General features: G+C 47.4%; 2 protein-coding genes across 7 annotated transcripts; both read left to right on the forward strand.

The window, feature by feature from the left end:
- The first annotated feature begins 13747 nt into the window (after positions 1-13747).
- Positions 13748-113552, forward strand: TRERF1 (transcriptional regulating factor 1). Of its 2 annotated transcripts, XM_061478796.1 has the most exons (17): positions 13748-13962; positions 44776-44831; positions 83604-83701; positions 92076-93713; positions 94256-94302; positions 95005-95155; positions 96064-96312; positions 99650-100019; positions 100614-100674; positions 101772-101911; positions 102615-102718; positions 103875-103950; positions 108655-108743; positions 110284-110397; positions 110643-110831; positions 111269-111477; positions 112115-113552. In XM_061478796.1, exons 4-17 carry the CDS (start codon positions 92340-92342, stop codon positions 112434-112436), a joined length of 3495 nt encoding a protein of 1164 aa, XP_061334780.1. In that variant the 5' UTR covers positions 13748-13962; positions 44776-44831; positions 83604-83701; positions 92076-92339; the 3' UTR covers positions 112437-113552. The 2 variants fall into 2 exon arrangements, with proteins under 2 accessions (XP_061334780.1, XP_061334781.1); XM_061478797.1 differs by lacking the exon at positions 96064-96312 and having other exon boundaries at positions 13749-13962.
- A 2760-nt stretch (positions 113553-116312) lies between these two features.
- Positions 116313-130171, forward strand: MRPS10 (mitochondrial ribosomal protein S10). Of its 5 annotated transcripts, none has more exons than XM_061478811.1 (8): positions 116313-116458; positions 119414-119472; positions 119573-119642; positions 120759-120898; positions 121356-121464; positions 122534-122623; positions 122898-122993; positions 129603-130171. In XM_061478811.1, exons 1-7 carry the CDS (start codon positions 116423-116425, stop codon positions 122982-122984), a joined length of 591 nt encoding a protein of 196 aa, XP_061334795.1. In that variant the 5' UTR covers positions 116313-116422; the 3' UTR covers positions 122985-122993; positions 129603-130171. The 5 variants fall into 5 exon arrangements, with proteins under 5 accessions (XP_061334795.1, XP_061334796.1, XP_061334792.1 ...); XM_061478812.1 differs by lacking the exon at positions 129603-130171 and adding an exon at positions 128762-129552; XM_061478808.1 differs by lacking the exon at positions 129603-130171 and adding an exon at positions 124831-125007.
- Positions 130172-132311: the final 2140 nt, after the last annotated feature.

Below are 132311 nucleotides of genomic sequence, written 5' to 3' on the forward strand. Positions count from 1 at the left end.
CCTTTTTAAAAACTCTTTTAGGTGGCACTAACAAAACAGCATCTTCCACACTGGAAGACTGCTTCTCGATGCCGGTCCAGCAGAAGTCACCAGCAGCAGCTAAGCTGAAGCCCAGCTGTGAAAGAGAAAGGGCTTACAGCAGACCATGCTCCGAAGGGGTGCTCTGCCTGCAGAAATGATTGTCATCTTGGCTGGGTACTGCTTGAATGTGCTCATCTTCAGGGCCTGTTGCATTTGTGGCTAGGAATGGGTGACATCATAAGATAAAGGGATGTTGGAGGGAATTTTTAAGTGGCTGGTTTGCTGGCGTGTTCACTATACCTTAAATGCAGTCCATTTACTATCACTGTGTTAATTTAAATATAAATAGAAAAACATGGCACATCTAGGCTGCAGGGATAGATGTCTTCTTTATAGACTCAGAGAAATAAAACACTATTTAATTTCCCCCACATCGATGGACTTTCAGGGCAATTATTGTGAAAGGCAAGTCTTGTGAAAGGTACATATCCTGGTGCAGTTAAAAAGGCATTAAACAACTTCCTTGTGTGCTCTCTAAAACAATGCTGCAGTTGTAACTTCAATTCAAAGTTGAACTACTAAAGCAAATGACTGGCACTTTTCTGCATTAAGTTGATATTACGTACCTATGTCTAAGATCATCACCTTGCAAAGGCATTTGGATATTTTTATATAGCAAATAGAACTTTTAAAGCCACCATCATCATCATCATCATCATCGGTGCCGGAGGAGGTGGGTTTATAGTCACCATCTCCTACATCGTCTTCAGATAAATTCAGATGGCAATTCTTCTATTTCTGTGCTGCCAATCCCAATGACAAATGATGCTGAGCAAAATAGAATTTTGCCTGTGATAATGTTAATTAAAAGATGAATTGTGAATGAGGTGAACAATGACACCCGGTACTTGGTGGATTGATAAGACACAGCTCGCTAAGCAAGGCATTGTTCAGAACAAAAGAGCCCATGGAAATCTGCAAACACAGGTTATTTCAGGAGTTTGGTTCAGAATTAGAGGATTAAAAATACTATCTGTCAAACTGTAGGTGATTCTTTGTTCCTTGGAGGCAGTAGTGCTGTAATATCAGCCCTTTCAGCAATAGAGCCGAATAAGCTTATTTCTTTTCCCTGCTTTTATCTTTGCATGATTTTACATTACATGTGTGCAATGTTCTAAACATGATGTCAAAAGAAATGATTTTAAAAAGGTTCTGAAAGCAGATGTATATTGCATAATAACAGTGAACACAGGAGACATAATGGAAAGCAGAAAGATACCGTGGCCATCTTTTTGTCTGGTGAATGCTCTCTGCAAGCCTGGCAAAGGCAGTTACACAACTGCTTTTTATTGCATGAGGCAACAGCAGTATTGCTAAGCAGAACGATATGTGGAATTAGGAAGCTTCTTCAGCCCTGGAAAGGAACTAAAAAGACAGAGGAAGGGTTCTCCAGGAAGAGAGCAGGGCAAGAGGGTGTGCGCCTTCATTAGTGGATCATGTCAAGGTGATGTAATTTATTCTCACCAAGCAGTGGCTTAGGAGAAATACAGTGCAAACTGAATCCATGATAATTTCGCTTCTTTCTGCAGTGTAACATGTCACCAGTCTAGAGCTCGATGGTAAATTACAGCACCAGCCTCTGAAAGAGATGAAACAGGAGCTAAGGGAATAGGCAGTAATGAGGTGTACGAGGGGAAAAAATAAACACAGGAGTGAAGGGAAAAACCCCACATGTGTAAAATAGTGCCTGATCTCATTGGTTTATGCTGTAAATTCAGAACGATGCTGGTGTATATTTAGACACAGCAGTTAATACCAGGAAGTCTGCGAGCTAGTACCAAGAAAGCCTACATGTGTGGTGCATGGGTGGTCAGCTTTGACACATAGGAAGGTGCAAGCACCACCTGAAGTTGTTGCTGTAGCTGTCGCCCTTCCCTCTCTGATGCCGATGAACACCCAGGCTGATGGTGCAAGCTTCCTCTTCACAGGCTTGTCGCTTGTGTGGTTGACTGTTTTTAGGTTGGCAAACCTAATTATTCTTGAGACTTCTGCCCCCCCCCCCCCCCGTGTCTCTATGGAGGAGTATGCAGACGGATAGCCACCCCTATGAAGTGTAATTGTGTGTGCTAGGATGCTGAAGGACCAGACTTTGAAAACCCCTGCACTAAGAAAGAGCAATCATAGAATCAGCTGAGCTGGAAAAGCCCTTTAAGCTCACCAAGTCCAACCGTTCCCCAGCACTGCCAAGGCCACCACTCACCCGTGGCACTGAGGACCTCGTCTCCAGGGGGTGTGAACACTTGCAGGGACGGGGACTGCAGCCCTGCCCTGGGCAGCCTGTTCCAATGCCTGAGCACCCTCTGAGGAAGGAATTGTTCCTCAGCTCCATCTAAACCTGCCCTGGTGCAGCTTGAGGCCGTTTCCTCTTGTCCCATCCCTTGTTCCTTGGGAGAAAAGCGCGTCAACTGCAGCCCAAGAAAGTGAGGTAGGTTGGTTAAGCAGTGCTGCTGCAACAGAAGGGGACCTTTTGAGTCACGACCACTGCGGTGGCTGCTTCGCAGGAGTGCCAGCCTTGGGCAGGAGGCAAAATCTTGCTTTTCCTCTCTGCAGCACTAGGTGGCACCAGGCTGCGCAGCCATGGCCTCTGCTGCTGGTTCCACTCCAAGCCCACACCGACTCCCACTCTCTCCAGTGCACCCGGAAGGGTGTGGGTGGTGGCACTGGGGGAAGCATCCGACTTCAGAGCTTTTCTATAGCCCAGGCTTTAACTGTTCAGAGAGCAGCACCTGGGAAAGTTCAACAGTTTGTGAATGTCAGCTGTCAGAAATGTGCTGGAGAGGGACTCTGCATCAGGGACTGCAGCCATAGGACAAGGGGTGATGGGTTCAGACTGAAACAGGGCAAGTTCACGTTAGATCTAAGGCAGAAACTCTTGTGAGGGTGCTGAGGCGCTGGCACAGGCTGCCCAGAGAAGCTGTGGCTGCTCCATCCCTGGCAGGGTTCAAGGCCAGGCTGGCCACAGGGGCTTGGAGCAAGCTGCTCTAGTGGAGGGTGTCCCTGCCCGTGGCAGGGGGTTGGGACTGGAGGAGCTTTAAGGTCCCTTCCAACCCAAACCAGACTGGGATTCCATGATTCTAAGATGAGAAATATGCTGTGGAATGCCTGGGGGCCATGGTAGGGCCTTGGGTGGTAGGAGAGGCAGGAGAGGGACAGAAGCAAGAGTGGCCCAAGGAGTCTCCCACAGAGGTGCGCAGCAGGATGAGCACAGCTGCACTCATCCTTTGGCAGAAGAAGCCAGAGCAACCTCTTCTAGCAAGGCCCCTGCCTTCAGCACCGCAGAGGAGCTTCTACATGGACACCACAATGGTGACACTTGACGACATCGCTTGTTCTTGGCTGATAGAGACAAGAACTGATACTGAACTGCTGGAGGAAGAGTTCTTGGCTCCATGTAAAACACGTTCTTAGAATCCTAGACTCATGGACTCAACCAGGCTGGAAAAGACCTCTAAGCTCATCCAGTCCATCCGTTCCCCAGCACTGCCAAGGCCACCACTGACCCATGGCAATGAGGCCTCGTCTCCACGCTGTGTGAACACTTGCAGGGACGGGGACTGCAGGCCTGCCCTGGGCAGCCTGTTCCAATGCCTGAGCACCCTCTGGGCAAGGAATTGTTCCTCAGCTCCATCTCAACCTGCCCTGGGGCAGCTTGAGGCCATCTCCTCTTGTCCCATCCCTTGTTCCTTGGGAGCAGAGCCCAGCCCCTCCTGGCTCCATCCTCCTGGCAGGCACTTGTAGGGAGCCATCAGGTCCCCCTGAGCCTTCTCTTCTCCACACTGAACCCCTCAGGTCCCTCAGCCCTTCCCCATCACACTTGGGCTCCAGGCCCTGCACCAGCTCCGGTGCCCTTCTCTGGCCCTGCTTCAGCACTTCAATGTCTCTCTTGCAGTGAGGGGCCCAGAACTGAACCCAGGATTCGAGGTGCAGCCTCACTAGTGCCCAGTGCAGGGGCACAGTCACTGCCCTGGCCCTGCTGCCACACTGCTGCTGATACAGGCCAGGATGCTGGTGGCCTTCGTGGCTGCCTTGGCAAAAGCTGCTCATGTTCAACTGGCTGTAGTTAGACAGGGGATCTGTAGAGGAAACAGGAACATAGGAACATAGAGCCCAGAAGCGAAGGCAGGATCAATGACAGATTTATCTGGGAATATGAAAATGCTTTGAACAACTGAACCAACTCTTCTTTTCCCCTTCATTCGCACAACGGAGCAATTTTAAATTAGAACAGGTTGTAACAGATTTAATTTAGATCACCATGGTGCCTAGTGTAATGCTACAGCATTTCCCAGTTTATCTTTTTCCCTGATTTTAAAGGGCTAACCAGGTTTTACATCGTGAATCTGTTACAGCATGTATGGCCGCTAGACTGTCCTGACCAATTAGAGTTCTCTTTCTACTGCCCCACGATTAATTCTGTTAGATAAAACTACTGAAATACAACCGAAGGTAGAAATAGAAAGCATTTAAGTGCTGTACAGCCATGATTTACTCTGCGGGGATGCATTTAACGCTGTCTCCAGCAGAACAGCTTCATCCATTTTCCAAACATTCATTTGTTTATTTCAAGATTAGTCTCAGTTATAAACAGACATTAAATCACCTCCAGGCCCTAATACGTTGTAATGAAGTATTGTAAACCATGGGCTATGTTGGTTTAAACAATGTAATCAGAAAGCAACAAACCCATTTTCTCCTGGTTCTTGCCAGCTCCCTGACTTGGTCTCTCTATTCAAAGAGAAGGTCTTTTTAGTCTGTAAATGTCAAGGTCAGTCAGAGGTCAAGTTTGTGCTTTTGAGCCGTGGTTCCTTTCAGGTTATTGCCTTTGTTTTATTACTGAAAGGAGCCATCCATTTTGGCATATAGAGCAAAGAAGTCATGTAATCCGATTAAAGACAAAACCAACAAGTCCGAGTAATGGGGAGGGGTTGACAGCGGCACAAAAACCCCCGTTTTCTGCCCACGGTTAAGCCTGTGCTGAGTAATTAATGGTCCTTCTATGAGCCTGTCTACGCTGGGAAAAGTGCCTAACTGGTTCTCAAAGCACTCGCTGGAAATCTGGTTAGAAGCACGGCCCAGAGCCCCTTTTAGTCAAGCGTGTGTCCTTCTACTGCGATGCTCAGGCATGGAGGGGGACAGAACCTTCCATCTCAGAAGGAGACAGGCACAGTCCTAGGCAGAGGGTCCCTGGAAGCAGAGAGACCTGAATTAACGAGGAAGAAGGAGGGAAACATCTGTAGAGAGTTAAGGATAAAAGGAGGTTATTAGAAAATAAACTTGCTTTGCTGGCAGTAGAGAGAAGAAGTGGAAAGCAGGGTTACAGCATGCAGGTTGGGATGTAGCTGGATCGTTATGTACTGGGCATAAAATCTAGGACATAAAGAATTAACTCCAAATACCTCACTGATTTCCTGATGGAGAATGTTTGTGCGTAGTGCAAGGTCAGTAGAAGGAAAAATAAGGAAGAGGAAACAAGATAGAACCAGAGGTTAAAACGGAACAAATAAAGCGCAGGATCATTTAAAGAACACTGGCCTCACAGGGGTATCTACACAGAGGTACCCGAGGGAAAACGGGATCAGGTACAAAACTATGGGCTTGCAACACTGTCATCTCTACTTGTCACTTCTTTGAGGATAGTCGGCTGTGGAATGTGAAAGCTACTGAGGTTGTACAAACCCCAGGTTTCATAAACAGCATTCATAACATTATTTTCACATCCCTCAGACAAGCGTATAGGTTATCATAACCTCAACATCTCTGTCTGCTGGCAAGACAAGACATTACTGTCCTGGAGCGTATGCAAGCATATGAACTGACTGGATCCGTTACTAATAGAAAGAGATGAGCTGATTGAGAGCGCAGATGGCAATTGCAGATAAGATGAAGAACTGCATGAAATGTAGGTAGGAATTGCAGAAATGAACACCAAACCAGACATGTGATTGAGCATACTAAACATTACAGAAGTAGAAATGGGAAGCAGAGTAATCTCCATTCTGCAGCTTGTGAAACAAGCCTTACAGAAAGCCAGAGTGTAAAACTTCCCAGCCTCTCACACTGCAAGGGCAGATAGACAGTAAAGATGCTTGGAACTTCAGTATGGAACAGGTCCAAGATCTTCAGATAGCCTTGTAAAAAGAAGGGGAAACCACTGGCACATGCACTAGGGAAGGACCTCACACAGGGCTGCTCCTTAAACACAGGCTCAAGGGGTTTCAGCAAGCACTTCAGCAAGAATGGCCCCTATAGTGGTGCATCAGACTGCTCAAAAGCAGTCTGGAAGAAGCCTCACCCAACCCTGGGTTTTCTCCTTGGGTTGAGCATAACTTAAGGCCACAAGTTCAGCTGAATAATTAGGGCTGAATTTATATTCTTGTCTTCTTTTGCTTCCAGCACAGCACACCAGAAGTGCAAAGAAAGCGAAATACACCCACAAGTCCCCATGTGGGGATTTCCTCAACTGACAGACAACCAGTGCAACTCCTTTGCCTCTCTTGGGGGTGCAGAGGAATTACCAGTGTGGCAATGCCCAGCATCGCTGCCTGCAGGTGAGTCAGTGTCAGCTTTCCTGGAATCATAGAATAAACCCCTCTTGTAGTGAGGGGCCCGGAACTGAGCACAGCTTTGGGACTCTGACCAAAATCCATGGAGTTGAACCTGTCCTCTCGAGGGGGTTTAGAAGAGATGTCTGCACGATGAGAGGACATAGAAGCTGTAAAATATATACCCAGAGAAACACAAAGTCTTGCCTTGTCATCGTTAGAATACTTGAATGAAGTGAAATGGATTCTGCAGAGAGCAATTAAAGCAAATGTCGATTTGAGAAACCTCTTTTCCCTCCCTAGATGTGACTCCCCATATTCCATCAAGCTTTACTAGCAGGCTGGCAATGCTGTGGGTGCCACAAAGAGGTGAGCCTTCTGGTCCCTAAGTCATCACTAAGTCATCTGGTCCTCAGTCATCACTAATGGGCTCGAGGGAGGTCGCAGATACAGGAGGCCAAGATGGTATCACACATGTCTAGAAGAAAACTTTGGAGACTCTTAGAGGAAAAGAGAGTTCCCAGTTTGTACCATTAACTCTCTTTTCAACAGAACAGACCCAAGGGCTGAGACTTGCAGTCTCACAGACCTAAGCTTGCATCTGGAGCTTTACGCTGAGGTTGTTTGGGGGACCCTCTGCTGTTTGTTTGAAGACTCACAGGCTGTTTGAACGGGATGGAGATGGTTTCTTCATCTCTAGGAGTAAAAATTGTCCATCAGAAAGCACACTGCAAGAGTTCACATGTCTACATACCCCTGGATTTACTGGTCATCTGCTGCCCTTCAGCTGCTGCTGGCAAAACTATCTCAGCTACAGAGCAGATGGGTTTCCCTCTACTGTCAATGTTGCTACCCTGCCCTATAGGGGTCCCTTGCAGTTCCCTGTCTTCCTGCAGCTATACAGTAACTCCGGCACATTTTCTGCTTTCTGTTTTTCAGCCTAGCTCTCACCTCCTCAAGTGTTTTGGGGCCACCAGACGAAAACACTGGCACAGAAATGTAAATGTGCTTGTCTTCAACGGTAAGTGCACTCCCATCACTATAGAAATGTGAAACTATACAGCTTATTTTAATTTAATGATGTAAAGTGCCTTACATGACTATAAACAGAATATACTGCACATACTGGCTATATGAGCCTTGCCACTTTAGTTAACAGTATCTTTTACGTCATGACAGCTGTATTCGCACCGTTTCAGGGGACAGTCTGTCCACTGTCACATAGGGAAGAAACAATTCAGCTGCAATGTGACCTAGAAGTAACAGGTATATGTAATCATAGAATCCCAGAATGGTTTGGGTTGGAAGGGACCTTCAGACTCATCCAGTTCCAACCCCCTGCCATGGGCAGGGACACCTTCCACTAGAGCAGGTTGTTCAGGGCCACTATGAAATGGAAAATGGAGAAACTGCTGCAAGAAGGGGGACAGGATGACAGGGACGGTTCTGATCAGAGGTGGCTGCCTGAGGTCACTGAAATTCACTACATGCACTGAAAAACTTGAATCTTGATCTCAGTTGGCAGAGTGGTCTTGGCCATGCTGCATACTGTGGTAGGGAACTGCACTGACTTAATCACGTCTGTACTGAGGTATTATCCTTCTGTTACAGAAAAGGGTTTAGGTGAACTACAACTTGAAGTTAGGATGCCGGGCTACCTTCTACTCTCCTCACACATCTTTTCCATAACCGTTTACCTTGATCTTTACAAGAGTTTTGCATACAATCAGCTTCATTTTTCCTTCCCAATTGCTCTCATTCAGCCGACACCTTTGAAATTAGGCCAGCTCTGTGCAACCCCCATCCTAAAGGCTCTCTTTGCATATGTCAATTTTACCACATAACATTTTTAAAGCCAAGCAAAAACAATTCACAAGGACTGGTGAGGGGCATTCAACACAAATCAGAGGAGGCACTACCTGAAATCTCTTCCTGTCTTTCACTGCATCTCAAGTTGGCGATGTCTCTGTAAAGGCAGTTTCAATTGAAAACTGTAATTAAATTGAATCTTCATCTGCAAACAGGGCTGGGTATTTCTTCCCAGTGGCAGAGCAGCAGGACATTTACAATAAGGTGTGTTTCTTCATGCAGCAGTTTTGAGCTACTACCACCGGGAGTGCACAGAAAGCAGGAGAACAAAACTTCCTGCATGTCAGTCAAAGCTACAATCATTTCCAGTGGGGCATGAGCCTTATGGAAAGATACGGGTCTGTCTTTAAGACATAACACAGTGCAGACTTAGGAGACTTGGTTTCATCTGTGGCTGCTTTCCTGGATGATGTCGGACCACCTCTGTTCCCCAGTTTACCCATCTGCAATATGGGGACAGTGTTACTGGCCCCTGAGTGTAAGGCCCTGTCTGATCTGCTCATGCAAAAAGCTGTAGCAGAGTGAGTGGTTTCAAAGGTCAGAACAGCTCAAACCACAGCATCAGCTTAAAACCTGGAAATGAGTCAAAAAATTAAAAGACGAGATTTTCACTCATGCTTGATAAAGATACACGAGTGTTCTATGTTTATGCAGTCACCATTAACAAACGTATGGAATATAATTTATAGATGTATATACTACACGCATTGTACGTTTATAAATACACGTCAGTGCATTCTATAAAGCATTTCTTCTTCTCCATCATGTGGAAAGCCGCACAAACTGGAGCGCTGCTCACTAGGATGTGATCCCGCAGGATGGTCCATGTCACTGTATCTCTCACATGCACATGCAGATGCCCACAGATTGCTCCTGACAGCATGAGAGTGTAAGTGCCTCATCCAAGAGGAAGGGAGCTGACACAAAGCAAATGAAGCAAAAATGTCCCCTTTAAAGCTCCCAGTGTCTCCCGCTCACTTTCCTCTCTAGGGCTTGCACATGGTTGCAAAACAGTAGCAGTGTCATTGAGAGGCAATCTCGGAGTCATCACTGTTTCCAACTGTCCCATCTGTAACTTCTGGACCAAAACATTCCAAAGCACTTCACAGGCTTTGCTTTGTTTCTGAGCATCCCTGCAAAGAGACAAAAGTAAATGACTGACTAAATGCAAGGGATTCAAACGATACCAAGTAATTTATTAGGGAAAGAGCCAGCAGTGTCATGCTGGAATACTCACAGATGGAAATGAAGAAGCAAGGAGGTGACCAGTGAATACACCAGAACAAGGGGTGGCAGAGGGTGTATTTGCCAGTTCTTGAGATCTCCATAATGACTTTTCTTTATTTTCAGGTAAATAAACTTGAACTAAGCAGGTTTCAACCTCACTTATAAACACTCCATTCCACATTACGGAGGATGCCAGATTCTGAGACCAAACTTGCTTCTAATTCCTGTACCAGTACACTATCTGGCTCAAAATCTCCACATTAAACCGAAACTAAGCCTATCCAACCAACTTGGATAATTAAGGTCTGGTTATTATTTTGTAAGATAGCAGCCACAATTCAAAATTCAACCTGGAAACAGGCATTCATAACTGAGGAATTGGATGGACATCTGTTTGGCTGTTGTGACTTTAGGATACTTGATAAAAGTGATTCATTAGAGTCCTAATGGGGTTCTCTTCTAACGACTGAGAAAGTTGGGGCTGTTCAGCCTGGAGAAGAGAAGGCTGCGTGGAGACCTCAGAGCAGCTTCCAGTATCTGAAGAGGGCTGATAAGGATGCTGGAGAGGGATGCCTCATTAGGGACTGTAGTGACAGGACAAGGGGTGATGGGTTCAAACTGAAACAGGGAAAGTTTAGATTGGATCTAAGGAAGAAGTTCTTTCCTGTTAGGGTGGTGAGGCACTGGAATGGGTTGCCCAGGGAGGCTGTGAATGCTCCATCCCTGGCAGCGTTCAAGGCCAGGTTGGACAAAGCCTTGGGTGGCATGGTTTAGTGGGAGGTGTCGCTGCCCATGGCAGGGGGGTTCGAACTGTATGACCTTAGGTCCTTTCCAACCCAAACCATTCTATGATTCTATGATTCTATGACTCCAGCTGCTGAACAAAGGTATGCTGCCTTCTACCACACTCACACCAAATTTTCTTAAGCATTAGCTTTCCTGGAAAGGCCACAAATTCAAGGCAAAGCCTCCTGGTAAAAGCTATGGTGTTTGGGGAGATAATGACACAGCAGTCCTGGGTCAGAAAGGAATGAACCAGCAGGATGATCCAAGACCTCTGTCACTTCTGCAATTCTTTCATCTCTAAACCAGCCCAACTTAGAAAAACATAGAATTCATAGAATCATGGAATGTTTTGGGTTGGAAGGGACCTTAAAGCTCATCCAGTTCCAACCCCGTGCCACGGGCAGGGACACCTTCCACTAGAGCAGCTTGCTCCAAGCCCCTGTGTCCAACCTGGCCTTGAGCGCTGCCAGGGATGGGGCAGCCACAGCTTCTCTGGGCACCCTGTGCCAGCGCCTCAGCACCCTCACAGGGAAGAGCTTCTGCCTTAGATCTAACCTGAACTTGCCCTGTTTCAGTCTGAACCCACCACCCCTTGTCCTGTCGCTGCAGTCCCTGATGAAGAGTCCCTCCCCAGCATCCTTGCAGCCCCCTTCAGACACTGGAAGCTGCCCTGAGGTCTCTACGCAGCTTCTCTTCTCCAGGCTGAACAGCCCCAATGTTCTCAGCCTGTCTCCACATGGGAGGTGCTCCAGCCTCTGAGCATCCTCGTGGCTGCTTCTGGACTTGCTCCAACAGCTCTCAATTCATTAGTCTCTAACAAGACCTGGACAGAGCAATAGCACATACCAGAAGACATTTGTTGCTTTGCTGCTCTTTGTAAGCGGCGGGAGGCTTCAGGAGGTTTTCAGCTAAGCCACCCTGGCAGCTTGCTGCTGCAGCAGCTCCCTTGGACCTCACCAAAATGGCAGGAAACGAACCCAAACAGGGAGAGGGAAGAGCCTTCTGCCTTGGTGAGCTGCACCAGCTCGGCGGGGCAGGGAGGAGAGAGCAAGGTCTCCCTCTTCTGACAGCAAGCGGGCGACTGAGCCGGGCAGGACTTCACCGTGGCTTCAGGGCTCCCGTTGCTCATCACTTAATCGGTGCCACAGCGTTGTTAAAAGGCACCGCGACAAGCCCATAGAATTACTCTGAGGTTTGAAACTGTAAATAGTGATACGGTTTGTGACTCAAAACCAGGCAGCTTGATACTCAAAGCCCTGAAGATTAGAAGGAGGCTCAGGAAAACCGAGAACATAAATTAAGGCTTTGTGCTTTTGATGGAGACCAGCTGATGAATCGCAGGGTACACACAAAGAATGCGGTGCGGCTGTAGCCAGCCCCCCGGTTCTCTTGAGGTGTTGACCAAAGCTAAATGAACTACTTGACTTCATTCAGAAGAGTTTTGCGTAGCTAAACTTGTTACAGCAGAGGAAGACGGGTCCAGCTTGTAGTATGTGAAAAGGCTGCTTGAGAATGACTCTTTGTTTGAATTTTAATAGGACATTTGCTTCTGTTTTGAGAGTTACGGAAGAAACCTGAGCGTTTCGGGTAAACCACGTCACACCTGGCCAATTCCATATAGAATGGTTTGTACTGATAAGCTGGGCAAGTCCAGAAGCTGAGACAGACCTAGAAGGGCTGCGTTAAACCCCACTGCTTATTTTCAAAGGTAATTTTGGAAATCAGAGGCAATCTGGGCTATTCTGGGTTCCAGACTAGACACAAAAAAACAAACAGAGGCAAGGCACATGTTGAGTTGTGGTTTTAATTCTATTTTCAACCTCGTTTCTATGACTTAGGACTCCAGCAAGCAAACAAGCCAACCACCGAATCCCAGACTCAGCATAGCCTTTGCACAGCTCAGCACGGTTACAGTATCTGAATGGTATTTTTCACTTAAGTAAAACTAAGATGAGAAAATGGCTAGCTGGCTGGGAAAAGAAAAAAACACCACCCAAACCCTTTCTTTCTCTTGATATTTTAAGCAACTGAGACCTCTGCTGTAGCACAAAGGAGTTTAGCAGCCGGTGGGTGACATCATACTTGTTCACTCTTGCTCTAATCTACACTGCAAATCAAAGCAATCTCATAAAAGGTTAAATTATTAAGAGCAGTGGCCCGGTGGAAGTGCCATGCAGCCAGGAAACCAGGATGACCATAAAAAGAAAACGAAGCTGCTGGTAACCATTATAATGCAAGGCTGAATCAGAAACGCTAAAACCAAAGCCCTATTTCTGTTCTTGAGAGTGCTGTTGGCTTTTTTCTCCCCTCTCTGAAGGCAGAAGCAGGCCCCGTAACCACCCGTTTCGGTTTCTCTCTTCCCAGACACGGCTTCTTATGCTAACTTGTCATTGCCCGTGAGCTTGAACAGAGCACTGCGTAAGCTGTATGCATCACATAGCTGCTCCCAAGATGCAAAATCCTTCCCTGCAAGGGAACATTTTGGTGCAATCTAATGCGAATGCTGAGCTCCAGGGAGGCAGGACCGATGAGGAGTGTCACCGTGCCGTTTCTGTAGAATCAAAGACGAAAGAAAAGGGTGATTTAAGACAACCAGCGGCAAAGCTCCGTGACCACAGCAGCAAGTTCCTACAGGGCTCGCTCTATTACAGAATCAACTTCCACATTAACGCGAGGCGCAGGAGCGGAGGCCGCGGGCAGCGAGGAAGCTCGTACCCCTCACTGGGCCGAGCCATTGCCTCACCGAGCCGAGCCCTTTCCCGCACCGAGCCGAGCCCTTTCCCGCACCGAGCCGAGCCCTTCCCGCACCGGGCAGAGCCCTTCCCGTTGAGACCGCGCCTCCACCGCAGCGCCCACTGTCCGGCTCCGGCGCCCCGGCGCTGAGGGAGACCCCTCGGCAGCAGCGGGGAACCCTCCCCGTCCTCCTCCTTCTCGTCCCCATCCTCTCCGCGGCGGGACCCCCCCCCCCCCCCAGCCCCAGCGCCCCGCGGCATGCGGGAGCCCCAGGCCGCCCCTCGCCCGCCTCCCTCCGACTCGCGGCTCCGGCCGCCGCTGACAGGTCTCCGCCGGCGGCCCCGGCACCTGCGCTGCGCTCCCCGCGCTGAGAGGAGGAGCCGCCGGCGGAGCGGGAGGGAAGCGGCGGCAGGCGCAGGGCCGGCGGCGGGCCCGCGGGGTGGCGGGTGCCCCTCAGCCCTCAGCCCGGCCGCCGCGCCGCCGACACCTTACTTCCTGCTTCGCTACCAGACCCATCGCGGCGGAGGGATCCCGCCGCCTCCCGCAGCCTCCTCCCCCTTCTGCTTCTGCTTCCCCCCTTCCCTCTCCCCTGCGAGGGAATAATTTGACAGCGATTTGCTGACACCGGGGGTTGGTTTGGTTTTTTTTACCCTTCTTTTTCTTTCCCTTCCCCGCACCGCGGACCCGCAAAGGCAGCGCGGCGGCGCGGGGAGGCCGCGCCGAGGTAAGTGCCTCTGCCCGGAGCCTCCCCCTGCGCCGTGCGGGGTGCGGCGGCGCCCGCCCCGCTCCGCTCCGCTCCATGTGCCGCCGCCCCGGGGTGGGAGCGGGCAGCGGGGCCGCGCCGCGCCGGGCCGGGCCGGGGGGGAGTATGTTTCCTGGCGGAGCGATATTTGTTTACAGGATGAGCGTCGCACTGTAAGTGCAGTAAGGACCGAGCGCGGGCAGCTCTGTCATAAATTCATATCGCGATTGCGCCCTGCTCGCCGACACACGCCCCGCGCCTGCACTTGTTGCAAGGCTTCCACGCCAGGTAGGGCGAACGCTTCGCAAGTTTCGGTTTTGCAGGAGCCGGGGCTGCGCTGGGCGGGAGGGGATTAAAAAAAAAAAGAGAGAAAAGGGGTAAAATAGAAAGTTTGCAGTTTGCGGCTCACTTTCGGTCCGCAGCGCCCGGGAGGCGAGGCCCTGCTGCTGCCGCCGCCTCCTCCTCCTCCTCCGCCGCCGCGGGGTGCCCGGTACCTGCGCGGCCCGGGCGGGAGGATGCAGGGTGCGGGTCCCGGCGCGCCCCGCCGCGGCGCTGCTCCCGCTCCCGGCCGATTGAGCGCAGGGGAGGCGGGGAAGGGCGGCTGGGCGCGGAAGTTGTGTCCCAGCGGTGGTCCCCTCGGCCCGGCCCCGGCGGCGAGTAGCAGAGGCGGGCGCGACCGCTGCGCTCGGCGTCGGTGTTGGGGATGAGGCGGCCCTCGGCTCCCTTCCGTGCGGCCGCGGGAGAACTTGGTCTGGATGAACGCGGGTGTCTGCGCCCGATGGGTGCTGGTGGGTGCGGGAGGGCTTTGCTTTATGGCCCGTCGAAACGGGGGGAGTAAGGGGGGAACGAACAGCAGCAACTCTTGGCCAGGTGTTTAAATACCAAAGAGGTGATTTGCATGTCAGATTAACTGGCAGTTCACCAGTTAATAAATGGATAATGCCTACTCATCCTTCTGCTGACTTTACAGAGTGGTTTTCGCGGCTGCCCCACAACTAGACAGGCTTGGCTGTCCGAGATGGGAACTTGGCGGGGTCCGGGAGAATCTGACCTGTGCTGGCTGTCCTAGTGCATCAGCCCTGGTCGTGCTTCAGGTAGCTCCTGCTGAGGCTTATAGGTGTTTGCAGCCTGATACGATAGCGGCAAAATAAACACGATGACCCGTAACTAAGCTATTGATGGAAAACGACACAAAGTGCTTCACACCGTGCTGAATGTTTTGGGCAGGTAATCGCTGGGGGAGAAGTTGTGTCTCTTTGACAGCTATAGTTTGACTGTAAGTATGGGAGGAAGAGGGGAGAGCTCGCCCAGCGAGCTTGAGCCCGGGCTGCCCTGCTGCCCGGACCCACAAGCTCCCCGGACCTGCACAGTGTAGGATGGTGTGACCCGACCTTCCAGTGTTGGTGTATGTGCAAACCCTTTCTTGTTTGGATGTTAACTGGGATCAGAATGGAGCCGTTTCCTTAACGCATCTACCTAGAAATAGCCCACTGCGCTTTGTTGAAGTGACAGGCCGTGATGTGCCCTGGTTGGTATGTTGCCTTTTTCCCTAAGGCTTGTCCGAGGCACGTGTTTAACAACAAAGGTGCTGCTTCTCCGATGCTGTGTCCACGCGTGCGCATCGTGGAAGTTAAGCTATGCTGTTGTGCTTAAAACAAATAAATGTTTTAAGGACATAAGAAACTGCATGCAGTTTTGGTGTCCCCAACATCAGGACCATGTGGAGCTGTTGGAGCAGGTCCAGAGGAGGCCAGGAAGACGATCAGGGGCTGCAGCACTTTTGTCTGAAACGGGCCTACAAGGATGCTGGAGAGGGACCTTTCACCAGGGACTGCAGCGACAGGACAAGGGGTGATGGGTTCAAAGTGAAACAGGGCGAGCTCAGGTTAGATCTAAGGCAGAAGCTCTTCCCTGTGAAGGTGCTGAGGTGCTGGCACAGGGTGCCCAGAGAAGCTGTGGCTGCCCCATCCCTGGCAGGGTTCAAGGCCAGGTTGGACACAGGGGCTTGGAGCAAGCTGCTCTAGTGGAAGGTGTCCCTGCCCGTGGCAGGGGGTTGGAACTGGGTGAGCTTTAAGGTCCCTTCCAACCCAAATCAGTCTGGGATTCTGTGATTAAATGTATTTGTTTGAAATTTAGATAAGTGATTTTTCATAGAAAGAAAATGTGTTGTCTGCATTTGTCTTCTGTAACTGATACTCTGATACAGTTTGGAAAAAAAAAAGGCTTAATTATACCCTCCTCAAAAGTTCTGGCACAAATCAACACTTTTAGGATCTGTTCTGCCACCACGGATAAGTGCCTTGTGTTTCTAAAGCTGGGAGGCTCCAGAATGGATCGGAGCAGCACTGTCGGCATGGCAGTCAAACCAGCGGTTCCTGAAGAGCCAAGAACGCTCCAGTTCCTGCACTTCACTGTGGAAGCTGGCCTGAGTGAGGAGTACAGAACCGGCCTCTTGGTGAACTAAGGCCAGAGCTTAATCATGCTGCTATCAGTGCATGTCCTGCTGCTGGCATCCCGCCGTGGGAGAGAGGAAAGAGGCCAGGAGGTAGCTGGGTAAGCATCCTGCCTCCAGTGTTTGCATCACCCCTGCTTGGCCCAGCAGGAGCATGAATAAACCACAGTGTGACTAACCTCTGCCATTGACTCACGTTGTATTGGACAGACCAAAAAGGTCTCCATGTCTTATCCACTTAACGTTTCTCTGCGTTCACGTTACCACTTATGACCTGTCTCTGAGAACACTCCACTCTGCGTTTAAGGCCACAAATGAGTCCTTGCATCGGGTTTGTTTCGCTTTTGGGTAGCGCTCAACTACTCTAGGTAGGTAAAAGGAATTCCCAGATTTTAAACTCCAAACTTGATTACTTCTTTTGTGCCGGCCATTTGGATTCTCCCAGTGGTACGGTGAGGCTTGCCATCGTACGTTGAGCTTCTAGCTTGGGCTTTGGCAGCGAGTGTGACGAAAGCATAAGAAGAGCAGTCCTGTCGTAGCCGGTAGGTTTCCTAAAGCAGTAAGCTAATATTTTGCTCTGAGTGTTTTCATTGTATTCTAATCTGTTTTTGTTTGCTCTAACCAAATGAGGAATGTGGCACTTGAACGCTTACTCAGCACAGTGCTCAGGAAGGCTCTTCTCTTCCAGTACTGCAATGGGACAGTAGTAAACTGAAGCAGGAGGGCTCTGCAATCCGTGATGGCATCGTGAGATTCTGGGAGGTTGTTCTCACATTATTATGCTGTGTCATCGTAATTTGCAAGATAAGGCAGTTTCATTTGTGAAAATAAGCGTAGAAATACGTTTATTTAGAAAAAAGCAAGCAACAGTTAATAGAGATAAAATAACTGTTGATATGGAAACAGGCTTTTTTTCTCCCCTTGTGGTTTTTTTTTTGGGGGGGGCTGCATAGCTTCCACTGAAAAATTACCATCAGAACTGTATGTTTTCCTGTCTCCCTAAAATTAAGGGATCTTTCTGCCTCTCTTCCACCTGTAAGATGTAGCAGAAGCATCCTTGAGTGCAGGTGTGAATTCTGCCGTGCACTGGGCTATTTACGTGGCCTGGCTTCACGGCACTGCTTGGAAGAGCAGATTTACTCTACTCACAGAGTTACTGTGCTTACACTTCTGCAAGTGTCAAGTATTTGTAGGGTGGGGTGTGAGGAGGCTGCCCTTGGAACTCAAATAAAAAAAGGAGGCAGCATTTGGAGTTCTAAAACCTCTTCTCAACTTGTCTGGCTCTGAGAAACCTATTATTGTAATCAGTTGCGGGGCTGGGAGGGGAAATGGGGCCTTCTAAGATAAAAACAAAAATAGCACATTCAAATATATTTTAAGAAAAGCGGCTCTTCCTTCAAAGAGTAGGGCTGAGCGTGGCTCAAAGGGAGGTAGCAACAATTTTATCAGCGTGGGTTTGCTCTTTGACTTTCAGCTTGAAACCAAACAGATTTAAGAAAATCCATTGTACTTGCTTCTGAGCATCTGCGTGCCAAGTGATCTTGTGGAGTTGGGGGTGCGGGGTGTATCTCCTCAGACCCGGAGATGCTGAGAACAGGACTGTGCGCCATCCCCTCCTCGCTGCTGCCATCGTGTCTCCGGGTAGCGCGTGGTCCAGTGCGGCCGGGAGGACGATGTAGGGAACGCGGTCTGTTGTCGGGTTGCATTGGCGTTGGTTCCTGTTGGATATTGGTTTCTGTGGGCAGAAGGAAGAGTATTTGTGGCAGCAGTTCATTTTCTCTCTCTCCGCCTTGGCCGTGTTGCTCCGTGGTGGCGCGGGCTCATGTGGCCCTGCTCGAAACAGCAGCAGAAACTAAAAAGACATTGATTTGTGTGGGGAAAACCTGGTTATTGTGCTCAGGTTACAACCTGCTGCTGCAGAAACTCCAGGGCAAATGCATCATTGATGTGACTCTCTTCTCGAGAGGATAATGGTTTGGGGAACCCAGCACATGCTTTGTGTTACCCTGTAATAGGGATTGTAAAAGAAGTTTAAACTCTTCATATTAAGAGCGGGGATGTTGCAGGGGTTTGGAGGAGTTGTGTAGTGCTGGGTGTATTTTGAGGTTCGGAGTGAAATGAGTCTTGTGGTTTCGGCTTACTGTATAACAAAGAGTAACGTGTTTCACACAAACAGCCCACCTAAGTTTTCAGAGTTGACTGATGATTTGCTCTGGAAAGACCCAAAATGCTGCTCTGATGGTACAGACTCAAAAGGTGGCCGGTTTTTGATTTTTTTTCTGTTTAAATTTCTTTTTGGCTCATCTCTCTCCGATTCCCAGTCCAAACTCTGTTAGAATTTCACACAAATTGATGATCTTCAGCTGCCAAGGGCTCACTTTGCAGGCGCGGGGCTGCAAGGGCCGAGTTTCCCTACCCCACTCATTCAGCCTTTCTAAACAGCCATCCTGGGCCTTATCGCAGATTTGCTCTGGTCTTTTTGAGTTCAGCAAGGAAACGGTTGTTGCCTTTCCCCTCCCTCCCCTCATCAACTGCTCATGGTAAGATTTTTGATAGAGCCTGCATTGTGATATGTCCTTGAAGTGCAGTGCTGCAAGGTTTTGTTTTGCTTTGTCTTTTTTTTGCCTCTTCATGTTCAGGCTTCATTACAACGAGAGCAAAGCGAGATTGCTGCAGATGATGTTTTTGATACCTGGGGTTGGTTTCGGGGTTGTTTTCTTTTGCCATTTGTTAAAAATCTCATGTTTATTAACGAGGGAAAGCTCAGGGTCGGGTGCTAAAACCTCCAGCTAACCCTGGAGTGTAAAGCCTGCAGACACACGGGCTGGGGAAGGATTGTCCCAGCAAAAGAGGTATAAGAGGAATGTTGCGTTATCGGCAGCCCCTTTTTTATGAGGTCCCTGACAGTGAGAGGTTTTTGTTCACCCTGGCTAGAGCGAGGCTCTTAAAGGACAGAGTCCATTTCGGGTGCTTTCATTTCAAGTGAGTATCAAATCCTAAGTAACTGCAGCATATGGGGAAGAAAGGACCCAACCCCGTGAAACAAGAGGCTGTTAAGTTTAAAACGGGCTAATGGCTGAAGTTCTCTGTAATTTTTGTCTTTGTTCTTCACCCCCCCCCCCCCCCATTTTCATTGATGGGGAAGTTTCATTTCCTTTATTTATATATTTATATATTTTTAGTGTATGCGTGGGGGAGGATAGGAAGGAAGTCTGTGTTCTACTTTTTAAATATTAAAGAAAAAAGAACCTAATGCCGGTGTGTTTAGAAATAACCTTAAATGCATTCTCCCCTTTAAACCCCAAATTCTGCTGGTAAAACAGTACGAATTAGGGGACTAGAAGGTTTTGCACCACTTCTGGGTGGGTAGGAGTCCCCTCTGAGTTCCAGTCGTCTTAGGAGAAAAGTAGTTTTCCCACTATTGCCATGTTTCACATGCCAAATCAGAACTTGAAATGCCTTTTCCTAGGAGGACCTCTATTTACATTTGGAGGGTTATGCCCATTCCAGCTCTATTAGTAAGGCTGGATGTTGAATTTGATGTTTAATTTTACTCTTCACCTAAGCAGTAAATTCTTTCATTTTTCTTAGCAGAATACACACTGTAAACCTGGCATGTACTTTTGGATGGGTCAGTAGGGTAAACCCTGCTATCTTAGGGCACAAATGCATACAGACACCCCTGCAAGAGTGTGATCTGACATGGGTCCTGGTGAAATGGATGCTCTTAGAGCTTTGTGTAAGTTGAAGTAGCCTCTGCTTTACGTGCAGAACGGAATGCAGTTTATGGGTGAGCAGGAAGATGTGTTGTGATGTTATTTGTGCTTTGTAATAGTTTTTCCTCAAACAGATCCTGTGTAATTTTAATATAGTATTAAAATCCTGCAGGTGAGGAAAGCCTGCATAATAGATCTGTCAAAGTGTGGAGGCATAAGATAAGAAGCTATTAATGCTAAAGATTTACTCCTTTGGACAGCGTGGCAGTGCTTGAAGACGGAGCAGATAAATGGGGCTTCTTTGGCAACTTGGTAGCTGCTGGCTGCTATCAGTGCTGCCCACTGGACTTGTACGGCGGGTGCCTCCTCTCTGCTGCTACCCTGCTGTGTCTCTTTGTGCTGGTGGAGAAGATGTCCTGGTGGAAGATCCTGTTTGTACCGGGAAAACCCCAACCAACTGGCTAGTAAATCGTGTCACTGGTATTTCATAAGCAAATTTGCTAGTTATTTGCTTTTTTTGTGGTGCTCGGATTTGTGTTGTTAGCAACAAGAGCAAGCAGCGTGTTAAATAAAAAATGGATGCTGAGCAGTCTTTAAATCCGCCACAAGTATGAATACTTGGAAGACCCTACCTGCCACAAGTATGAATACTTAGAAGACCTACATAGCTGAACTGAGCTTCCTTTTCCCCAAAATGTAGGCTGCCAAAGCCTTGCGATATTTTGGATATTAACATATTAACTTAGAGTTCCATAAATATCTTCCAGTTGCTTCTTTCTGGCCTGCCTCTTCTCTGTTTTGTGCTGAGCATCAAAACTGGCCTTGCAGAGAGGTGGTAGGGTTTGAGTTGGCTACACAGTGCTGTCAGCGGGGAGAGGGCTGCATGTTGCTCTCTCTGGAGGCTGAAAGCATCCCCTTTGCGATGGCTCCTAGGTCGCAGTGGCACTGTCAATAACCATGGGCTCTGTGGTGACTACCAGAGCTCAGGAGGCTGTCGTCACCTGAACTAGAAGTTGATGTCCCACGTAGCTCAGTGTTGAGCACAGCAGTTTGGTTGCTTCTTGTGCCTGTAATATACTGGGAGGGGGGGTACGGGCAGGAGCAGTTCAGATGCTAACTTTGCTAGCTGGCTTTTTGGGTTGTTTTTGCTACTTTTCAAAAGCTTATGTTGAGTATTGCAAAGGAGCCCTTATGTGTTTTGAGAAAACAAGAGCGCTGGTGAATGTTGAGCTATGTTGAATGGCGCAGCTTTGCAGAGCGTTGATGCTCCAGCTGTCTCTTTGGCCTGCCATGCAGTTCGAATTCAAGAGAAGGTCTCCCACGTGGTTATTTGCATGTTACCTCCTATCTCTGTTTTGTATCTGCAATTTCAGTATGTGCTTCCAGAATTACGTTTTGTTCATTTCCAATCATTCTTCAAAGATAACTGGCGAAAGCCAAAAGGCTGGTTGTGATTTTACAGCAGTGGAAGGTAGACAACTTTGATCTTCTTGTTAAATGAGTTTTCTCCATGTGTGGGCTGGGTGTGTAGTGTGTTGACTTCGTTTTTATTGATCAGTGTAAAAACGTGAATTCAGCATCACAGCATTATTTATGATAATAAACAAGTACTTGCAGTGATATTCTAATGAGTTCCTGGCAAGAATCAGGCAGAAAACCATCTCACAGACTGATGTGCTTTAGTGGTGAGATGCTGAACCAGGATGCTGTATATGAAAGGATCTCGTAAAGCTGTTTGAAGTTCCAGCTTTCTTTGGCAACACGATTGCTGCGAGCAGTAGCATGCCAGGCAGGGCAGGATGCAGTCTTCTCTGTAGGCAGTGGAGTGTCAGGAATGGCATTCTTGCCCCTGTCTGGGAGGACTTTCACCCTCCAGATACGCTAAGACAAGACAGGCCATAGGAACCAGGTATCCGGTTTGTCAGAGGGTGTCTCTGAACCCAAGCAGTGAAGCACTAGTTGCCTTTCAGTCATCATCGGCAGGAATGCCCTGTGCGCCATCCCCATGTGTTCAGTAGTCCTGCGTGGCAAAACATCAGGTGTAGAAAGGGGGAAATGGAGGAGTTTTCTCAATCAGCAAACAGTTTATGTCCAGAAGAGTGAAATTCCTATTCATAACTCTGTTAAACCCCTATTTCTGAGTATGTGAGGGACATTCCTTCGCTGAAGGTGGCAATAATTCCTCTAAGCCAACGCGTTCGCAGAAGCACCGGCAGGCAGCTTCTCCCTCTTTTGCCATTGATGCTCTGCGTTTCCAAGACTGGAAGAGGCTTCTCAGTCATGGTGATGAACAGTAATTCTCTGCATTTTTCCCATCAGATAAACTTGGTTTATGCTGTCAAAGTTCAGTAAATTGGTATCTGAGCTGCCTGCTTCATGCTGAAGAAGTATTGCCGCTGCCTGCGTGCGTTTGATAAAGGTAGAAAATGAGAGGCAAATTTTCTCTGAAGTGAGGAAAAGTGGGGTTGTCCTTTGGTTTCTTTGGGACTATGAAATTTTGAAAGAGCTGGTTCGTAATGAACTTTAATGCTTTTCTAAAGTTGCTGCTATTATAATGAAAAAGCATGAATAAGAGAATATGCCTTGCAGGTAAAACAAAAAAAGGCTCCACCATTTATATGCTTGGAAACCAAAGATGCATTGCAGAGGGTGAATTTTATCCTTCATTTTGCTTGCAGTTTAGTCTTTGAAGTTAAAACTAGCTTTAGATTTAAAGAACTAATACGCCTGAAAAGGGAGGTGCGCAGCAAAGAGATGTTGGGATAAGCGCTCTTTTGTTAATGAAAAGAGCATGGGTTAAGCCAAACCTGACTGCCTGCATGGTAAGGTTCTGCTCAACACGAGCGGGGATGATAAAATTAAGTCCTAGCAGGCTTTTGTTTCAAGTGATTCCCAACTTCCAAAAGCAGTTTTAGTCTGGTTGTTGAATGCACGTAAATAAACGCTAGACTAACACCACAGAATTCCACTCATTTATGAAAGGAGCGATACTTCCATGCTGGAAGTCTGTCAGTAGGATCCCTGGGCTAACTGCTTGATCGTTACTGACAAGTAGGGGTTCATTAAAACAACATGGGCTCATCTGGTTTTAAAGACCCACTCTCAGCCAGCAGGCGAGGGTCCAAAGCTAATAACGCCGCTGCAGCACACACGTGGTGGCTATAGCGCACAGACTGCATAAAGCCGGTTGATGGATGAGGTGTGCTCAGTGTTGGCCAAATCAGTCCGTTTTTGCTCATCTGTACTGGAGTTGGTTGGATGACCAACTTGTGACTGCTTGGATCTCTGTATGAAGGCAGCTCTTTGCTGCAATTACTCTACTCTGTAGTCTTCTGGTTGAAGAATTGTAATTACAAAGTGGATGATAGGCTTCAATTATGCAGAGAAAATCCTTACGTTTAAGCCCCATGTTGTCCTTATTACAAACAGGTTTTGGGTTGTTCGTTCTTTTTTTCTTCAGGTAGAATTTTTACTTTCAGGTTATTTCTGGAAAATCCGTGCTGCAAATTATGTAAATTAAAAGGAATGAAAAAAAGAGAACAAAAGAGTGGAGCATTTTACTTTACGTTTCAGCAAATGCAAAGTCATTGGTGGCCATTCCAGCCATTGATAGTATGTGCCTGTGTTGTTTCTGCTGCTGCTGTTGTTGTCAGTAAACCAGATCACTTAAATCGGGCATTTCTTATGGGCTTTGTGCAATCAGATTGCCAAATTGTGGAATCCCAGCCTGGTTTGAGTTTGGGAAGGCTCCTTGGGAAGGTTTCCCTGGTCTGGGAAGGGATCTTAAAGCTCATCCATTACCAACCCCTGCCACGGGCAGGGACCCCTTCCACTAGAGCAGCTTGCTCCAAGCCCCTGTGTCCAGCCTGGCCTTGAACACTGCCAGGGATGGGGCAGCCACAGCTTCTCTGGGCACCCTGTGCCAGCGCCTCAGCACCCTCACAGGGAAGAGCTTCTGCCTAAGAGCTCATCTCAGTCTCCCCTCTGGCAGGTTAAAGCCATCCCCCCTTGTCTCACCACTACATGCCCTTGTAAAATGGTGAAGCTGGGATGTGTTCCAGTAACGCAGACCCTAGAGAGTCCCTTCCCGTGAGGCTTCCTCCTTGCACACGTGGGAGTTTGTTGCTGAACACTAAATGTAAGGCTTTATATGTAGGGCTTTCCTTTTGTCCTTCTATTTGGTATTTTTGGGGGTTGTTTTTTGCTGTTGTATGGGCAAGCCTGTGTTTTTTAGGCCAGTCCTGCACCATAGCAGTCGGTGTTTGTCCCTATCAAGGCAAGAAGAAGCTCTTCTTGAATGAAGGGAAGGCAGAGCTCAGATGTGCCTGCAGCTCAGAGAGAGAGGAGAATGGAAGAAGCGGTGTTGGAGTGAATGAACCAACTTTCAGGCTGACTCAGTGATCCACATACAGTGCACGCTGTGGAGATTAGTCACCGCTTACTGTAAACCTTGGTGCTGCTCGGTGGGCATGCGTCTCCGTCAAGCGAACTGCGTACGCTGGGAATGCAGAGAAGTGGTGTTTCCACGGAATTTTCCCAGTGATAAAACGACCAACCCCAAAACCCTGAAGGCTTGTAAACTACCGAGCTAAAGGCAAACGACGTCTTTCGGTTATCTCCTGGTGCTGCTATCTTCATCTGTGAAACTGGGAGGAAAGGGAATAAATTACGCAACAACTTTGGGGTTTGTTTTTTTTATGGTTTAGAAACCTGTGCTTACATGTTGTTGGTGCTGCTCTGCCCTGTCCTGCGCTGGTTGGTTTGATACCTTCCTTTCTTTGTTTCCAGTAGGTAGGTTTCAAGCTGCATTTGGGTGAAACACCCATTTACATGATGCTTAACAGGCTGACAATTACAGGGAAGCATATTCGTCTGTTGAAAACGCTGTTCTCGTTTGCCAAGCAGAAACCTCAGGAAAATTACCCTCCAGGTTGAGTTTTCTCATGAATGTTCTCAAGTTCTAAACTTACTTACCAGCACGCTAGGTGTGTGTAGCACTTACGGCCGACTTTGCATTAAGGAGTTACTGCTTTGGGGGAGGAAAAGGGGGGTTTATTTATGAAAAGAAGTGAACGTTGTTTAAAAGTGGTAGAATGACTCCACAGCCTGGTCTGAGTTACCCGAATTCACCACGTTGAATTCTTGTGCTTTCAGGCTTTGCTTTCAGCGGTTTCTTCTCTGTTTGGCTGAATATTTTGTTGCTCATTTAAGCAGGCATCTTTCCCCCCCCGATCTGCGCCTGTTTTGCTTGACGTGTTTAACCTCTCCGTGGGGAATTACCGATTTCTGCCACGATCGCACCAAAAAGCCTTTTGCTTGTTAGGGATGTATTTATTTCATATGGTTTCTTTAAAGTGAGCTCCTCCAAAGCAGGACGAGCCCCAAGCACCTCGTCGGGGAGCGCGCAGCAGGCTCCTGGCAGTGCCGGCTGGGACGCGCTGCGGCTGCGTACCTGCCTGTACAAGTGCTTTGCTCGCTGCCTGTCGTGGGCTTCGCCTCCTGCGAGGAGCAGGAGCGAAGGCTGAGCGCGTCGGTGCGGCTTTGGGTTCTCTCATGCTGTTTGTTTGCAGCGGAGGCCGAGCAGTTTACGTGTCGCTGGATCTTGGTTCTGAAAGAGCAAAAAATAGCTATTTTCGATTGTATTTTTCTTCTCACTAGCCCTGGTGTGGAAATGACGTCACCGCTGACATCAGCCGTGCTAAATTCAGAGGTTGCTCTCCTCCCCGATGGGTTATTAACTGAGTATTAGCTCTACGCTGCGAGTCTGCCTTTGCTGACGGTGGCACGTTAAGGACTTCATCACAAGCGCTCTCAATTTGTATGATGAAGAGCAATAAGGGCTGCTCTACAGCCTTCTGAAAGCAGTGGGATCGTAACGGGATTTCATGGCTTTGCATGCGACTGGATGGAGTGACCCCTGATGCCGTGGTGTTCCCCGGACCACCGGTGTGGGGAGCAAGCAAGGAAAGAATGGCGCGTTGCCCTTTGCAAACAGTTGGGTTAATGGTTGGACTTGATGATCTGAAAGGTGACCAGCTGTGGGGTTTGCTGCAGCCCCTCGTCGCATGGGTATGTCCTCTCAGCCCTGCAGGTTAAACCCTCCTGCCCTCGTGCCGTGGAGTAGGGTCTTGAACTGAAGCTCTTAGCTTGTGCCTGCATGTCCCACGTGCAAAGCTGAGCTCTGTGGCAGGGAACAGAGTGCCCCATCTCTACCAGAAACACCAAGGTTTGGCGGCTGTCCTCCTGGGCTTGACACTAGGCAACGTGTGAGATGGAGGCACGGGGGTTTCCTGTGAGGAGGCTGAGGAGGAGGGAGCCAGAAATCAAATTCAAGTTGACATTTTGAGCAGTTGGTTGCTGCCTTTTTTTTTTAATCATAAAGCAATTCTTAAAGTAAGTCGCTTCCCAGAGGAAAAATAACTACATTAGCAAGAGAGAAGGGGAAAATGCGATGATGAATTGATGCGTTTGAGCGGTGCTGTGACGGTGGTGGTACCAAGCGTGCAGAGACAAAGCAGAAAGATGACAATCCTGCTGACACGCCTCTTGCTAAATCTCCAGGCACAATGTCCTCTATGCAGAATGGGTTTATTTATCTTTATTGTTTTGGGAGGTCCGAGGTGGTGTGGGAGGGACTGATCCCTGTTTCTTTGTAGTACAGGGAAGGTTTCTTTGAGTGTGATCTGCAGTTCAGGGACCCTCAGAACTTCTCTTTGCTTGCGGCTGGCCGTGAGCTGACAGGGTGATTTCTTTTCCTGGCTGAAGCTTGCAGGATGTTGCTTATACATCTTCTCTTTGGATGCGGTTTAGAGCTGACTGATTGCCATAATCCTAGGGGTGCACTGAGTGTATAAACCATCCGTGGCCTGAGCCTACCAGTGGTAGTGGACTTGGCAGTGTTGGGTTAATGGTTGGACTCGATGATCTTCTAGGTCTTTTCCAACCTAAATGAGTCTGCGATGCTGTGGAACAAACCCACCCATCACCACAATGGGCACGGGGAGATTTCCCTTCTTGCCCTGTGTCTTGTCAGCTGCACTGTGTCCTGGGAGGAAAGCGAGGAGGCCTCTGGGTGCCTTCGGTGGGAAGGCTTGCAGGAAGAGCTTTGTTTTGGGCTCTTGGCATGTAAAATCTATGGATGTCCATTCACATGCTTTATTGTTTGCTTTTGATGTCTCCTCTGGCTCAGCTCTTCTGTTAGCAGTGAAGGAGAAGGGGATGAAGGGAGCAGTGCTGAGGGATGCCCCGGGAGGCCACGTGCTGCAGTTACCCCGTGTGTGTGTGTCTGAGCACACACCGTGGAAGTGGCCCATTGGGAAACCAGTGAGATTCCTTGTCCCTTTCAGAGCCTGTGAGGAGCAGCACTAGTTACTTGTACAGCCATATGTTATCCTTTTCTCTTACGTACGTTCTCTGGTAATTGTCAGTAGCAGGTGCCTGTGAGCGATATTTAGAAATCAGAAGCTTGATGTGGATAAAGAGTTGTGCATTTAGCACCAGCAAAGAGGCCAGGTTGAAACCCTTGGCCTCTGAAGGTCGTGTTCCTCACAGAGCAACAGCACAGTTGGAAGCAATGCTGGTCCTTCAGCTCCACAGCTCACCGGCAGAGGTGTGACCTTCAAGAAGGAGTTGAGAGCCTGGCTTTGGGTCTGTATCTCTGGTTTGGCTGAATCAAGGGAAAGCAACATCCCTTGCGATGTGCGCACCAGCCCACAGGAACTGTGTTGGACGTGTGTTGCACCCCTGCTTGGTGGTGAGGTGTGGTTGGAGGTAAGACTTGAAATCTCCGATTTGGTAGTCTCCTGCTCTTTGAACCCACCTTTCCCTGTTGAGCATCCTGAGCTGTTCTAGTGGTATCAGTGATTGCTGTTGCATCGTATTAGCATCGTATTAGGTCCCCACTGGTTACCGCTGCGATAATTGTTGCTCTTGCGTCTCATTCCATCCTCTGAAGAGCAACCACCAAGAGGAAGATGTGGGGAGACTTGAATCAGCTGCATCCACTGAAACCCATTCTGGGGCGTTGCACAGCCAAAATCCCCCAGTATCCCTGGCACTGCAGTCACAGCATCTTCACATCCCCACAGGTAGCTCCCTGGATTGCCATTCCTTCTGTGTATCACTGGGGGAGCTTACAGGCAGGTGTAACTAGGAGACTGACAATTCAGAAGTAGCTGAGATTTTGGAGTGTCAGGGAAGACATAATGGCCCTGACAGCCTTTTTTTTGGGGGGGGGGGGGGGGAGTGGGGGGAGAGGATATTGCTGCTTTTTTTTTTGCTGTGTTTAATTTCTGGTGAAGAACTGGTGCAATATAGAGCACATATGGAAATGGCAGACGTTGTTGTTGGGGTTTGGAGCTTTTTTTTGTTGTCCTTGTTTCTAAAATTAAGCACGCTGGAGTTTGCAAGATTCTGCAAAGAATTCAAATGATATTGCACAGTCATGTGTTCAAGAAACCTTTTTAATCTAGTTATCTACATAGTGAACAGATCCAGCTTCAGAAAAAACCCACATAGTGGAGATGAACCAAGTGGGATAAAGACAAAAGACTGCTCAATATCTGTGATTGCGCTTATTCAGTTCAGGTCTTGCTGCCCGCATCCTGTTGGGTTTCCATTCTTTTTTTGGTTGTCCTTCGTGTTCTTCCCTGTGTAAGAAAGTGACCTGTGGTATCAGCTCTTCTGCTTGAAAAATGGTGGTAAATGGAATGGTTTCGGTTGGAAAAGAGCTTAAATTCGTCTAGTTCCGGCCCCCTGCCATGGGCAGGATTGCTTCACACTAGACCATGTATCACGTGAGCAAAGGAGGTGCCTCTGTTTCAGCAAACTTAACAGTGTCTGCTTCACGTGGGTGGGTTATGAGTCTGTTACCCTCGCACCCCTGCACATGGGTAGTAAGTTCTTATTGTGCCCCTGTGTGTTTCTGTAGTATCTTTCTGAGCTGGGTTGCAGGAGCAGGCATCTCACAGCTCAGCCGTGAGCGCGCTTGGTGATGTTCTCAAGAGCAGAGCTGGTTACAGAATCTGGGCCAGCAGGACAGCATCCTGATGAGCTGTCTGGCACAGGACCCTGGAAGACCAGCTAACTGGATGAACTTAAGCTAGCTCTTGCTGTATATACCATCTTGAATGCTTTTACTCTGGCATCTCCAGAACCTAGACCTCGAACTAGTAGAAAACCTGTGGAGATGATTTTGATGGGGTGTCCTATAGCGCTTCAGAGCAAGTTGCACTCAAGTCAGACTTTATGCTTTGGAACTGAAGAAGATGTACAGCGTGTGATATAACTGTATGAGATACTCTTTTAATTCTTGCTGACAGTAAATATAATGAAGAACTCTTGCTATATGCACACACCCACACAGAGTGCAGATCTGAAAGGCAATGAACGCAGGCATATATGCATTATATTGCAGTTGGTTTCCCTTGGGGGCTTTGTTATTGTTGTCCCTTTCACAGAGTGGGAACCTGTAATTTTTCATGTGCTGTTCTTTGGCCCTCTCTGCCAGAGAGGCTCAATCTATCATGGTAAAAAAATCAATGCAGAGTCTAGAGGTTTATTTATAAAGTAGAGCATGGAGAGAGGGTGCAAAAATCCCATTAAAGCGGCAGTTTAGCACTGGCTGCATCTCTCTGGGACTCAGCTTCAAGATTTTAAACTATTAAAATTGTTACAAGGGTGCTTTTAAAGTACCACAAATCACAGGAAAGCTCTCTGGTTGAAACTTGCCTTTATATAGCACACTAGAATTCGGCTTACGTATGTTTCTCGGAGTGCCTGATGCTGCCCTCAAACACCATTTGTGCATCCATTTTAGAGCTTTATTGTAGTTGATAATCTTACAGGTTTATGCTCGAGTGAAAATAGGTGGATGTAAGAAGTCAGAGTTTCTTTTCCTGCATGTACATCTTCGTGCCCGTGCAGTTCTGAGGAAATTCATTATCCCTGAGAGGTCTGTAGGCTTCTAATGTAATTCTTCAGGATTGCCTGGCTTGGCACATGCTACCTCGTTAGAGGAACTTGTGAATTCGGGTAGCATTGGGTTATTTTATGACATAGAAGTTCTCACCAGTGATGCTATGGTCATCTGCTCCACATGTCCTATCCAAAGAGATAAATGCATCCCTCTGCCTCATAAATGTGGTGCTGAGTTAATGGGATAGTACCTGCGTTAGACCTCTCAAACATCGGAAGCCGTGTATCTGAAGTGTGAGCTTCGCCTGCCCCCAGCAATCCTCCTGACTTGTTTTGAGTAGGTCAAAGAAGATTGATCTGGAAACGGTTGAGTTTCACATACAAAAGGCAGCGCGTGGTTTGTGTCGTGCGATCTTTTATCCTGGGATGATGAGAATTGTTCCTAGAGGAAATGCCCAGGAAAAAGATGGTGAACTCTGTTGTGGTTTAAACCCAGCACCACGCAGCAGCCTCCCCCCCCACCCCGGGCAGGATGGGGAGGAGAATGGAAAGAATGTAAACCTCACGGGTTGAGATAAGAGCGGCCCAGTAACTAAAGTACACTATAATACTACTGCTGATAATAGTGATAAGGGAAATAACGAGGGAAGAGAACATAAAACTGAAAGGGGAAAGAAGTAAAGCCCGATTTTGATGCCCAATACTACTGCTCACCACCCGCCGACCGATACCCAGCCTGACCCGAGCAGCACCTCCCGGGTGGCTCCCCCCAGTTTCTATCGTGGGCATGATGTGCTGTGGTATGGAATACCCCTTTGGTTAGTTTGGGTCAGGTGCCCTGTCTCTGCTTCCTCCCAGCTTCCCGTGCCCCTCCTCACTGGCAGAGCATGAGGCTGAAAAGTCCTCGATCAGAGCAAGCAGTACTGAGCAACAACTGAAAACATTGGCTTTATCAGCCTTGCTCCCAGACTAAAGCCAAAGCACAGCGCTGCACCGGCGACTAGGAAGAGAATTAACTCTATCTCAGATGAAACCAGGACAGCTCTTACTTGGGCCAAAAGCAGGCTTTTCCATCACCTCGAGACAGCACAGGCTGCCCGAGAACATAGTTCTTAATGAGAGCTGTGGGAGCAAGCTACATAACTGAACATGACAGAAGGCAAAAGAGAGACTCCACTTGTGTGTGGTATAAATATGCACCCTGTCACACAGTCATATCCATGCATACATGCCACTAACCTAATCCATCATTCCTGCGTTATTCATCCCTCAGGTTCTCCTTCTCTTATGAATCCTCAGCCTGCTCCTAGCTTACTTGTTGCCATTGTTGGTGGCATGCATTTTCCTCTTTCCTGGATGTGTGAAGTTGGAATCGAGTAACAATTTCAGCAAGCTTAAAAAAAATCAAGGCTGTTAACGTGGCCCTTTCCCTGTTAGTTAACATCTGAAGTTCAGAGAGAGGGATCCAGCCTGTGTAATTACTGTGTGGTTAAAAACTCTGTGGAAAATTCATGTTAATGCTTGGAAAGGGGAGATGCTAAAGCGACACCATTAAGGCTTGAAAAAGCCCCAACATATTTTTCAAGCCAGACAACTAATGTCTGTTCTGTAAGGTGCTTCTCAGTGTGGAAAGGAGAGGCTTTAGTTCTTACACAGCTCTGAGCAGAAACGTCTCAACAGCGGGTTAGCTGTCAGCCAGCAGGTGATGTTGATGAGCCCATCAGCAGTGGGGTTGCAGCTGGGTTGATTTGGTTTGCCCAGATTGTGATTGCTGACAGCCGTGGTTGGGTTCCCAGCTCAGCTTTTCTGCCCAGGGTACCGCCTCCCAGGGTTTCTCCTTCCTCTTCCTGGGCTGGCTCTGGCTGGGGAAGGAGCACGTTGGTTCCATCACAGCTTGGTGCTGTGCTCAGACCCATGTGAAGTATGCCACCAGGTAGGGAGGGGAGGCTAATGGGATGTGTGGCAAGAGTTGGGTGAGTGAAGGTAAGGGTGAGGGTGCTGCAGTGATGTGGAGGTTGCCCGGGATCATTTGGGAAGGGTGATGCCTGGGAAGTGTTGGTCTCCTCTCCTCTGGCTGTCCTGTAGCGTTCAGAGCTGTTGTGGGAGTTACTCCCTGACTGTGTCTCTTGGCAGAGCAGCTGCCCACTGGGCTTTTAAAGCCCTGGGGGTCAGTCCACTGGCTTCCATCTCCCCCTTCCTCTCAGTGGTGCCTGTGTTACTGGTCTTTCTGCACAGGTTCCCCCCGGTTTCCCAGGCAGTCTTTCTGTTCCTTTTATCATCCTGTGTGCGTGATGTGGAAGCATGGGGAAAAGTGGGGTTTTAATGGAAGTGTGGGGAAAAGTGGGGTTTTAATGGAAGTGTGGGGAAAAGTGGGGTTTTAATGGAAGCGTGGGGAAAAGTGGGGTTTTAATGGAAGCGTGGGGAAAAGTGGGGTTTTAATGGAAGCGTGGGGAAAAGTGGGGTTTTAATGGAAGCGTGGGGAAAAGTGGGGTTTTAATGGAAGCGTGGGGAAAAGTGGGGTTTTAATGGAAGCGTGGGGAAAAGTGGGGTTTTAATGGAAGCGTGGGGAAAAGTGGGGTTTTAATGGAAGCGTGGGGAAAAGTGGGGTTTTAATGGAAGCGTGGGGAAAAGTGGGGTTTTAATGGAAGCGTGGGGAAAAGTGGGGTTTTAATGGAAGCGTGGGGAAAAGTGGGGTTTTATTCAGCACTTCCAGTAGGGTAGGGCTACTGGGCCCTGCGCATGGTGTGTGGTGTGCTGCTGCTCTAGATGAAGATGTCCCTGCCCATTGGATTTAGATGAGCTTTGAAGGTCCTTCAAACCCAAACTGTTTTATGATGCTGTGCTCTGAGGGTGTGCTGGGAATAAGCCCTCTCTTGATAAGAGCCCTTCCTTTGCTCAGCTCCTCATCTCTCACCAGGCAGGGCTGGGTGCTGGGTTGCTATCACTCTTCCTTCTCCTTGCATGCTCATGTTGGTAGCATCTCTGCTCTCGCTGGTGGGATGTGTCATGGGGGATTGTGTCTCCAGTGCCCAGAGCCTGCAAGGCATGGTCATGTTGGACACTGCATGGGTCTGTTAAGGTTCTAGGACAAGCGAAATGGCCTCTGGAGGAAAGCTTGGCCCTTTTCTCCTTGCCTGCACATTAACCTTTTGCAGGGAGTGGTAAAAAAGCACCACTTTGTAGAGCATTGACTGTTTTTGGTGTTGTCCTTGAGGTGCACTGAGCTGACACGTGCTTTATGTGATGGGGGAGATGGGATGGATGAGAGCTGAATGGCTCTGGATCATACCCAAAACGAAGCTACTCAGATTGGTGCAGGGGGTAGCTGCTGATCGCTTCGGCTTCTAAAGTATCTTTGGGAAGACAAAGTAAGACCTTGTGTTTCGCAGCTGGTGAAATACATCCATTGGAGGTGGCTGATTGAAGTGTTATGAGAGATATGGAAGGTGTCCCTGCCCATGCCAGGAGGTTGAAACTGGATGAGCTTCAGGTCCCTCCCAGCCCAAACCAGTCTGGGATTGTAGGAGCACTGCCTTTTGCTGGCTGCCTGCAGGATGAGTCCAGCCCCATGCTTACATTCACTGAGTAGTCTGTGTGCTGGGGTTGGGGCATGGAGCAGCTCCTGGAGAAATACCCTATTCCACCTGGTGGGTTTTTCCTATTATGGTGACAGGGGACAGGGAGATGCCCTCCTGGAGGAGGGGAGAGGGAGGGAAAAGGGCCTTTTTTGTGGGTTTGTCATAGGGAGGAGGTGCTGTTTTAGGATGTTCTGATGATGTTCCTGAGCTGAATAGGTAGCATGTAGCTGCTGGTGACTGGAAAGGACTGTCCTCCTGCCCGTCCTATCCCTGCCCTCTCCTGCCCCTGGGAGTTAAGTGAAGGACTCTATGGCTTCCTCTGATCTCTCTGGCAGGAAGGAGGAAGTGGTAGATACCAGTCTTCCTTTCTCACACATCCTTCCACACGCATCTTGCTGGTGGCCACCCAAACTGTCCTCTAGAGATGCTGCTCTACCGTGACTAATTTCCTGGCTTTTAGTTTGAAAATGGAGTCATCGGTGATGTGCACATCAGCTGGAACAAATTCCGGCCTCTTTTGTATGGAAAAACCTAGAAAGCAGACCTCTGGGAAGAGGCGCTGGAGATGGGGTTTGATGTCTCTGTGATTTGAAGGCAGGAGTAAATGTTGAGGGTTTAATCGGTGTGCGTGGATTTCAAAATCAAGATGGAGAGCACTGAAAGCAGTAGATGCACACTGCCAGGTAAAGAATAACCAAGGCTGTGATCATGCAGAATTTATACTGTTAACTGTAATGCCATCAGAGCTTTGGGTCTGACTGAGACGATCCACCTGTGGAATAAACATTCCTGTGTCTTTCCTTGGCTGTTTATACAAACATCTTTGTTGGTAGCATTTTGTGGACAGCCCTGCCTGTGTGACTCTGTGTCTGTGCGTGTTCGACATAGCTCTGTTGGCTGAACTCCCTTCAGAAGTATTTTAACTCGTAGATGTACGAGCATGTGACTTTAGCCTGTTCTTTATGCGTTGTTCTCCCAGCTGTAAAAAGGCTCCAGTTAAGGAAAATATTAACTTCTCTCGGCAAGTAAATACAAGTGTAGGGAGAAGAGTTTGTGTTTTCTTGCATTGTGTGGTTTTTCTTTGGGATGTGGGTGTGCGCTTTAAAGAGTGCCCACTGAGGCAAGCCCCTTGCTTGAAGTATTGGTGATTTGGTAATGTAAAGCCAGATGTTTACATTACTTATGTTTATTGTGTGCCACTCGTTCAAAACCCGACAAATTCTAATATGCATTTCACATCTGTATACAGCTGTGGATGTTGTAAATCACATAGCACAGAGCAGAACAACAAAAGTCAGCTTTACTCGGGGATGCAGTGAGTTAACTGAGATTTGCCTGGGGAAGCAGATTTAGAAAGACAGCAGCTAAGACTGGTCCCTCCTTTATCTGAGCAGTTGAAGTGAACAAGCAGCTGGAAATAAGTTCTTCAGGCTGGTGCAGCTTCAGTATCTGAAACCCCTTTTTACCAGACTTTGCCCTTGTTGCCGGAGCTCTCAGCACCGTGCAGCATAATCTCCCTGAGCTCGTGGAGTTTCCGCAGGTCGGCATCAGCCCAGTGGCTCTCAGTCTGGCCTCACTTCCTCCTTGGCTGGAAAAGCCAGCCCAGTTCTTCAGACTGGGGGTTGGAACTGGCTGGGCATTCATCTCAGATAACTGGAGGTTTGGTTTGCTTATTAAAGAAATTAATCTTTTCCAGACAGATTGTTTCCTGGGAATGCCAGGAGAGATGGCGAACTAAGGAGCTTCCTGTTAGCAGGCTTAGTCGCAGTGTTTGACTCCAAAGCAGCAAAACGCAGCCTCTCACGAGCCCAGCTGAGCCCTGCAGACAGCCTCTGCTCTCCAGCCACCCCAGCCCGAGCATCCCTGAGGGCAGTCTGGAGCACAGCAAACTTAGCGGTGTGGTAACTGCAGTGAAGGGGAAAGGCAAGTTCCCACTGTTTCAGTGTGGGAACCAAGAGAGAAGCTCTGCGTTAGCCTAACAGCAGGGTTAGGGACTTCCTCGGATGGTACAAACTCAGCTCTTTTACTGCAGGGCACTGCTTTTAGAGTGCTCTTTAGTTGGTTGGTATCATTGGATCGCAGGGAAAAGTGAGTCAGTTACCTCAAATAACAGTTTTGGTGAAGACTTGCCCACTGTAAAATATTTGAAGGTTTTGGGGTTGTTTTTTCTCTTAATTCTTCCTCCTTTTAAACTTGTCTCGGAGATCCGGCAGCAAGCTGGGAAGGGGCTGTGACACTCACTAGCTCCACTACAGCCTATATCAAGACTCCACTCCAGGGGGTGCAATCACACGATAAGCAGACAAGTCAAAGGTGTCTTAATTGCTGCATGCTCCATTTAGGTGCTTTCTGGGGCCTTTTCCTACTGGGCTTCGACAGGCTTGGGACCGGGAATTGGTGCCTCCGTATACCGCTGGTGACCCCTGGCTGAGCAGCATAAAGAGAAAGTAGTGTGTGTGTGTGCTCATGGCAAATGAGAGGGCAGTTCAGCTCTCGGTTTAACCCCTGGCTTTGTTAGCTTGCGCTTGGCAGAGGCGTGGTGAGATGGAAAATGGAGATGTCCTGACTTCCTCCAGTGATCCCAGCGCTGAAGTGCTGCCCTGCCAGTCCTGTGCTTCTTGGGTTAAGGGGAGTAAAGCGAGACAGCAGGAAGGGAGGATGTAAACTGTGCTCACTTCTTGGAAGCAGCAGGAAAATAATGACATCACTGTTTGCCAAGCTCGGCGCAATCTGAAACCCAAGGAGCCGTTTTCATCACGTCGACTTCGTGAAGGAAAATGCACGTCTTCTCCAGTGCTCCATGTGTGTTCTCAGCCTCTTCCAGCGGTGCTTTGTACAGACACGGTCGCTGCTTTGAAATGGGGCTTGTTTCACTGCAGACCTGGTGGGCTGGGAGGCAGTGGGCATTGCAGGTTTTAATAACGGCAAGGGCTGGCAGTGTTTTTTCTCCCCATCTGTTTAGGTGTCTTTTAGCCCTTTTCTATGTGAGGTCTGTGCGTGTTACCCCACTGAAACAGCAGTGTATGAGCCAGTTGTAATTCAGCATTCTGTGTAGTAATTCATTTTGGCCAAAAAAAGGGGCTGTGACACGTTCTGTTCCCAGTTCAAAAGGAAAGCTTGGAAAGTTCTGGCTCTGGACTCCCAGTTCTTTCCTCTGGAATTTTTCTTTGGTGGTGCAATTCTTTTCAAGAGGTTCTGCTGCTTTCAGGGCAATAGGATGCTCAATGAATATCACGGCCTAATACAGAGGCCTTTGTAGGATGTGAACTGACCTACCTAAGAAACCCAAGAGAAGTAATTACAACCTTTCTTAGTCTACATTCTAATTCACTTTGCAAATGTTTTTTCTGCGCGAAGAGTGTGAAGCAATTATGTTCTGGAATTTGTACCTATGTAGAAAATGGACTGCGAAAGAGATGCCCGTTTCAGGTGATTTTTGACGAGTTCCAGATTAAAAAGAAATAAAATAGCATATTAAATTGTTAGGCATCTTTACTAGGGTGTAAGGAAGATTTATGGTGTAGTGAAATATAGCTGCAACCCAGTTTAGAGCTTGACAAATCCGGTTTTATAGGCCTGAATTAGAAGGGATACCTCGTTATTCGAAGGGAAAACTTCCCGTATTGTTATTTTTGGCACCCTGGTCTCCTCTTTGGTTGGGCTGCGCGCTGTAGGAGCGACTTTGGGCAAGATGTCTCAGCTGATCCTTGCTCAAGGGAGCTGTGCGGGATGAAGTCATAATTCAGGATCACATCCTGGCAAGCCTCTCTTACCGCGTGTGGTCACTGACTTCGGGTTAAATGCTTGCAGTCCTCCCTGCTGCGCCGTAGCTATGAGGAAACGTAGGTCTCCTTAAAAGCACTGACTTCTGCTTTACAGGCAGATATTCCTTCCTGATAGTGTACATCAGATACTGTCTAGTGTGTATCGGGTACTATATAGTGTATATCAGATATACACGGTGTCAGTAGCTATGTGGAGCATAGCCACACCAAATTACATGTGTACTGCTTGCTTTTGGTTTCATGAGAAGCCTCTATTCCTTCCTGCAGCGCACAGACCTCTCGGTTGCCTCTCCCTTTAAACTCAAAGCATGTCCTCATGCAATGTATCCAGAGTGTGACCTGGCGATATGGCTTGCAGCGTGCAATAGGGGATGGCACAAAACCCCCATCGTTTGCTCAGTTTAGGAAGTCTAGCCCAAACGCTGGGTAGCAAATATCTCTTTGACCATCTTTTGCAACTGCTTGTGGTATTCTTGTGTAGCTGTTCGCAGGTTCTCGGTGGAGAAACGGGATCATAGAATCACAGAATGGTTTGGGTTGGGAAGGACCTGAAGATCATCCAGTTCCTGCGCCCTGCCACGGGCAGGGACACTGGGAGCAAGCAAACTGTGTGCGTTTGGGTAAACTGAAGAGGAACTTTTAGCTGGAAATGGTATTTTTTTAATAGAGTAATGAGTTTCTTGTGTGCAGGGTTTCTGTTTCCCTTGCTGCCCTGGCATGCAAAGTGATTGATCTGAAGCAAATTACACTTGTAACTGCAACCATACATATACTGACATAGGGAGGGGGCATGTGACAAAGGAAAACCAAAGCGCGGGGTTTGAGCTCAGATGGCAAATCCTTTGGGAACCATTTTTCCTTGTTCCTGGGGGAGAGAAGTCCCAGCTTCTCCCAGCACTGTCCCTGAGTTACCTGGCTCTCTGACTCCACAGGCGCTCCTACTGATGCTGTATCAGAGGAGTAAGGCATGGCTGGATGGCTTATGTGGTCAGGTCTAAGTAACTGATGGAGGGTTTACACTTAGGAGAATCTCATCTTGAACGCTTAAAGGACTTCCTGGGAAGCAGAGCTTTACAAGTTGGAGAGGAGCCGTGGTTTGATATGAGGTGAATGCGCACGATGTTATGTGCTTAGCTTCAACAAAACCGTTTGCTGAGTTTTAGTGACTCTGATGTTTAGTCTTTGCCCCCCCTGTTTAGACATCAGTAGCCAAGTGTTTTGCCTCTGGATGTAGCCTCGAGTTGCACTTTTTTCAGATGGAGTCATCAGAGCAAACTATTTATAAAATGAGGACATCTTTTTGGCCTTCATGTGTAAACAGGCTTCGATATGTAGAGAGGCAGAGAGATTCTTTCTGTTTATCCACTGTTGAAGCCCTAATATTAATAAATACAAACATTAAGCCATAGACTCAGTCGGGTCGGAAAAGCCCTTTAAGCTCACCCAGTCCAACTGCCAAGGCCACCCCTGCCCCGTGGCACTGAGGCCTCGTCTCCACGCTGTGTGAACACTTGCAGGGCCGGGGACTGCAGCCCTGCCCTGGGCAGCCTGTTCCAATGCCTGAGCACCCTCTGGGCAAGGAATTGTTCCTCAGCTCCATCTCAACCTGCCCTGGGGCAGCTTGAGGCCGTTTCCTCTTGTCCCATCCCTTGCTCCTTGGGAGCAGAGCCCAGCTCCATCCTCCTGGCAGGCAGTTGTAGAGAGCAAAATAGTGCATTCCCCCCAATCTTCCTTTAAGTTTTCCCTTTAAGGCTCAGCTTTCTACTCTAGGTTACCCGGGAGGCAACTTTCACCTCACTCTTGATCAAATGACTGGTTGCAGTGGTGTTTCTGCTGCTGTGATTTATCATGAGTCAAGGGTTAGCAAATGAACTCTTTCAGTGATTCCCACTGGGCAGGTATGAGTGTAATTGAAACTGTGGCTGCAGTTGCTGGCACACGTGTTTGAGGGTAGGATCTGCTGTCTTCAGGCAACGGGATGAGTCCAGGCCTGTTCCTTTTGTTAGGAATGGTGAGACCTGGAAGCCTGCTGTCAGCCCACCAAGGTGCCGTTTCAAATCTCCTTGGAGCCAAGCTGGTGTTGGACTTGACTCGTAATGCATCTCGACAGGCAACAAGGTGCTCCTCTTGTAGTAGGGATTTGGGGTCAGTCTAAAGGCCAGAGGTGGCTGGTCCCTCTTTTTGCTCTCACTGTTGCATCTTTTAGCACATGATGTGCTGGGGACCTGAGAGGTGCCTGTCAGCGTGGAGATGGGAAAGCAAGGAGCAGGATGCTCTAAAACAGGAGCTGGAAAGGTTCATCTTCCTTGGGTTTTAAAGGTACCAACTGCTGCCAGGGCAGCTTCATCTGCCTGTTTGTTTTAGCTTTCTGGGGTTTATTTTTTTCCTTTTTTTTTACCAAAACTTCAGACATCTCAGCCCATGACAGCGAGGTTTGCAAATCAACCCAAATCTGAGCATAGCTCACTTGAGTGAGCTGTGCTAATCTAAGCTGAGCTTCTGTTTCCTGCTTCGAGCTTCTCCCCCGTGCTCTCCTTTGGCGCATGTACAGTGCTGTGTGCTGACAGACACCTTTGAGGCACAAATCAGGCCCAGGTGTGTGTTATGGCAACTGCCCCGTGCTCAGGGTTCTGTGTACTTACTGGCTACCTCCTCGTGGTTTAGGAGGCAGGTGCTTGGAGTCGTGTAGGCTGGAGAGGGGTCCTATGTTTCTGAACTAAGATCCATAACGGGGTGCTCTTGGGTCCTTTCTGTGTGTGCCTGTGGTCAGGCAAAGATGCAGTGTGCCAATGAAAGGAGCCTCCAGAAGAGGCTGTATAGCACAAGCACTGTGTAAGCAGAATGCTGTGGGTAGCGAATACGTTGAGCTGGTACAGTCCCGAGTAGTCCAGCTCTGTGGTCTGCATAAAAGCAGCCCCTCGGAGACCCTGTGGTCTCGCCTTCCTCCAGCAGCTCGGTGACTGACCTTCACTTTCCCTACGGAAAGAGAACCCGTAGAGAAGGGAATTTGCCACCGGTTCTCTTCCTACGTTTTCCCAGACAGTTTGGCCTCCCCGGCTTATGCAGCCTCCCTTTTCTCTGCGTGGGAGAGCACAGGCTGCTGCTGCTGCTGGTGGTGGCGGGGAGGAGAGATGAACATTCATCTGCTCGCTCCTCGCTCTTTTGCTATCCCGTGGGCACGGGTGAGTTAGGATTGTGCCGCTCCTCTGGGGAGCGTTTCCCCTCGCTGCCCTGGTGCGAGGACCACGGAGGCACGGGTAAGGTTGTGCGAGTTTCATGTTGCTGCTGAAACAGGCACAGGAAAAAGCTGAGTGCAGTGGCTCCCTGCAAGAGGTCAGGGGGGAAGACGGAAGGACCAGCATAAGCCTTAGGATGCTCACTTGCTAAGAGGTCTCCCTTCCCAGAGCCCGTGTGCTTTGAGGGCCTAATGCAAAGTCTGCTTCCTCACTTGGTCTTGCGGGAAAAGGGGTAGGAGTTTATCTTGAAAGAGCTCTCTTCTGAGAAGAGCTATTTACTTCTTTGGTTCTTACTCAGTGTCTTGATGTTGTGTGTATAGCCAGGAAGTCTGATGGGGAATATGGGCAAACAAATGGCTTTCTGGCTTGCTTTGGGTTGGTTTTTTTCAGTCTTTGCTGGTGTGGAAGCTAAAGCTGATATTGTACATGCAGGTACATCATAGCAGTGGTCAGTAACACTCAAAACCAGCGTCAGGAGGTTTAGTTTCACTCTGTGGCACTGGCAGGGGCAGGAAGGGTCTCGCAGACTCATCTTTCTGAATCACCCTGTCACAAATGCTGCTGCCCTTTGGTATCCATCTACCCTTCATAGGAGACAGGTACTGAGGTGGGTGCGTAGCATCGCAGGGTGATGTACTACTCACATGTACTTCCTCAGGGTGTGAGCACCCGCACAGGCTGCCTGTGCAGAACCAGCAGGCTCCTTGTTGTCCCCAGTGTGTCCTGCTGCTCCAAATTAGAGGATCTCTCAATCCAGGCGTTCTTTCTCCCTCACTGCTCTCTGATAGTTAGCATTTACTAATTCAGCGCCACAAAGGCAGTGGGCTTCCTTCCATCCTTTCTCGTGCTGGCCACTGCCGAGTGGGATGTGACAAGCCAAGCGGCACTGCTGTGGTGGCCTGGAGGTGAGGGAGCTGCTGTGTGGTTGTGAGAATCCCGAAATCTGAGAAGTCTTACGAGAGCACCACCACCCTCCACCATAAAAGGGAGGATTTTTGCCAGTGTAGCATGTGTATTGCTGACAGTGGCAGGGAATTGCTGCACTTGCAGAAGGATGTTGCTGACAGGCATCAAGTGTGGGGAGGTCAGTGGAGGAGGAGCAAGCCCTCCCATTCAAATAAAAGCAGAGGAAGGGCAGGTCTACCTTCACATTCCAGTCGGGCTTTGGGAAAGCAGGAGCAGCACCATCTGTGTCCCACTTCTTTTAATTTTCTTTTTCAAACCAAGTCTTGAATGCCAGCCATCTGCTGATGCCACATCCAAACTCTATCCCTGTATCTGGGGGCAGAGGATGGTTTCTGCAGGGAGAGGCACTGTTTGGAGTGCAAGAGCTGTGAGTCCCTCAGGGATGCTGCTGGATCCAGAAACCACCAGAGGAGCACGTGCAGGAAGGCTCAGCATCTCTGTTGGGTCACCTTTGTAGTACCAAAGCAGCCCTGCCCAGGGAGGGTGAATCTGAGGTGCTGACAGAGTCCCCAGTGCTTGGTTAATAGGAGATTGGAGTGTTCCTGTGAAGTGGATGCGGAGCGGTGGGGTGGTTCGGAGCCACTGTAGTGATAGCCGAGGCAAAAAGATAGTCATCACTTTTTGCATGTATCCTGGTCACTGGGTGTGATGTTGTTTGGGAAACAGCTTGGGTTGTGGTTTCCTACAAGTTGGCTCATAAAACAGGCGCACTATCTCAATGGGAACCGACACAAGCCCTCAGCTGGCCACAGGAATGAGCAGGCTTGACTTTTTCCTTCCTAGAACCCCAGCCTGGTTTGGGTTGAAAGGGACCTTAAAGCCCATCCAGTTCCAACCCCTGCCACGGGCAGGGACGCCTCCCCCTAGAGCAGCTTGCTCCAAGCCCCTGCGTCCAACCTGGCCTTGAGCACTGCCAGGGATTGGGCAGCCACAGCTTCTCTGGGCACCCTGTGCCAGCTCCTCAGCACCCTCACAGGGAAGAGCTTCTGCCTTAGATCTGACCTGAGCTTGCCCTGTTTCACTTTGAACCCATCACCCCTTGTCCTGTTGCTACAGTCCCTGATGAAGAGTCCCTCTCCAGCATCCTTGCAGCCCCCTTCAGACACTGGAAGCTGCTCCACACAGCTCCTCTTCTCCAGGCTGAACAGCCCCAGTGCTTTAATTCTTTCTGTCCCAGGCGTTCCCCGGTGAGTTTTGATGTTCTTTTAAAGGTGGTTTTTCTGATGGCATTTTTCTGTGTTGTATTTCTCTCTTCCTCTCTGTTACAGCTGTCGAGCGGCGCTGCTGTGCTGACAGCGTTTGTGACCGTGAACACGAGTAAGGCAGCAGAGAGTTAAAAAAATCCCCATTAATTAAAATATTTACATTGGAAGCTGCAAAAGGTTTACTCTTTGAGTAAAACAAACTTCCCATTGTTCGTGGAGCATTGCTGCAGGTTCGCTGGAAATAGGCAGGAAGAGGTTGTGCTCGGAGGAATTCCACTGGGTTGGCAGGGAATAGGAGGGTAGGGACAGTCAAGTGGGCTCTTGGGCAGTGGCTCTGTTTTGTTCCAGTCTTTCTGTCACATGGACAAAAGATCTCTTTGTGGAAGCCAGAAAACCCCCCAAAAGAACCCCCCCAAACCCCATAGTGATGGAAGGATGTTATGTTGTTCTGGCAATGGCAGAAAAGAAGTTGTTATTAGTAGAAGATGAGAAAATGGTATTTTCTGGTTTAGCACATGGTCAGCACTTAAAGTGTATGTTAATGTATGCACTTAGCAGGGAAAAAGAGAAGCATCCCAGAGCAGGTGGTTTGGACTGTGGCTTCCCTCCCGGCTGGTGAGCCGTGTTTGCTGGCAGGGAAATGGCAGCAAGGCACAGCAAAGGATGTTATAAAGGATGTCACCTTTCCTCAGCGTGGAGCACCGGTGGTCCATTGGCATCACGCTGCTCAGTGTCCAAGGAAGGTGATGGAGGGTGCAAACTGATGTCAGGCAACTAAACCACAGCGTTTTCTTTTAATCTAGCACAGGGATGCTCTCAGTAGCATCACCACAGGAAGAGCAAGCAAATATGAAAACTATCTGCTTCAAATCCTTTCATTCCTGTCATATCTCTCCCCAGATAACTGGATTGAAAAATGAAGGGTGGCTGTTTCGAGTTTGTTTTGTTTTACATAGTATTCTCTAATACAGTGTGCCATTTCACTTGTGTGTCCCTGGCCTTTTCCAGCCTGGCACTGGACTAGCAGGCTCCTGGGGCCTGTGGCCAGGATGCTGGAAAGCCTAAAAGGGCGTGTGGGGGAGTTGGTTTGGTTGCTTTCTCAGATCCTTGATTCGCATTTCTCACTCTAGGTAGACTCTCATGCTGTTCCAAGCTGCCAGGCAGGAGGTCTCTCTAATGCCCTAGTGACTCGTGGACTGCCTGGATTGCAGGTCATGGCTCCTTTTCTTAGTAGTGCCATGGGAAGTGTTCGGGCAAGCCCGACTAAATGTGTGGTACTCTTTCCTCTGGTCCCAAGCATGCCGGTCTGCCTCATGTTTGCCTATACCAGAACAGCATCTTTGTTACACTGGTTTGGTTTGTAAAGGTGTTATGAAATGAAGTGCACTTGCTCAGGGTAGGCATCACCTAAACTCGTGCACGAGAGCCTTGTTCCGTACGTTTCTTGCCTGCTTTACTCTGCTTCAGGAAGGCTGGATGCTGACAGTGTCTTGGCCTGGAGATAAAAAGCGCTGCCTGCCCAGGTTTGGTACACTGCTGGAAAACTGCCTCCACGACGTATAGCATCGCTGTGCTTGTTTCTAGCCATTACCACTGGGCTCATTTTACAGCCATTCGCATTATGTAATTTGATGGTCATTTAATTTAATGAGAGGATGCTGCAGACTTATTTATGACTCGGCAGGCTAACCTGCGTGCTTTGGCCCCCTCTGCTAGCCCTGCTGCAGGGGGAAGAGCGTGTTTCTGACAGAACATGTTACGACGTCTTTAATGCCTTTCTCTCCAGGTTTCCCAGTTTGCTGCAGACGGGAGGGCCGCTTGCCTGGGGTGTAGATTATACTGGAATGGCAGCACGAGCTAAGCCGTCTGTTTGCCTTGTACTGCTTCTTCGCCTTCCGTGAGGTTATCGGGAGGTATTAATAGGCTTTTCCTTTTGTTACAGATGGGATTTTATGACTCGCTGGATCCTGAATAGGACGAGGAGATGTGTCTGATAAGGTAAGAGAGAGGGCGAGATTAACATCTTCCGACACGAAACAGTCTCGCTGGTTTCTTGTTCAGGTTGAAGACAGCCCTTTCTTGCCCTGACAGAACCCTGCAAATAGTTGATTTATGTACTTCCGAGTTCCTCTGCCTGTGACCCTCCGAGCACAGACCATCTCTGGTGCGTGCACCTTGTGTCCCACTCCTTTCTCCTGGTGAACTGATGGACAAAGCCCAGAGGACACAAACGTATGTCTTTCCGGGCACGGGGCTTAGCAAGAGAGGTCACACTTATGCTGCTGTTTTAGAGCTTCTTATAAAGTAACAGATGAGGTAGGAAAGCTTCTGTTCAGTGTTGAGGTTCTGCTTGTGCCTCCTTCCCCTCTTTTCCCCGCAGACATTTGAAAGGTAAAAACATCCTTGAGCTGTTTAACTTCTGTTCTTTAAAAACTTGTTTTTCCTGTTGCAGTGTTTTCAAACTGGGGCAGTTTTTACTAGGACAGAGTGTATTTGAGTCGAAAACCTCTAGGTTTGAGTCTGAAATGAGTCTTTGCTGTCAATAATGTGCTGAAGGAAGCCATGGCTTTGCTGCTGTTTGGTGTTCTTTTGTATTGCCTTCCTTAATAGCAGTGCTTTTAAAAGACAGTGCTTCGATACTTTTTCTCTTGGTTTCTGGTTTAGAGGCTTCTGCTGGTAAGAGAGGAATCGGTGTTTTTAAACCCCTTAGCTGTTGGGATACCACATTCAAACAGCAGCCAGACGTCGCAGTAGTATTACATAGGGATTGTCACTGTCTTTCAAGCTACACTCCAACCTGTGACGATACAGCTCTAGCACTTGTTTCATTTTATGTCTTCTGCTTTCCCGAGTTGGGTGCCATTTACAGGCCTCAAAAATACCTGTTGTTCTTCCTGGCTGTTGGCTGGAAAATGGAAAGGCACGCGAACAGCAAAATGAGTGGTGGCCTTGTATGAGGACCAGGCCTAAATCACTTTTTTTCCTTGGATTCAGAGATTTAGCTCTTACAGACACTCTTGAGGGGTTTTTAGTTTGGTTTTGGTTCTCTCCCCCCCCGTAAGTTCTGTTTGCTAAGTAGACTTACCCTTTGGAGGGTGGCTGTCCAAGCGAGAGCTCTTGGCACTGTGTGGAGTATGCAAGAATCAAAGACTTAGTTGCTGCTTAGCCTTCTTGTGGAAGTGTGAGGCGTTTTCTCCATTCAGACTACCCTCTTTCGTGCACCATGTGTTAAATTGTGTTACAAACACGATGTGTTGAAGCTTACTCCCTCCCTGGAGGTGGTCTTGTATGTGTGCAGTCAGCAAAATCCAGCTCTCGCTGGCGTGCGGTTACTACGCAGAGCACCTCACGTGCATACCTCGTTCGCTATGTAAACCACCTTCTTCACGTGTTCCAACCAGTCTGCCTGTGCTCCAAGAACAGGTAATTACAGCTGCTTTCAGGACTTCTTAGAGCGTGTTCTGCCTGCCTGTGCCAGCATCCCTGTGCACGAAGGTGGTCCAGCTGCCGTCCCGTCACGCATCTGCCACTGGCGCTTGTGCGGTGCCCACCGTGGCATCGCTGCTGCTGTCTGTGTGCTCTCATCATAGGATCATGCAGTAGAATCACAGAAACAACCAGGCTGGAAAAGCCCTTTAAGCTCACCCAGTCCAACCGTTCCCCAGCACTGCCCAGGCCACCACTGCCCCATGGCACTGAGGCCTCGTCTCCACGCTGTGTGAACACTTGCAGGGCCGGTGACTGCAGCCCTGCCCTGGGCAGCCTGTTCCAATGCCTGAGCACCCTCTGGGGCAGGAATTGTTCCTCGGCTCCATCTAAACCTGCCCTGGGGCAGCTTGAGGCCGTTTCCTCTTGTCCCATCCCTTGTTCCTCTCTTAGTTAATTTTCAGTGCTGGTCCCATGGAGTGGGCCCTGATGAAGCTGTGTGCTGTAACGTGGGCACCTCTTGTGGCACAGCTGGCTGCTGTTGTGCTGGCTCTCCTGGGGTGAGGTTGCTCACCCCTTTCCTCATAAACCCACCCCCAAGGAGGCTCTGCTTCTAGCAAGTTCTGCAGCTTGAGGCCATGACACCTTCTCTCTCCACGGCTTTATTACCAGCCCCAGGCGTGTACAGAGCATGAGCCAGGTGCCTGGCAATCGCAGGACTGCCTTTAAAATGAGATTCTGGGAGGAAGCAGCAGCACTTCCCACCAGCTCTTGTCTCTCAGCTCCAGAAGAAAGCGTTACGTCCTTGTTTCCTGAGGTACCTTCTCGGGGTTGGAATTACTCCTGAGCTGTGCACGTGTGGATCTGAGTCTCCTTCGTTTGTCCCTTTCTCGGCAGCCTGGGCTGGAGCCGTGCCACTGCCCTGCTCCCAGCCCTCATGTGTCACAAGAGGTGGCTGTCCTGGTCCTGCTTCTTCTCAAGACTGCACTTGTTGGGTGTACCTCATTACTTCAGCTGTCCCTGACTGCTGTGGCATTGGTGTTAGTTGACTTCACCTGCCGCTCTCTTTCTGCGTTCCCTCTCCCCACTTACATTTGGGTTTCTGTCCTTCCAGACAGGCATCTGGATCCTGCTCCAAACGTGTCCTCTGGTCCCATGTTAGTGGCTGGCCTTAAACCACGACACTCTGCCTGCTGGCCATGTTTTCCCTTGGTCACTTAGAGTTCTCGTGGATACTTCCTGACCCATTCCCTGCTCTTCCTCCTTCCAGGGAAGTACTTCTGAAGCACTCCCGTGTTTATTGCTGCCCTTGCAATTAAAGGGGGAGCCATCCTTCTGCCCCATTTCAAGCAGCGGGACGTGGCCCAGTCTCTGTGAGGAATAATCAGGTTTTAATCCTAGCCATGGTGACTTCCATGTAAGGGCTGGCTTTTGGCATGCATCCTGTTGATTACGTGATGGGGTTGACTTAACACAAATGGGTAATTGCTCTTGTAATATGCCTCAAGTGCTGTGATGAAATTGCGAGCCTTGGCAAGCTTGCGGCAGTGTTGAGAGGTGCCAGACCTCTCCCCCAGTCTTTTCTTTTCCTTCCCCCATATTTCCCTGTGCCTTTATCTTGCTTCCTTCCGAGGAGGCCCGGGCCCTGGTGACCTGCAAGTCAAGTTTCACAGGAGCCCAATAGCTCGGGTAATAAGTGTAAAATCTGTCTGTAAGGCCTGATCTATTTTCAGAGGTCCATTTCTGAGATAAAACTGACTTTGATCGCTGGAGCAGCATTGTGTCGTTTTGGGGAGGAAATGACAAGGAAGTAACTGTTATCAGGCCTATTTTCACCCACTGTTAGCTTAGACCTGATGGATTGCAGCTCCAAGGTCGCTTGTCTTAATAGTTCCAAATTAGGTTGCCGATTAATATTGATTATGTGAAAAGCAGTAGATTGATGTGCATTATTAATAGCCGTTAATGCACTTTATAAGAGCAGTATGTTTCACAAACACTTCCTAGTTGTTCCTTTCAACGAGTCTTGGCAGTGCAAACCCCAGCCTATCACACGCAGAGCTAGAGTAATTCATTGAACTATTGGTGTTCCTTTGCATTTTTGGTGTGGTGTTGCTTTTTACTGGAGGTAACCCTTGATTTTCATGCGACTGAACTGAACCCAAGTCCAGGAATTCTGCCTTTATCAGCCGGGACGTTGTGGTCCCTTCTTGCGTTAGTGCGCATCAGTGCAAACCTCTTGCTTTGTTGCTGGATGAGTTTTAATAACTTCCTTTGGCACTGCCCGTGGAGAGTGTTGTCTCCGCAGAAGCAAGTTAATGTGAATCAAATGGAAACAGGTAATTTAAGTTCCTTTGCTCGGGTTACTTTGCTGTTTGTCACAATGCAGAAGGTACCTTGGAAGCGCAGGGATGAAAATGGGGAAGCTCTCGTGCATAAGGAAAAGCCTCAAGATAACCAAGTTGGTGGTGGGGGGGGGGGAATATCTATGTAAATATAGACATCAAGGTAAACGTGTTTTCCTTTCCTCTTTCTTCCAGAAGATTGGAATATTTGCACAATGTGATGTTGCAAGTTGTACGTGCTTAACGCTTCTGAAGGAATAAATGACTTCAGTGCCTGAATGTGTAGATAACTGTCAGCTTCAAAGGATGGAGCGGGTTGGAAGGAATGTTTGGGGAACAGGCAGGTACCAGGCAGCAGATAGGAAGCAGCGGAATACATTCACCTCGTGTATCAGAGGCCTAGATGTCAGTCTGTATGGAAATGAAGATTAATCATGTTCTCAAAAGCAGATTTCTGTGGTTCTGCTCCTAATGTAAAAGTGGAATGCTCACTTCCCACTCCCCACCTCTGTCCCACTGGGCTCCCCCAGCTGCTCGCTGTAAGAATTGTGTTGCTCCTATAAAAACTGAGATGGGAAATAAGCCTATTTAGTACTTTTCAAACTACCCTTATAAAAAAGGCTGCCTTTTGCTGTAGAACGTTCTTGGTATGAGCTGGCTGGTTCTGCAGGATGTCAGTGATTTTGCACTCTTGAATAAGCAGTTCAGAGAAACTGAAATCGTTACTGTAGAGTGCACATTAAAGCCATAGGGCTGAGATGGGAAGAGCCACTTCAGCTTTCGCTTGAGAAGCGAGCTGATGTGAAGTTCCCTTTGGAGCAGGTAAAGCACAAAGAAGATGGGGCGTAGTTCAGCATTGCAGTTCGAGGTGGATGTCGCCTGTCCTTCACCCCCCTGAGCCTGTGTAGGGAGCTAAACCTGGCAGAACCCACTGGCTCTGGCTTCTCTGTAGGGCTGTTTTCCTGACCTAAGTTGTCTGGGCTCCAGTGGACACAAGAAATCCTCCTGGAGGGATGTAATGAAGGGCATTGTCCAGGTGTGTTTGTTTAGTTCAAGTTGCTATGGCTTAAAAAGCGGAGAGAGGAGGATGTGGGTGTCCGTAAGCTTTGGTGCTCTGATCTGCCACGGGTGATTCTACGTGGAAATCACTTAAAGTTCCTCATTTAACCAAGTGAATTAACATGAGCTAGAGCAGCAGAATGGTGGAGCCCAGTCTGTCCTGGAGCGCTGGGAAAAGCCTTCAATACCCTGACCTGTGGCTGTGGAACCCTTGGGAGACAAATGAACTTTGATGGTGTGTAGGGAGCAGCCGGTCCTTCTGAAAGAGGTGTGCTCCAAGAGCCACACTGGTTCTAATTCCCTAAATGCAGAAGTCTGTATTTCCACATGGAGAGCATTGCCAAGAAGTGGGGAAGATATGAACGCCAGCGGAGTTCTACAGGGTTTTAGTCAGCTGGGTAAGATAGGAAGTGGTTCTTGTGGATACTTCTGCAGGCTTGCTGTCGCTGAGTTTCTGAGCAGACCACGTGTCATAGCAATCGACAGTAACTATGGACAGTCGGGCAGAGGAGGTTGATTCTGAACTCTTCCAGACTTCTCCCTCTGCCCAGCAGTGTGTTTTGGGGGCCCAGTTTTGGCTAATGCGCTCTTTATCTTCCGAGTAAATTTGGTGGAGACATTTGGCTGCGTTGTCAGTCAGTCACTGATAACTGTTATCCCTTTTGATAAGCCAAATATGCAGCCTTTAGGAACACGGCCCAAGATGCGGGTTTTGACTCTGTAGCTGTTCTTGTGGTGTTTTCTTTGCTGAAGTGCAAGTTGCCCGTGCTCTCACTGTTCTTTAGATAAGGCCCTCCCTCCCTGCGTGGCCTTGTACAGAATACTCTTCTTGCTCATCCAGAGGCCAAGCTTCCTCGCTTAGCTGCGGCTTCATGCAGGCAGTTTAGTATCTATCCTGTGTCTGCCGTGACCCCCAGTCGTTTTACAGGACCGTTGCCTTCCCGAATGCAATTCCCCAGTGGTTCTTTGTTTATTCCTAGGAGTTGGTGACTTTGGGTTATTGCTGTATTGAAACCAGCTGTTCAGATACGCTATACCCAGCAAAAATACACTTTAGCAAAGAGTAACCCGAGTTGGTTTTTGCTCACCCTCCCTCGCTCCAGGTTTCGTGCTCTGTGCAGATGACAAGAAGCGATTTAATATTTTCCTTCAGATGCCTGGTAATGGCAATGGACAGCATCCCATCAGGCCCCCCAAATACAAGCAGTGGGGTGCATGTCATTAGGCATAACACTGACAGGGCTTTGAGCCCTGAAACCGAGCTTCTTGTGCTCTGCAGTTTGGTTTTGTGTGAACAGAAGGACACTTTGGAGATCTTTGTTTTGAATACTGCATGGATGTGGGGGTGTAGTTGTTTTGGTTTTGCTAAGTGGCATTTGTCTAGACAACAATTGTATTCATACCACTTGTGTTCTGGTTTTGGAGGTGGAGTTGAATGTTGATGCTTCTGCTGGTCTAGTTCTTAATATGAGATGAAGTACCAGACAGTTGCACATTTACCGTCAGCTAATAGTCAGAAGGTACAGTCTGGCAAAGACTTGGCTAAAACTAAATGAATAGCTCTCCATATCCTGTGGGTGGGGGGTTTTGTGTGTGTATTTACACTGCTTACCGAGAAGGAATAGAGCAGCTTTCCTCCTCTGACATAGCTGCGTTGCCAACTTCTACACCATTAGATTAATTCTGTTAAACAGGAGGAAGAAAAGAAGTTAATAAATTGACAAAAGGAATTTGTCTCCCAAGTGTGCCAACAGGGCTGGGTCTGGTTTTCCTCCTCCATTTTATCAGGAGAAAAGAAAAGCTTGTTGCTTTAGTACTTTGTTAGCCTTTTGCTCTCGGATGCCAAGCCTCAACAGTATACTGCCTTTGTGATGTGTTGTAAAGGTGGCCAGTGAGTAGGGTATTTGATCACACCTCAAAAGGATGTTGCAGGGATGTTGTACACAGCCTCGTTTTATGCATCTCGCTGGCTATTTCTGAAGTGACTTGAGTAATCTGTTTAGGGCAGTGTGGGAAGCCTCTGGGGACTTGAGTAATGGTGCCCTCCCACCAAAGCCGTCAGGGAGTACTCCATGCTTGGTCTGTCTTGTATAGGTTCAGATGAATTTTACCACTAATAGATACTAGTGCTGTCACTTTATGCATTGAAAACTTCATGTTACTCTTCATGTTTGCGTGCTTTCTCTTATACAAAGGAAGAACAATACACTCTCTGGCTGTTATCCTAGTCTGCGTGTTTACAACAGCCAGGCAAATGAAGTAGACTTGACTGTGTCACACTTAAACTTTCTCTGGGTTTCTTGAATAGACGGCTTGGAAGAACAAATTAGCTCCTGCCCTTTTCCTCCCTGCTTTTTTCTGCCGCCTTGCAGCTTAAAATACCACCCTGTTTTGTAGCATCCAAGAGGGGGTGATGACTAAGTCTTCACTGGAAGTGCTCTCTGCCGTTGAGTTAGTTCCACCAGCAGTCCCACAAATAAGACTCCATTGAAGCAGAGTTTTTTGGCACTGTGCTAGGAGAATATCCAACAGGCTCGGGCTGATTGAGCAACATGAAAAATGTGCTTGGAATGTACCTCTGCAGCTTGCTGGGTCATGTTCTCCTTGGATGAACTTGTGGAAGGACCACGCTGCCTAGGAAACTTCCCAGTTCTAGCAAGAGAGGCTGTTGGAGAGCCATTGAGGGTTGCCTGCATTTCCTCTCTAGGAAATGTGTGTTCCATGTGTCACTCGGAGAGGCTAGCTGTTGTTCCTCAGCTCTGGTTTGAGGGTTGGAACAAGGTCAGGCTGTGTTCCTGTGCCTCTAGTTTCCAGAGGCGGTGTGAGGGAATGAAAGGGATGAGATGGCATGCTCTGAATATCCTAGTGAGGAGTGGAGTCTGGAAATGCATTGTGGCCCTGACTCCTTGAGATATAAGAGGAGGTAAAAAAAACTGTTTAGCTTATAGCAGGTACCTGAGGGTCACTTGCAGGATAAGCCCAAGTTCTGTTACTGGTTTCTAGTGAGACCTCTTATTGCGTGAGGTTTGAGTGGCTGTTCTTCAGCAGAGCCGTAGCTGGTTAATGGCAGGGTATTCTCTGGCATTATTAAAGCACTTCTGTTAAAACAAGACAGAGGGCTGTGTGCCCAAGTGTCGTGTTGATGGATCCTGGCGCAAGAATCCAACCAAGTAATGCTCTTCCAGCACTACTGAATCACATAAAGTTAGGAGCTCCTCTGCTGGCTGTCATGCAGGACAAGTTCACGTTCATGTAGCTGCTGCCTTTTTCATACGCGATTCTGGTTTTCACTGCTGATTAACGTTGAAATGATTTCCTTATGTTTTCAGGTGTTGCTGTCATGTTGAAGTATTAGTCTTTTTCTGGTTGCTTTTCCTCTTTCATGTTTATTTTTTTTCATAGTAAAGAAATACCGTTACACTTTTATGTAATGGTGTATCTGGAGGATAGCAGGAGGGGAGACTGAACTCCTAAGTCCTTTTTCCCCCCATTTGAACCAAATGGAGATGTGTGTGGTATTTGATCAGCAGTCTCGCTTATGCAGGGAAATTAAAGACTAAACCCTGAGAGTGTTATTTTCATTTGGAAGGGGTTAACATCAGCTTTTTGTGTTCAGCCAGTGGGGAGCGTATCTGGGATGTAGGAACCTCACCACACAAGCTGCTGTTGGTGGGGATGCTCTTTGTATAAGTAGCTTCCTTAGCAGGTGATGAACTTCTTCCTTCATGATTTAATTACTTGATATCAGGAAATCCTTGGGGAAGAAAAAGAGATGGCTGGGAAGTTCTGCCAGAGACTTGTGTAGGTGTGGTGATAGAAGAGGAAAGAGACGATGACTTGTGAAGCTAGACGTGGGGCAGGAAGCACTGGAGCAAGCGTTGGCCACAAATGCTGCAGTACAGAACGCATCCCTGTTCTGGGCCTTGGTGGGCAGCCCCAGAGCAAGTCACTTCAGCCTGAGTGTACCTCTGAGCTGCCACCTCTGCGAGGTGTATTATAATACGTGCCTCAGAAGTTCTGTGAAGGTGCCAAATTGATGCTTTCAGGGGCAGATCACAGGATGCTTTGAATAAAGCTTTACAAAGTACACAGTGTTCTTACTATTAATACCAAATAGTTTGTGTGCCTCTCTCGAACGGCAAGGAAGATGAAATGTGCCAGATTTGTGAAGCTGGAGAAGTGGTTTCCCGTTCTTTTGAAAGAGGTGGGAAGTGCATAGATGGAAGAAGGGAGGGTTGGAAACCAGGGTACGGAGGGGAAAATCCCATGGACTGTCCTCATGGATGTGAGTTTGGAATTGTACCTCTTGTTGCCTCGTGTCTGTGAATCAGCTTTGCGAGTGGCTGAGCATTTCTGAGCAGGGTGACAGGGAAGAGAGCGTTGACCAGTGCAGAGTAATGCACAGCAGAGGAAGCTGCTGCTCAGCCCCTTTATTTGAAGAAAATGTGACAAACCAGGAACTGCTGTAGTCCCTTTCTTAAATAGGAAACACATGCAACCACAAAAGGCAAGTGCAGAGCTGAGTGACTGCCTAGGACCTACGTTAGAAATGTGAAGTTACAAGAAGCAGGTTCTCAGCCTACTTTGCTGTTTGGAGCGTACTTCAGAGGCTGAACAAAAGGCCAGCATGCAGCCTGTCAGCACAGTAACCATCAGCAGCATCTTGGGGTCATCCTTTCAAGTGATGCTGTTATCTGCTGCGCTGGATGTCACTGAGATGCAGGCCCTTCATAGTGAGGGGATGTCTTTGCTGCCCTGTCTGAGCTGTCCCCAGCTTTGGAGTGTCTCTGCCTTCACCAGGCTCTGCTTCTCCTCTGCCACAGGCTTGATGTGGGCTTACAAAAGTCACTTGGTTCGCCTGAAGCTGGGCTGTTCATCTTTTCTCAGCTGGCTGGAGCTTTGTGCTTTATTGTGGTTGTTTTAGTCGGTAACAGCGAGGTGTGAGCTTGCAGTGAGCAGGCAGGAGGTGAAAGCCCTGCCGCTCCACTGCTTGGGATACTGATGTGCTCAGAAATGAGGAAACTGCTCCATCCCCTTTGAACTTGGTGATGAAGGTCAAAACACACAACACGCACCCCAAACAAAACCCCTCTTACCCAGAGAAGCGAGTCCTCACCTTTGCTATTTAGAACAGCCACAGGATGATGATGATGATGATGATGATGGAGGTGTTCTTGTGATGGGCGAGTTGGTGACCGTAGTGCGTTCTGACCAGTGAAACGCTTGAGTTAGACATGAGCTCTGGTGGATACGTTCATAGCCAACCAGTTAAGTGTCCTAGGGAAGGCTTTGTGGCTGATAATGAATTCTGGTGATTAATTCTGCAGTTGAACTGGATCAGCAAAGGGCTGCACTGCTTTTACGAAAGCCATGCTAACCTGAGGAGATGTGTTGAAGCTTCTTTGACCCTTGTTAAAAAGTTGAAGCTCTATTAAACTTTAGCCTGGAAAAGAACACCTTCAGGTCTACATTATGGTGTTGCCATGCCCTAAATAAATCCCTGTGGGCAAAGCAGCACAGGGTGCTGGAGTTTTGCATGTAGACCCCTGCTTTTCAAGGGAATCCTCTCGTTCAGGCTCTAACATCAACTGCCCCCAGCTCTGTTGTGATGATGGATACCGACTCTTCCGTTCTTGCTCCTCTTTCTGCATGGTGCTTTTCCAGCACACTGTTGCAATGCTGATGCTATTTGTCTAAAAGATAAGAAGTTCTTTTACTCTAGAAAAGCAAAAGTAGTACAACTACACTGATAATGTTGTCTAGAAATACTACTGCCTTTTAGTAGTGATAGGAAATCATCTTTTTGAGCTGAAATCTCCAGGAGCACTATGTGCTGACAAGTTGTTCTGACTCAACTTCAGCTATAGCTTTTCTTAATGGTCATTAAATGCTTTATTGTGTATAAACCCCAAACCAAACATTTTTGTTTTGGAGGAATGAGTATCTGATATGACAGCATAGGGCTAAAGTTCATTATACATGTACAGCTGAAATAAGTTAACTTGGTTAAATTGTACTGTAGGCACAGTGCTCCTGCATTTGAGAAAGTTTCATGACTCCATATAACCATATCAACATGTTTCCATAGTTAATTTCCAACCTCCAATTGTATTATCTTTTGTCTAATGGAACCTCATCATATTAAGTAAACTAATAACCATAATGTTAATGTTGCTGATGCTTTATTAGGTACTGCATTAAAAACCCCACCAAAACAACAAACCACGATCCTGCGTTCACTTAACCAGGGTACGTTTTAACTCATGAAGCTCTTCTGGGAGGGGAAAGTGAAGGTGAAAATACTGTGTCCAGTGTTCAGAATGGACCGGGATATCACGGTATGACATCCCGTTGCTCTTGAGGATGTCAAATGTACACCCAGTGCTCCTGAGCACTTATGCAAAGAGGAACATGTTTTATACTGGGACTTCTGTCACACTTATGTATGAAGCGAATGGAGAAATGATGGCAGGGAATATAAATGGGTGGTGAGGCAATGTGATTATTTGGAAAGGGAAGGAACTACGAGCCTTTGGCTGATAGAACTGAGATGACTTATTTCATTATTACTGGTAATTACACTGAACAAAGTTATTTCTTCTTAAATTTGAAAATGCCATTGAGAACTAGGGCCATGGCAGATAATGACATGTCATTTGTCACATAGGATTAATTTCCTTTTGCTATGGACACAGTGTGCGTGTGTGTGTGTGTAAAACATATTCCATCACTGAAGAACAATCAGTTTGTTCCCGTGTCCTTCCAGTCTTGAGGCGCTGGCACAGGGTGCCCAGAGAAGCTGTGGCTGCCCCATCCCTGGCGCAGTATTCGAGGCCAGGTTGGACACAGGCTTGGAGCAAGCTGCTCCAGTGGAAGGGGTCCCTGCCCGTGGCAGGGGTTGGAGCTGGATGAGCTTTAAGGTGCCTTCCAACCCAAGCCAGTGTGGGATTTGATGAGTGTTAGCACGGAGCAGTTCCCCTCTGTGTGTTGTGCAGAGGGAAGGGCTTGCTATGTTCTGGAGGGCAGTTTACCCTGGAAGGGACCTGGGGTGATGGTAAAAAGCTCCCAAAATGCCAACTCTTTGCAGTGTTGCTGCAAGCATGGATGTGCTCTTTGGGCGCAAGAGCCAAGCGTGTCCCGTAGGAGTATACAGTAGTTTAGCAGTGGCACAGGATCATTGCTGGACTGTGGGCTCCAGTTCTTATGTGCCTACTTTAGGAAAAAGCAATTAGAAAGAATAAGGCTTCAGAGAGCTGAGAGATCGATTACAGTTGGAAAACCTGTTTTACTGTTGGGTAGCTAGTTATTTGTTTGAAAGAAAAAGCCTCCCTTGCTTTAAGTGAAGTGGCTGAGCTGTGTTTTGCAAAGATCTATAGAGGAAAGAAAGTAGCAGCTCTTCAGTTTAGTAGGAGGCGTAATGAGGTTGAATAGCTGGAAGTAGAAACCAGGTGAATCTGGACTAGTTGTAACACATAAGTTATTAAGTAGGATAAATTACTCACTGAAACAATTCCTCGTGGATGTGATGGATTCTTGGTCGCCTGCTTGAGAGTTAGAACTGCCTGGTTTTAATATGGGAGTTTATTGCTGATGCTTGTGTGTTCTGGGCTTCAACAAGTAATACATCTGCATGTAGGTCAGTGGCACACCCTGGGTGGAAGGTCAAGGAGATTACAGTGGTCTGTTCCGCTTTGTGGGTCTGGGGGAGGTGGACAGAGACGGCCTGATGCTGTGAATGATGGACCAGCCGTGTCTGGGGCTTGTGCTGGTGTTTATCCCCCTGCCATCACAGTGGGCTGGCCAGCTTTCCGTGCTGTGCTTGAGGTTCTCTCTTGGACAGACCTGCTGGCTTTGGATTCATGACTCTAAAGAGAGAAAACAGACTTTAAGCCCTGACTACTCGCCGTGTGGAGAAGGGCACGTGTAGGTAGAGCAGGGAGAGTTCCGAGGGGCATTTCTGCTTGGTTGATGGTTTACCCAGTACTTGGGTGTTGCGGTTTGAGGGCTTTTCATTGAGGACAGAAAAGGAGTCAGAGCAGTGAAGCTTTGCATCCATGCAGGTATCCTGCTGCTGTAAAGAACAGTACAGGCAGAACAGAAGAATAAACTCAGGAGCAAGCGTTTTACATGTTTTTTGCTTTATCTTGTGGGAAATAGGTGAATTTGCACAGGTCATGGAAAATGAAGAACCAGTGTGCTGGGTGAGGTCGGCTCTCCAGATTGATTCCATCTCAGTGGTAACGGGACTCTCCCCTCTCCGGTGACTGTTTGCCCATAGAAAATACTTTGTCTTAATCTAATTTCCAACAGAGGCATGTCTCCATTGCAATGTCAAGCTTGGGGCATGCCTTTTCGTGTGAGGGGCGGCCCAGGGTTTCCACACTGGGACGGGGGACACGCTGGTTGAGTTTCTTGCCTGCATCTGGATTTGCCTCTTTGGGTGGGAACAGATGGCACAAGGTAGAGCTGTGCCACACTGGGCAGTGGACCCAAGGTGCTGTCTACAGGGATGAAAACGAAATTCACATGTGCAATTTAATGCCTTAAAAGAGGGTGAATTGCACTTCTTGTCCCCACAGTGGCAATGCGTGTGTAGAAAACGCCACTGCTTTTACTTCTGACACGTATCGAGCATCAATTATTTATGGTACTTCATCTCAAATGGAGCGTTCTGTAGTCTATTTGTAAATAATGAATTCTTTATGACAGGACAGCTGTGCCTGTGGATCCTGTATCACAGAACTGGTTTTCTAAATACACTTTATGCTAAGATATCTATCCCTTTTCCCAGGCTGCCCTGTCCCTGTTCCTGCTATATCTGTTATCCATTTTGACTCTGACTCATAAATAATAGATACGTGTGTAAAAGTTCCTGCTTTTTGTTGTCAGTTGGTACTGACACAAGGTAGTGTTAAGCTAATTTTATAAGAAGCGTGTATCTTTATATGTAAGGGTTCCAGTTTTTGCTCTGTGTGAAGTCAGATTAGTGGGAGAATTATGTGCCATGTAAATTAAGTTTGCTTCCTCTTACTTTCCCAAAGAGTACAGGTCTTTGTAAGACGGTGCTTTTTAAGGTTTTCTTACTTAAGAAGAGCTAGTCTCTGGCTATGCAAGAGGCTGCTTTACCTGCTCCTGCCTGCATCTCCCATGGGAGCATGGGGAGCGATCTGATGGCACACAAGAAGTTGCAGCCCTGGGGAACCACAGATGCGTGGCCCCAGCGGCGGGTGCCTGTGCTGACCAAGCCACTTGTGTGACAGCAGCGTCTGGTGAGCCCCGCCACTGAAAACATCCCAGTGGGAAAACTGATCTTCCACAAGGAAAAGGCTCGGATGTCACCCAGCCTCTTGTAGTGACCTGTTCTTCTGCGTGGTCCATGGCTGGATCCTCCTAGCATGAGGTACAGAGGTGAGCTGGTCTGTGCTAACAACATTCATTGAATCCCAGACTGGTTTGGGTTGGGAAGGACCTAAAAGCTCATCCAGTTCCAACCCCTGCCACAGGCAGGGACACCTCACACTGGAGCAGCTTGCTCCAAGCCCCTGTGCCCAACCTGGCCTTGAGCACTGCCAGGGATGGGGCAGCCACAGCTTCTCTGGGCACCCTGTGCCAGCGCCTCAGCACCCTCACAGGGAAGAGCTTCTGCCTAAGAGCTCATCTCAGTCTCCCCTCGGGCAGGTTAAAGCCATTCCCCTTGGCCTGTCCCTACAGGCCCCCCTCATTTAAGGGTCAGGAGGCTGGGATCAAGGCCAGGAGCTCTGTAGGGCAGATCAGGAGGCTGGCTGACCTGGGTGCAGACCATCGTGGTCTGGTGGCATGTTTGGAGTGATGGTGGAAGGAGCAGCACTGTTAGCATCTCGGCCACATCCGCTGAGCCAGTGGGTTCCATTGGTTACAGTACCACGCAGATGAGAAATGCAGGGGTTCAGTCTGGAGAAGAGAAGGCTCAGGGGGAGACTTTATCACTCCCTACAACTGCCTGACAGGAGGATGGAGTTGAGGCCCTCAGTGCCATGGGTTAATGGTGGCCTTGGCAGCACTAGGGAATGGTTGCACTTGATCATAAAGGCCTTTTCCAACCTATTCTGTGATTCTATGACACGTGCCAAGAGGGAAAAATGCTTTAGTTTTTATATGCCCGAAACCCCCAAAATGCCTTATTTTCCTTTTGCAAAAAGAATAGGAAGTCTTCCATAGAATTACCCCCTTCATACCCTCCCTTCTTAGTGCATGGTGCCTCGGCAGTAGTGTGCCAGCCTGGTCCCTTGCTGTCCTCCCCTCTTTACCCCATCACCTCTGTTCCCCTTTCTTCCTCCTGTAATGACTCTCAGGAGCCTAGTACCAGTTACCACTTTCACAGCTGCTGTACTAGTAAAGCCTGTCTAATTCCCTCAGAAAGAGGAAGAAGCCAGTGCTGGATGCTGCTGCAGTTGCTTAGCAGCCGGCGGGAGGCAGCGCGAGGAGCAGCTCATCCCTCCTTGAATCATCTGCTGAAACAGAGAAGACAGTTAGTGCTGGTTGGGTTCCTTAACGTCTTTATGTCTGCCTTTCTCTTTTTCCCTGTCTTTCCTACACGCACATACACACCCCCTTACCTCCCTCTGCTCAGCACTTTCCCATGAGCTCAAGAGATGGAGTCTCCAGCATTCAAACAACACTCGTGCTCGCAGGCTCGTGTGGAGCGACGCAGTAACCATCAGGGCTGCCGGTGAGGTCTTGGTCCACAGCATGGCAAACGCACTGTGTAGCTGTTCCACCAGCTCTTGAAGGAATGGGGCTGGTTAAAGCGCTTCAGCTGATGAGGTTGTGGGTTTGCACACTGGCCTCTTGAGTTTGCCATTGCTGCAGGGTGCTCGGCGTTTCTCACCTCTGTTCCTTGTATTCTGGTGGTAGCTGGAGACGTCTCCAGCTGTCAGCCAGAAGTTGTGGACTCTTCTTTGGCCAGGACTGGTAGAAGAGGATGCCTGCTCCTGCCTTGGCCATGCAGGTGCCCGGTGGTTGAGAACTTGTCTGGTGGGTGAGCTGTGAGGGATGGAGGTGCGGTTTCCAGAAGAGCCTGGGTACCAGTGGTGTCATTTGTAAAACTTCAGCTTTGTTACAGAGGGGTTTCTGGGATCTTGAGCTGGAGAAGAAAGCACTGAGAATGTCTCTAACCCCTAGTGGATCCAGTTAACCAGCTCGCCGCTTCCCTTGCTGTGGTTGTGTAACATTATCTAGGTGTTCCTGCTCCGGCAGGGGGATTGGACTAGATGATCTTTCGAGGTCCCTTCCAATCTCTAGCATTCTGTGTCTGTGTTGTAAGTACCAGTGTAACGTACTGTTTTGGAGCAGGGACTGTCCTCAGAGTGGTACAGCTGTGAGGTGTCCAGTGCGGTGGGATCCTTCCTTGCTTCTTTTTCCTCTAAGGATGGTACCCTTGCCTCCTAGCTTTTATTTGGTCCTTACTAGTTCAGCCTGTGTCTGCCCACTGTCTCGGCTGTGGTACATTGGCCGTGGGGCCTCCCAGCTTGCCACAAAACCAGCTAAATCTTGACCCAAAAGGAAAGCAAGAGTGTGTTTAAACTCAGTGTTGCATTTGAGCCTTCATCTCCCCATTACACGCCAGGGTTTCTTCATGAGCTTGGACAAGCTGTTGCAGAATGGAAGGACCAGAAGAGGCATCGTAGGGTAGAGATAACGAGTGCGAGGGCATATGCACAGTATCTGAAGGGGACTACAAGGATGCTGGAGAGGGACTCTTCATCAGGGACTGCAGCGACAGGACAAGGGGTGATGGGTTCAGGCTGAAACAGGGCAAGTTCAGGTTAGATCTAAGGCAGAAGCTCTTCCCTGGGAGGGTGCTGAGGCGCTGGCACAGGGTGCCCAGAGAAGCTGTGGCTGCCCCATCCCTGGCAGCGCTCAAGGCCAGGTTGGACACAGGGGCTTGGAGCAAGCTGCTCTAGTGGAAGGTGTCCCTGCCCGTGGCAGGGGTTGGAGCTGAGTGAGCTTTAAGGTGCCTTCCAACCCAAACCATTCTGTGACTCTGGCTTTCATTTCTGATGGGCAGAAATGAAATCCTCGGATTTCAGTGGAAGTGAATGATGCGAAGGGAGAAGCTGCTGGCGGTAACAGTCGCACATCAGCCAGTTTCATGTGTCATCGCACTTTTCATTTTAATGCAGATTCCTAGATAGCCATGAACCCCCAGTCAGAGGAACGAGCACATGATTATATAAAGAAATACAGCAGTAATGCTGGGCTTTTCTTTTTCAGAGGCTAATTGTGCTAATTTGCTTGAGACACAATTATCTCAATGGGATTGATTTGTTTAATTAACTCGGGATGCCTGCAGGTTAAATAGTGAGTATAAATAGAAGGACAGTGGGGAATGCATGGCTGATGTTTGTATTGCAGGAGGATTGACTCATATGTAAATGAAGCGCTGCAAGCCTGCCAGGCTAACCTAGTTCTGGGGTGGTTTCTAGATACAAAAACATCTCTTGCACTGTCATGCATAACACGGGGCTCCTACACTCGGGAATAAGTTGGTGAGGAGTGTACACTGTAGTACTAACGGCAGAAACACCTTGCTCCTGTTGTAAATGCCTTGCACGGGAGCGCTTTTGTGAGCACTGCAAAGTGATGGGGGCTGAAGGGCGCGGCTTGTGCTGGACCAGTGCAATGGCACTGCCCTGCTGTAACCCAGCAGCTTCTTCGTGTGTCAGCCCTCTTGTGAGGCGTCGGCGCCGTTTCTTGTTCCAAACGTTGCAAAGGCCACTTCTGAGCCGTGGACACAGCTACCCTTTATCTAGCATCCTCCGGCTCAAGACTCAAACCAAAGCTGCGTATGCTCCCTTCTTCTCAGCTTCCTCTACCTCGCTGTGTGGACGTAGCACTCTGCACTTCTGCAGAGGATTGGGTGTCCTAATGGACTAGCACTGCAGCCTCTGTGTGTGCCCTCTGCCTACTGCTTGTGGGGGCTCTACCTGATACTTTAACATGTGCTTTGTCCTAAGGTGAACAGTTATGTTGAAGCCCCAGAAGGGAAGTTCTGAGCCTTTTCAGTTAGTTTGGTCCTGTCTGACTTTGGTGTTGCAAAAACCTTGCATCCTGCAAATGCTATTGAGGACAGGTGGGTGTTTCTGATCTCTTCCCTGCCTCAAGTAAATTACTCATTGTCATGAGCTTGGAAGGACTGTAGGCTTTCTCTGAGGCTTTCTGAGCTCTTCATTAGAGCTTGTGGCAAAATAATGGGCAACCTGAGTGCTGAATGCAAGGAAGATAAAACAAGAGCGCCGGAGGCCTGCCACAGAACCCAACCAACCAAACACATTTCCTTTTAGCAGCTTGGAGTGCATTGCTCTTCCAGAGATGCCCTGGCTCCTGCAGGAGGAGAGTGGAGGGGAGCACTGTAGTCTTCACAGTTCTCTAATACCTGTGCTGATTTCCCCATCTCCTGTTAGTGTGGCTGTTCCAAACTTCCTCTCTTACTGTACAGAAGTCTGCCTTTGTCCTGGGTTATTCTTGTCCCCGTTCTCTGAACCTGTTCCTCCATCTGCTGTCTCAAGACGAGATCAGATGGTAAGAGCTGAACACAGCACTGATGGAGAACACGCTGCTGATGTATGCTGTGGCACACCAGCGTTGTTGGTTGTCTCCTGTAGACAATCATGTGAATGCTTTCCTCTTCAAAAGGGGAAGGAGGATATCTGGAAGCCGTATCTGTGTGCATCCAGTACTGCTTTCCATTGGTTTGCCAAAGACTCGATTCAAGCATTGAGTTGCTCCAGAGCTGTTAAAGCCAACAACCAGTCCTGAGTGCTTCGTGCTTCTCATTTAAATGCACTTGGATTGTTATTGATCCACAGTGGATTTAATTCGCCCCTTGGCCTGGCCTTGCCTGGCTCATCTGCAGTTCCTTCCAGTTCTGCCCTGGCTTTGACCAACTCTAAGTAACTTTGTCACGTGTGGGTTTTACTGTTCAGGTGTTTGGGGGAAGAGGAGAGGAGGTGTTGCCTTCATGTCTTGCTGTGCTTCAAGAACATAGAAATACTGCCATCCCAGTCCAGAGCTGAGGGCATCCCGTCTTTTTTGCCTTATTGCAAGCTCTTTCTTTTGTTCTCGTGTATTTCTTGTGTCTCTGCTGCTTTCTAATCTGTATAAATGCTCTCCCTCATAAACCTCAAATTGTTCACTAGTGTAAAAGGATTTAGTCAAATATTGTTTGCAAGTCCAATTCCCAGCCTTTTTAAATACATATGTATGGATTTGAAGCCATGCAAGCCAAAAAGAGCTCGTGAGCAGCAAAGAGGAAAGCATGGAAGCGTGTATCTGCTGGAGAAACCACATCAGAAAGCCAAGTTACGTGCACCAAGGCTATAGCTCTTCCTCCTCCAGGACACTGTTGCTGCAGCCTTTGTGTTGCTTGTTGTGATATCCCAATCATTCATATAGGATCAGTTCATTCCGAATGCAGAGAACTGCTCTGGCTTTCAGTGCCGGTAATCGTCCTGCCCTGTTATTGTCAACTTGGAGAGTTGTGGTTTGAGTTTCTTGAGGGGGACGTTGGTTCCTGTAGCAGGTCCCTCTGCTTTTCCATCATAGAATCATGGAATGGTTGGAAGGGACCTTAAAGCTCATCCAGCTCCAGCCCCTGCCACGGGCAGGGACACCTCACACCTAGACAGTGTCACCCAAGCGCCTGTGTCCAACCTGGCCTTGAGCCCTGCCAGGGATGGGGCAGCCACAGCTTCTCTGGGCACCCTGTGCCAGCACCTCAGCACCCTCACAGGGAAGAGCTTCTGCCTTAGATCTAACCTGAGCTTGCCCTGCCTTCTGCTGAAAAGATTGCCTTTCCATACATGTCACTTGTTTTAGACAGCTTATGGAAGCATTGGAGCCCTAGAAGCAACGTCATACTTGTTCCCCATCTTCCTGTGAGCCTGCTGTGAGTGCTGTTACTCTGCTGTCAAGACAGAGGCTTCAACCCTCTGGTGTTTGACGCTGGTTTGCCCCAGCCTGTAAGTGTATGTTTCTGTCCTGCCTGTGAAGTGGGGTGTATCAGGCCTTTGAGTAGAGCTAAGCTGAGTAATGCCAGTGTAGGGAGCCTTGTAACTCGCAGCAGTGATTTCCCATCGTGTGCTTCTTGGGAGGGGTCTGATTTCCTTTCACCCATTGGGTTAGTGTCCGATGGCAACATCTGAGGGTGACTTGAGCTCTGCTGAGGGAAGCATTACAAAGGAACTTTTGGGAAGTTGCTTTGAAGCTCAGGAGTTAAAGAACAGCAACTGTTCCTCCCAAGACGCCGTTTCTGACCCGGTTATGTAGATTTCACTCCTAAGGCTTCATTGAAGTAAACCAGTTTTGGTTCTGCCTTAAAAGCACTGTGGGAAAAGGTCTGCGTGTTTTGTTTGTTTTCTTTTAATCTGTTACAGCACTGAAGTATTAAATAACTTAATACTGCAAGAGCTTATTCTTTCCAGTCCATGGCTTGCTCTGAGAAGTGAATATCCCTCCTCAGAGGCACTTGGAGAACGATGCTACCCAGATGTGCAGGGATGCACGCACCCCAACAGCGCTGTGAGTTCAACTTTGAGAGCCTCGGGGGGGGTATGATTTTGGAGGGGACACACTGGTAGATCATAGTATGTTAGCATGGGCCAGGTAAGGAGAGGTGATTATGAAAGACCCATTAACTGCTTTAGAGGAAGTTAACTTAAAGTGGGAATTGGTGCTTCCCTTGGAGTTGGAGCCTCATGGTGATGCAGCTGGATGGAGCAGCAGGTTACATGTGCTGCAGGGACTGCTTGGGACAAGGCGTGGATGGGACAAAGATGGACTTAAGGAGTATGGTGGTTGGAATTGTGGGTCCATTCTCCAAAGGTCCTTCCGGGCGCTGGTATGGAACGGTCAAAACCCATCAGGAATGTGAATGAAAACCCAGAAGAAACAAGTCAGAACAAGGATGGTCTGGAGAAGGCGTTGCCGCTTTTGAAGTAACCCATGCAGAGCCCCAGCTGTCTCTTTAGTGCAGAAATACCTTTTTTTCTTCTGGTATTGTAGAAAGCCACATCTTAAAGTAAAGCTATATTTGACTTGCTTTTGTCTTTATGTTGTTGGCATTGAGTTACCTGCTTATCGGACACATGCTTGCCACGCAGGCCATCCAGGGTGCCACCGAGGGATGGTGTCCTTGAAGGACGTTTTCCACCTGGTCCTAAAAATAATACATTCCTAACTGGAGAATGCATCTATTCGTGTTACTTTAAGATTTACATCTTCTCTTTCCCTCTGATGCCCTCAGTGAAGTGCAGAAAATAGGTTGACAGAAAGGCTGACTATCAAATTAAATCTGTGCATGTTTTAAATAACTTTTCACATTGAATCTCTGGAGGTTTTTATCCCTGGATCTGCAGAAATGTCACTAGAACTTATCTTAGTCCAAGATTTTAGCAGGGTGAAATCTCAGAAGCGTGTGCATACATTCCCTTCACCCTCTTTTTTTCCCAGTCCTGTGCCAAGTTGTGCCTCTTCCCCCTTCCCTCGGGTGGCCTTTCCTGGTGCTACCTGCTCGGATGAGTTCAGGCTCGGGATGCAGGGGCACATCTGCTTCCATCAGCCAGCTGTTACTCCTGGATGCGGATGGGGTTTTGTTTGCCGTAAACCAACTTGTGGCTGGTTTGTAGAGACTGGAGGAGCTTCTTAGCACTCCATAATGTGCTGTGCAAGGGGAGGTGGGCACAGTTCGGAATAACTAGCTCAAAGTAGGACAAAGCTGTTTTTCCTGGGAAAACTTGCTCTATTTTGCATCTGTTTCGTTTGAGTGATGAGTGGGGGGGGGGGGAGGAAAAAAAAAGAAATCATGATTTTTGCTCTTAATTCTGTCAATTCCTGCAATGTTCAGGGAAAAATGTGAATCGAATTTACAAGATTATTGCAGATTATGCAGTGGCCCCGTATCTGTGAGCGGTTCAGGGAGGAAAGTCACTGTTGTACTGTCACTTAAATATGATATGAGAGAGAGACATTTCCCTCCCCTGCTTCCTGCCTCCTTTTATGTGCTTTGCAGCGTGAATATACTAACATCTAGTTGAAAGTGATTTTCGTCACCTAGGCCTTCTCCTGCGCATCTACCTCGGAAGCAATGCATGCATCTCAGCGATGTGTGTTTGTTTAATCTAAGGAAGAGCAAAACTGGTTCAGGTGACCGCAGAGGCAGCCACAATTGCTTGCCTGAGAAGATGATGGCCTGCCTTTGTTCATCTCACCTTTAAGGTGTTTCGTAATCACTTTTCCCCAGATCCAAAAGATAATTTCCTAGGAGATGATACTTACATGCAAATAGTGTGTGAATTAAGCTTACTCCAGTCACCTTGTGCTGCGACAAAGGGAGAGGAGGAAAATGGATGGTGGTCCTTGTTCTGCAGCCTGTTGAGGGCCCTTGACTTGCCTGAAGGCAAATCAACAAAATGAATAGGTACAAAAGAGTAGAAATGATTTCTTCTTTCCCCCCCTTAGCGCCTCGCCACTTCTGGTTTTACAGCGATGTGATGGAACTGTTGTTTTTGAGTGTTAAATAATATACATACTTACATAAGAACAAGCTCGATCCCTTTTGTGGGAGTGGTACTGTGTGTTAGGATTTGCTCAGACACATGACAGCAGCTCTCAGGGATGCTGAGCTTCTTGCCCAGTTTCTTCTCGCAGTGCTGCCCAGTGGGAAAGGCCGGATGCTCCGTGGGGCAGGAGGAGCAGCTCGGGCGCGTGCTGCCTGCTCTTGGGCTTCTGCTCCTGTTGTGGCCTAACAGCACCCGCGGCACTCTGGTATGTTCTGACTGGGGTGGTTTGGTGTGGGTGGGCAGCAGCAGCAGCGTTGGGGGGGGTTCAGCGGGGTGGGTGGCTTTGGTGTCTGTGTTCAGTACAGTTCAGTACAGCAGGGAAGCGTTGCATCTTTGCTGTTCGCCTTGCAGGAAGTTTTCCCCTTCCCCTTGTTTTGTGCCGTTTCAGCTCCCTCGTTGCAGCGTGCTTTCGTGTCGCCTTGTCCTCGTTGGCAGTGCGTTGTAGCCTATCCAGAAACCAAATGGCATCTGGTCCCGAAACAGCTGGTACTGGTTAGTTATTGATTATAACATGGAAAGGCTTAACTGAACTTCCTGCTGTTGCGGTCTGTGCCCTGAGGATTCCGGAGTTTAGGCTTCTGACCATACCAGCTCATTTCACCAGGCTCCTGACTGCATTAGCCCCCTTGGCCATCACTAGAGACAAGAGGGTGCTTTTCTTTAGGGCAGCTCAGCAGGAGCTGGACTTCGGTGCTCTGGCTTGCTTCCTTTTCTGGAAGTTTTTGTTTCCCCTCATTTTTTTGTTGTTTCCAAATTGTCTCCATAGGAAACCAAGGGAGAGGAGCCAGCCAAGTTGGCGGTGGTATCAGGTGGCGTGGTTGCACCTACAGTTCTCAAGTAGGACATCTTTGGAGGGCAGTAGTGAAGGCATTGGCCTGAAGCCTTAGTTTGCCCGGAGCAAAAGGCTTTTTACAGCCTGGAAGGAGCGCTTGCGTCTTAAAGAAACCTACGCCTGCTCTTCTTGCTTTTCTGAATGCAGCAGGCCTGTGTGTATTGCTGGAGATACGAGATCGGCTCTCAAATCTCCACTCTGGTTAGAGTAGAATACAAGTTGAAACTACCCATAGCCAAATAGGGCGCAGAAAGTAACAGGCATCACTTAGTGCTTTCAGCGAAGTGATTGCTAGCATATGAGCATCTGTATAGACACAGATCCCTCCTGTGCTGCTAACAGCTGTTGATGGGTGTTTTCTATCATATTAGAAACTGCTTTAAAACATTCTGCTGCATGGGAGCCCCAAATGTTCTTGTAGGTATTTCTTTCCCAAGCCAACTGGCAAGCTGGAGCGAAGAGCATTTGCGAGAGCTTGCAACCCCAGGAGCTTGAGGTTGCTGCAACCTCATGCATTTGAAAAGATGGGGAGACCTGTGCCTGACACAGCTTGGACAGGTACTGTTAAACCAGACAAAAATGAAATGAGAGGTTGCTGATGGAGTGTTTCACCTATGATGTCATGTCTTTGAGTCAAAGCCTAGCAACTTGGACATGGGTTGTAGCTGGCTGATAGAAACTCGTTCCATACGAGGCTGTCTTCATAGGGAATAGAAGTAATGCAGTGTAAGTCTGTGACCCCTTCTGCTGAGCGAGCAACTGGGCTTGGAGCAAGCTGCTCCAGTGGAAGGTGTCCCTGCCCGTGGCAGGGGTTGGAACTAGGTGAGCTTTAAGGTCCTTTCCAACCCAACCCATTCTAGGATTCTGTTCTGTGATTCTAGGGCACAAGGGCCCTGCCTGGGCAGCACTGCCTCTTAGGGCTGCTCTCCACTCTGAAACCAATCACTGCGGACTTGCTGAGCAGCAAAGACAGACTTCTCTCTGTAGTGGTCACTTCTTGGTTTTGAGGGTGGGAAGGGCGGTTTTAACTTTGTGTTGGTGGAATGTACTTTTGAATTACTGTTAAAACAATATCGTAGGAAAAGTGTTTGTATATTTACGGGAGAAAGGAGCTATTTTAGGCAGTTCTCTGAGGCGAACGCGCTTGTCAAAGAATTTATGATTCGAGTCGTGGTCCTTCTGAATGCATTTGACATGATGGTTATTCACTCGTACCGTTTGTTCCCTGCCTCGTTGTATAAGTTAGCCAGCCCCTCTAGGGTTACCTTTACTTTTGTTTGCATTAGAAATTGCACCATGAAGAATGTTCTCCTCGGCTTGCCTGCTGCCAAGCCAAGAGCTGTAAATAAAGTGGCTTTTAATTGAAGTACAGGAGAACCACAGAATCGTTATAATGAATGTACCCTCTGGTTTGCCTTTATGTTACCACTTGCCTTATTTTTGTACAGTGAACCAAGTTTCTCTTCCTCCTCGTTCTGCTTAACTTGAAATAGTGACTTCTTGCTGAACCAAGCGCTCCAGAGCTCTTGACCTTTATACCCTTCTGAATAAGTGAATGGTGCCAGGAAGGGTAGGTGAGGCTGTTTGTTTGCCTTCCGTCTTTTAACACAGAATTCACTTATGGAGAAGGACACTTTCAGATAGGAGTAAGGAAAAGGTATATGGTGGGGAAGCATCCATGTGAGCACCTTGTGATCTGCAGGCAGATGTTACAGGGACGTGGTTTGCTGCTTTTGACTGGGAGGGCGGGCACATGTTGCCACTTGTGTTTTAATGGAATTCTCCATCTGCTGTCTAGCCAAATCTCCTTCTGAACAGGAAAGTTTTGTGCCAAATGTGACATCAAATCAAGAGAACGGAGGTGGGGGGTGTTTTCTTTCGGTACTTTGTAAATGTTAAACCCCGATGTGTCTGTGAGGGTGGGCAAATCCAGGTCTTTTTCTGTAGCTGGTTCTTGGCTTTTTTTAAACCAGCAAATCCATCTCATTCCACTTGGTTGTTAATTTGGAAACACATAGGCAGGAATTCTCCCTATCTGTAAACAGCTGCTTTGTTGGGGTTTCTTGGGGAACTCGGTATCATCTGCTTTATTCATGGAGTTCTCATCACAGACTACTTCATGTGTTGGATTCCTGCCTCTTGTGCCCAAGGTTATTTTTACCCTTTTTGCAAAGGCTGGTGCTGTGCCACTGAATAGATTCTTTAATAGGTCTTTTTTTTTTTTTCCCTCTCATTGTTCAGGAGATGCAGTGGTTGTGTCATCCATTCTTAAGAGTTGGAATTCATCACTCGCATGCGCTTCGCTCTGATCCTCTGCACTGATGATGATCTTTGGTTTTCTGAATCTGTTTATTGACGTGGTGCATTTGGGGGTTCAGATGTGCCAGTCGTGAATCATCCATCGTCCCGTGGATGCCTTTGGTTTCCTTTCAAAGCACCTGGGGGCAGAACTCTTTTCTTGCTACTTCATGAGACTTAGGAGTAGGAGCCATGAGGATCTTGCCTTCCCCTTGCTTATTAGAAGCAAAGCTAATGCTATAACAGCCTTGTGAGGCCACAGTTATCCATCTACGGCAGTCCATTAGGCATGGGAATGGAGTCAAAAGCCTCTGTTGTGTCGGGGTTTTCTGTCTTATTTAAGGTCTTTCCGTTTGGGACTTTCCGAAAGACATGAACCCACTGGAAATGGTGATGTTCTCAAGTCCAGACCAGGTTCCTTCTGATACTAACCTGGTACTCGTGAGACAGCTTGTTTGAGGATGTAGCTACAAGGGAAATAGAACGGAGCCTACTGCCTTGCTAAAGATTTTATTGTTGTTGAGCAGCATCTTCTTGTTAAGAGCCTGTAAGAAGCTGAGAAACAGAAGCGAGATCTGCAAGAAGGTGGTGATGGTGATTTAAAGTAGCTGAAAATGCTCCGTTCATACGAACCAGAAACCTCTTGCTGACTCTGTGTCCTGTGCTTGGGGGCATATAAGATGTGCCAGTCTCGGCAAGATGAAGACCTACGAGCGTTCCCAAATCTCATGGTCTTCAATGAACTCATCAGGAGCCTCATGTTAGAGAGGGCTGAGATCTGTTTGTTTCAGGATTTCATGTCTTAAGTAGTCCTGTGTTGTTGAGAGAAGGTTCTTACCCACATGGGTTTCACTGCAAGGTACATCTTTCAGTTCAGGACTTCATAGTCCAGACTAACGAATAAATCATCCAAATCTCATCTTCAGGTTCTCCTGACAGGAGCAGGCATACCTATTGGAAATGAGGATGTAATTGTTTATCAGATGGTTCTCCAGGACCGTGGTCCGTAATTGTATCCTGGTTTGCTGGTGAGCACAGAGGCATGGAGTGCCTCACCACCACCAGTGCACGAAGCACACCAGGGCTGTTTTTTCTCTTACAAAAACCCAGGAAGGTTGTCTCCATCCATCAGCAGCTCCTGATGTATCCGTGGCCTGAAATAGGTCATGACTGGAGGAAAGTGACTCCAAAACACACCTGAATGGGAGAGCAGCCTCTGGGTTGTGGCTTCTGCTAGCACACCAGGGATAAAGAGAAGCTGGGGACACCAGCCTGATGCTCCTCTGCTTTCAGGTGTCGTTTGCATTGTGCAAAACCTCTGTGCTAGTATTTGAGAGACCGTTCCCTTATTGATCAGACCATTATCTGCGTGTCAGTGGGCTGGCTCAAGAGCAGGTCTCTGGGGAATGATGGCTCGGACTTGCACAGCTTCAGGAGGCGTCTAGAAGTTTGCTGGTTCGATCATAGGTCTCCCTGTGATCCCAGCACCATCAGTGCTGGAAGGGCCCTCGGGACCTCATCCCGTCCAAGCCCTGCCAAGGCAGGGCCACCCAGAGCAGGGCACCCAGGAACGTGTCCAGGCGGGGTTGGGATGGCTCCAGAGAGGGAGACTCCACAACCCGCCCCCCCCCCCCCCCCCCCGGGCAGCCTGTGCCAGGGCTCTGCCACCCTCACGTAAAGAAGTTCTTCCTCGTGTTGAGGTGACTCTTGTTGTGATGGGAGATCCTTTGTACCATCCCTCTGGCAAGGGCAGGAGATCTCAAAGGAATGGGGCTTTCCGTTTCCACTTCGGCCTTGCAGAGCTCAGTGCCTGGAGTTAATGAGGTTACAACTGAAACTTCCAGTGTGCAAAGGAATTTCAGCCCGTAGCTGAGCCTGGACCTGGTGTCATGGTTTAACCTCAGCCAGCAAGTAAGTACTGCATAGCTGCTCGCCCATTCCCCTCCTAACGCTGGAAAGAGAGCTGGAAAAAGGTCAGACACACAGGTTGAGATAGGAATAGTTTGATAACTGAAATGAAAATGCAGTAATAATAATAATTGTAATTAAAAGGGGGATAACAAAAAGAGAGAGGAATAAACCCCAAGAAAAACAAGCGATGCACAGCACAATTGCTCACTATCCACTGACCAATGCCCAGCTCATGCCTAGCAGTGATCAGCACCTCCCATCTGACTCCCCCCAGTTTTCCTATACTGCACATGGTGTTCTGCAGTCTGGAATACCCCTTTGGCTGGCTCAGGTCAGCTCTCCCGGCTCTGCTTCTTCCCAGCTGCTTGTGCCCCTCCTTGCTGGCAGAGCATGGGAAGCTGAAATGTCCTTGACTTAGGGTAAGCATTACTTAGCAACAACTAAAACATGGGTGTGTTATCAGCCTTGTTCTCAGGCTAAAGCCAAAGCACAGCCCTGCACCAGCTACTGGGAAGCAAAATTAACTCCATCGCAGCCAAAACCAGGGTCAAACTCAGACACTGATGATGGAAAGAGAGATGCAGCTTTCGGGATAGCTGGGGATTACTGAAAGTATACCAGCGGGAAGTATGGCAGCAGAGAGACTTGTGAATCTTGCATTACCAGAGACATGAGCACAGGGGAAAATGAGGTAAGGAATTCCTTGAGGAAAACTGCCCTGTAGGAGAACGAAGGTGCAAATCAAATTCCTAGCAGGAATCTCAATATTTAAAAGATGAAATTAAAGCATTTAGGCCCGGGGCACACATCCCTTTTCAGAGATAATCTCTATCCATCTGTGTTGCTACATTGCCTCGTACAGCATCGGATGCACAGACTGGGTTTTGTAGCTTGAATGTGCAGCCCGGGAATGCTAAGGACATGGCAGAGACCAGAACTCTTCCAATTATCTTCAATCTCATGCAGTTATCTGTTATCCAGGAGCCTTGTCTCCGAATGTCCCAAAAAGATAATTGGATTTAAAAAGAAAATGTATTTCTTTCTTAGGTGGGACTCTTGCCTATTAAAAAAGGCAAGCATTGTTTTGCACAAGCCAGCATCACATTACTGTTGTTCTGACCTGATTTCAGGCATCTGAAGGAAAACAAATGTTTGCACATTAGGTGTTTGGAGGCAAGCTTACCTCCCATACACAGTGCCTGCATTATATATTATATGTCCTTCTTAGTGCCTTTTAACTCCAGCATCCTGGCCTGTATCAGCACCAGTGTGGCAGCAGGGCCAGGGCAGTGACTGTGCCTCTGCACTGGGCACTGGTGAGGCTGCACCTCGAATCCTGTGTTCAGTTCTGGACCCCTCACTACAAGAGAAACTTTGAGGTGCTGGAGCAGGGCCAGAGAAGGGCACTGGAGCTGGTGCAGGGCCTGGAGCCCAAGTGTGATGGGGAATGGCTGAGGGACCTGGGGGGTTCAGTGTGGAGAGGAGAAGGCTCAGGGGGGACCTTATGGCTCCCTACAAGTGCCTGCCAGGAGGATGGAGCCAGGAGGGGCTGGGCTCTGCTCCCAAGGAACAAGGGATGGGACAAGAGGAACCGGCCTCAAGCTGCCCCAGGGCAGGTTTAGATGGAGCTGAGGAACAATTCCTTGCCCAGAGGGTGCTCAGGCATTGGAACAGGCTGCCCAGGGCAGGGCTGCAGTCCCCGTCCCTGCAAGTGTTCACACAGCTTGGAGATGAGGCCTCAGTGCCATGGGTTAGGGGTGGCCTCGACAGGGCTGGGGAGTGGATGGACTGGGTGAGCTTAAAGGGCTTTTCCAGCCTGGTTGATTCCATGATTCTATGGCAGTAAGAACTCTCCACCACAGGATAATGGACACAAATGTAAGGTTGCATATATATTGGAGAAAATCCTTTAACAGTACTGTAGCCCTCCCCGTGAAGTCTCTGCCCGAGATCTTTGTTAGATGAGACAGCTATTGGAGCACTGTCCTCACCTTCCTGCGTGTTGATGCTCTCCTCCTGTGGACGTATTCCTAGGGGAAGGCTGTTCTGGAATGCCGCAGCGTTGTGCTGGGTCAGTCACCGTATGCCTTCTGTTAGCCTTGCTGCTGGGGAGTCCTGCCTCCCAGTCAGTGCAGTGCACGTGTCCCGTGTTCCATTTTTAAGAGAAATCTCTTCAGTAATACTGTTTCAGTTCTCAAGAAAAGTGCCATTAGATCAGATTTCAGTGTCAGTATTCAATAACAACTATACAGGTCATTATTCCAGTAACTTCTGAGGTGCCTGTCTTGCGATGTGACTTACATCAGTGCTAAAAGAACCACAAACGCGTTCCCCCAACAACCCCACCACTCGAAAGGGATAGTTGTGCAGCCTGCACCTAAGTTAAGCACCTGTATGGCGACAGGCCAGGCTGGATGGGGCTTGGAGCAAGCTGCTCTAGTGGAAGGTGTCCCTGCCCGTGGCAGGGGCTTGGGACTGAATGATCTTAAGGTCCTTTCCAACCCAAACCAGTCTGGGATTCTGTAACAATGGTGTTTCCTTAACATGACGGGCTATTGGAGCTAAGTGCAGGCAGAGAAATGAAGGCAAGGTTTGGCGTCCCCGAGCCCTTCAAGCCGTGCACTGGTAATGCCAGCCTTGGCTCCAGAAGCGTGCCACCACGCTTCCTGAATGGGAATATTCTTCATTATGGGAGGGCCTCTTGAAGACTTGTGCCCCTGCCCTGCTGTCCCTCACGTCTGGATGTGTTGGAGCTTTGGGGTTCTTGAGCTGCTTCCTCTGGCAGGAGAGGCTGTAGCACTGCCGGCTCCGGTTTGGCTGGTGTTTGACTCGCTCAGCACATCTGTGATGTCTCTCACCTTTGGTTTCTGCTGCAGTTGGGTTTACCTCCTGTTTTAATTGTGTGTTTAAATCGACTCAGAATCCCACCTTGCTGCTCTTCTGCAGCCCCAAGTTAAGTTTGCCGCTATCTGCGGTGTTGAGGGTTGTTAGAAATGGCATTGTCACTTACATCTTTCAGCCAGTGCCCTGGCTTAGTGGTGGTCTTGGCAGGGCTTGGGGTAATGGTTGGAGTTGCTGATCTTAAAGGTCTTTTCCAACCTGGTTGATCCTCTGATTCATGAAGAAGTTCTCTGTTCACGTTGCTTGTAGCCACAGTTCCTTGGGCAGTTCCCAAGGACGCAGTGGTGGGGAGATCAGCACCCATCCTGCTCCGTTACAGATTACTCTTCCACTCAGATTTCTTGAGTAGATACTGCAGAGAGGCTTGAACCTGCTGCAAGTGAGAAGTGAACAGAAGGGAAACCACGAGTGTCTCAGCACCACCGTCTTCTTTCCAGAATCCTGTCATAAATCAGGTAACGCTGTTCTGAGAATTGCTTGCTTGCTCATTATTGGAAAAGCATTACCTTGTCTTTGTGTCTGTAATTAGCATTTCATCTGGGGTCTAGGGCTTGGTGATAAATGAGTCTTATATGCCATGGGTTCAGTAGATGATGAAAAACTGAAGTCTGTGCTTACCCTTTTCCTATATAAACCAGACCTGAGCAGATCTCTAAGTAGAAACGGTGACAGAAACGATGTGGTCTAAAGGAGGAGGTTGTCTTTATTTCCCCATTTCCTCGTCGGGTGGCTCACAGCCCATGTAAGCAACGCAGTAAATAAATACTTGGTCCAGTCGTGGCCAGGATAAGCCATAGGAAGTCCTTTTATGCATTTCTAAATCAGAGGATAAAAATGCAGCTCCTATAAACTGGCAGGAGAATTAGAGAGTAAGTCTTTAAAAGCATGATCTAGAGCAGCCCAGATTTCCAGATAGCGCGCTCTGAAGCTTAATATCCACATAAAAGAATTGATGCAAAATGGGGATGTAAAAACACCGTGTATCCTCCGTGAGAGGAGTCTTTCAGAGAGAGCAGGCTGATAAGCTGAGGCAAGCTCTGTGAAACGGTGCTGAGGTTCTGTCTGCACTGCTGGCTCGGGGAGTTTGAGATCTTGGGCACCTGAGCACCACTGTGTGTGAATGCACGACGTACCTGAGCCGGCCGGCTGCCAGGCATGTTACCTTGTTTGTTTGAAGGTGGGTAAAAGAGAGGTGTTGGTGGTCTTTTGCAGCCTGTTTGGGGAGATAATTCATAGAGATGGCAGCAGATGGGAAGTCACAGATTTTGGCAGGTCTGATGCCTCAAGAAGAGGAAAGGGAAACGGGTGAGCAGATTTGGGGAGGTTATTCCAGAGGAGAGCCTCAATGGCTCGAATAAATGGGACTTTAGAATACGTCCACTTCTACCTCCTAGCATCCAAAACTATAATGAGGTTCGCTCGGCACAGCTCCACTTGCTTGGAGGGCACCTGTGCATAATTCATGCCAGATTCAGACAAAATTGGGACTTGAAATGAGAGATGGGCTCCCTACTGCAGACCCCCCCAGTTGTTTCTTCACCGTTGAGCAGAGCGCTGTGCCAGGATGCCAGTTGGGTCATGGGGAGATGCAGGCAGAGCCTTTTGGTTCTTGTATTGTCTGGGACAACAATTCAGGCTGGCTTTGTGCTAGAGCTGAAAATGGTATGAGTTAATCAGGCATACACTGGTTTCAGTCGGAAGTGTCACATTCCAGTAATTCCGAAGGATGTCTTGGTCAGCTTGCATGTGAGGTAGAGCCATAGATGGCAGGCAAGTTTATCACCTTGTTCAGAATGTTTCCTGTTCATAATTCCTTGCCAGAAGACCCTGTGGTGTTGCACTGTGCCTGCTATAGAGAAGGCTTCCTCCTGGGTGCTTGTTGGGCACTCTCTGCAAACATCGTCCTGTTGTTCTGCTAAGCAACAAGCTGGCACTTTTGTCCCAGATCAAGCTTTAGCCGTTCATTTATGTTAAAGGCCCTTACCTGAAGGTGCTCTTCTGGTCTCTCCCTCCTCCCCCTTGGTTGGCCACACATTAGAAAGAACAAAAAAGCCCAACCACCCAACCCAACCAAAACAAACACTGGCCAAATCACCTTCCTTGGCCTCCCTGGGAAGGGAAATCATGCCCCTAATCTGTGTTTCCCTGTTTGTGTTTCTCTCGGGTAATTGTTAAGCAGGATGAACTTGCTCCTTGCAGAATGTGTGCTTGCTTTGGCGCTTCTGTATCAAGAAAGTGAGGTGTCCTGCGTGCTGTGTCGCAGGTTGGCAGAATGAGAGAGCGTGGACCTACGCTTAGGGTGGGAAACACCTCGGAAGTGAAGTTAGAAGGGCTGGGAATGGGCATGCTCCAGAATTTAGGTGGTCATCTGAGAGGAAGCGTGGAAGCCAGTTCTTAAAGCCTCAGAGGCTGTGTATCTATCCCTGGCAGTGCTCAAGGCCAGGCTGGACACAGGGGCTTGGAGCAAGCTGCCCCGTCCCTGCCCGTGGCAGGGGTTGGAGCTGGATGAGCTTTAGGGTCCTTTGCAGCCCAAACCAGTCTGGGATTATCTGTACCTGTAGGGTGATGGGGCAAAATGCTCATAGCTTTGCTCCCCCTTTTGGCAACATTGCTATTTTTGCAAGTATTAAATGCCAAACCTGAAGTTCTGTCAAATGTGTGAGTTGTGCCTATTCACTGTCCATCACCTGCAAAATGGAGGCACCATGGTGTTCAAAAGCGTGGTCCTTTCCCCTTTTCTGTGCTACTTCTGCTTACATGGAATCCTAGGAAAGGAAACGGGATTGGCAAATAACTACCTACTCCACAGAAGAGCCTGCCCAAGGGAAAAAGACTTCTACAGGGATGACTAAGAGCTTTTAATGTAATGAAACAGAAATTGCTCATACTAATACCTGAATAAATTCCTCACAAAGTTGAGGAAGGTGCTGAGTGTCAGCGCTCCTTTGGGAGTGGTAAAAGTAATTGTAAAACTGAATGGCGTGGCATTTCCTTACGTAAGGAGCCAAAAGGGCTTAAAGAACCTTGGCTGTATCAGAAAGCAATTTAAAATAGAAGCTAGGGAAAATGGTATCTTTCTGTCACAGTAACAGGAATTCCACCACTGGCTGCATTGGTTTCATATCTTATGTGTTGTAACTATGGGGGTGAGGGGTAAAGGTGTGGTTTTGTTCCCTCAGCCTCCCAAGCCATCCCATTCCTTTCTCAGCCAGAGCAATGCAAGCAAGTTGGATAAATACAAGCAGAGGACGGAGGAATTGAATCCGTCCCGTCGGTCGCTGCAGCTCCACGTGTCTGATGGATGGGATTGTCCCTTCCGCAGGGATCACTGGAAGCAGAGCTCCGCATGCTCTGTGGCTGTCGGCAGACACAGTACAGTGCAAAGGCCAGGCCTGAGTTCATGGGGGTATCCACAGCCCTCCCCGCACAGGACCCGTTCCGACACTGCGGATGCTTCCCTTTGCTCCAGACATGAATATTCACTGGGAGAGCTCTTACGCATCGTGCATCTCCCAGCGCATCCCTGGCACTGCGCAGGAGCCCGTCTGCAGAGCGGTGGGAAGGGCTGGCTTTTCATTCCCCTCCTACTTGCGTGCAGCGCATCTGGAGCCGAGCGGTAGCTGTTGGACTTTCAGCTTTGGCTGCTCGTTCGTTTGGGGTGTTTCTGGGCTGGCAGTGGTGTTTCCTGAGCTGAGGAGTTCAGTCTCCTCAGGGCAGGGATGTTGTGTGAGCATTGGATTGTCAGGCTCTTGGCAGGAGATCTCACCGTGAGGTGTTCTCGACTCTGCCAGCCTGGAAGAATCAGGGCTTAAGATCTCTATAGGCAGTGCTTGCGTGAAGATTTTTCCCTTTCCTTGAGTGATTGGGGAGTTCAGTTGAGAAGAGTGGCTGTTCTCCAGGAATTTTGTGAAGGCAAAGAGTAGTTGGGGGGTGTTTCAAGGAAGCAGGGCTGTTTATTGATGTCATTTCTGGTGGTGATGCTGCCTGAGCAGTTCCAGTCACCTCGTAGCTTAAGGGAGCTGACATTTTGCAGGAGTGTAGGCTTAGGGTAATAGGAACAAGGAAAAGAAGGGCTGGCTGAAGTGTGCTGCAGGAGGACTCCTTTCACTGGATGTTGGATGATGAAATGCCAGAGGAAATTGCTAGTAGATAAATGAAAGCATTGCATGTGGGAGGATGAAGGGGGCTCACAGTGCGGCATATGGCCTGAGGAGTGCTGCACCAGGTGTTCCTGCTCTGAAAGGAGACTTTGTGGTCATCCCGGGGTAAAACGAGTGTCGGAACTCACGAGTGAATGAGCAGAAACCAGCATACAGCATCAGTGTGCCACGGCATAAATGTGGGGTGCTCCCTAGCCTTCAGTACCATGTGTATAGGATGGCTGAGAGGGACTCTTCATCAAGGACTGCAGCCATAGGACAAGGGGTGATGGGTTCAGACTGAAACAGGGCAAGTTCAGGTTAGATCTAAGGCAGAAGCTCTTCCCTGTGAGGGTGCTGAGGCGCTGGCACAGGGTGCCCAGAGAAGCTGTGGCTGCCCCATCCCTGGCAGTGCTCGAGGCCAGGTTGGACAGAGGGGCTTGGAGCAAGCTGCTCTAGTGGAAGTTGTCCCTGCCTGTGGCAGGGGGTTGGTAATGGATGAGCTTTAAGGTCCCTTCCAACCCAAGCCAGTCCGGGATTCCATGATTCTCTGATTTTGGAATGTGTTATCTCTCTGTGCCACAGCATCGCACCTGTAAGATGTGCCATTTGTCAAAGAGATTTTCTCTGGAAATAAGTATCATATAATATTCCTGAGGCATTTCAAAGATGGAGAAATGAGCACATCAAAGTGGCCTTGTGTGCATGAGGAATCCTGTCCTTGGAGAACTGGAATTCCTAGAGGTTTTTTCTAGGAAGGTGCAATCAGAAAGCTGAACATGGACCAGAGAAAGGCAACACAATCATGAACTTGGTGCTTAAGAGAGGACGTCCAGCATGTGCAGAGGCCGTGCTCTGATGTAAATGCCTTAAGTGAATCAGAGTAATGGTACATGAGTGATAATGGTAGTTCTGGTCCTGTCCACTTTTTGTTGCTGGTTTATGCCGGTCACTCTTACGGTCCTTGTTGGTATTGCTTGTTTAATTCAGGTACTCTGTATTGTGCTTTGGTGTCTTATCTTAAGGTGGCTTCCTTTTCCCCTTTTCTGTTCCCAAAAGAATTAAATACTATTTAATCATGAGCAGCCAATTTCGATAACAGGATGCTCTTGGTCACCCTTGTTGTAATGGAAATAATGATACAGTGGAGGCAAATCTTGTGTTTCATTGATTAAAGTAGGTGAGGCTTATTCATTTCATGGGAGGGTTATAGCTGGTGGCTGTGTGTGCTTGGATAAACCAGCAGCGACTGGGCAGGAGAACAGAAATCCCAGATGACCTTTTGTTGTTGTGATTGGTTTTGGGTGTTTGTAAGGGGCTTTTGTGTTCTTTCGGAATCGCATTTTGGATGCTCTCACGGGAAGCCTGAGTTTCCAATTCCAGCTTTTCAGTTAGGGTCTTAATGCCAGGTGATGCAGAAATCCATCCCGTTAAAGTAAATACAGTTCTTCTAGAAGGGTGCATGTTGAACGCTTCAGCAGGTGATGTGTGTATCCTCATCACTGATCTGCATTGTCCTTTTAATACCTAAAATCTGCCACACAGCCATAGCATTGTCCTTGGAAGCACATGGCCTTCTCCAGCCCATGGAGCACCTGCGTGGCATTCCTTGATGTCACTGCTCTTCACAGTGGTTGAGTGGGGCATCGTCATCGGCCAGGCAAAGGTTCTCCTCATCCTCACCTGCCATTAGGCCTTGGAGCAGCAAATGTATTCCCAGCAGAGCCTGAAAGACCTCTGGGAAGTGGCTCCTTAGGTGACGATAGAAGCGCCGTCCCCACGCCGTCGCTGCAGTAGTGTAACCAGCACTGCAGTTTGTGCCATCGCTCCTAGAGCAGCACTGTGTCTTTGTGCTTCTCCTTAAATAAGCCCTGTGAAGGCTCCTGCAGGATTCATTCAGCCTCTGGCTAGAGCCCTTCCTCTCATGTGTTGCACTAACTTGTGGCTAGGTGGGAACTTTGAGCATCTGACCTGTAACTGGAACTTGAGCATCTGACCAACACCGTTTTGAGGTGTGTTGCCTGTAGTTTTACTGCCATCCTCCACTTTACCGCTGGAAAAATAGCTGGTTTAACTTTCAGCCTGAGGCTCTGCTGATCAATACCTTACAAGCACAGTAAAGTTCAAGAAATTGCCTCCATTACTATCTCGAGATGAGAAATTGATTTAGCTTTGTTCTCTCTCTGCTAATTCATCTGCGCTTTACGCTCCCATGAAAGGTATTATGTGCTCCTGATTTTACAGCAGAGTCATCAATCCCGATGAAGAGAGAGGAATTCATGTTGTGGGTATGGGATAGCTGATCTCTGACTTAGCTCTCCGTTTGTAAATGTTGCTGTAGGCTTCACTTCAGCGTTTCCTTGCTGTGCTTTGGTTACATGCAGAATCTAGGGGCTGGGATGGGAGCAAAACTGAACAGAGTGGCAGAGGAACGTAAAATCAAATTGCTTTTTAGTTTAACCCCCAAAAATGAGATGCTGATTGAAATGTGATGAAGGGAATTCAAACCTCACTTGTGAATTGTATGTGGTTTTGCAGTGCTGGGTCCGTTTTCATTATTGCCATCATTTCACTACTTCTGGCCCTAAAACACCCAAAGTTTTATTCTTTAAGTGTGTTATTATGTGTGAGAGCTTTGCACGTCTGCTCATTTACATACAGCTACGTAGGAGTGGTGGTACAGCTCCGATGATGAAGACGCTATAGGGGAAAAGCAGCCAAAACAAGTAAGAAATGCAGGAAGGGGCTTTCCTGGGCATTTATGTTGTTAGCATTCCCATTGTCCATTGGCTTGGCCTCTGTAGGAAGCTCCCAGGGATGGTTTGTCTGCAGAATAGTTTGGCGTTTTTAGGTTTAATTCATTCATTAGCATTCTTTGTTCCAGAAAAAGAGAGCAGAATTGTGTGCTGTGCCTCTGGTCACTGCTCGTGGTACAGCAGTTAGTTTGTAAACGAAATACAAACCTCTTGGCAGGTTCCAAACTGCTGGGTTAAACTGGGGGGTAAATCAGCTTTCTCTTTTGACTCCGCTCGTGTTAAGCCCAGGTATTCCCTGTGCCTCTACGTTACGAAGTGTGAGGCATCCCTGCCTGTGTAGCCGGCCAGCCGGTTCCCCCCACACTGCACTGACTGCTTGTCTGGACTGGAATGGGTTGGTTTCTCTGGGAGGTGGCCTCTCAGAATCCGTATGGAAAGGCGTGGAGAAATGCCGGTGGGCAGTGCCCACTGCTCGCCCCGCATCAGTGGAGCAGGTTACTTGGTTGGAGAAGGTGATCAGGTGTGCCAGACATGACTTACGCTCTGCTTTTCCCAGTCTCATGCTCCATCTGACTTGTGAGAGCCTCCAGGAGGACTTGCTCCATACCATTACCAGGGACTGAAGTAGGACTGGTGGGCCTGGGTCCTCCTTTAAAGCCCTTCTTATAGATGGGGGTGACATCAGCCTTCTTCCAGGCTTATGCGACATCCCCAGCTTCCATAACTCCTCAATGATTATGGAGAGCAGCCTCCCAACAACCTCAGTCAGCTCTTGGGTGTTCAGGGCCTTCCCTAAAAGCCATCTTGGCAGCAGCACCTACAAACCCAAGCGTGTTGTTTTCACTTATGTAACTTCAGATGCCTGCCGTAGATATCTCTTCTGCAGTGGGTGACAACCTGATTATATCTCCCACACCCTCGACTTTCATTAATCCCTCCCTTCCTGATTGCTCTACCTTCTCTTGTTTGTGCAATGCTCCTCATGTAGGTTGCAAGCTCTGGGCCAGCAAATCTCTTCTCCGTGAGAGCATCCAGCTTGTCTCTGGGTTCTGTCCAAGCAGTGCAAGATGCTGCTAAACCTCAGTGGCCTCTGCAGTAGAGGCACAACGTTGTTCTGTTTGTTTCATCACCGTAACCCATTCCTCATTTGCAGCAGGCAAATAAGAAGAGCTGAATAAGAAGAGAAGGCGAATTTACTTGTGTTTCAGTCTGTGATTTGAAGGCCTGGGGATGAATCAATCCCAGAGATTTGACAGTGAAGAAGCCCCTCGCTGTTGATACAGGAAAGACGTTCTAGATTGTTCCTTAAGGGAGTTATAGTGCTGATAGACGTCCTCTGCAACAGTGACTTGAAGAACAGGGTAACATGGAGATACTATAGTGAATAAACGTTAGTATTTGCTTGTGTGGCAATCGGAAGCTCATGGTTTGGGGCAAGCTGGTGATATTTTATGAGAGAATCAGGTTGGGGGAAAACTAATTTCCTTTCTTGTGCCTTATGCTTAGATACATCACTGGGAGACCACAGGATGAAAACAGCATGAGATGTTATGGCAAAGACAGCACAGCAAGCTCCAGGAGTCTCACAGATCCTCAGAAATCAGGTAACGTCGCAGCATCCCATATCCACCTTCTGTGGGGCTTCTGTGACTGGTGAGCCTCAGTGCTTTTTGAGTGCTTCCCAAAAGCTGGGCTTCAGAACCTCTGCCGCTTTATTGATGGGCTTCTCAAATACGACTGCTTTGTGTTTTGTTCTCAAATAGGACTTCTTTCTGTCCTGTAAAACATTATACAGATGATGCCACAGGATGTATGGCACGGGAGATCCCCACTCACTCTGTCTTGAGGGCTACCATGGCTGTAGGAGCCAAGGATGTGCCCTTCGTTCCAAACAGCTACAAAAGGGAACAGCCACGGCAGTCGGCTCTGCACAGCCACTGGGTTTTGCTTGGCTCCGTTGCTGGCTACCAACGGCGTGTGTTTTAGAGGGATTGACTTTTCAGAGGGCCTCTGAGCCCTGTCTCCTTCGGGGGACACAGTGGGCTCCAAACAGCTGTTCCCTCCCTACCCGAAGCTTGCTCATCTGCTGTTTTCCACGTATTATTCCTTCGGCCTGGGTTTTTAATTGTTATCTGTCCCAGGATGTTCCCTTCTTGCCCGTTCTTGCAAACCCAAGCCTATGTTCTCTGCCTGTTTCACAGCATGTGCAGTCACAGAAAAAGGCAATCACATCATAAGCTTCAGAGCATGAACACTGTAGAGGGCAGGAAGAAAGTGGTGAAGTGCAGGATGCCCACCTTCATACTCAGATCATGTGCTTAGCACTGCTGTGGTCACTGCAATAGCTGAGCTTTGAGTGGGAGGGCCTAAAAACTTCCCTTCCTCCCCCAAATCAAAGGCACTGAGCAGAGACTGTGATGCAGCCGCATACGTTAAGTGAGGCGAGATCTGTCCTGAGGTCTTCATGCCAGGGTGTTCTTATGTCTGGAGAACTTGGGTGTTGCTGGGGAAAGCCAAGTCGCTCAGTTCACTACTAAAAGTATGTTAAAATGTGAAGTTGAGGCCAGTTTTCATAGTAAGCCATGTTTTCATTTGAGAGGATGTCGGACTCAGCAGGAGCTTAGTACAGTTTATTTCCTCTAAACAGGCAGTAAACCTGTGTTGGCTGAAGAGATTCCAAACCAGGCTTCGTAGACAGCTTTAGCCTTGCTCAAATCCCCAGTAATGTATTGGTGAATATGAGAAAATCATTGCCTTTATCATGGCCCCTTTAATTTAGACCCCATAGCAGCCTTCCAGTATCTGAAGAGGGCTGAGAAGGATGCTGGGGAGGGACTCTTCATCAGGGACTGTAGTGACAGGACAAGGGGTAGCGGATTCAAACTGAAACAGGGAAAGTTTAGACTGGATATAAGGAGGAAATTCTTTCCTGTTAGGGTGGTGAGACACTGGAATGGGTTGCCCAAGGAAGTTGTAAATGCTCCATCCCTGGCAGCGTTCAAGGCCAGGTTGGATGAGGCCTTGGGTGGCATGGTTTAGTGTGAGGTGTCCCTGCCCATGGCAGGGGGGTTGGAACTGGATGATCTTAAGATCCTTTCCAAACCTAACTATCCTGTGATTCTGTGATTGTATAATGCTGTCTTCTGTATGGTTTTTAGTTGCTTAGTCATGGAATATGGAATTCCAGTGCCCTCCTGGCATTAGTTAAGGTTTGCATTATATTTCTCATCAGTGTCGTGAGGAGATCACAGCAGTGCCTGTTTGCCATTTTATGAAATGATGTGGTACTTGCTCCAGTTGCAGTTTTCCAAACCCTTCCGAGTGCCTACGAACTGTAACACCCATTCACTGACAGCAGAGATAAGCAGATTTATTGAAGCAACCTTCTTTCTTTCTTTGGCACCCATGGAACTATGTCTTCCTTGAGCTCATTTGCGTTAATGGCTTTATGTGGAAGTCAGCCTCCTGTTGAATGACAGGATTCTGTTAGTTTTGGGGGGAAGGCAATGTTTTCGTGCAATCACCTGTGCCTCCCAATGTGTTTTCTGCTTGTATCTTTGATCAAAAGGAGAGGAAGATGGTTTTGCTTGTTTGCCTTCCTTCCTCCTCCCCCTTTGCTGGAGACTTGCCTGAGATGCTCAACTGTTGGTTTGGCTGTTTATTGTTTTTGTTGCCTTTTCTAACTGCACTGAAGCAGAGCAGTGCTCGGTTCCCCTCCCAATGCCATCGCTGCTCTCCTTCCCCCAAGTCCAATGTGTTCTTTATTAAACTGAATTAGGACATTGGAGTCTCCAGTCCTAAGAGTGGAAATGGGAACAGCGTAAATGAGCAGCCACAGGAGACCCAGCAGCCTTTCCAACGGCACTGCGGAGGGAACTCAGCTGCAAAGGGAATGATAATTTTGGGAGGATTTGCACAACTGTTAAAGAATTGCCAGCATTAATATTAAAAGCAGCTCATCTGGTTTTCCCTTCCATTTTGAGAGCGTGTTGCTTTCTTGCCAATGTACTGCACAGTCTGCTTCCTCTCCATCCTTCTTTCACTTTATCGATTGGTTTAGTTGCTTCTGTTCTCACCTGCTGAAGCGGGGTGTTTTGGAGGTGCTGGTTTTGCCTTGGGGTTTGCATGCAGCTATGGGCATGGATTTGAGATCTCTGCCATTCAAAGAATGCCAAAACTGAACTGCAGATGTATCCTGGATTGGGATGCAAAGGTTGTCACCCTGTAAGCGTTTGTCCTTGGGATAGCTGTAGAAAATTCTTGTTTGTCCTTGAAATCCATATTGCTATCCCAGTGTTTGTTCTAACGCAGTAGCCATGATCCTAATACCTTTTGACCCTTATTTTCAGTCTCTCCCTCCCTTTATTGCTACATCAGATGTGTTCAGGGCTTCCAAAGATCTTTTATGGAATAACAGGGTAATCTTTGAGTTGTTACCTTCTCACCTGCCTTTCCCCTTTGCTCTCTGCTCGTTCACCCGACCACCTTGTGCGACACTAGAATTCATTCGTTCTGTTTCAGTACTCTGCTGCCTTTTTCATGTGCTTATTTCCTGTGCCAAAAAAAGCCGAGCTGAGCCTTGAACTGTGGCTGCACAAAGAGTTACAGAGGCAAACCTGGTGTCTAAATAGGCTGTGAGAGCACAGGGGTGGCTGAAGGAAGCCATTCGCCCTCTCACGATTCTGTGCTGCTCAGCCATCCAGTGTTGTCTCAGAGCAGCTTCCAGTGTCTGAGGGGGCTACAAGGATGCTGGAGAGGGACTCTTCATCAGGGACTGCAGTGACAGGACAAGGGGTGATGGGTTCAAACTGAAAGAGGGCAAGTTCAGGTTAGATCTAAGGCAGAAGCTCTTCGCTGTGAGGGTGCTGAGGCGCTGGCACAGGGTGCCCAGAGAAGCTGTGGCTGCCCCATCCCTGGCAGTGTTCAAGGCCAGGTTGGACACAGGGGCTTGGAGCAAGCTGCTCTAGTGGAAGGTGTCCCTGCCTGTGGCAGGGGTTGGAGCTGGATGAGCTTTACGGTCCCTTCCAACCCAAACCAATCTGGGATCCTGTTATAGTCATCACATCTGAAGAGTGCCAGCATCACCCCTGAGAGCTGGACTTGGTAATGCAGGTTTGTGTTCTTAGGTAGTGCTCTCCTGGCTTTTAAAGCTGCTTTTCTCAATGGGCTCTTAAAGGTGGTTGTATGTCGGTAGTGCTCAGCTCAAAGTCAGGCCTGTCTGTGCTGTCACTTAAAGGCTGTGTTACGTTTAACCCATGTGGCAGAGGCTGCTGGTAACATCAGTGTTAACAGAACAGAGGGTACCAGGGAAGGAACTGCTGTATTTTCCAGTGTCTGTCCTAAAGGAAAGCAGAGAGCAAGATGAGGACAATCATAGAATCATGCATGGTTTGGGTTGGAAAAGACCTTAAAGCTCATCTGGTTCCAATCCCCTGCCAGGGGCAGGGATACCTGACAGTAGACCACGTTGCCCAAGCCCCTGTCCGATGGCTCCTTGATTTAGGAATAGATTAGCAGAAGATCTCACAGTTCTGAATAACAAAACAGGCCAATAAAAACCCATTCCAATTCAAAAGGCTAAAAACTGAATCAGATAAATCCTGTTTTGTTTCTGTTGCAGCGAGGGCTGTGTGGGAAATTGAAGGAACAGCACAGAGTACTTCGGTTTTGAATCTCATCTTATCTGCAGTTACAAATGAAGCTTATATTCTAATAACAAAAAGACAGCCCCTTGAGAAACCCCTGTGCAAGTGAAGGCTGGAAGGCACAATTCAAACACGTGTGCAGTGCTGGGAGAACACACAGCAATGACACATTTCTGAAAGCAGGCTTGCCTTAAGTGATATAAAACCCAGTTTAGACCAAGAGTGGTGGTTAAACTTGCCTTAACTGACATGTAACCATGCTGTAGGGAGGGACGTGAAGAGGGGATGGTGCCCCAGCAAGTGAGCATCTGCTGATACTGTTTGTGCTGCCCTGCAGAAGCTGGTTGAACATGGAAGGCTTTTTTTGCATCTGCCATCACATGCAGTCTTCTTACTGAGCCTGCTTCATTCAGCATCTGCTCTCCTACAGTCTTGTGTCATCCCTCTCCATTGACTCAGTTCTGAAAGTGGCACTGGCTGTCATTCAGTCCTTGTTTTGCAGCCTGCGCCCAGCCCAACTTTCATGCAACAGCCTGTTTGGAGTGGATGTCTTGCTCTGAAATCCATGTGGATTCAGGCAGCTCAATAGTGGGACTGTGGCTTGATCTGCTGTGCTGCCTCATGGAGCTGGGAGTGCTCCTGTTTGTTAGGGGGGTTTAATATAGCTACCGTCTCATTGATATTTCACCTCCTGTTGTCTTCTCTATGTTCTTCTGACTCTCCAGTAATATAGTTTATGAAGGAGGGAAGCCAGATCACCTTTACTGACAACTGATAACGCTGGAATACTCTTCCATTTCATGGTTACCAGAATTAAGTTAAGGCGTGCTTCCAGGAGAGACTGTTGCTTGTATTGCCTTACACTTGCTTGTGTTTGCAGAGTTGGAGTGTGTAAAGGCATCTCAGCCAGCTTGGCATGTCCCTGGCTCTCGGGCTGGGGAAGTTGCAGGGGACCATGCTGAAACGATGAGAAAGAGTTGGAGCAAAACCTTGTCTGTTACCCAAGTTCAACTGAACTCCCATTAGTTTGAGTCCAGGTTCTATCCGTAAACTTAAGTGGGGTATTTCTCCTTTTAAGCAGCCTACAGAAACGGTTCTATCCGTCTGCATTTGTTTTGATGTGCCTTTGTAATGATTGCATGATTGGGATACATGTGCGATGTCAGACGTGTAAGAGGTTAAGTAGCATAAATGGCTGTTGGGAAGAGAAGAAACACAACCGTGGAACTATTGTTGCTATAAAACTTGTGCTGCTTTTAGTTGTTTGGTTTAACCATTTAGGAGTTAGAGCTGTGGTAAATTGCAGTGATGGCCGTTCAGGCACCAGCCCCTTTTCTTCCTCCCATTGAAGGAAATAGAAATCATTCAGTGCACTGCCACTGGCTTCTCAGTTGGCCAGAGACTAACTTGGGTGCCCCTAAAGCCTTAATGGTGTTGTGTACAGCACCAAAATGCTCTTAGATTTTAATCCCACAAGAAATGCATACTGTGAGCATTTTGTTAACGTGGTAACAAATGCTCAGTGTGTACAGCACCAGGCCCTTGCATTTAAGCTTGCTCGAGTACCAAAACCACCCCTGGTATCTAAAGGACTGCTTTATTATGCTTGTATCCACGTGCCTGCCTCTTGGTTTTTAATATGCTCCTGAAGGTGCAATACTAATAATGCTTTTTAACATTTGCACTCCTCTCCCTCCGGATATGTTTGAAAGGAATGTTTTCATCTTTCTTTGGGATGGGACAGTGGGGGTTTGAAAACAATGCAAATGCCTTCAAGTGCGATGCTCGAAGGGACTGAACTTTCCCATCCTTTCCTGACCTGGTGTTTTACTATAATTTCCCATTCTGATTTTCTTCAGGTTTATTACAGATGTTTCTGTGTCACTGTGATGCTAACTCTGGCGCTACTTCAGAGACAGGAGTTTTGTCCCAGCTCCCAGACTGGAGGTGTTGTGAGGATGCTGGAGAGGAAGTTTCTATGAGCATTATTTTGGATCCTGAGACAGGGGAGGAGAGAGGTTGGTGCTGATGCTTCAGCTGTAAAACCTTCCCGACTGTTTTCCAGTCCCCTGAGATCTGTATGGGATAAGCCCCAGGCAAAAGGGTACAGTGACTGGAATTTGGTGTGTGCCCAAGGGCTGGCGTTCTCCCTGGTGACCACACGACTCACTGTGGCTGCTGGGGCAGGAGGTAACGTCTGCCATATATATGTGTGCATCTGTGTATATATATGTAAAACCCCCCATATTTATATTTACATTCACATGTATAAAAAATACCAAAATCATGCCATTTCTTGCCTCAAGAATAAGTGCTCTTACTCCTGAAGTACTGACAGCCTTTTAATTGTCCCCTGGCAACACCTATTCTCACTCGCTGGTTTGAATTGCTGTTGTTTCTTGTCCTTTCACTGGTGCTTGTCACTTCAGACTCTAGAAAGAAGAGCCAAACCCAAGGAGCATGGTGCAAGTTACACCACTGTTAATATGGGACAGATCTCCTGTTCAAAAGGTGTATCAGCAGACCCAGTAGTGCCCTGTTTTTATGGGCAGATGTGTTGAGAGCATCTCTGCTCATCTTTCTTGACTTCACAGGCGTAAGAGGAGATGCATATTCCCTCTTTTCCTCTAGAAGTTGATGGCTTTTCCCTGTGAAACGCCGCACAGGGTTTATTTTTGTTGCCCTTGGGATGTTTTGTGCCAGCCTTGTTCGGTTTCCCTCCCTAGTTTTTAACAGGCAGTCTTTGAAGTTGGGTTGGGGCTGAGCCACCTTGTTGGCAGCCTGAGCGTTCACTGTTGACTTCTCTCTTCGTTGACTCGTGTGTCTCTAGCAGTCTGGAAGGGGAGCGTGTTGAGAGGACCTCTGAAGCAATGTTATATTTGTGGAAAGGGGAAATAAACTCGCAATTATTCTCAGCCATTATTTGTCACGTGAAAAACGTTGCATGCTAATGGCTGCAGATGGTTTAGACAAAAACTGTACGCGCTGAAAGCCCTCTTCATTGGAGCTCTGGTTTGCTGTCGTACATTATGCTAGAGCGGAAGAGGGTTTGTTCTGCCTGCAGCTATGTATTCCCCTTCTTTGCCGTTGCTAGCACAGACCTTGTTAATATGCATCTGGCAATGGTTAAAATTTTCTCCATCAGTGACTTCACATTTATGCATTCAGACCAAGGATCCTCCTAAGTTAAATACAGGTAAGGCCATGGGTACACAGGAGCCTTTGGTACCTTTAGAAAGGCAGATGTGAAGGAGGCAGCGTTATGGTTGTGGTCTCGTATTTTTGTGCTCTTGTTAAAGCTCAGGATCAGGTTTTATGTTAAGACGTATTTATGTCTGCATAAGCATATTGTGCCTCTGTGTGTGCGTGTGACTGTAGACACAGTGATTGCTTCATACTGTGGAATAGTAAACCAGCCCTATAATGTGCTTATGTATTCTGGCTTATTCATCAAAACCAGTCGAGACAGCTGTAAAGTGTTACTTTGAGTTACAGTTTATACAGTAAAAATGAGAAAAGGTTGCATTTGATAGAAATTAGTCCATTAAAATAACACAAGGTGAAGAAGGAAGGGCGAGAGGGCGGAACAGGAGTTGGAGTTCAGCGCTCCTGAGGTAAGGTGAGTGATCAGGAAAGATTTCCATGGACTGGTTTGGTCTTGCCATTAATCACATTCCCCACAGAAGTGTCCAACAAATGGACGTGCAGCGATGCACTTGGGTAACTACGCTCATGAGCTGCTTTTCTTTATTGCAATGCTAATGCTCATTGCTGTGACGTCTTATTCTTCGGTGATGCTCTATGTTCGTATCACCAGTGGGCACCCTCTGTAGGTACTCTGGAAGTTGGGAAGGTGTGGAAGGCCCTGTGCAAATCCCAGATTGCAGTTTTCTGTCTGCCTTTTAGGTGCTGATCCCCGAGTACAGTCAGCTCTGTTCAAGGCCGTGGTTTTCTTTTACCTGTTGTAAAGGGGGTGTTGCTTCTGACAAGAAGGCTCGTAACACTGTAGGAAGGTGACCTGGCTTGATAGTCAGCTAGGCATGAGAGAGCAGTGTGTAGCCAGCTAAAGCTGCTTCGATGGTCACGTGCTTTATGGGAGAAGAGAGGTTTGAGGAATAAGCCTTTATTTGGCGGAATGATTTTGTCGGAGCACTGGAGGCAGATAACGGGATGAGATGAAATAATCTGACTGCTCTGGAGTAGCCCAGCTGCTGCAATTTTGTGTCTGCTTATGTGTTTCAAACTAAGAGATTTTACAGTTTCCTTTGAGGCAACAACTGTAACTGTTTATGTGGAGAGCTGGCCCTCACCTTGTCTTTCTCTTCCTCCACAGGTGCCGGGCACACTGAGCCCATTGATCTGTGTAGCATCTGTGCTGTGGTCCATTTATTGAAGATGTGAAGCAACGGCAAGTCTGAGATTGGAATTACTGATAGACTGGAGAAAATCTTAGTCCTTGTGATGCACATGGACATGCTGGATTATAAGTAATTCTAGCTTTTCCCCTCCCCTCCCTTCCTTTCACTCAGCTATCTCAGGGTTCATAGAGATTTCAATGGTTCGTGTGCCTGTAAGTTTGGAACAGAAGTGACCAAAAATGGGGGACCAGCAATTGTATAAGACTAACCACACTGCCAACAGCAATGAGAACTTGTACTACCAACAGCACCAAATGAACTCGCTTCCGTCTCTAAATCATAGCTACGGGACCTCTGTTCTGGATGCTCCCCAGGCATCCCCTCTCTCCCCACAGTTTCCCCAAGATTCAAGAGACAGTATAGCTTTGCCTGTAGGTTCAAAAAGTCTTGGATCAATGGATACATCCAGACAAACTACTTGGACACATTCTGGCTCAGGAAACCACGTCCCAGTGAGGAACAGTTTGAACAATCCAAGCGCAATGTGGAGCCCCCTCGGGCAGGGGGATTCCCACGATGGGTACCAATATTCCTACTCTCAATCCAGTGATAATCGGTCGCAAAAAATCACCAGTGGGGTCCTGCATAAGCTGGACTCCTTCACACAAGTGTTTGCCAACCAAAACCTGAGGATCCAGGTGAACAACATGGCTCAGGTTTTGCACACCGAGGCTTCGATGGTGGAGAGCTCTGGTGACAGCGCGCTCAGGCAGCTGCTGTCCCAGAAGCCAGCAGTTGAGCAACAGCCCGTAACGTCCAGTGTACAGCGATACCAGCCGGTGCCGCAGCAAAGCCACCAGAGCTTTGCAAGCACGCAGCAGAAGCAGCAGATGCAAGTCATGCAGCACCAGCAGCTGTACTACGACTACCAGCAGCACTTATCACAGATGCAGATGCACTCTGCGTTCCAGCCAGGGCAGGCGCACGTTCAGCAAATGCAGCCCCAGCAGCTCTTGCCGCAGCAGATGCAGCACTTGCAGCAGACTCAGTACTACGCTCAGCCACAGCAGGGACATCCTCGGCTCTCCATGCAGGAGATCCAGCAGCAGCAGCAGCAGCCAGCTCGGCAGCAGCGGCACTGCCCGGTGCCGATAGCTCAGTATTACCAAACACAACCTGTCATGCAGCAGTTACAGCAACAGCAGCAACAGATGCAGTTGCCGCTTCCTCCGTATCACAGGGAACCTGATGCAAAGGCTATGCATGACTCGCAGCAGTACTCTCAGGATCCCAGTCATCCTGTGCAGCTTATCCAGTTGGGAGCAGTGCCTCAGTATTGCTACCAGGATCCCCACGAACAGTACAGGCACTTGTACCCGCAGAGTCTGCTGCAGCAGCAGGACCAGCAGAAGCAATACCCAGGTGAGAGCAGGGTGCCAGCTCTGAACTCCCATCTCGGCCTCACTCCTCCAGAGAGCGCGGAGGATGCCCCACGGCAGGAGATGAACTCTGTAGGTAATGCTGTCCCTCATCGAACTCTTTTGCCACCCTCGGGGGTTCATCTGAACAACAAAAGCTCTCAGCAAGACTCTCCTAGCGCCGCGTGGCCTCAGGTAGGTAATGGCTCAGACCCGTGTTTTGCATAAGAGTAGCAAGGTGTGGAAATGACACTGCTGCAGGAGAGCCAGGAGGAGGTCAGGATGTGAGCTGTGATCACGGGCGTGTTTTGGGGAGCTGCATTAAGAGACTTCTCTTGTCTCCATCTCGGGGTTCAGCCCGGGCTGGTGGCACCACGGAGCTGCTGCTTCCCTCTCGAGGGGCTTTGGGAAGTGTCTGGGGAGGAGGGACCCAATTACAACAAATGCTTCTGGGGCTGGATTGCTCAGGAGCAGTCGGACAACTGCCTGTTGCCAGAAGTAACGCTTCAGGGTCAGAGCAAAGGCTTCCGACAGCAAGCGAGTGCAAGGAAGTGCTCACGGGGGCACTGGTTTGGTAGAGCCGTTGGGAGGCTCTCAGCTCAGAGGCTTTTCATATTAGTAAAATCCTCCACCAGATGCAGCCAGAATGTTGTGGGGACCTTCATTTCTGCATTCCTGTTTTCCTGAAAAAGGCTTTTCTCTCTTTTTCCCCCTCTTTTCTCCCCCTTTGCTCGCAGGTGCCGCTGTCAGACGGCAGGCTGCAGCCCCTGTCCCCAGAACAAAGGTATTTGAACAAGATTGCTTTAGTCCTTTTAATTCAAGTATGACAAATACAAGGGAGTGCTGCGGTGCAGAGGGAGGGAAAGGCACTCTGGGTACCGTTCCCCTACTAGATGCAAGTTTAGTTCTGTGCTTCGTGAACTAAGTTGGTGTGATTTCCACCGTCCCCCTCTGCCCCCCCCCAGCAGGAAAATCAGTTCTTTGCTTTGTGTTCCATAGAAAAGAACCAAAGAAGGAGCAAAAGCAGGGGAGCAGTTTGCCCTCAGTGTTGCATTTGTAGGAGAAGGGACAGTGTGTGCTTGGGATTTGTATCTTTGGCATCGGGGATCCTCTGTTTAACCTGAAGGTCTCACCTCTGAAGGACTGAGGTGTCCTCCAGCACAGTTTCCTCCCATGAGTAGGAGCGCTTGTTAAATGCTGTCATGAGTGGGGAAATGTAGGTCTGACACGATGGATCTTGGGGGTTCTCGGGGTTTCCAATACAGAGGCCTACTCTAAACTTCCCATCTCGGGAGCAGCGGATCTAGGTTATTGCCCACATACTCCACAGCGGTCACCCTGTGCCTACTTGCGGCTTCATAACCATCTAGCTGTAAAATCTCATTGACTTCCTCGACTAAAACTCCTCTTTTTGCACCAAAGGGAACGTGCCAAACTAATGTCTCTTCTTCTGTTCCATGCTAAAACCAAATGAAAACCCACACAGTGGCCAGAACAGAGAAACACTTCCGGAGAGAGCTGATGCGAAGAACAAACTAATGTGTTCGATATGCTTGAAGGAGTTTAAGAGTTTGCCTGCTCTCAATGGTCACATGAGGTCCCACGGAGGAGTGAGAGCATCTCCGAACTTCAAACAGGTAGCAGTCCGGTTTACTTCAGTATTTGGCTTTCTCCTTTCCGTGTTTGCTTGCTTTGCCATGCTTTGCTTCGCTGTCAAAACTCGTTCTTCTCGGCGCTCTTTTGTTATGTCGTACCCTCTGTAAGCAGAAAAGCATGTGAATCTGTTAGCCTGTAGGCCAGAAGTCTCTCTTTCAAGCCCGAGGCAGTGAGCTTGTCCCTCTCTTTCCCTGCATGTTACAAGAACACATCACAGAATCAGTTAGGAGCATCAAGTTTTTTTCCCCTTCCTGTTTATTACATTAGAAATATCAGGAACATCGAGTCTTCCTTATTTTCATTTGGACTACTTGGATGAGTGAGGGATGTTAATTGGAAGCCTTCCCAGGCTTTAACTGAAGGAGCAGGATTGTTGAATCTTTGACAGCCTTCTTCCCAAGTGTTTTGGTTCTATAGGTATCAACAAATACCAAACCAAACACGTGGGTTTGAATTGTTCTGCACGAAAGAACTTGCCCTGTCAGTTGGTTTTTCTCTGTCCTGGTATTTGATGAGTTCTGTCCGAGCTGGGAATACCACAGGAAGGCAGAGAGCCATCAGAGTTACACCATCTGCATCTTTGTTTCTAGGTGGGGGATGGAAAATTCTGTCTTTATAGCGATAAAAAGAGCACGTGTTTATCTCCCCTCCTGCGATTTATCTTGTGAAGATGCTTCATGTGGTTATTTTCCACCGAGGCTGGAGCCTGTGTAGGAGTCATAAGTAATCCACCAACTTCGTTCAAGGCAAACAGAGTCCAGGGAGCAGCACCGTTGTGTGTTTTGTAACTCTGGCTGCTCCTTCTGAGCCACGGTGCATACCTTGTGTAGTGTGTTCATCCAGCAGTAGCCTCCTCACTCGGGCTGAAAGCCTTTAATTGTCTGTACAGGATGAAGGAGAGACCCCACCACAGCAGCCGCTGCCTAAAGAGGTGGATAGCCTCGCGCCCATCGTCATGCCAGTGTCTGTCCCTGTAAAGCTTCTGTCGCCCGAGCCCAGCACGCAGCCCTCTGCCAGCACTGCCACAGTCAGAGACAAGCCTGCCAACCCTGTGTCAGATGACGAGATGCCCGTGCTCGTGAAGATGACTTACTCGCCACCGTGCAGTCCAAAAGTGGCCAACCCCTGCTCATCCTCTGTGAGTGCTGCGTTTCTTGCCACTAACTGTGCTGTGCGTCTTAAATCCCTTTGCTTATAGTGCTGCTACTTCCTCTAAAGCATCTGTACTCTAGAATATGTTCCAGAGTCTTCACGATGCCCAGTAAGCACAAAAGGCCTGTAGCATCACAGCATTTCTTCCTAGGCCGTTTGGGAATGTTAATTTTCCCTTTGCTGGGCAAGTGGAGGCCTCAGTTGAAAAGAAACAATTTGCAATTGGAACGTAGTATTCCTTTATCCCACTAGAACAAAGGGATTTAGTCTCTTTTTACTGGTTTTGGTTTGGTTTTTTTCCCCTCTCAGGCTGCTTTGGTTTTATGTTATTGCAGTTTTATTTCTTCCTGGTGTTTTTTAAAGGCAGATCTATGTGCTTCTCGTTTCAGCCCAAGGCAGGAGGGCACCGTGTAGTGCTTACAGTGTGTGTGCTCTCGACCAATATGAAGTAATTTTTCCTTTCTCTCTGCATGCGTCAGACCTAAGGGAACCTGATCTAGGAAAAATAGCTATGCTCAGTGCTTTCATTTCACTTGTAAAACTGGGATTGTCCGGCAGCACGAGGAATTGAGGAGTACTTGAAGGAGATGTGGGAACGCTCTTTCTTGTTTTCCTGAAAGGCTCCTGGAGCAAGCGGTATTTATTTCACATTCCAGTGTAGGAACAGATGCTGCTTGTTCCTTCAAATCCATGTTTGCAGTCTACTCCATGATAAGAGGTTACTGGGAAGCAGCAGCACTGCATGGCATTATCTGTGTTACGCAGAGGAATACTCCTGTTTTTCTCTCCTCCTCGTGAGGCTGATGGCCAGAGGGGAGGGGACAGCGTGCCCCATCATGGATCACCTCCCTTCTGACCCTTCACTCGGACGTAACACGGTCATTTTAAATACATATGAAATGTTTTACTCTCTTCCTTTCGGACAGAGGTTTTCCACATAAAATTGCCCTTTCCTGCCGAAGGCAGCATCTCACAACGGTTTGTAACTCAGCAGTGCAGCTTTTATTGTCTATTTCTGGTTTCTAGGAAGAAAAGGGACAGTCTTTTCTGAATCCCTGAGTTCCGAGTGGGAGATCTTCTCTAGAGACACCAGAGTAGGTGGCTTGGGCTTGTGTATTTCTGCAACGTATGTGAAGTGACTGTGTTTAAATCTGCCAGTGTTTGGCTAAATGCGCATTCATTCACTCAGAGTTATGCTTTGCAGTCTTTATTAGTGCCCAAGCAAACTAAACTCATGCGGTTTCCTCTCTGGATCCTACCTTTTATCTAAGCAGTAGCACTGGGAACACTCAAAGACCAAAAGAGCTGCAGTTCCCTCCTCTTCTGTGAAGAGATTGTGCCATTACAGAGGTTGTTCCCCCCCCCCCCCCCCCCCTTTTAATACCAAAGAACTGGAGCTGTGTTGCATTTATTTATACCGTGCTTTGAGCTGTCCAGAACAACTCCCACAAAGCTCATGGAATCAGTAAAATCAAACAGCAGAGGGAAACTGAATATTCAGCAAGGCTACAGGCCAGTGAGCAGGCAGGTGAGGCCCATCAGGATCTACCCAGAGTGGACCTGTCAGGTTGCGGCAGCAGGGCCCACAAGGATGCATTCAGTCTTGGATATTGGGAAACCAGTTCCTGGAGCTTCAGGGAAGTACTGGGGTGATTATGCATAGACGTGATGGTCTCCTTTAATATTCACTGTGATCTTTTTTGCTGGTATAACCACGTTGAGGGTAAGGTATACTGTAGGTGAAGCAGCATAGGAGACGGGGCAGTACGAGACTTCTAGGGTGTTGTCTTGGTTACTTAGTTTTACACTAGTGAGAAAGGAGTGTACCAGCTCTTTCACGTTTAAAGAGCAGAACAAAATGAGCCCTTACCCAAAGACTTGGATCTGGCCTTCTCTTTTTAGGTTTGAGTTGGGGTTTTTCCCTCTTTCTCCTTTATGGACACAAAACTTTCAACATCATCATGAGCAGTGTCCGTGGTTCTGTGTAACCCTCACCCCTTTACTGTTCTGAATGGCCCTTAGCAACAAAATGCTCTGTAAAGCTGCATTCGGGGTTTTTCCTGCAAAAGGAAAACTCTTCCCAAACTTAGCTCCTTTTTTTTTTTTGTTTTTAGAGAGAAAAAATGTCAACAGCTGTTGGAGAGGATGCAGCCATGATCTAACAGGGAGGACAGGACCTCTGTAATCAAAAACATGTCCACAAGCTGCAACCTATTAACAGAAGGGATAAAGGGTGACAGTGCTAATGCTCCTAGAACATGGTTTTTATTGGGTGAACGCGATTCTCAAGAATCACCCGTGGCGTAAAGATTTATGCTGTCTAAACATACACTGCAGTAATTTATGTAGTAGTGGGATTTAGCCGATGAAGCAGACGTTGTGGAATAACCGTCTGCTAATTTTCTGCCACTTCCCAAGTGTATCCTAAAGAGGATCTCCTGTGGAACACCTGAAAGCAGTATCTTTAATACCGTGCTCATCTCCCAGCTCTTTGTGTTCTTAAAGCACAGCCTGAGAATCTGTTTCGTTCCGTCCCTACCCACCCCGGAATCCAGATTCCAGGTTCGCACAAATCCCGTGCATTCTGCTTCTGCAGATTCTTAAGGATTTATTGTTAAATGACTTTTCAAACGTTCATATTCTAGAATCCTAGGCGCGGCACAGTGTGTGTTTCCCAAATGGACATCTACTCCCCTTTTCCCTCCAAGGAAAGAGCAGAGAGTTAAGTTGAAGATTTGTTGCAGCTGGACTGTACTCAGGCTGATGGGAATGCAGTGATAAGAGGCAAAGCATTTGGATTTATGACATTTTTCTTCCTTTCCTGCCGCTGAGTCCTGCAGTAATTTCACTGAGCTCATGTGTCCTTCCCAGGCAAACAAAACAAATGCATTGGAAAGCATCTCATCTAAAGTTTCTAATACAATGTGACTGGGTAATGAAGTAACTCCCCGCAGCCAGCGTGTGCTGTGCGACAGTGCAATTAGAAGTGGCCAGGGTGTTCTGCTGGAGCTGAAGAAGGGCGTGGGAGACTCATGGGCTGGGAGAGCTGTTTCCTACACCTTCAAGAGCTGGAAGCGGCCTCTCCGTGTGTGGCTGTGGCTCAGCCCTACCCTGACCCAAAGGGCTTGCTGAGGGAGGGGAGGGTGACTTGTCCTGCTTTTCCTCACTCCCCTGAGGTTTCTGTGTAGCGCTAGATAATGTATTGACCCAGGCTTATGTGAATAAGTGCCTGGTGGTAACAGCATTTCCTGAGCTGTAGGGAGCTATGTGCAAGCCACGTTTAATCATGCCTAAATACTAAAGTTCTGCGTGTTTTCCTGTAGGAAATCAGCAAAAAACCTCATCCAAGTGCTGTAAAATTGGAAGAAAACTTCAAACCATTGCAGGACAAGAAGAAGTATCGGCACAGACCCGAACCTCTCTTCATACCTCCTCCTTCCTGCAACTTCAGCATGTCCCATTCGGGTGCCACCCTGTACCAGAGTCAGCTTCGCTCTCCCCGTGTCCTCGGGGACCATCTGCTGGACCGGACGCATGAGCTGCCCCCCTACACTCCACCGCCGATGCTCAGTCCGGTTCGGCAAGGGTCGGGTCTCTTCAGCAGTGTCATCACGTCATCTCACAGCACCTCGCATGCTCAGCTGCCCCTTACGCCACTGACACCTACTCCACGGGTACTCCTGTGTCAGTCTAGTAAGTATTACGCTTGCAGGGAGGCAGCACGTAGTAAATACCAGCTCTTGTGGTGTTCCCACATTAGTGACTTTCATGTGTACTCACATGCATGGCTGGTACAGCTACTTCACAGGAAAAGCCCGTCTTTATTGGGGTTTTTGCCTTGGATTTTGTAGAGGCGGTGTTAAAGTGAACAGAGGAGCCTAACCAGCAAGTAAGGCTGTGATCTTTCAGTGTGGTGTGCCTCAGGAGGGGGCCACCGTGGCTATCGTTACATCTGGGCCTTCTGAAGTGGCTGGGCCACTGGATCTGGTTTGAGATGTGGGGTTCCTTTGAAGTATTTTCTTACGAAGCACTGAACGAAAAGGTGTCTAATCACACATGATCAGGGCAGCAGAAACTGCTACAAGTTGAGATATTTCTGGTACCTCTCTAAAAACGTCGACAGTTTCTGCCTAAATGTTGATAAAGGGTAATTTTTGGCAACAGACCGGAGTAATGTTGATGTGAATGGGGAAGTGGCAGTGCATCCACTGCACTGGCGGAGCGTCAGCAGTGGTACCGTCGCTACCAGAATACCCTTTTAAGCTCAAGCACCAATCTCTGTTTCAGATAGTATTGATGGAAGTGTCATTCCTGTGACGCCTGGGCCTGGAGAACAGACTGTTGAACCGTAAGAAAAGCCATATTGGTTTTGTCACTGCCTTTATAGATAGCTCCAGACTACAGCGTGTGGCTTAAGTGCTTTGAACCAGGCAGGTAGTGTTCAACTGCCTGAAATCACGTTGGGCTGGGTGTATTTAAGGCTGCTCTGGATGATGGCTGAGGACACTGGAAGCAAAGTGGCTGTGAGAGATGGAGATGCCGTGGCTCAAAGATGCTGGGAGAGGCTTGATGGGAGCCACTGAAGGTGAAAGAGCAGTTAGCGATGGGTGGGAAAGGGCCGTGAAGGACACAAACACTGATCCAATACTGTTGTTTAGACAGATAGATAGGTATTAACTGTGGAGCTTTGGAGAGGCATTACCTGGTAGGTTCCCCAGGTCAGACTGCAAACAGGCTTGCCCCTCCATAGTAATGTCTGTTTCTGCTGAAGAGTGCCTTTCTCGATGAAAGGTACTGATCTGGCATCTAAGCTTCTTGCTAGTCAGCATGCATACAGGCTAGCTTGGGTTGTCCACAAGGTAGGATGTCTCGGTACAGTTTAAGTTATGTATTTAAACCTTAGTTTCCCCCAAGAGATCAGTTCTGTCTCTGTTCAGAATACCCCACTGAGAGTCAAGCATTGCGTAAAGCAGTCTGACACAACTTCCTGGCATGCCAGTGTAATAAAAGTTTAGTTGGAAACAAAAGCGAAGGCTGATAGCAGCCTTCCAGTATCTGAAGGGGGCCTGTAGGGATGCTGGGAGGGACTCTTCATTAGGGACTGCAGTGACAGGACAAGGGGTGACGGGTTCAAACTTAAACAGGGGAAGTTTAGGTTGGATATAAGGAGGAGATTCTTTCCTGTGAGGGTGGTGAGGCACTGGAATGGGTTGCCCAGGGAGGCTGTGAATGCTCCATCCCTGGCAGCGTTCAAGACCAGGTTGGACGAGGCCTTGGGTGACATGGTTTAGTGGGAGGTGTCCCTGCCCACGGCAGGGGGGTTGGAACTGGATGATCTTAAGGTCCTTTCCAAACCTAACGATTCTGTGATTCTGTGTGACTTCTGGGGTGTTTTTTCTGCACTTCTGTGTGGTTGAATTCTTATTTATTTATTTATCCTTATAGACGGATCAATATCGGGTCCAGATTCCAGGCTGACATTCCTGAGCTGCAGGACAGGTTGCTAATGGAGAAGGATGTGCACAAGGCTACTTTGGTTTGGAAACCATGGCCAGAACTGGAGAACCAAGTCTTCCAACAAAGAGGTACAACGACTTGCTGGTTTTAGAAGCACATCAGCCTGTGCCTGCTGAAGAAATTCACATTGATTTCTCCTGTACCCTGTATAAAACATTCGAGAGAGTATTAAGTACTGAGGATGCAGAGCAAGGGACCAGAACTGCCTGTTACAGGTTCCGAGTAACAAATGACATGGTGCCACTTAAAGCGAGGTCAGGATGAAGTGCTTCTGGCAGCCAAGGGGGAAGTGGTGTCTTGGGGTGGTTTTGGGTGCTGAACTGCCTGGTAAGGGCAGAGGTCACAGATGAGGGGCAGCTCCTGGGGCTGCTCTGTGACTGTAACGGAGAGGAAACGTGACAGGCTCAGCAGCTTCTACCAGTCCTGAGCAGAGATTGTTCCTCCTTCCAGCACGGTTCATTTCTGTTTCTCCACCCTGGCTGGAGCCTTTCTGGCACAGCAGCACCAGTGGCCTGGCAAGCCACTGCTCACAGCCAGGTCTCTGGCTCTGCAGTAGCCTGGCCCATCCCAGGGACTGCATTCTGCACGTCCCATCACGTCCCCTCCTCAGTGAGAGATCCTAAAACCAGGAGGTGAGGTGCTGCGGAGAGAATATGAAAGCTGCTGCCCCAAACTCTGTTGTTTTTGAGTGGCATTGCAGAATCCTTGGCTCTGGGTGTTTGACTAACAGGCTAGTGTATTAACAGTAAAATGCTGACTTGTTTCTCGCAGTGGAAGACCTTTTAAATATGAGCTGTTCCAGTGTGTTACCTGGTGGAGGAACTAACTCAGAATACGCTTTGCACTCTCTCTTTGAAGCAAAAGGAGATATTATGGTAAGATAAGAAGCTGAAAGGGGAGATAGGATCCTCTTCTGCAGATAAATTAGCATGCTTTATTAAATGGATTTAGCTATGGTTATATAAAAAAGAGATTTCTGATTGATTCGCAGTGAATGACTTTTCCCTTTCATTCTCTAATAAATTTAAATTTCAAAGCAGTGCCTCTCTGAAGGCTTACTGTATATTTCATATAGATAAGATTACTTAGTTTATAGCCTTGGGGCTTTGAATGTGTCCCAGTACTTACTCCAGCCCCGAGATTTCACAAGCTTTCTCTTTGGTCACAGAGAGCTTAGCCCGTCCTCTCCTAGCCCTTATAAAAACCCTTTTCTGTAGCAGCAGTCATAGCTAATTATTTATTCAGAACTGTGAGGTCATTGCACCCAGGTCTCATATAAATACTGCATTTCAGATATTTGCATTAGTTTAGTGATGGGAATGTTACTAAGTAGGGCAAAAACATGCGTTTTGCCCAGCGTTAGGGAAAGACAAGGCCCTGAGCTGGTTCCTGGAAAGCCAATTTGAAACAAGCTGCATCAGAACACAAGGCTGGAACGAATCTCATAGGATTGTCTAATACAGTGGGATTTAGCTTGTGTCCCAGTTTCCTTAGGCTTTGTTAGCTGGGTCTGAGACAGGAGGCTAAACTTACTGTCAGGATGTGATATTTGCTATACAGGAGGGGGGGATGTCTGCATTGTCAGAGGAAATATTTTAGGGACCCACAGATCATCTGTCTCCCTGATCCAAAGGAGGATTAACTACACTTGCTGTCCTTCCTTACAGATGTTGACCTAACAGATGCTCTAAAAGCCTTTATGCTATAAATATTAATGCTATCAAACCAACCGTTAAATGTTAGTATTAATTATCAGCACTGTAAACATATTCGTATGCGGCAAGCAGAAGGGAGGGAAGAGCTGGAAGCTGCTGAGTAACGGCTACATTTGTGCTGAGGCAGGACAGGGGTGCTTTAGGTGCTCTGTGAGGTACATTGTTAATGGGCCTTGGAGTAATTTGATGCGATTTTTGTGTGGCAGAAAAGGAGGAAATGAATTCATAGCCTCATACCAAATAGTCTTCTGAATGCAGCTGTGTGCCACAGCTGACTGCATTTGTTCATTCTGGTTTTCCCTGCTCTTTCATTTAGGTTACTCTTGAGAAGCTGCTGTTGAGGAAGCCAGTGAGATTGAAGTGTCACCCTTTGGCAAATTACCACTACGCTGGTAGGTTTCCCTGTGCTCTCTCTGTCTGCTGGTATCTAGAGTCCAAGGCTGGAATTCCAGACTGGAGCATGGGATCACGCTGCACTCTCCGCACAGGGGTGGCAGCATCTAATAGAGAGGTGACGTGGACTGTGCTGAGTGGTACTTCTGAAGCCCTTTGTGGCAGGTTTGAAGTGTTTTGCCTGTCCGATGATGTACAGAAACTTGGCACCCATGTAGCTGAGTGGGGTTCTACAGATTTGAAACTGCCTTGAGTCACTTTTTTCCCTCTCTTTTAAAACTCCTTTTAACACTGCTGCTATTAGTAGATCGTAATTTACTAGCAGGAAGAGCTCCATTTTGTGGTATATACACATCTGCCATCATGCCTTCTTTTTCTTAGGTCATGGTGAATAAATGAATATGATAATCATGAGCATCCTTCCAAAGAGGCAGTGCTGTAACTCTTGCTAGTGTTTTAGTACCAAATTTCTGGATTCAGCCAGAAAGAAAGAGGTCTGGGATGGTGACTTCTTTAACAAACACAACAGGAACTACGTGTTGGTGATGAAGGAGAAGTGCTCTGTGGAATACACAAGGTGATGTTAAGCCATTGGACTTACATTACATCACCTAAGCATAGGTGGGAAAAGTCCCTCCATGTTACTGCTTAATGCTTCATGGTAGCTAACTGCTGCTTGGACACCCAGAACAGGGTTTTACATAAGAGACCTGAGACTACCTCCAGTTTTAGGCTCAACAAGAAACAGGCCAAAAGTCTGGTGGTCATTGTAATATACCCATTTCCAGTTCCAGTCATTATGTGACAACAAGTATAGAGACAAGCTGCTTCCTGGCTGTAGCAGCTCACTGGGAAGACTCCCAGGTAACAAGAACTCTCTTGTAAAGCAACAATCTAACCCCTTGGCCTGAGAACGAGAACAGAAACAGGTTTGATGGCAGCTGATAATGAGAGTGAATGAATGAATGTGAAGATTGGGTTTTGGGTCTTGTCTTGGGGACATGCTTAGTGCCTTTGATAATAGCTCTGTTGTAGTCCAAAGGGTGAATATGGCGTGGGTGGAGAAGGGCATCAGCCAGGAGCTTTGACAGGGGTCTCTTGTACGAAGAGATGACACCTAATCATGTGTGAGGCAGTCCAGGGCATGAGAACAGGAAGGTGAGGAGCTATCACGGCAGCCTCATCCTCAGTGAGCAATCTAATTAGCAGAGCAGATAAGACACTTCTGCCTGTGTGGCAGAGGAGGAGGAGCAGTCTTTACTGAAGCGCCTTCAAAGTAGTTTCAGAAGGTGGAGGGAGAAGCCAGGAGAGGCTATCTTGTTTAATCTTTTAAATGAGATGATGCTGATCCGTATTACCTAGCGCTGAGACCTGTGGACATCAGTGTATTCCTATTCCTTAAGCAGTAAAGGAAGTTTGATTCTGTTTATCACAGCATGAAACAAAATCTCACCAGTCTGGATTTAAGCACCATAAAATAACAAGACAAAGCTTTACTTTCTAATGCTCTTGAATGCAGCATGTGATTGGAACTTGCATTGACAGCCTCGCTCTAGCACCATGCAGCAGGTCTTGAATAATGGTTCATTTGTGGTTGATAATCAGCCACCTGAGCATATGGGAATTTCTTGCAATCTGGTGCATGAATAGCTCAATGTAACTCCAAGTGGCATTTGTGTGGGTTAATTCTTTGGGCTTTCTGCTCCACACTCAGAAATTGCAGCTCTCGCTTGTCACCACGTTTAAAGGTGAAATCACGGAAACAGAGCATGGCACTGACTCGTGAGCATTAACTGATAGCACAATCAATCCAAATTCATCCTTAGCATTGCCCTTGGATGAGGGTATAAGCGAATAGGTTGCCTATGAAACCTGTGGGCTTGTGAGGGAAGCGAACTGTAGAACTTGAGGCTTTCCTGTTGTGTGCTGAGAGAGCTGGGCATGCTGGCCCAGGGCTTCTTGGGAGAACACCCTCATCTCTTTGTCCTAAAGCTTTGCCATCTGTCAGGATGGTGTTCTAGGGAAGAGAGGGAACATGTATCTAATACAGGAGGAGCACTGTGGCAAACACTTGCAGTATTTGCATTTGAAGAGTGGAATTTCTCCAGAGAGAATTGCAGGTCTCTGGAATAATGTGCTTCAGGCAGCCTGGAACCTTCTTATACCTGCTGGGATCGAGCGTGGATCAGACCCAGCGTATGCTGTATGTGATGGATTTGAGCCACCTCTCAGGGTGACTCCCTGGGTGCATGTGTAGCCCCCTTGGAACTGACAGGTTGGGTCCAAAGCCCCCAGATTTGTAGAAGATATCTGTAGTCAGTGATGCAGTGCAAAGACAACAGGGCCTGTAAAACAAAGTGTACGATAAATGTCTGAACGTAAAGATGAGCTTTCAAATTTCATCCGTATTCCAAAGTCCAAAATTCTTCCTTGCTGCATTGCAGATCTCTCTCTATACACGTTCTCTATATCTCCTTCAAGCTAACAAGAGCAAAAGTGGTTTCCCAGCAACCAGAGTTAAAAACAGCTTTTCTTCTGTTTCTTTTCCTACACAGGATTTATTCTATTAATTAGGTTACTTCCAATTAACCCGCATAATCTTGCAAGGGCCTCTGCTAATACCAAAGCTATTGGGGAAATGCTGTAAGGCCTGAATCCTCCATGGGTGCACAATAAAATTAGTTCATGGAAATGATTCTATAGTATTTATTTTTCAGGAGAGTGGGGCAGAGGCAGGAGAGCATGACTGACTAGAGAAGTTTGCCAAAGCCTAAAGTCTCTACTTTGGTGGTTTTATGCCTCTTGGAGTTCTAGTTCGGCATAGTAGAGCAGGCCACTGGACTGAATCAGTGCATTTGCCCCTGCCCAAAGGGATGAAATATCAAATCACTGGCAAGCTGCCTAAGAAAGGAATGATGGTGGTTCAGGGTGGGAGAGATGGCGAGGCAGTGTGTCAGCAGAAAGATCTTTGGGTGGTAACAGAAGAAATAAAACTGGCTTGAAGCCAGTGCCTTTCTCTGACGTTGGACAGAGCTTTAGTGTAAATCTCTGTGGAAATTACAAATATGTGCTGGGAAAGCCTGCAGAAAACAGGTTGCAGGGAAGTTAATTTAGTCGTTTTGAACATATGAAGGAGGAGTGAGACACCTGCTCCGAGACTGCGAGCCTGAGAGCTGGCACTGAGAAACAAAACACTTGCAGCTAATAAAATCTGTGCGTTTTGCATAGGCGTACGTAACCTGTAGAGTTCAGTGCCATGCATGGTGCCAAGCCCAAGTTAATTTAGTTCAGTGCAGAGGCAAGCATGTCTGTGGAGAACGGTGACTTGGACAGCAATATTAGGGATTTCTCTGGATAAAAGTTGTACGTGTTTCAGGAGCTTTCAGACAGACTGAAGGAGACTTTTCTCATGGTGTAAGTCATTTCAAAGGCATCTGCTTTATAGCTTCTTGCATCTCCTCCTTTAATGTACGTAATGCTGCCCACTCGTACCAACAGGACACTGCTTTGATGCAGTGTAGCAGTCTTGTGTTCCTTCTGTTTGACTAAGACTGAGGAAGAACAAATTCATTTCAATCTCGGTGTTGGTTTCACATTTCCATGGCCAGTTAGGCTGGAGAAGCAGACCCAGAATAACAATATTGGAAAGTTTTATGTTCAGCTTCCATTAAATGTTCATAAAACACTTTGTACTGCACATTGCTGCAATATCTACTTGTGACCTCTGTTACAGAGGTTTTAAGTGTCTTGCATCAAGCCACGCAAGTGAAGAGCTGCAAAAGCACCTTGTAAGAGTTACGATGCAGAGAATAAAATAATAGGTGGCTTCCATGCAGTTGATTGTAAAGTGGCATAAATGGCAATAAGCAATACAAGCTTTACGTATAAAATTGAGCTCTGTTGGTGATACTTCTCAATTGGAATGAGACCTTGGGATTGCAATGCTAGTTTTATGAAAGCATCTGCTCTGTATTTTACAGCAGCTAAAAAAAAACCCAAGTCAAATGTTAGAATAGAGAACACGGTGATACCACTGTGTGAGTCTGGATTGCTTCTGTGTTGAGTATTATGCACCGTTCTGCTCCCTTCATATCTATAGGCATTCTTTAGTAGTGGAAGAGGTTCGGAGAGGGCAGCAGTAATGGCCATGAGAGGACTGCATGACCGTTACAGAGAGGTCATGCAGTCCTGGACAGCATGGAGGTGACGACTGGAATTAGGTTACTTTCTCTTCCAATTGAAGAACAAAGGGTCCTCCAGTGAATCTACAGGGAGCCACGAGCCAAAGAGTTCAAAGGGTTTCTTGGTCTGTGAAACTCCTTGGCAAAGGATGGTTTGGGTGCAAGAAGTTCAATCGGTTGAAAGGAAGAGTGGGTCAGCACTTACAACGATAATTACTAAATAAGCAAATTGCACCAGACTTGGGAAATCCCCTACACTGGAAGTGGTCAGAGGTTAGGAAAACTTTAGGAGAGGCATTGTATTTGCTTACCCTGGTCTTACTGTTGTCTAAACAACTGCCTTTGGCCGCTGCTGGAGACCAGATACTGGTTAGATGGACTTGAGGACTAAGTCAGTACAGCCATACTTGTATTTGGGTAGCAGCATGTGCTTGAGGTTTTCCAGTTTCTGTTTCAGATGTTATGTCAGCATAAAGATGGTGGGTTTTTATCATTTATAATGAGTTCACCCTTTTCTTTAAGGCTCTGACAAATGGACCCATCAAGAAAGGAGGCTGTTCAAAGAGGCACTGTCCACCTACAGCAAAGATTTCATATTTGTACAGAAAATGGTAAGGTTATTTCTGTTCAGTCAATTGGGTTTTTTTTCTTTTTGCTGTATTCTGTTCCCCTTCATTTATCCTCCAGTGCCAGACCATCTCCTTGCAGGCACAGAGCCAGCCATGGTTATGAGAACTCTGATCGGAGTAATATAATTCGTTCGGTGTACCTGTGCCTGCAACTGCAGCACCAGTAAAAACCAGGTAGAAACAAATAAATCAAACTTGTTCCTCTTGTTATTACATGTGAAAATCGTCACACCTGGAAGCTCAGGTGATGGCATTGTGCGTGTGGAACAAGCATGGCGTTCTGCTGTCATCTCTGTGTTCTTTGGCAGTCTGTTAAAAGGTACCTGAGTCACTGGCATTGAGCTCTGTGCCAGAAAAGGTTGAAGCCTCTTAATAAAGAAGGAAATGTTTGGGCTTAATTTTCATGTTCTGAGCTACAGAAGTATGTTCTCAGTCATTTCCTGACTAAAGTCTAGAGAATCCCAGAGAAATGAAATGAAGATGAAATAGTCACCACAAATTTGACTGGAAAACAGTAACTAAAAATCTTACTCTACAAGAGTATTCCTGTTGTAGTCAAACTGGGGGGGGGGGGTGGTGGTGTTTTCTCCATTTGAATCTTTGAGAAATAAAGCCTGCCTCTTAGAATATACTGACCAACTCAGTATATTGGGTTTCCCCCTGTACTGGGCACTGGTGAGGTAGGACTCTCGCTTATTAAAAAAGGCAAGCATTGTTTTGCGCAAGCCAGCATCACATTACTGTTGTTCTGACCTGATTTCAGGCTTCTGAAGGAAAACAAATGTTTGCACATTAGGTGTTTGGAGGCAAGCTTACCTCCCTTACACAGTGCCTGCATTATATATTATATGTCCTTCTTAGTGCCTTTTAACTCCAGCATCCTGGCCTGTATCAGCACCAGTGTGGCAGCAGGGCCAGGGCAGTGACTGTGCCCCTGCACTGGGCACTAGTGAGGCTGCACCTCGAATCCTGTGTTCAGCTCTGGGCCCCTCACTGCAAGAGAGACATTGAGGTGCTGGAGCGGGGCCAGAGAAGGGCAGCGGAGCTGGAGCAGGGCCTGGAGCCCAAGTGTGATGGGGAAGGGCTGAGGGACCTGAGGGGTTCAGTGTGGAGAAGAGAAGGCTCGGGGGGGACCTGATGGCTCCCTACAAGTGCCTGCCAGGAGGATGGAGCCAGGAGGGGCTGGGCTCTGCTCCCAAGGAACAAGGGATGGGACAAGAGGAAACGGCCTCAAGCTGCCCCAGGGCAGGTTTAGATGGAGCTGAGGAACAATTCCTTGCCCAGAGGGTGCTCGGGCATTGGAACAGGCTGCCCAGGGTAGGCCTGCAGTCCCCATCCCTGCAAGTGTTCACACACTGTGGAGACGAGGCCTCGGTGCCATGGGTTAGGGGTGGCCTCGGCAGTGTGGGGGAACGGTTGGACTGTATGATCATGAAGTTGTTTCTATGCTTCTATATTAAAATTGTGTTGAGTGAAAGCAGAACATTGAGATTGGACTGTTTCTGCCATTCCTTACCTACAGGTTAAGTCTAAGACGGTTGCACAGTGTGTGGAATACTACTATACCTGGAAGAAAATCTTGCGTTTGGGACGGAAACACAGAACACGCTTAGAGAAAAGGAGAGAGGAGTGCCTGGTGAGTCTAAAAGAATGTAAGAATACCACCTGATAATTGTTGCGTTCATCCTGTTTTGAGGAGGAGTTTGAACTAGATGATGTAGGTCCGCTCCACAGTTATGAATTCAGGATGAGGAAAAGGTACTGAAACCTGGAAGCAGGCTTGGTTAAGCAGCATGCTGTTCCAGTGCTATGTCCTGCTATCCAGCACTGTCTGCCTATGACCATGCTTCCAGTATCTCTTACACGCACTCTCACTTTCAGACGAGCGGAGAGGAAGAAGTGTTAGAGGAAGATGAGGACATCGAAGAAGACAGAAAGGAAGAAAGGGAGATGCAGAAGTCTCCTGATCCACCAGCTATCCCTCTTGTTGGACCCATAGATCTGCCTGCCCTTCAGAGTCTTTCACTTTCTTCGTCCTCCTTCATCTGTGAAATGCCAAACTGTGGTGCTGTACGTGGTTGTTATATTTAATAGCAGGGGGAGGGGTTGCATGCGAGTGAAGTCAGGGCTTTAGACTATTCCTGGCTGGCGATATCTCCCGAATCTCTTTGGACAAATTATTTTGCCTGCTTTTAAAGCCCAGCCCACAAAACACAGGCAATATAAAACTGAATCCTGAGTTGTTGTATCATCAGAAATACTGTATGGTGACAGCTCTGGTTACCTTTTTGCTGTACAGCTGCAGTAATAGGACGTATCACTGGTTTGTTTTATTATGACTAAGTTTCTCTAACTCTAGTGGGATATAGGTGAGAGCAAGCAGCATTGACCAAGTAGACTGTGCGTGTTAGATGCGTACGGTTGTCCTGCAGTCAGCATACCTCTTTCTGCAGCGCGGTGTTGCTTGGTTTTGATTTCCTTTCTTCCCCCACCCCACTCTCCGTCAGGTGTTCAGCTCCCGCCAGGCGCTGAACGGCCACGCTCGCATTCACGGGGGTACGAACCAGGTGACAAAGCCACGGTGCACCATTGCAGGCACGAAGCAGAAATGCGGTACGCAGAGCGGGTACTGCTCCATCAAGAGTTCACCTGCCCACAGCACGACAAGCGGGGAGACCGACCCAACGACGATTTTTCCTTGCAAGGAGTGTGGCAAGTAAGTGCAGAGAACTGCAGTATCACATTTGCCCATTTATTTTCTAGATGAATAGTATCGCAGCAAACCCTTTATTTTGCTCTCATGGTCTCAAAAGAACAGGTTTGCCTTACCAAAACCCTCAGAGATTGGTTAGCATGACATTCTGGACGTTTTGGAAACTTCACAGCATTTACTCCAACATTCCTGAACCCGTTTACCTGCTGGAATGTCTGCATTTGACAGTCCAGCTTCCTGCCTCATCACACACTTGCATGTGACAGTGGGTCACTTTTTGTCTGTTTCTGTGCTTGAGTTTGTCCATGCTAATGTGGGATCCCTTCGTGTTTTCTTTGTTGTGCAGGACTGTTGTGAAACTAAGCACAGGGAGAATTAGGATGTGCATAGACACTGAAGCAACTGCGCGAGCCACAAAATACCTCCGGCAGTAGGAGTAGGCCATTTTGATACTGTCAGGATGTATAAATCTGGTAGTCTGTCCCGGAAATTCTCACCGTGGCATTGCAGACTTCACTGACTTCTATTTCAGGACAAGGAAGCAAATGTACTGATAGGCTGTTGAGTCTTTTTTGGCTCACTTCATCAAAAGGAATGCGTTTTTATCTGATTTTTTTTTTCTTATTCCTTTCAAATTTAGGGTGTTTTTCAAAATCAAAAGCCGCAATGCTCATATGAAGACTCACAGACAACAAGAAGAACAGCAGAGGCAGAAGGCTCAGAAAGCCGCTGTGGCCGCAGAAGCGGCAGCCGCTATTGCGAGAACTACTGGGCCCGTTGGGCATGGTTTGGTCCCTCTGGATCACATGAGTTTGGTGAAACATGTTGGAAGTGTGGGTGACATTGACGATGATGTTGTTCAGGAGCTGGGTGACGTCATGGAAGAGAATGAAGTCATGGATGCTGACCTTTTGTTGGATGATGAAGATGCAGATCTACTGCAGGATGAGGCTGAGTTGTAAATAAAGTTGTTTGATAAAGACAGCTACTGAGCACACCCTGAATGGAGCAATCAGGAAACCTGGACTGCTCCTTTATTCCCCACTGATTGTAAACTACCTGTTGAAAATGATAATCCTTCTATCCAGGTCTAGAAAAGAAAAAAAAAAGAAATCTGCTTCCCCCCCCCACCCCCCCTTTTTTTTTTTCTATTAATTTGTGTTTTGGAGGAAAAATAAATAATTGGTACAAATATTCTTATAAGGTGTTTTTATCTGAGCTCATTTTGCTGATAACTTCCAAGGCCACTAATTACAGAAGTTCATGGTTCTGCTATCACTTCCCTCCAGATGGTCCCGGTAGGATCGTTAGTCTTTAACTCCTTCCAAGTTTCATTTTACCCCAATTACAAGAATGATCTTCACACACTTCTGATGGAGCATTTCTTTTTTTTTTTGCCTATGCTGGATCACCTCCAGCATCTTCTGGAGACTAAATGTCATCTCTGTTAAGGAGATAATTACGTTCTTTGTGCTGTCATTTTTAAGGGAGGTGGAGGAAAAAAAACCTATTCTGATTTAACTGTGAAATAATGACAGGAGTGACTGTATCATCTGCAGTATCGCAGTCCTTTTTCAGTTCTGTCTTGCCTTAATGCAGACATGTTAGGCAGTTTGCAAAAGCATTGGTTACACTGTATGTTTTAGAGCTTCCATTTTAGCGAGGTTTTGATCCGCCGATTTTAAAATGACCTAATTCGAGGACTGAAGAAAGATGATTGTACTGTGGTTCACATCCTCTGACGGGAACACTGAATCGGGAACACTGAATCAGGAACACTGCCTTGGGAATCAGATTGCACTGGAAATATATTTTGCTGTGACAATAAATCACACTGCTGAATAGCCATCTCGGTGGTTTTAGGAGAGCGTATGCTTGAGCAGCGCAGGAGCTTGCTCTCTCACCAGGCAAATACAGGGAGACATTCTTGCCCGTGGAAGAGATTGGAGCATATGCCTTCTGCGCATGTCAGTTATTACTTGTAGGCATGAACTGTTACTCTTGTGCCATTTTTAGTCCTCATTACATCAAATTCAAGCACTGTTTGTTTAGCAAAACAAACTGCAAAGGTGAGTTGATGTTGCTGTTTCGTGAGTGTTTTTCCTCCCTTAGGTTCAGATCCACATGCTGGGTGTCTGACACCATTTATATGACTTCAGATTTGGTCCTCTAAATAGGATCTCAAAAGAGTTGTACCCTGCAGAATGAAAGAATTAACGAAGTATTGGAGTTAGGTTTGAGTGGACCTTTAATGACACAATATGAATACCGATTGTAGAGCTTTCACAGGTAGCAGCACTGATTTTCTTGTGAATTTTGCACAGTTAGAAGAGTTACTGCTAACTTTATAAAATATTTTGTAAGACTGATTTCAGATCTTCCAGATTTCAGGGTCGTTTGGGGTTTTTTTATGGGTTCGGTTTTGGTTTATTGGGTTTTTTTTGCCACATTCCTAACATCTTGAGCAGAATCTTGAGAGAAGGTGGAGCTTATTTTGTGCTTTCTTCCTTGTATAACTATGCAAAATGAGGGTAAATCACAGCACTTTTGTGTGGTTCAGAAGTTTCAAACCCGATGGGAATCGTTGGCATCAGGCAGAGAGGTGCCCTCTCTGTCAAAGCCAGTTACGTGAAGCCAAATGACTTGAAGTTTCTACTTAAGGTCAAACCTTCTGATACTAAGGAACAACCCTTCAGGAGAATGGAAATCGCTTCTCAGTCTCTGGTTAGTGAAGTTCCTGTGCATGTGGTGTTTGCTTTAGTGCTCTGGGGGGCCGTTCCAGAAGGGTTTTTTTTTTTTCTTAGTTGGTGTTGACCAGCGGGTGGAATTCCACTCCCTCTGGGATGTAAGGGATGATGTTCTCAATTACTGTACCTGTGAGTTTCAGGAGGTCAGGCAGCCGCCTTTTCTTTCCTGAACTGCCAGTCAGCAGGCTCCCCAGCTTGCTGTTCCTGTCCTGTTACACCTTACTTTTACAAGGGCCACGCCACCCAGGCTCTGCAGGCTGGGTGCTCAGCTGTATGCTGCCAACTAGATCCACTGATGATGAATTCCCACCGAAAATAAACGGAGGCTTTCAGGAGCAGTAACTTGTGGTGGCTTTTAGGAGCCTGTGTTAGAAACCACTGGGCAGAGCCCACTCTTTCTCTTCCAATCTGGTATCATTTTGAGCTTCTAAGGATCTTTCTGAGAAAGGCTGCTACGCTGGGAAATGGAAATGTGGTTTTCAGATGCGCCTGTTAATGGTAGGGGAAAAACTGAATGTTTAACAGTGCGGTAATTGAAGTCACTCAGAATTCTACTTAAAGCACAGAGTGAAATACAGTAGAAACGTGGGCTTGATTCTGAAGAGCAACTCTGTATTAAAGGATCTACAGTGGAACTTTTATACCATGCATTGGACAGGTATCTGTGCTAAACAGAGTATATATAACTATATATACACATATAAATGCCTGATTCTGTGACATTAATCAGGTGCTGGTTTATTGTACAGCCAAGAAGATGTTAGAGCAACGACGACCAAAGAAGTTACTCATAAAGGAAAAAAAAGTGCACGATTTCGGCCTCCAACGTTGACTTCATTATTCTTAAGTGTTGCATTGGCTGATGTTAAACAGATGCTGTTCTGCCTCTTTGTACCTAAGTCGAACACAGTTTTATTTCAGGAAACTTGTTTTCTTGTTGCTGGTTGATGATGGAAAACTGTTCACTATTGAACCGAGTCCTCTTTGATAAAACCTGTACATACAGAAAACATATTTTATGAGAAAAATCTTATTTTCAATATTTAAGTGTTATTTTATTAGCAGACGGTTGTACATATTTTAGGTGCTTCCGTGTAAAAAGCGAACTGTAATTTTAGGTGGCAGAGGAAGTAACAAAATAAACAAAAACCTAATAAACCCACCCACTCTACAGAGCTTGTGATTTATGCTGCTCTCAGGTTCCTCTGGTTGCTGGTGGACTTGGATCTGTGCATTAGGATGGTTTAGTGTTGTGAAAGAGTCCCTTTATCCTCCCCCCCCCTTTTAAACACCAGGTACTGATCAGAGCCTGTGTTACGTGAACGGTGATTTATACGTGTAAAGAGAAAGGGGTTGATGGGATGTTTCCACTCGCTTTGGTTGGCTGCGTTTCGCTAACACACCTGCGTAACTTTTACTGTTTAAAGTACTTTTAAGGGGTGGGGGAGTGCTGAGAAACAGGTTTGCGTGTAATTGCTTTTCAAAGGGTTGCTGAATAGTTCCAGGCAAAAAATTATACGTGTGTGTGTGTGTGTGTGTGATGAAAAGGGGGTGAGAAGGCATTTCCAGTCACTTTTATACTTTGGTAAATGCTGAAGTAACAGTTCAGTGCAGTAGGCCTGTACTTTTAAGGGGGGTGCATGTGTAAATACTATACATATATATATATATATAGGTAAATAGGGAGGTAAATACCATATAAATATATACGATTTACTTCTGTACAGATGGGTGGGCAGGAATATTCCTGGTTAGAACGAGCTGTGGTAAAACGTGGTCTCAGAAAGGGGGGGGGGGGACGACACGGGACGGGGACAGCTGCAGAATCCCCCTTTCTACCTCTCCCCCCTCAGCAGCATCAGCGGCCCTGCCTCGGGGTGGGGAAGCTCTCACAATTCCCGGCCCCTTCCCTCCTGGAAAACGGGATGGGAGAGCGCGCGGGAGGGGCGGCCCGGCGGGAAACGGCCGCTCCTTCCCTGAGGTAACCGCCCGTGTGCGGCGGGCTGGGAGGAGACGGGCCGGGGGCTCCGCGCGGGCTGCACGGAGCTCACCCGCGCTCCCAACCCGCCTCCCCGCCTCCCCGCCTCCCCGCCCCGGAACGCGGCTGCCGCAGCGTCCCCGCCTCGCCGGCGGTGCCGGATGAGGCCGCCCTTCTCCTTCCGGGGCGCTCGCTATGGTCGCCGGGTTGGGGCGGAGGCAAGATGGCAGCGGGGTGGCTGTGCCGGCGGCTGTGCCAGGTGAGGCGGGAGGGGGGATGAGTGTGCCCGGTTCTCCTTCATCTTTTCCTTCAGCGCCGGAGGGGAAGAAGGGAGCTGGAGCAGCCGCGGCGTTGAGAGCCTCGGTGGGCTCCGCCGGGCAGGGGAGGTGCGGTGGCTTCCCTTTGGCTGTGGGAGGGTTGGGGATGTGGTTCTTCCCCTCACTGTCGGTCCTCAGAAGGCTGTTCTGCAGGCTGGTTTTGCGGCAGTCGCTGTAAGGGAGGGTGAATTAGAGGTAACTTGGAAGACATAGAGTCCTAGAACAGTTTGGGTTCAACGCTCATCTGGTCCAAGCCTCTTAAATGCTGGATGCAGATCAGAACCTCTATTGTATTGACTGTGATTTATATGTGTAACACACGCACAGAAACGGGCGAAGCCCATCCGTTTCTAAAGTTTCAACTCTTAAAAGCTATAATGTAAAAGACCAAAAAAGGAAAACTTCTTAGGCTACCAGTGTTTTCTGCTGGTTTTGTTTGCTGAAGAGTGATGGCTTTCTTTCCAGGTGAGAAAAGTTTACCCTGGGGATTTCCTGTTCATGTTCTGAAGCCCTAACCTCTTTTCATGTGTATATGTGCTGTGTTCTGGGCTTGCTTGCCGTTCAGGCATGTGGATACTCCAGAATCTGACACCCAAACAAAATGAAGGCTGTTTTGCATTAGGAGAGGAGTAATTTTGTTCTGTGCGAGGCCTTGTTTCACGCGGGAGATGGAGTTCTGGAAGTGTTGCAGTCCGAGTGTCTTCTTTACCTACTACGATGGCCATTAGCAAGAGCGTGTCAAGTATGTTTAAACCCTTAAGGAGAGACCTCAGAGCAGCTCCAGTGCCTAAAGGGGCTACAGGAAACCCGGAGAGGGGCTTTGGACAAGGGCCTGCAGGGAAGGCCAAGGGGAATGGCTTTAACCTGCCCAAGGGGAGACTGAGATGAGCTCTTAGGCAGAAGCTCTTCCCTGTGAGGGTGCCCAGAGAAGCTGAGGCTGCCCCATCCCTGGCAGTGCTCAAGGCCAGGTTGGACACAGGGGCTTGGACCAAGCTGCTCTAGTGGAAGGGGTCCCTGCCCGTGGCAGGGGGCTGGAACTGGATGAGCTTTAAGGTCCCTTCCAACCCAAACCAGTCTGGGATTCTATGAAAATATACTTTATTGCCTGCTGAATGCCATCTTTGCTACCTGGGGTACTCATCGTGTCATTTTGTCAAAATTGCACCGAGCACCTCTAATCTAGTTTACAAAACCTTTTTATTTGGTGCCTATGTGCATAACTAGTAGCAAAAGGAGACGACACGGGGGTGCACACTCGTGAAATGTTGTAAAGGCTGTGGAGCTTAGGATGTGGGACAGAACATCGTTACGCTTTGTTTTATTCATGATCATGTGATAAAGACTGTAATTTTTGTATCCAAAGCCACATAATACAATATGATACGAGCGTACATACCTTTGCGTGCAAGTAATAAATCCATGTCACAAGGTAAAGCAGTTAGAAGTAAAATAATACATAGGAGAGACTGTACACACACACACACACAAGAGGGATACTGCTTTTAGTTACAATTCCAACCAGTAGTCTTATATCTGTCATGTGGGGTCAGGTTCTGTGCCATGTCCTTGATTCACAGTTGCCCTACAATGAATACAGTCTTTTATGCTCATGGGCCTGTCTGCTCCCTAAAGTGATGTCAGCTGATGATGTTAGTGTACTTCTTATTGGTGTTGAACGAAAGGGAGGCAGTGTTCTCACTTCAGAGATAGAGAATGGAGGTGCAGAGAACACGATGATTTTATCAGATTTATTTTTTTTAGTTTTAGGTATTAAGGCTCAAGTAGTTCCGAACGTGAACTTTGAAGCATTTGGAACGGTCATGAAGTATAGTGGCAGATGTTCTGTACTCCTGAAGTTGCTTATTGTGTCATGCACTTAAGAATGTAACACCAGCACTTGCCTGTGAGCATCTGGATCTGGAAGGCTTGCCTGAGGGGAGACGTTGAGCTGTGCTCTCCAGACAAGAGGCTGCTTTGTAAATGGGACACTCTTCCTGCTGTCATCTTCCTTATTGGGTGCAGAATTTGTGGGATAAATAGCGAACGAGGCACAGTGATTTCAGAAAACACTTCCATTAACTGCTGATCTATAATTAATATATAATGCATACTGGAGAAGATATGGGACCTAATAGCATCATGTAGTTACTCATATCCATGAGCTACTAAATTGAGTTTACCTGGAAAAGTGTCAATTTTGGCTGCTTTCTGATGTTTTGATCATACAGCCACCTACATAACTAATGTGTGGGATATGTGTCTGCTCTCTTTAAGCTGTGACTCTGGCACCTGTTAAATAAGAGTAGCAAGGGGCTGGATAAGTAGCTAATTTTGCTTCAGCATTCTGCTGCAGCCCCGAGTTTCTCTTAAGCAAGAGAGAGTTCTGGTTCCCCCACCTTTTTTTTTCTTCCCCTTAAGTAGTCTGTAACTTTGCCAAATTGAGAATTAGTGCAAGGGAGCTGGAAGCCACATAATGTTCAGAAGGGAGCCATTATTTTAGTATGAAAGGCAGTAATGTTACGTCTTGATTAACAGTTGTATTCCCCTTTTAACACAGAAAAAATCATGTTATCTTTTAAATATGGCTCATTTACTTGTTAGAAGGTTTTAAATGTTTTCTTCAAAAGAACAAGTTTTCAAACCACAAGGAACTTTCTGTTGCACTGTGCCCTTAATGTGTTCCCTTTTTTTTAGGTGCTGTTGTATACTAAAATACATTTCTATACTTCTGTTTTCTGGCATTTTCTGATAAAGCAAACTTTCTAGTTTGGCAGATCAGTGCCTAGGAATGTGTTATGCTCTGGTGTGCAAAAAAGTAATCTTTAATAAACCTGTGTTAACCAGCTCATTTACAGCTGGGGAAAAAAAACCAAACATAATCTATTTCTTTTATACAGGGATCAGCTTTTCCTGTCAGTTATGCAAGCAGAATTATGCAAAAGCAGTGTTTTCTTCTGTAAGTATAAAAGGCCCTCCTTTCTGCTTCTCATCCACAATCCCGAAAAATACTCGTCTTTAACAACTTACTTTCTGCTTTCCCATTACCACGTTTGTAGAAACTCCAGCTTGGGAGCACGACTGGCTGGATCCCATGTTGATACACAGGAGCCTAAGACTAATCCTTTGGTAAGTGTTTTATAGAAGGGTATTTTGTATGTTGTCTTAGTAATAAAGAGGGCGGACAGAGAAGCTTCCTTTATTGCAGCTTTTTAAAGTTCTGACTTAATGATGTCAAATTTGCCACGAAGAAAGAAATTTAGATTATTGGTATTTGAGATTTCCCCTCCCTTGCCCAGCAAGATTCTGTAGTCCACAGTTGCCTCTTAGTCACTGTTCTTGTTTTCTGTGCAGCTGTAACTCTGTGAAATACAACCATCTTTTTGGCCACACTCAGTTCAATGCCTGCAGTATCTTAGACTAAGGCCTCTGTCTCTGGCTTGGAAGCTGGGAGCCCAGGGCTGAGGAGGTGGGAAGTTCATGAAGGCATGAGCTGGTTATCTTGCTTTTAGAATCGGAATGCCTTGACTTTGAGGAGGACGTCAGAAGCACACGCTCAGTCTGTATGACATATGCAAGCTAGCCACAGTGTAAAGGCAGTACTAGATCTAAAGTACAGACCCAGCCTTCCTGCTGTGTCTGGTACGTGCTGGATTTACTGTGCTAAACTGTGTAAACTGGGAGTAAACTTGTGGGACGGTCTGTGCTTCCTGCACACATGAAGGTTTTTCAGGTGATCAGTAGCCCAGGCCATCAGAAGTTGAAAGTCAAAAGAACTGTAACTTACAAACTGACTTAGTAAAGTGAGACTTCTGGTTACTGTTGGTAATGTTCTAGTTACTGTCCATATCCAAGTGAAGTCTGAGAGTTTGAGGTATGCTCACGCTGCTGTTTAAAATACAAATGTTACTGCTCCAGAGTTGCTTTAACACCGACTTTCATTCTTGCCCTTGCTAATGTTGTCCTCCTTATCTGGCATTCACTTCCTTTGTCTGATCAAAAAATCTAATCTAAATGTTCAGAGGGTGGGTAGCTCTTCACGCTTCTGTTTTGCCTGGTAAGAGTGAGAACTGTCCATCAAGGTATTACTGCCAGCTTTTCGCAGATAAACTAAAATAAGCAGCTAGCAGTGGGGGCTTTTTCTTCTTTTACAAATGGGGCACCCAGGCTAAGAAAATGTGTGGGGCACGTGTCAGCTAAGGAGAGCGTGGAGTAGTAACTTGTGTCCTTTCTTTCAAAATGCAGGTATCTATTTCAGATGAGCCAGAAATACTGTACAAGAGATTATCCCTTCTAGTTAAAGGCCACGATAGAGCTGTGTTGGACAGCTATGAATATTTTGCAGTGCTTGCAGCTAAAGAACTTGGCATCTCTATTGAAAAAGTGTAAGTAACTGATCTGTAGAGAGATGTGGTGTCAGATGCTTCTTATGTCACTCCTGTAATTCAGGTTCTGTGCTTTTTTCAGAAGAAACAACTGTAATCTGACATATTTTCTCAGATTATAAATCTTGCACTTCTTGGATGGCAGCACAGTGATGGGAAAGCGGCAGCAGTTCTACACTCTGCACTGCAGTACTAGAAGTGCATTTTAACTACGTGAAGGGTGTTGACAGTACTCTTAAGTATATTTGGCAGTGCTTTAGCTTCCCCGAACTAATGCTGGTTAATACCAGAGGATTAGCCATACCCATGTGGGTTAATTATAAACTTACCAGTGTCTAATACTTCCTTATAGATCTTCTAAGTAAGAACAAGGATTTCAGCGTAATTGTTCAAATAATTTGTATTACTTTATATAAAGTATAAAATTATATAAAATGACATTTTGTGCTTTGCTCAGATATAACCCTCCAAAGAAGATAGAACGACTGACACTCTTAAAATCTGTACATATTTACAAGAAGCACAGAGTTCAGTATGAAATGAGAACACATTACCTGTGTTTGGAGGTAAGAAAGATGGAAAAGAGCAAAAAAAAAAACAAAAGCACATTCTAGGAACACAATTCAAACACGTTAACAGATGTTAGTTCAGGAGTGAACACAAACCTCCTGGTTACTTGGGTTGGGGAGGAGAGTGCAAGGAATAGCATAGAAGAGCTGACCTAGGTATAGCCAATGTAACACAAGTTATTCTGAATGTACAGCCAACATAATTTTTTGGTTAAAAGGCTGATTTTGGCATCTTAACAGCTGAAGGAATGATTAAAAAAAAAGGTAGAATGGAGGGTTATCAATATGTTTTATGTTCTTGCTGTCCAAGAATAAGCGGGATGAGAGCAAGATGCAGCTAAGTCATTGCCATTACTAGTCACCAAGGGTTCTCTTCTTTATGAGTTTGTCTGTTGTTTTTGAAAATGCATGGCTTTGCCATATGCCAGTGTTGTGTGGTAAACTAGAACTGCACGGGGGATATACAAGAAAGGAAGTGTGTGCAAACCACCAGCTCAATGGCTGATGACACAGACTTGTGTATGGTTTAGAATGCAGCTGTGGTCGACTTTCTTAGAAGAAAGGTTTACTGCCTGTATTTTGTGGTTACTGGGTTTCTTACTGTAACAGTGCTTAGCAGAATGGGACTTGAAGTCCCCAGACGTTCATGCAGTACAAATGGCTGCCCACAGACCATAAGCACTGGCTTTGCTATCCAGGAGAAACTGGAAAATCAGTAATTCAATGGAATTCTGGAGTTCCAGGATTTGTAATAAGCGTGAGCTTTGAGAGTATACAGAAGCCAGTAATTTTTGCGTAACCTGTAATTAATTTTATCTGATGTGTGCAGTGTTATGATCCACCCCTTCCATCACAATTAGTGCATTGTGGAGTGAAATAGCTACTTCCTACTTGTGTGAGAGTTTTGAACAGCTCAACCGCCTGTGTTCAGTGTTACGGCAGCTGCCATCCTGTAAGATGTTTGGTCCCATAGCAAGAGCTAGAGAGGCTTGGGCAAACCTTGTTTGTATTCTGTTTGTAATATTAATAATAGTAGCTCATTAAGAGAGCATTACTTCTGTTTCAGTTAAAATACATAACGGGCAGTACTGCTGCAGTTTACTTGGAGTATGTGCAACGAAACTTACCCGAAGGGGTGGCCATGGAAGTAAAAAAGGTAAGTTTCCACATCACATTATTAACTGTTATGAAACTACGTCCAGATGCAAGTACCAATAATTACCAAAGTCGTTAGCATCAGCAGAGGAAACGTGTTTAGCTTGGAAGGAACGTTTTCCAAACTATTGGAACAGTAGAGAGGCTGCATTGCTTGGAAACGTCACTAGGTGGCATTTCTAATCTGGTGCCTGTCTCAAACCAGGCTAAATGAAGCAAAGTAGTTAGGTATTAATCAGTTGGTATAATATATGATTATTTTGCTTCCCTTTTAGACTAAGATAGAGAAAGTACCTGAACACATTAAGGAACCAGTTTGGGATACAGCACCTCAAGTAGAAGAAACTCGAGTCAAGTCATGAACTTACCAGGTACTTGGCTCCATTGCTGCTGAAATTAGTCGCTTCTATCAACTTAATTTACTGAGATGGTCTAGTGTTAAATAAAAATTCTTTTATAAAGTAGTTAATAAACTCCTGTTCCATCAAGTTACTCTTGATCACAACTCTAGTACCTGTAGACTGAGCAGCTGTAAAGTGAAGAAGTTTGACTGTGCTCTGTGATCAAGAACTATGGTCATCTGTCGTATGTTTGTAGAAAGTGAAAATTTGTTTTTATTTGTTATATATATATATGTATATATAGCTAAAAATCAGAATCTCCTTTTAATGGTAAATGGCTTCTGAATTCTGAAGTACTTGCAGAATCCACTTCATGTTTGTGCAGTGGTTAGTGTTGTGGATGCCAGATGTTTTTTACTATAGCTCCTTTGAAGTAACTGAATCTCAGGTGTACATACAGCATGTAGATATGTACATGCATATTACTTGTAGTAAGTCAAACCCCACAATCTTGGAGGACGCTGAGGCATCCTGAGACTTTTCTAGGCTCCTACTGTTCCAATAGTCTCATTTCCAGTCTTAGTAACTGCTTCTTAACAGAAGAACACAGTGATCACAGTATAAATGTGAGACTTCCACAGGCTTGCGTCGCTAACTGAAATTAACTGCTTGTAGAACCGCATTGCAAAGCAAATGGTTACCAGGAGTGACTGTGAGTAGGACGAAGGGTGCACTGTTTTAGTTCACTACAAGGAAAGTTGTGGCCTTTTTCTCAGCTGGCTGGGTTGGTTATTGTGTAAACGTAGCCTAGCTGGACACTACTTGTGCTTAGAGGGGAAAAACAGTACAAACAGCAAATGAGCCAACTGCTTTGAAGGTTAGTTCACCATGAATCAAAGGAGATAATACTAGGTGCAAAGCCGTCATCTGTTGTGCCTTCAGACCGCATTAAGCACTTCTACCTTTACTAGGTTAGAAGGAAGGACACAGCTGCAGGAATCTGCTCCAGTATTAAGGGAGTGCTCGGATCTGACTGCTATTAAAATAATTTACAGAAGGAATAGCCAACTGGGTCACAGGACAAGCCAACTAGAGAGGCTGGATCGTTCTTCCCGAGCACTCAAAGCTCTATGCAGTCACAAAAGCAAAGAAGTCCAGTGTTGTTATCAGACAGAAATGGACATTCTTAATGGGAAACAGCTGGAAGACAAGAAACCAGGCTTGTGCTTGAAGATTATCTGCATTTTCTAGCTGTAGAGAGACCCAAAGCTGTTCCAGAAGAAATACTTCATGACAGTCAACAGTCAATGTTGCTGGTATCACTCGTGATAGAGAGGAAGCTGATAGAGCATACAGCTTCGTTGTATGTTGGGAAAAGCCAGTGTGCTTTCAGAGCGATCTCTGGACCTTAACTCTGTTTTCAGAGCTGTAGCTAACTGCCATCACAGGGCATCTCCACCCTGAGAAAGCAGAATGCCCTGTGCAGCATCTGGTGTTACAGACCCGTGTTGACTAACAGCGCCATCTACTAACCCCACTAGGCCGCACTTCTCATCCATACGTTTCCCTGTATGAAACTTCCTCCCTTTTAAGACTGTGATCCTTCCCTGCTTCCTCTATCTTCCCCTTCACATTTAGGTGTTTCCTAAAGCATAGCAACATCTTTGTCTTTATCTCTACTTATGCATTTGCATAACACTGTAACCGTGCAATACACTCTGATCATCTTTTGCTGTCCACTAATGTGGCTTCTGACTTTCACAGTATGGTTATGATCCTCATTTACAAAACTTTGGATAAACTATTTTCATTCTTCTTTTCCCATTCTTTTAACTCAGTTCTGCAGTTTTGCTTTCTGCCACCTCAGGAAGTACCAACAGCAACACTCCAATCATTGCATTAGGTCTTGTCTCAAGTCATCTTTCTACCTACTGAGCTGACCGTATCATCTCATTTTCAATCAGAAAATTTTCAGTTGATTTTTAGAGGATGCTAATAAAAATGCCATGCTTCGTACCACTTATAAACATCAGTATCTGAACATGCTGCCTTGTGTTCTTGTAAGTGAGACGTCCAAAGCTTAAATGATTCCTGTCTGAACGCCAGCTGTTGTATTTATCCAGCAAAATTGCCAGAATTTCATGCCCTGAAGTAAAGGCAGCATATCCCACAGAGGATGTTCTGTGTATCCCAGCAAAGCATTCCTGCCTTCCTAGAACTCCAGTTTGAATCTGAAAGAGTCAAACCACTCTCAGTGTCAAAAGTCACATAAAGATGTGAGCACTTTCCCCTTAATGAGAGAGGGAGAGGATTTCAGTCATGGAACTGCACTAAATCCTGGGGATCAGTTCCATCACTTTTTTATGAAGGAAAGATGGATGAGAAGACTTGATGGCATGCAGTAGCAAAGCCTTGACTTTCAGTATCCGGTAGTCTGCAGTCCCACCCTATAATCAGGACACAGATTCTGAATAGTGCTGCTCTTGCCCCAGCTCATACTTCATCAGTCCTATCTAGCAAACAACTTTAACCTAAGACAGTCGTTCCAAAGAGATTTTAAAAGGCTTGGTTAAGCCAATGCTCTGTCTTTCTAGATGAAGTTTTCCTATATATGAACTCAGGCAACAATAAACCTTCAACCTCATTACCTTTCTTTCCTTGCCCCCAGTTCAAGTCTCCCTGTAATCTGCGTGTGGCATTCAAGGGTAGACACCTGTAGTCTGAAATCAGATCACACTCCTGCCCCTGTGCACATAGCTGTATTCTGTTCTAGCCTGCTGGTGTACTGTCACTGAGCACTTAAGAACATCTTTAATAGAAAAAACCTGAAAATGCTCAAGAACATGGACAGACCGATGAGCAAGTATTTTATGCCATATTCTCTTTTTTAAAGGGTAAGGCAGATAACTGAAACTATTTGCATTAACAGAAAGAAAATGGTCTTTTCTGAGTGGAGTTACTCACAGTCAGAAGACTGCTTTATAACCATCCTCCAGCTTGTAAGGGTAGGTGTCTAGCACTATCTGCTAGTATGAGAAAATGCTTTCCCAAGGGTCATAGCAAATAGATGCCATGTAAAGTTGTTACAAAAACCCACACAGTGGTAGCAAATACTAAGAAAAGTATCTTGAAAGCAGCTGCCGGATCCAACGGTGAAACTTCTTCATTCCATCAGTGGTTAGACTGTCTCAATCTGAATAGGAGCTCTGCTAAATATTGGCACTGAAACTGGCAAGTTTTTGAGTACATTCAGTCTTTAAAACCCTTGGGCACTGCCAGCAAGCTGGAGGTGGATTTCCTTCCACAAATACTTTGTGACTAACTGCTGCCAGCCTACTTCAGATGTCCAAAAATATACAGACCAGGATATTATGTAAACAAGATATAACAGCTGTTTATAAAACATTCAGGTCTGTAGAATGGTATAAAACTAAATCCAGAGCATTCACTGATCTTTCTTTTCTTTGAGCCATTGCAAAATTGTCAGGAAGGCTCTGCTTGGAGCCAGTTGTGGCAAAATCCTATTACTTGTGGATTAAAGATATTTTTAAACCAGTTTAAATTGCCCCGCATTTCCAAGACACCCAGTGTTCATTTGCATACGACCATAGCTTTCAGTGCAAAACCAATTAGTGAACAGTAACTTCTGTATCATGTACTATGGTATTTAAGGATGTAGTATGAAATTACTCTCAGCATTTCATCTAAGTGCTCTAGAGCATGTTTCCCTTTCTTACGCACGCCAAGGGTTACCAGTCGTGCTTGCAATGTTACCTCAGGTTTGGTTTCTATAGTTAATCTTAATCATACCACTACAACTTGATTGCCTGTTAGCTTTAATCATAGAATCACAGAATAGTTGGGGTCGGAAAGGGCCTTAAGGTCATCCAGTTTCAACCCCCTGCCATAAGCAGGGATGCCTCACACCAGACCATGTCACATAAGGCTCTGTCCAACCTGGCCTTGAACACTGCCAGGGATGGGGCAGCCACAGCTTCTCTGGGCACCCTGTGCCAGCGCCTCAGCACCCTCACAGGGAAGAGCTTCTGCCTTAGATCTAACCTGAACTTTCCCTGTTTCAGTTTGAACCCATCACCCCCTGTCCTTTCACTACAGCCCCTGAGAAAGATTCCCTCTCCAGCATCCCTGTAGGCCCCCTTCAGACGCTGGAAGGCTGCTATGAGGTCTCCACTTAATGTGACTATACAGCAAGCTTCTCTCTCTAGAAGCCTTTCCTGCCAGTCTGCATTTCATGTGCCAGGAAATTAACTGCTGTATTTTATTCCATGGAAGATACAGCCAGTCCAAGGGAATGTAATAGAAAGCTGTAGTTAAGTGCTTCAAGTCTGTTCTTGTCTTAGATCAAACTGCACTAAAACAGGCAGAGTCTAATATCTATCCCTTCAAATTAGAAAGTTGCGTTTCTGACAGTAATTTATACGCCAACCATGACAAATCCCTAAGGCACTCCAAGGAGCTCCTGTGACAGAATATCAGGGCACCAGGGAATTGATGTACCACTGTGTGCCCATGTATATTCAGTGCCTCAACTGACCCAGTTTCTGTAAGATACAGGAATGGGATATTTCATTTACAGTAGGAATATGGAAAACCCTTTTAATTCAAGCAGTTTATTAGTCCAGGTCAGTGCACAGAGCACGTTTCTATAACATTTTTCTACATGCTTTTGTTTGCGAAGCATTATGGGATTTGGGGTTTCGCATCTCTCTGAAAAAGAAGTTGCTGTCTCAGTTCAATCTGAAACTCCTCCCAAAGAAAAGACCTTTCTTTGGAAACACTGCTGCATTAAAAGAAGCATCGTAGACAAACAGTGCATGTTTTCTTCTTCCTACTTCAATAAAATACCACTTTAGAGTATCAAAAAGCACATCTGCTGATGCAAGGGCTTTCATACATCAGCACATTATTATCACTCATCTTTCATTCCCTTCTGCCGTCTAAATACTAACTCTTTGCTTCGGTATTAGAATCATAGAATCATGGAACAGTTAGGGTTGGAAAGGACCTTAAAGCTCATCCAGTTCCAACCCCCTGCCATGGGCCAGGACACCTTCAACTAGAGCAGCTTGCTCCAAGGCCCTGTGTCCAACCTGGCCTTGAGCACTGCCAGGGATGGGGCAGCCACAGCTTCTCTGGGCACCCTGTGCTGGTGCCTCAGCACCCTCACAGGGAAGAACTTCCAGTTCAAAATAAGAGAGTTTTCTGTGTTAGTTACTGAAAATATTTATAGGGCTTTTCCCCATAACCATTGGAGTACAAAGGTTTCACCTTTTGCTCAGAGAAGGTTAAAATATCTACTTTGTGGAGACACAGTGCCATCATAACCAACACCAACTCCAAACATGTACAGCAACTTCAAATACCTAGAACTGATTAGAGCTGCTTTAGCCTGTGGTGGTCGTGCTGCTAAGAAATTACAGTAGAAGGTTTAGTTTGCCATCAAAAATCAAATGCTGTGGTGAATCTTTAAGAACAAAACTATCTTTCTGCATTATCCAAGAGGGGACGTGCAAAAATAAACCCATAGATTAGTTCAGTAACTACTTGGAAGAAAAATGAATGCTAGTATTTGAAACAGGATCAATTCTAAACTGACAAATTCTTCTCTAATGTTAGCACCCACCCAGAAGCAGAGGAAGTCAGATGTGTCTTCTCTTTTCTCTAGCATCTCATTCAAATATAGACATTCACTTGGAAACACTTGATAGCCTGTCCCAGTGCAGGGTACCCAGGCTTGGAGAACCTGGCCTTACATGCTCTCTCCAATGCATTTTCAGGAAACCAGGCATGGATGTACTGCAGAACTAGTTTGGAATGCTGAAAAGAACATACCCGTTTTTTGTGGGTGGCCACAGGAGGCTTAGGGCTGTGTCTTCATTCCCTTCTTTCACCTTCAGTTTCCTATTTCTGGCACACAAGCTGGAAGGCACATGTCCACCAAGCTGGCAGGTAACATGTAGCTGTTGTATTATAAATGCTTCCACGTAAATGTTTGTGGGGTTGGGAGTTTTTAAACTAATGTTGCTATAGGCAGCACAGGGATTCAGCCAGCTTATGTGATTCATGTATCTTGGATCTTTCTAAAACATTCCCCCAAAAAACATTTTGAGAGACATTGCATTTAAGATGGTGTCTTCCCCATATTCTGTGTTTTTTCAGTGTGTAAGCTTGGTAGTTCTTTAAAGAATACTAAGTTAATGGTATGAATACATTATAGTAACCACAGTGTAAGGAATTACAGGTTCAGTAAACATACCAGCCATTTTATTGCCAAAAGAATTGCAGCTTGATTTTCAACACCATCACTTGAAATACAGCATACACTGGCAAAAAGAAAAACAAAAGCAGTGGCAAAGCAGTTTCTAAACTTAGTTTCCATCAGCAAAATAAGAATATTAGGCTAGATCTGGCTGGTTGAGAACAGATGTTTAATACAAAACCACCCAGCAGTTCTGCTCTTAGCTAAATTAAGACTAAGCAAACAAGAAACTTGCATAGAGAAGTAAAAAATACTTGCCTGAATAACTTTTTCTTGACCATTAATTCCAGAAAGGGAGGGAAGAAGGAGTTTTAAAATTCTTGTCACCTTAAATACAGCCATGCTCTGCTCTTCCATAGGTCAGCATAGCCCCTTCAGTTGGCTTCCAAGGGTGATTGTGTTACCCTGGTGAGGAGAATAGAGTCATTCTTTCACCAAGAAAGTCATGCCCCATCCTCACAGTTCCAGAGCCGGGCTAGTTCTAGAAGTGCTCGTGGTCTTGTGCAGAGGACCAGTTATGATACGTTAAGTACCCTGTGAGCAAGTGGAAGGGTTTGGGTTATTTTTGTGATAAATTTCATTTTATTTTTCAAGTCAGCAGCTGCCAAACCCTGTGTTTGGTCATGGCTCTGCTTTTTTATTTTCACTGGTATTTATTTTCTTGTTATCCTCCACATCTATGCAAACAGCACAGCAAGGCAACGTCAAAGTAGTTATCTTTGTGTAGTGCCAGCTGTTACCTGGAGTGATGTCTAGAAAGAGGCAACAGAGAAGGTGAAGCAAGGGTAGGCTGAGGAGAAGGAGGGAATTAACTCCTCTCTCACCCTTCCCATTGCTTCAAGCCAGTATCTTGAGTTACGCATCTTTCTTTTACTACATGCCACAAAACAGGGTAAATACATCAATTAAATGTAGTACATAAATTTAACTTTATAACCTATATGCTACAGTCCATGGTGTAACTTACACTGCCCAAGTAACTTACAGCAAAACAATTTAAAGTTTAGCTCTCCATTGTGCATGTGGAGAAGGAAAGAGGGTGAGCAATACATTTATTGCATTATTCCGGTACATTTATTATCTAACTAAAAACAGAAACAAAAATGGAAGTCTGGCATCTCACAAGGGAAAAGGCAGAAGTAGAACAGGAGGGATGAAGAAAGCATAAAATTGCTGCTGCACTGCTACCTGAAATAAGACAGAAGCACGACGGCAGCAAGCTAGCAGTGAGGAGTCGCTTACCTTCAGGTTAGTGGAGAAGGAAGCAGCTTTTATAACCCATGTGTGTCTGGAACGTCACACAGATACAAGTGCTGACGGTACACAGGTGGCAGCAGCACACTGCTGCTGACAGGGTTTAGTCGGGGCTGCTGACAGAATTAGGGCAGCAGAACAGATCACAAGTAATTCAAGGTTTTTGCCTCGGTTTTCTTTCCAGTATGATTGCTGGAATCGAAGATGTTGGCACTCAGGAGATCTGTAGAAAGAGCACTGTCAGTGTTACATTACCGTGCTAGCAACTGGAAGCTCCATGGTACATCACAGGATTTCACTTGTTCCAAAATGCCACAGTTCTTGCAGCTTGCTTCCAAACTGTGAAGGCGAGGGAGTGCTTGGCAATTGGGTTTCATTTACACCAGAGCTGTGGAGAGAGCCTCTGGGGAGCCATGTTCAGCCCTCCCGCTGCGTTTCCCTTTCTCCACTCCTTCTTCTGGCTGTAAAGCCCTGGGCTGCGCGGGTGCCAGGCAGGGGATGGCTCCTCTCCCTGCTCCTAGCTGCAGGGATGACTTTAGGAGCACCAGGAATGACTTCAGGAGCACCAGGTGGTCTCAGCATGCACCCACCAACCTGCCTGTCCCTGCAAGCAAGGTTCAGCCTCCCGAGCACCTAGAGGAGTTCGTGCTGAGTCACACAGGAGCACAAGGATATTGGGAACAGAAAGAATTTAAAAGCAAAGACATGGACTTGAATTTAGTTTCTTATTTGGCATAATGTCAGGTGGTTTCTGGGGGACATGTACATCTTTGCACATGCTAAAGCAGCATTAAACTTCACCCGTATGGCAGTGACCAGGGAGATGTTGGAAGATGTGGGGTTCAGTATGATTTCATTTGGAGCTTTTTTTTAACCTTTTAGGTTAAAGCAGTCTGAACAATAAGAACTCCTGCTGGGCCTCTCCCTCCTCCTTCTCTTCCTCCAGCCTTACTGCTGGAGTTTTCCCTGAAAACACAACTTTTTTGCAGAGTGCACTGGGTTCTAGGGCAGTTTGGGAAGATGCTGTAGCGCAAGTAATATCTAGGAGAATACACCACTGCAGCGTCCCACTTTGCATGCGGAGGATCAGTCTCCAGGGTAGGCTGGGTTCATTTAATTGTTGCTGCTTCTGTACCCAGGGATCAGAAGTAGCACCACATCCATCTATAATGCTGCAAGAATTAAATGTTATTTGCTCAGGGCTTCCTCTTGATGCCTGTTTCCAAAGCAGAAACAGTGCTTGCCTGATCCTACCCCAAACGTACTGTTGGGGACACATCATGCTCATACCGTCCCACGGCAAACCTCCAGCTGCAGTGGATGCGATGCTGAGAGACAGACCTCCATCCGCAGTGGGTATGGTACAGAGGGCCGGACCTCTGGCTGTGGTGGGTATGGTACAGAGGGCCAGACCTCTGGCCGCAGTGGGTATGGTACAGAGGGACATACCTCCGGGTACAGAGGGACAGACCTCCGGCCGCAGTGGGTATGGTACAGAGGGCCAGACCTCCGGCCGCAGTGGGTATGGTACAGAGGGCCAGACCTCCGGCCGCAGTGGGTATGGTACAGAGGGCCGGACTTCCGGCTGCAGTGGGTATGGTACAGAGGGACAGACCTCCGGCTGCAGTGGATGCGGTGCTGAGGGACCGACCTCCGGCTGCAGTGGGTATGGTACAGAGGGCCGGACCTCCGGCTGCAGTGGGTATGGTACAGAGGGCCAGACCTCCGGCTGCAGTGGGTATGGTACAGAGGGCCGGACCTCCGGCTGCAGTGGGTATGGTACAGAGGGCCAGACCTCCGGCTGCAGTGGGTAT

Source organism: Pezoporus flaviventris, unplaced genomic scaffold (assembly GCF_033815535.1).
Source record: "Pezoporus flaviventris isolate CSIRO_AGI_PZ_B2104156 unplaced genomic scaffold, CSIRO_AGI_Pfla_v1 ptg000132l, whole genome shotgun sequence".
NCBI classification, from domain to species: Eukaryota; Metazoa; Chordata; class Aves; order Psittaciformes; family Psittacidae; genus Pezoporus; species Pezoporus flaviventris.

Coding starts and splice junctions, on each gene's coding strand:
- TRERF1 (XM_061478796.1), top strand. CDS start 92,340: ATGGGGGACCAGCAATTGTATAAGACTAACCACACTGCCAACAGCAAT. Junction 100,675..101,771: donor GGAGAACAGACTGTTGAACC/GTAAGAAAAGCC, acceptor TTATCCTTATAG/ACGGATCAATATCGGGTCCA. Junction 102,719..103,874: donor AAGCAAAAGGAGATATTATG/GTAAGATAAGAA, acceptor TCTTTCATTTAG/GTTACTCTTGAGAAGCTGCT.
- MRPS10 (XM_061478811.1), top strand. CDS start 116,423: ATGGCAGCGGGGTGGCTGTGCCGGCGGCTGTGCCAG. Junction 119,473..119,572: donor CAAAAGCAGTGTTTTCTTCT/GTAAGTATAAAA, acceptor CCACGTTTGTAG/AAACTCCAGCTTGGGAGCAC. Junction 122,624..122,897: donor TGGCCATGGAAGTAAAAAAG/GTAAGTTTCCAC, acceptor CTTCCCTTTTAG/ACTAAGATAGAGAAAGTACC.